Source organism: Thamnophis elegans, chromosome 2 (genome assembly GCF_009769535.1).
Source record: "Thamnophis elegans isolate rThaEle1 chromosome 2, rThaEle1.pri, whole genome shotgun sequence".
Lineage (NCBI taxonomy): Eukaryota > Metazoa > Chordata > Lepidosauria > Squamata > Colubridae > Thamnophis > Thamnophis elegans.
Window position 1 is genome coordinate 67,887,007 of NC_045542.1, and position 144,179 is coordinate 68,031,185.

General features: G+C 36.2%; 1 protein-coding gene across 2 annotated transcripts; it reads right to left on the reverse strand.

The window, feature by feature from the left end:
* Nucleotides 1–10,581: 10,581 nt before the first annotated feature.
* On the reverse strand, nucleotides 10,582–117,889 carry GABRB2 (gamma-aminobutyric acid type A receptor subunit beta2). Of its 2 annotated transcripts, XM_032211013.1 has the most exons (10): nucleotides 117,813–117,889; nucleotides 117,548–117,639; nucleotides 116,534–116,601; nucleotides 74,424–74,644; nucleotides 58,152–58,234; nucleotides 35,142–35,279; nucleotides 32,620–32,772; nucleotides 29,588–29,832; nucleotides 22,677–22,787; nucleotides 10,582–10,929 (listed from the first exon to the last, which is right to left on the reverse strand). In XM_032211013.1, exons 1-10 carry the CDS (start codon nucleotides 117,887–117,889, stop codon nucleotides 10,582–10,584), a joined length of 1,536 nt encoding a protein of 511 aa, XP_032066904.1. The 2 variants fall into 2 exon arrangements, with proteins under 2 accessions (XP_032066904.1, XP_032066905.1); XM_032211014.1 differs by lacking the exon at nucleotides 22,677–22,787.
* Nucleotides 117,890–144,179: the final 26,290 nt, after the last annotated feature.

The following is a 144,179-nucleotide window of genomic DNA, read 5'->3' on the forward strand; positions in this document are numbered from 1 at the left end:
TACCCGACCACACGTTGTTGTAGCCCAGTCTGGTTAAATGGAAAAGAAAGAAAAGAGAAAGCGCAAGTTTCTAATATATTTAATTTCACAATGCATGTGGGTATACAATATTTTTTTGTTGTTCCACTGTCTGTGCAGATATAGAGATTGTCTGGTTTGCCGACTCTAGAACATGCAACATATAATTGTTCATGTGAGAAACAATTTTCAATTGCTGGAAAGACGTTGGACAGGGGACATTTACCAACAGCATGTGAAGAAAGAAACATTCCCAGAGTGGTTCCCTCCGGGCAGGGTCATGCCATTGCCAGCAGTGGCAAGGTTCATGAGGGTCTTGCCCACCTGGTGGGCTCTGCCACTCGCTCCATTGCCCACGGCTCCCCCGGCAGAGGCAGCCGCCACATGGAAGTGAGCCACGGTGGCCCCTGCAAGAGCCACCATGGAGGACGCTCCCACAGGCCCCGGCTGGTGCCCTCCAAGCTCCCTGCGATGGGCAACTTCTGGAACAACAGGCTGGATGAGGCCCCTCCGGACATGGGAGTGTGGGAGGGAGGCTGGGGGTGTCCCCCCATGGCCGTAGTGGGGTTGTGGGTGGGTGCTGCCGTTGGTCAGGCCTCGGGGCTGCTGGGCCAGGCAAGACTGGTTGGGGGAGACGGCGCCGGGGCTGTTGGCCTCATGGAAGTTGTTGAGCATCTCCTCGGAGGAGCTGCGCTCAGGCTCCCCAAGTCAGTGGCCCGGAGAGCAAGACGTCCAGGATCTTGGAGGAGGAGAAGTCCTTGGTGTGCGACTTGTCCAGGTCATCATAGCTCTCCGTGTCTTTGGCAATGCTGTTGTTGGAGCTGAGGCTGGCCGAGATCTGCGCTGGAGTCACACTGGTGATCTGGAAGCCGCTCTTCTTCTTCAAGAGACTCTACAGCAGAGGTGCCCCAGGAGGAGACCGAGACAGTGGCGGCGGCAGAGGCTGGGCCTCCAAGCCTGAGCTACTGCTGCTGCTGCCAGCCCACTAGGCAGCATTGCGGACTGCGCCATCTTCTTCCTCTCCCATACTTCTGCCGCTGAGTCAGGCTGCTGCTGCTGCTGCTGCTACTGTGGCTGCTGCTGCATTGGGGCTGGTGGGAGGAAGGCCCGATGCCACCACCAATGACGATGCCTGCTGCTGCTACTGTGGCTGCTGCTGCATTGGGGCTGGTGGGAGGAAGGCCCAATGCCACCACCAATGATGATGCCTTCCTCAGGTGCCCGCCTGGCTGGGCTGAGGAGGAGAGGAGGAGCAGGTGGCCACCACCCCCAACCCGGCTTCCCTCAGCAGCAGCAGTGAGAGGAGGTGGCTGGTGTTCCCTGAGGAGGATGAGGAGGAGGAGGAGGAAGGAGCCGCCCCTGCGATGCGAGGCAGAGATGTTGCCGCCGCTGCAGCCGCTGCCTCGCGGGTGCTTTGGCTGATCTCAGAAAAAGCTAGACACAGTCAGACTTGATTAGTTCCATGATGTGAGACTTCAAGGAACTCACAGTGCCATGGACTAGACTGGAGAGTCAAAGCAACAGAAGACAGGGCACATCGCTTCCATATTATTGCCATAATCATTATGTGAAATGTCCATATAGTCATGAGGAATCATGCTCGACTTAAAAGGAAATTTTTCAAAGGAAGCTCTTCCCTGTCCTTTGCTGTTGGCATTACATAGTAGGTCAGGCCAAAAAATAGATAGCATGTCTGCCTAAAACGATTTTTATGGATTGCCCATAGTATTAGAATCTTACAAAGTCTTTTTATAGATCACATGCATTAGGAGGAATTCCTGTTTGTTTTAATAACCCTCCCTTATTATCTGGACTTCTGCCATGTTTGTTTACTCAATGCTTCTCCTCTTTCTGTCTCCATCAAGGTAATTTTCTTTATTCTCTATAGCAATCATGTCAAGAAAAACTCAGCAGAGTCATGCTGGGTTGGATTGGATTGATTAGTAATCTAGGCTAGTCTGGGAAAGTAAAAAAAAAAGTGCAAACATCCTAATATATAGGAATCCACTTCAGTGTTGTTGCAAGAAAATAGCAATAGCAATAGCAATAGCAGTTAGACTTATATACCGCTTCATAGGGCTTTTAGCTCTCTCTAAGCTGTTTACAGAGTCAGCATATTGCCCCCAACAACAATCCGGGTCCTCATTTTACCCACCTCGGAAGGATGGAAGGCTGAGTCAACCCTGAGCTGGTGAAATTTGAACAGCCCAACTTCAGACTGCAGTCAGCTGAAGTAGCCTGCAGTGCTGCATTTAACCACTGCGCCACTTCGGCTTTGCCCATCTTCCTGTGAAGTCACCAAAAATTGAGCTCAATTTGAGAGAGTTTTAACTTTTTTGGTTTCCTTTTAAATATTATCATGGAAATAAGATAAACTTGTGGAACCTCTTGTCAAAGGCAAACGTAGAATTGATTATGTTATTTTTGTATAAGCATTATGGGTTATATTAATAATTGCTTCTTATTTTTCTGTGACTATAACCTATTAATCTCACATTTCTTTGACACTATTTCTTCTTTTCCTCTAGATTCAATATTTGTAATTTCTTTCTTTGATCTTCATTAGCACGAGAGTAAATTCAGTTAAGATGTGTGATTGGCTGTAATTTAATATTATGCTTAATCTTTCTTAATGTGATTATCCTTTTTTCTAAAAAAAAAGATAAGTAGATTCCTTTCGGTTTATCCTTAAGTTATGGTAGTTAGCAGACACACACTTACAGAATTTTCACATGGAGAGGAAAGAAATGAAAGCATGAATATGCACCAATTATTTATTTGTATTTTGTGACGGGACATTAGATTTGTAAATCTGATTTTACATGGAGCCCGGACACTTTTGCCAAACCTTATCCATGTTATTTCTTTTCTACCCTAATTTATTTTTCCATATGACTAAATTTCAAATGGTAAATAATTCTGGGCTTCTGTTCAAGGTGACGTTACTGTGTCACATGTTAGGACTCAATTTTGATTTAATTGTGAATCAAACTTATTTCAAAATGATCCAGTTTAAATTTTAAATCAGGCAAGAAAGTGATAGGCTAGAATTTGATTTTTTTTTCTTATGTGGAAATCCGGTTTTCTTTACATTAGTCACCAGGTACCTTATGTACCTACAGTTCTGTGAAAAAATATTCATTCTTTTTGATTTTTCTGGATTTTTGCGTACCTGTGCTACCAAACTATCAATATGTCATGTAGTTCTTACTGATGAATAAGGGAAATCCCACCAGAGTTTGATGCTTGTTTCATTTATTTCATAAATAAAGTTATCCAACATGTAATACGCCAATGTGAAAAAAGCTAATGGTTTTCCATAGAAGATTATTTCTGTGGTTATTCTATGTTTACTCTATTTTTTCCCACTTCTTTCTGCTCCAAATACATTCTCTTACCCCTGCCCCAAGATTGACTATTAAAAAAGTATGAGTCACATTCAAAAACTTTCATCACCCTTTTTTTCTACACTGATTGTGTATATCTTCATATGGAACCTAATCAACCATACTTTTAAGATTTATATTCATTCCTTTAACATATAAAGTTATGAATAGACATGTTTGAGCTACATATTTGAAACAGATTTTTGTGTAAGCACATACCATCACCAGGATCATTTACTACAAGGTTTGCAAATGCCACAGTTCTTATGTCTATATTCACTCATCTCATTCTTTCCCACCTATTTTTTTCCATGGGTCACATTCATTCAAAATGTGCATTTTTTCCAAAAATAATTTCTATCCCCCCTTATCATTGTGGCAGCAATCTCTGGAATTCTGCTTTCATATTCACCCACAATTTAGATGATACCGATTCATACTTTCTGACATATATGTTTGCCCTTTCATTCACAATTAAATCCATGTCTTCAGTTCTCTACAGGCATTCATCCAATCAAAGCATCATTCTACAGATTTATTATACCTTTCTTTCACACACCCCAACATATCCATTTTTCTTTTATGCCTCTCTTCCATTCCACATAACAATCTTCCTTCCATATGTCACGTTCATCATAATGAACGTGACATATGGTCACAGAGACATTTATTTGCTGCTCCTTCTCATGGCTTTGGTCAGTTAAAGTTTTCACATAACACTTTTTATAATGCAGCAAGTTACCAGTTTTAGTCGTGCCACATGCAGCAGTCCTTATTATTGATAAGGACTATCAATCAGTTTGGGCACAATGTTCCACTTTGCCGCAAGGTAAGCCAAAACCTTTTCAAGCACTATTCTACACAAATCAGACTCTCTCATATCCCCTTACCAGCCACCATACTATTATCCTTAAAGGTATATGCATGGGTAAAATCTTCATGGAAGCTGCATTGAATGACATTGTGTACACTGAAGAGAGTGAACAAATGAACTATTTTGGCCTTTTACTCGTGTGGGAAAACATTAAATAAAAAAAGCAAGCTCCTCAGATCCAACAAACCATCTTGGATTTTGCAGCAATAGAGTGATAGGTTGTTTTTTTCCTAGCCATCATGGAAAGATTATATCTTATAAATATAAATAATAGTAAAAATAAATAGATTCTTTTATATTTCCTTTATTTATATTTTTTAGTTTAAGAGTTACACACTAGCCAACATTATTATATATTTACATGCTGAAACTGGCTGTAATAAGTTTAGTTTCAAGAAAATATCTCTTATGTGCTATTCAATTTACAATAATCATTTTACTACCTCTATTATTCCAGAGGTTAGCAGTCCTTCTGAGAAAAAACATGAAAATCTGATGCAATGTTATCCACTAATATTTTGCATTTTCTAGCCATTGGAAAATGTGCATTATGTGCATATTAGAAAGGCTACAAGGTCATTAGTAAGTCTCATGATTACTACATTATGGAGTAAATAGTATTAGGTTAAAAAAAGAGGAAGAGGAAGGATGCAAAGACAGTACTAACAGAATCATTTAAACACCCATGCAAATTAAAATTGTGAAATCTCAAAACATGGTCAACTATGAGTTCTTAGATGTCTTAAATGCTTGCATGAACTAAAACTATATGATGGATCTTAAATGTATTCCCTGGTGAATCCTTCAATGGCACTAACAATGCAAACATATATAATGCTGCTGAATTTGAATTAGAGAACGTTGGTGATGAGCAAAACATTTAGAAGAAATTGAATTTAACTGTAGGTATTTGGAGTTAAGACTTAAAATAATAACATTAATATAGATTCATTATCAAAATACTTAATTTGACACATAAAATGTGTTGCATATAACCTGCAAAGTTAATCTACTCCACTTTATCATGAATTAATTAACTTGGATTATAAATACCATTGGTATAAGCTATAACATGGTAATTACTTACTAACATTTTATTAATTCCTCAAAAATTCTCTTGAACATTTCCTAGTGCATTTTTGTTAAACTTTACCTTTGGTGTTAAGCAATATATTAATAGAGTTCCCTTTAAATATATTTTTTAAGTAAAGATTCTTTGGCATTGGATGGATTGGGTTGGGCTGGAAAGGAACAGAATGCTAAACAATGACAGACAAATCTCTTTGTACCAGACAGTTTCTAAAAGACAGTGGGAATCCTCATGGACACAAGGAATGTGCATGATGTCTTTCTGAGAATAATATTACAGTCATGAGAAAACTGTAGTTCCTTAAATCTATGTTATATCCATTTCATTTTTTGGAAGAGGAAATCAAAGTATTATTACTGTGTCTGGATAAAAGACTGCCATTGTGGCCCAAACAATAGGATTTTCTATTTCTCAACCTGAGCAACTTTTTAAGATGTAGGGATTTCAGCCTCCAGAATTTCCCAGCCAGCATGGGTGGCTGAGAAATTCTGAAAGCGAAAGCGCACATATCTTAAAAGTTGCTGAGACTAAGAAGTAATAAGATATTCTATTAAGGACTCATGGTACACTAGACAGACTACTCTCTAACTACAAGTATGGTCTCTTTAAGTCACTTGATAGCCCCAACTTTTTGCAGGAGTTCCTTTAGGTCACACTCCTTAGTTAATGGCAATTCTGAAGTCCTTTCAGAATTTCAGACTTAGTATTAATGGAAATCAAATAGGCTCATGAAAAACAAAGGCCGCAATTCTCAAACTGCATGTAGCTCCAATTTTCTCAAGCTGCTCTGCAGAATTAGCAGTTGCCTTATTCATTTCAATATCAGACGCAACAAAAACTCTTAACTTGCAGCACTTCAGAGATGCTAATATAAACATCATACCAGCATAGCTATTTTGAAGTATCCACATACCCTTGAATTTCTATGTGCACCAGAGTCAATGGATAATGGTACTCATTAAGCAGATGAACTGGTTACATTGAGACTGATTTAATCATTTAATGCCAATCTTATTATTTGCAATTTTGAAATTGTCCTCTGAAATCCATGTCTTATGCAAAAGGGTGTTTAAATTGTTCTGCTAGAAAACTGCAATTACTGTACTTATTTTTAAAAAAAAGCACTGAACAAATACTCTTTCTATTGACATCTCATTTACAGCTTATTTAAATATTTACATGATTTTAGGACACTAACCTAAACCATAAGTAGAATCAACTTTTTGCCTTACATTAAAGTACAAATTAGAAGTTAAAAATGTTAAGAAATCTGATAATATTTACAGGTTTTTTTAAATTACGATTGCTCACATTGTATGACTTATGTACAAGATAGCAAAATGTTATGATCACTATTTTTAAACTATTGTACCGGTACCTTCTTGTTCTTTTCTCTCCAGAGAAATATGTCATAGTTTTGCTTTTCCTATCTAGGTATTAGGACTTTTAAAAAAGTTAGTAGAGATGCTTTTGTTGAAAAAAAAAATAAACAAAACAATGTGAGAGTTAGCCTCTGTTGAGATGGTAGAAGATACAGTACTATCGCAATATCCACTGTGAAATGCTTCATAAGATTTATATGCATTAATCTGCTGATATAGAAATGCCCAGTTACCCTGTATAGTAAGATTTTAAATACATTAGTAATTTATGTTCTCAAAAATATTCACATATTAGTTGACTATAGAAATACAACTGTTATTAGCTTATTCCTTTTGAAATACCAATGCAAGATTCTAGCTCAAACCCAGGCAATTATGAGCAGTGCAGAGGCTGTAGGCCTGCAATGCTAATTAAAAAGGAAGTTGGACTGGACTTGATGACAATGTCTCTAGCCCAGCCCTGATCCTTCTCTCTGGAGGATAAAATAGAGACCACGTCTCTTAACAACTCAATTTCCCCTTTCTTGAATCTGCTGGTGGCATCTCAAATTACCTCTCATCATTCAAGAATGATGGCATCCTATTAAGAATGGGCAGGGGGACCTGGATGGAATCTGGGATTGTTGCTTCTTTCAATCATATACTGCTTCTTTTAACATCCCTCTATAGCACCAAACAGATGTAACAGAAGATGTAATTTTATTGTGGCTGCAAATGCTTGCAGGAAATTGAATTTTGAACTGTCCCATCAACATAAGAGGGACACCAGTGTCAGAAGCTGTAAATATGGAGACAGCTTTCCCCACACATTACTCAGCAACCTGCCCACTTGGTTTACATATCAATGGGCACATATCCATTTCTATGCACAAACTGGTTTCACTAGATTAGGAGACTGTGTAAAAATGCATATGTATGTGTGTGCATGTCTATGTATGTGTAGGCACGCACACACATAAGATATAAACACATATATGTGTACACATTCAAGAATATATATAAACATGTGGAAATATGTCTTTATTTGTTTTATATATGTAGATAATGGTCTGAGCTTGGCTTGTTTAAATTAATTTCACTAAGTGGGAAATTGAAATCTAAGCTTATTTTAAAAAAGAAAAGAAAATATATATTTTACCCAGCAGGCTCGTTTTCCTAGATATATTTAGCTGGCTAGCAATATGTACTTGCTCTCATCTTATCTATGCATTGTGCTTTTGTCTGGCTGATTTTATATATTAGAATGTAAAAATTCCCAGGTGTGTCTTTCAATGCTATTATTCAAACTTTGCTGAAAGTGTTCAGGATGACATTGATTCTCTCTTCCCAGTTATTTAAGCTACCATGTCTATAGAAACATAGCTTTCCTTAGACAAACATAAATATGGCACATGAGTTTTAGTTGGAAAATGCATATTAAACTTAGTAGCAGTCATATACAGAACATATTTACAGAGCTTTAATCTGAAAGTTATGGTTAAAACTGTGCCATATTATATCATTGTAATTTTATGATGAATTTAATATATGAAGAAAAAACACCTTAATTGCTGGCTAGTATGCATCCAAAACCTGAAAAAAGTAATAATTAAAGGAATAAATTATTAGGCAAAACATGGTTCTAAATAAAACCAAATCAAAGTATATTTCAGATAAATTCAACGGTAATAGCTTATTTCAGTGTCCTTTGTGAAGTAAACTGTGTAATGTTTTTGTCTCTACCACAGGCTGGTATTAGAGGAGGTAAACCTTTTTGTGTTATCCTCCGTTTGCCCACCTTACTTTAAGCCTCATTTTAATTTAAGTTCCTCATATCTCTTTGAATTAATTTATTCAGAAATGTGATTTCTCATTTACTCCTGGAAGCATCTTCCACTTAATAACATAAATGACCTCATGGAGGTGAATATGTACTTTCTTTGTTAGCCCCCAGGGTAAAATTCACCCTCTCCTTGGAAAGGTTAGAAAATATTATGGCTTGTACTATAAACTTCCAGCTATGGTAAAGTGCAGTTTTAGGAGCTGATTCTGTAGTTTTTCTAAGGCTGGCTTGTTGAACCAATCTGAGAAGAGAAAAAGGATAGAAAGGATTTTCTTTTCTAATGTCTAAAAATCCCAAGGTTGATAGTTTTCACATTTTTTTATAAAATTAATGGGCAATTTCAACAAAAGAAATAATAATAATAACATACACATGTATGTAGCAAAACCTTATTTGTCCCAAAAGATGCTTCAGAAGGGGTCTTCTAAAACACTGCCTATCTTGTGGAAGAAAACATGACAAAAGAAAGTGTGCTCAGTGCTGTTGTGCCTGAGTCACAAGACTAGGTTTCACAAAGTGTGAAGTTCATAATTCAACCAAGTATGCTTGCAGAGAGCCTAGAAAGCTCAATTTTAAAGTATATTACAGAGAAATAAAAGAGACCTTTGTGCTACTGAAACCATCAGCTGGAGGAAATATATACATAGATACATACAAAAAAAATGTAATTAAAAAAATGAAACATTTCTGGTTCCAAAAGATACTCATCCCCAACTATTATAATCCATTTATTTCCTGAAACAGGTTGATCTTCTGCTCCAGGAAGACACAGCTACATTATATGAATCCTATGTAAGTTTGAATCAATTAAAGGATAAAGCTGAACAAATGAAAGCCATATAATTGTGAAATAATTATATGAGGGGGAAAAAAAGAGGTGGAGAGGTATTTCTTGAACTGATGATGAAAATAATTCAGTCCCTTCAGCTGGAAAATACATGAGTAGCTCTCTCCAATTCATTGTCCTCTCTTTAAAAAGTTCTAAAACTGAATGCAAAAGTATTGAGCGAAGAAGATAATCAGTTCCTTACAATAAGCTTACTATTTTGAGGTTTCTATGTGCATATCTAAATAAATATATGAACTATAAAAGTTATGATCTACTCAATCTCTTTTAAACATGAAGGAAATGCAACCCAAACTATAATTTAGGAAATATTTTGATGATCAAGATTTGTAATTTGCATGATACTTGTGGTTTACTTGATCCTTGTGTTTGACAACATTTGGCACAGCTTTCTCTGTTGCAGAAAAAAGTACAAAGCACTGAGAGAAAACTATCTATGAAGAAACTGCCGGCCCACTCTCATTTGGCACTTATACATAGAAGGCTCCTAGATATATTTAATGGTATACTGTTGGACATATTGGCCATCTCCAAAATACTGTATCTCTATGGTTCACATCATGGTAATCAATATGCTGATTTTACAATATCTCAGTTAAACACTTCCCAAATATGTGTAAGTTGCTTTCATATTTTCCAAAAAGAACTCTTAATTCAGTCAACAACTTGATGCATGTCTTCATAGTATGATGGCAGGCATTACCGTAGCTTCAAATTAACATTAAAAAGGTAAAATATGAATATGATGTTGATTTTGATATAATATGACTGTATTCTTTCCATTCAAATAATGCTGTTTAACCCAGATGAGCATAGAAGTAGAAATTGCTCTGAGAATGCAAACCTAACTTTTCAGCATTCCCTTTTCAATATTATCCAAAAACGAAATGACCAAGTTTCAGGTCTGTCTCCAAACATCAAATGCAATTATATATCTTTAAAAGCCAGATTGTATACATTTGTACTGTAACTTGATAGGCTTCACATTTGTGCAAAAGAAATCCAAACATTACTGAATAGGTTATAGAGTGGGCCAGCAAATAAGGTGTTTTAAAATAATTTGTCCTGAATAGATTTTGTTCTCCCTAAGTCCCACATTTGGCTGTACAATCAATTTTGAAGAGAAATCCAGTTCTTAATATTTGTGTGGCTTTCTTTGTTTTTAGTTCACATAGTAAAGCCAATAGACAATATTGAAGAAAGAAAAAACCACTGGGAAGAATATGCGTGACCATCGATCTATGGCATTTACATCAGTCAAGTCAGGGATATTAATTTTCAACTGAGAAGCACGTCTCCTTAACCGGCTTTTCTTTTGGGCCACGTGCCGTTCCAGAGCATTACGGCCAAAGCTGTGTCTTGGTAAACCAGCCTTCCGATACTGGATACTTGAGGTATCATAGGCCAGCATCGTGCTTCTAGGGTCCCCAAGCCCTATAACAGCTTCAGAGGCAGCCATCTCGTTTTTAATTTCAAGCGTGCTCAACAAAATGTTCTCGTGTGGGTCCATCTGGAAAACAGAAGAAATTGTCTTAATGTGTGAAATCAGCTACCAAACTCTACCAATTATTAAAAGACTGGATCTAAGCCATTAAACACTCAGTGCTGATCAAAAGAGAAGCATACACAGCAGGGATACACGGTGCTTCAGATTTGAAGTCCACTAATGCTTTGGTGCATTAAACATTCAGTTTCTATCTCCTTAAAATAGCTACATCCTTTCTTGAGACAGCAGAATTGCCATGCAATTCCAGCAGTTTTAGACAAGACAAAATGTGTGTCTCAGAATTTCCCAAATCCCCTTTTGCTTTCAAATCTGAAACACTGCATAGTCAGAAAACGGACACAGGCTGGTAATTTTTTTTATAGCTCAGGCAAATAAATTATATGACACATTTCAGTAACTTTATCTAGTTACTGAATCTTAGAAGTTTGTAGATTTGCCACTGTGAGCTAATATTTATTGGCCTAATCATTTAGTTCTGAACATCTTAACAATATTTTTAATGAGCTCAAGAATAATGTAGCATGAAATAGTGCAGATATTCACCTACTTTCCTCAAGACATTTGTTATATTTGTTCTGTTGTTTGTATGCAGGGCTAACTCCATTGAAAATAATTTCGAAACATGCAATTGGGTGGGTGGGGGCTTACAATGCTCACTTTGGTAGAAAGATAATTAATTTTATGTTTACACTGGCACCATCAAAGTTTATTACGGAGGATATCATTGAGAAGAAAATAATCAATCCTGGATCATATTAATGCAATTGCTAGGCATAGCATTTAGTTGTAATTCAAAAACCAAAATAACCAGGCATTCATTTTATAGCAAAATCATATTGAAAGTTAATACTATTTTAAAAGTATTTTTAATTAAGAGAAAAGCTAGTTTGATGTAATAGTTAAGGTTAGAAATCAGGAGATCATGAATTCTGATCCTGCCTTAGGCACAAAGGTCACTTGGGTGACCAGTCACTTTCCCTCAACCCTAGGAAGGAGGCATTGGCAAACCACTTCTAAAAAACCTTGCCAAGAAAACCATAGAGACTTGTCCAAGCAGTTTCTGAGAATCATATATAAATAATGGGAAAAATAAGTGAGGCCAGGATTATCAATATTTCTAGTCTCATGTTTTAGCAAATGCTACTCTCTGCTATTCAGAAGTAAATATGGGTTATACTTTCATCGTCTGTGAGTTATTGATTAAAAATAGCACCAATCTTTATCCATGTTAGGAAGAAGTTTATTCTCAGTATGTAATAATTTGATTTCGTTATCTGAGCTTTAAATGTATTTTTCAAGTTAAATTTATATTAACCTTAATGTTGATACACTGTGTATCAGTTTAGAAAACTATTTACGTTGTATTTGAAAACAAAAGAATTTAGAAAGATTTTACAATGTTTGCAAGCCATCTTAAGAGATATCAAAGTGACTCACATGATATGCTACAATTTGGTGAGAATGGAGCAGTTCAATCCATTTTCCTCAAAACTATAGAATGCATTGCCTCTTAATTGGCTTGCTTTTTTTAGTATCTCAAGATTAAGAAAGAAAATAATCAAAATTTTTGAAGGACTGTCTTTCTCCAATGGCCTTTACCAGTCAAATCAAGACTGGCAGAAGGGGTATGCTCCAAATCCTATCTTTCAGCTAACGTTATTTTGTGGGACCCAGGAGAAACATGCCTTTTCTGTCACAGAACTTGCCCTTTGGAGATGCACACCTCTGGGATAGTCAGACAACTCTTACTGCTGACCTTTCAGGAAGCCCTTAAGGTTGTTTTCCCAGTCATGCAGGTGGGGAGGTCAGGAGATTTGGCAAACACGTGATGTGCTGATTGATTGGTTTCCTTGTTTGTCATTTTAAGTTTCTAATACTGTTTTGTTATCTTGTTATTATTTAGTATTATTTTAACTTGTAAAAAACTACAGGCCCGGAGTTATATTTGTGAGATGGGCAGTCATACAAATCAGATAAAACAAATAATCTAATCATTGTGGACAAAATACTACTACTCCAATAATTGGCTCTAGGAACCCTGGTGATCCAACCATGCTGAGTGGATCCACATATCTAAACAGTCACACACATCTCAATTAGATATGCATCACAATGACAATGCTGTGTATCACCAGTGCTTTGTTTTTAAAAGGGAGTACATTGGGAAGACACATGGATGAAGGCACGTATGCTTGAAAAAATATTCTCATCCATATTCCTGGCAACCTGAAAACTTGAGATCTGCAAGCAATTGGTTTGGTAATAGATGAGTATGTCAACCTGCCTACTGCTGTAGGAGACAGTGGCATAATTGCTTTATATCAGGGTCCACAAAACACATAAACGTTGCATTAGTCTCTCAGAAATATTCAAACAAACAGTACTACGAATTTTACAGACAATGTTTCATGCATTTGCAGAAATGTGTACATTATTATTATTATTGGGTTAAATATGACATTGTCATTTATTAAATTGAATTTGATAATTCTAGTCAGAATGTCTGGGACTGTTCCTTTATCATTTCATATGAAACAAACATATTGAGAACCAAGCATATCATGTCTGCATTCCCTTAAGAAATGTATATGCATAAGCATAGCCAAGTCATTTTTCAAGACATTACTGCTTCATCCTTGAAACCAAAAGTTAGCTAGCCACTCCCAAACAGGTAAATGGGTAGGGATGATAATATTTACACAGTACACACAAATGTGCCCAGTATTTCCATGTGAATTTCATGGAACTAAACACTGAAGAATTCACCATTTGCCAAATGGTAAATTATTTAAAGTTTAAGTCACTATATTGAAACTGTTTAAAAGGAAAAAAGTTAACTCTGGGGTACAGTTGTGAAACAAATAACATTTTCATTGATATCAGAAATCATAAAAGAGGAGCATTGGTTAATTTGGGGAAGAGTGGTTAGGTTGTATGGAAGGAATCATACAAGCAGGGTGGGCAAGCTTTCTGAAAGTTTATTTTTATTTTTTAATTTCCAGTCAATGTCCAAACTTTTAATCAATCTTCAGCCTTCTTTAGATCTCATAGTAAAATATGTATATTTAGACAAAAAGGAATCTGAAAATTTTCATATGACCAGCTCTGAAGATTTGTATAGCTGCTACAGAGATGCAATTTCAGTTAACACAGTATGAAGCTGACATATGTTTAAATAATTTAGAAGACATTTTTTTTGAATATCTCATTTTGTATGATTCATATTTTATTCTTGTAATCAATTTTCTGCAATCAAACATTTGTCAGATATACTACTATTTGAGAAGGCTGGAGGCATCTACTTCTCTTCTAAAAACACACTGGAAATCATTTACTAGCAGAAAATTAGTAATGGATGAACTTCCATAGGAAGGTAGAAGTTTTGTGTTTTTCTTTATAAACATTAAGCAGATATCAGTTTCCAAAATAGGAAGTAAATTCAATTGATGAAAAACAAATTGAACCAATTTTTGAAGTTGATCTGTGTTTTTGATTAGGAAAGTAATGCTGAGTTTCAGAACAACAGAACAGGTTCACCCATTTCTAATGGAAATGTATGCTTGTAACAAAAAAATAAGCTTACAATACAACAGTGAAAAACATTAATTCTGCAGGCGCTTTTCATCCAGAAGGATCCCAAAGCGTTTTACAGACTTTAGAAAGCAACATCACTTCACCAAGTGCAGTCATCTGAGGCAAAAATGTGGACGCTATCTAACATTGCCAAACAATACAGTGTAGTTCAATATAGGAAATGAAGAATGCATTATCAGTTAGAACTAGGTGGTGATTGGGTAAATGATGTGGAGATGATTCAAAAGAATGAACACCCTTTGCAATTCAACCAAAGTTGGATAAGATCTTGGCATGAAGATGCCAGGTCACAAATAATGTGCCTTTGGGTCTGCAATGAGTTCAAGCTCTCAGTTTTACATCCCTAAGGATAAAACCATTAAGAAAACAATAAAATATACCTTTGTTGAATACATTTCTGGACAATGATATGTGCCAATTATTCTTCTGTCCTGTAAGTTAATAAAATCAAAACCAGTTTCCTTAGAAAAAAATCAGCTGTTAGTTTTCATTAAAAATTAATGCACTATAGGCTATTATTGTAAACTATGCACACTAATTAAAAGCACAGGGCAGTGTGAGCCAACAAGCAGCAGAAGTACTGTAGGTCCTTGTTTTAGAAATGCTGTTGTTGTCTTAGCCCTGACACTGTGGACAACATGTATTTGTAATGGAAGCAAATATAAGTGAGCGTATATATGCATGTATACACATGCACACATAGATATATCCAAACTGGTAGGCTTTGAAACCAGCCCAACCCTCTCCCCTCAACATATGAATTGAAATGATGTGAAAATAACATTATGAAAGTGCTTAAGGATTATACAGCAATAAAACACAGACTTTAGATGTAGCTTAGGATAATTCCATTGGAAGAAAGCTGAAAAGATAAAAATGAATGAATGGGGAAAACAAAAATGATGAAAATATAAAATGAATACTGTATTAATACTCAAATTACTAGTCATGGAAGCATCTTATAATCACCTTAAATCATTACATGGTAAATAGAACAAGTTGAATTTACAGATAGACCAAAAATCAATCATACAGAACTCTGAGGTACTGCTGATTTTTTTTTCTTTATATACTTACTTGGAAAGGAAATTCCAATCAGTTCCTAGAAACTCCAAAATGATGGCTATCTAAAGGAGTTGCATGTAACATTTTAATATATTGATGAGATGAGATCTAATATCTGAAACTATGTTCATTTATAACAAAGGGAAGTAATTATTTTTCTCTGGGAGTAATTTTACATAGACTATTATTTTCTGCCTGGCTGAAATTACTGCACTGTTCACTTTCTTCTTTAGTATCAAATATGCATTGCATAACTAACATGTGAACTGTACTGTTTTGTTGCTTGCAAAACACAGCCTGAAAAATCAAACCATTCACAAAATTTCATCCTGAGGAAGAGAACAATAAAACATGTGGGAGATGTATGCAATATTTAAATTGTCTATCCCCTAATTCAAAGTAATAGAGGCCTTAACTCCAAATTGTTATAGAGTATAATTGAAGGTGTTAGTTAGTTGTAAAGTACTATGTAGCTCAAGGTGTGGGTATCTTTAACATTATCTGTTATAGGGAATGCGAGCTAAGGGTCTCTAGCCACTGAAAAATATAGCCAAAGCACCCCTACAGTCTCTGTAGGAGTTATCCTTCTGTGTAATGTCTTGTTCTCTGAGACCTTCCGGCCTTGCAGAAGCTGGCAAAGATCTGTCTGTTCTAGAACACCCAGTGACCTGAATTATTATTACTAAATGTAGTTTTAGCATAATATTATATAATATCCTTTTAATTATTATATTGATATGTATTCTATAATTTGCATTATTTCTTGCCTTTTACACAGCACAATGAAGCAGCTTTCTAAATAAAATAAATACAGAAATCAACTGGCCTTTCCTAGCTTTAAAAAAAATCTTCCTAAATGCTATTTTTTAAAATTCTAAACTTATTTACAAATACTATTTTGTTTGTTTTACTTTGCTGAACAGTTCTAGAACTGAATGGCAACTAAAGATCATTAGAATCAAAACAGCTTTTGTATTCCTTTTTTGACATCAGCCCAGCTATTCCTATCAGACAATTTATTGTAATACCCTTTTATGCATTACTTTACAGATTTTTGGCGTAATTAAAATACACTTTGAAATAAAACTTAAAAATTTAAAGTCCAATTGCATCCTGATTAATTGTTCTAACAGTCAGGAACTTTCTCCTTAGTTCTAAGTTGCTTCTCTTCTTGATTAGTTTCCACCCATTGCTTCTTGTACCGCCCTTAGGTGCTCTGGAGAATAGTTTGACTCCCTCTTCTTTATGGGAACCCCTGAGATATTGGAACACTGCTATCATGTCTCCCCTAGTCCTTCTTTTCTTTAAACTTGATCTTCTCTTTCCTCTCCCATTCCCTTTTTATAAAAAATATACCAAACTATTGATCAGAGAAGATAGAAGGATTATCATAAAGACCGTAATAGGTGTTATCTATTACAAACCAAAATAAAGAAACAAAATATGTCACCATCATAATGCAAGCCCTGGCTGTTTGTGCTTATGTCCTCATTTCAGAAACAAGTATATAGGTCACCGGGTATGTGTTCAAATGTTTTGCCACCCTTTCCCCCCTATGTCTTATGCACTACTTATTAACATCGTACATAACAATGCCACTTTCATGATGTCTTTTCTGCTTAAATAAATACTCTGTTAAGGTAACTATTTCTTTAGTTGATTTATTAAAACTGCTCAACTCAAAAACTATTTGGACAATATGTCCAATATATATATTAAAACTCTATTAAAAACACATGACTGTTGGAACTGAAACAGCACTCCCCAACATGCAAAAAAACAAAAACAAAAACCTTGACAAGGCTTTCACAGAATCCTAAGCCTCATTCTGGGAACAGAATCAAGTCTTAAGAGACTTCTAGAACCCCAGGAGAATGGGAGCCATGTATATCTTCAGACACATGCAACTAAGCAACCCCAATGACGGTTCTAGTCTCCTAACATTTGAATTGCTGTTCATGTTTAATTGTATCTGACTTGGCTTTGCTCTAACTACTAAACTGACTACAGTTCCATAAGACAAGGAGTTACACAAACAAATACACAAACACACACACACACACACACACACACACACACACACACTGGAAGGTCTGTGCAAAAAACATTCTTGAAGGCACTGGATAAATTGGGTCCTGTAGGCAATCTTTCAGAAAAACAATTGTACCATCTAAATCTCATCAGAGATTTTTCTTTATATCACTATGCACAATTCTATGAGGACAAACGCTGGACTGCTTAAAAGCAAGGTGATCAAGTGTATTAAGAGTTAAAAAGGTACTTAGATATGGATCCTGAAATTTGACCATAGCTGAGAGATAGAAGACATTATCGACTTTACTTCCAAAGAGCCTGAAGCTCTAAACAGAACATTTCCTGAACCTTTGAATGAGGAATATTTTTAAAATCAAGTTATTTTGAATTTGAAACATCATGTTTTCAGCATGAACCCCACTCTTATTTTAAGCATTTGGGAAGTGTACAATTCTCAGAATAGCAACATTTTACACTTGAAGCAGCTGTTTCCCACTCAAAACAGGCTGCTTTGGACTCAACGTTTTGATTCAAAGCATTTGTTCACCAGTATTTTATATGTAAATGTAGACTAAAAAAATTCCTCAGAGATAAAATATGTTGCCTGAGTAAAGTACTGTTGTGGCAAGAAGTATTTAATTTTTCAAATGTACTGATGATGTAAAAGGACTGTTCTACTTTAGACACTCTATGTGAATGTCCTAGGAGAGTGTTTCTCAACTTTAGCAAACTTTAAGAGAAGTGGTCTTTAACTTCCACAATTTGCCTGCCAGCTATACTGACTGAAGAATTCTGGGAATTGAAGTCCATCCCTTTTAAAAGTTGCTGAGGGTGAGAAATTCTGTCCTAGGTTGAAGTAAAAATGGAATTCTGGGATCATTCTGATGCATAAAGAGTCTTGCACAGCTGATTTGACTTTTTTGGTGATGTCACCAGGATTTCTGTTGCAGAAATATGGTGAAGCTACCATCTATATTTTCTGAAACAGTCTACAGTTTGCTACTGTCTTTGTCACCTCATATTATAGTCTTATCACATTCTTACATAAGGCTAAGGAAAATAGCAAACAATTGTATTCAGGAAACTGATGGTTCAGAGCAAATTCTTATGTAACAGTGAGATATAATGATCAATAATGTTTTAGGTTTTTTTGCAGCATTAAGATTGCAAATTCAGTGTGAGTAGCATGGAACAAGTAAAATTCATTTATTGAATAGTATCTTTACTTCTACAATCAATCTTAACTTGTATGTTATTTTTCTGAACTATGTAGACCAATTTTTATACGATGAAAAAATTCAATTTGTCTTTTTTGGGGGGGAAGAATTTTAGAAATAGAAGGAATTCTGTTCTGGGTAAAAAAACAAATGCCAATTAAGAATTAATGTGTGCTATTCTGATGCTGTATGAGACAACCAATGAAATGCAGTTCAACACAATGCAAGTATTGAACTAGAAAGGCATAATATCATAGTTCATTTCCATCCTAAGCTGGATAAAGTACTGAGTTATTGGGAGGAAATTGATATCTTTTAGTCTAACCTTCCTCATATTTTTTATGCTATATACATTCTCTTTAGTTGCCACAAGTAAGATATACCAGAAACAATCTATGGTTTTATCAATTGAAACAATAGCTAAGTGACTACCAATGGGGGGAAATATTACTTGCTCCCTTTCTATTATTTTTAATCAACAGGAATTTTGAAAAAAGAAAAAGAAAAATAGTCTTGAGACGGTCAGTTTGTCTGAAAGCAGGATAAGTCTTCAAAACCAGAATAAGGTTTTGAGGCTAAATTTGGTGCAGCAGAAGCAAGCAAAAGAAAAACTGGAGTTGAAAAGTGGGCTGAATCCAGCTGCAGAGGAAAAAAATCCATATTTTTTCATAATACAGTATGATATTATTTGAAAGACAATTTCACAGCAGCTCAGAATTCAGCTGAGTATTCCATTCTTAACCATTCTGTCCACCCTTCCTGGAAGTATTAACTTCTATTAAGGCTTTTTCTTCCTTAGTATCCTTTCCAAACTGATGAAATACTGAAAAGAAATTATGTAAAGTCATCTAAGATACTATTTTTCTGTATGTTGCCCCCCCCCCCCCCAGCATAACAATCCTCTAAAAATGAAAAGAACTGGACCAATATTGGTATATAGGGAAAGAAAGATCAAGCTTTAAAATGGTGCTACTCTGGTTGGGGACTATCAACCTTGTAAAGTAGTCCAGACAAGAAACACACCCAGTAGAATTAGCTCTACTTTTGTTGTAAGATTACATTAAAATTTTTTGAAGCCTTCCAAGTCTGCAAAGGTAAGTTGAACAGCAAGGGGGGGGGATCCACTGTGCCATGTGATTTAGATTAGCTAGAAAGCAGGAAATCTGACGATTCTAGCTAATATAAATCGCGTGTCACAGCTGATTGTCACCCAGCTGATCGTCAAAAGTACTGGTTCACCCAAACCACTAGCATTTTTTTACTACCGGTTCAGGCGAACTGGTCCGAACCGGTCGCATTTCACCCCTGCATTTCTCCCTCATTTTCTTTACAGCTGAGGGAGGAAGAAAAGTCCCTTCTGTGATGTTTGAAATGTCTACAGTCCAGTTGTGGGCTAAGCTGTTGTTTAATCTGACCATTGCCCTAAAGGGGAATTTCCCCTTGTCTCCCAAAGGTGATTTCCACAAACTGTTACATAAACTGGGTGTGGTTTTTTTTAAAAAAAGAAATATATTCCCCATTGCATCCATAAGGCAGAGACTGTTAGGCAGTGACTCAGAATACTTCTAATTCCTCCATTTCAAGTCCCATGCCTTCTTTCTTGCTGGTTACCTAACCCTGACCTATTCTTAAGAAGTTGGAAAGAATTCCATGATTTTTTTCTATGAAAGATGCTCATTGCATTTCCTCATTTTGTTTATTGATTTACACACATCTTTATATCCTCAGGATTCTCACAATAAAACACAGTCAACAATATAAAACATATAATTTGGCCTCCCATCTAAAAGGAATCCTTCCCTGGTGTTATGGTTTTTAATTACGTTGCATCCCTTATCCCAAAGGTTTGGAAAAGTCAGTCTTATTGCTTGCTAAAACGATTGAAGGAATATGGCTGTCCTAATCTTAGTTGAGAGAGCAGGCTATTTCAAGTAATTGAAATAGTAAAAGTACCTCTATTCTGAGTGGTCATTTATCTTATTTTATAAAGGAGAATCCTCTAATTTGAAATCAAATTTAATGTAATATTTAAGCTCATGAATAAATAAGGAAAGAACAAAATACTTGAATTTGCTCATCTACATAATACCTAAACAGCACACTCAGCAGATCAAGAGTCTGTGGTCATACCAGAGGTGGGTTCTTACCGGTTCGGCCAAGTAAGTAGTAACTTGGCCTGCCACGTCCCCAAACCGATTCTCTTGGCAGCGCCATAGGCACCATCATCTTGGTTTTTTTTTCTTCTGCGCATGCACAGGAGCATTTTTAATACTGTGTATGTGCACGTAGTGTGCATCAAGCACGCACGCAGCATATCCCTGAGTGAACCGGCAGTAGCAGTAGCCGGAACCCACCCTTGGATCGTACTCTTTATGAGTTATACCCCATATTTATTTCACTCAGAGATTGTTTCTATGTCTGGACAAATGTTAGGGGAATCTTTGCATCCCCCCCACTTTTTTTTTTTTTGCTATTTCTTGTTACCCAAAATCACGTCTTCTTCTATCTTCTCTAAATCTTCTGGTGAATCTATTTATTTCCCAGTGCATTCAGAAAATCAAAATGGGCAGTTATATATTATATCTAAAATAATTGTAAAATGATTTAGATAAAATTCCTTTATCTCTAAACAATACAAGAGTTCATAGATAAAAGAGATGGAAGTTATAAGTGAGTCTGGCTTGCAATTGAATAGCTTTAAAATAGTTTCAGGTAACAAGTTAAACAATGATGAAATTTTGCTATGTATGCATGCATGCATGCATGCATGCATGTATGTATGTATGTATAAAACCTAGTAGAAGAAATTAACACTAACTGCCACAGATTTCTATATTGTTTTCATCTATTATTGCTTAACAATTACTTTCATTAGCATATATGTATTGTTTTTTCCTACTCTAGTACATATTTAATAATTACAATTTTAAACATACTAGTAGCAAGATTATAATTTAGCAGTTTTACTAAATTATTTAGAGCAACAATAAGGAAAAAAATATTGGTGCTCCCCAAACAGAAAATAGGTCAAAGTTGTGTATCTCACAAGCCCCAAAGAAGCTATCTATTAAAAAAGACATTATTGTTATAGAATGATACACCCTAGGTGGAGAATGAAGAGAAAAATGTTCACCAAAGAAAGCAGAGTTAAATGTGATCTGAAGCAAAGCAAATCCAAGATGGCAGTGTATAAGAATATGAATTAAGATTCCATGAACATGTTAAGTATAAATACATTAAAAATGTAAAAAAAAACCCTCACATAACAACAATAGGAATGGGTAAGCAAAGCTAAAATTCAATATGATGGGAAATAGCTTATATTAAACAATTACTTTAAAACACACATACATAAACACAAACAATATGGCTTAAATAAATTTAAGGCAAACATAAATACATCTCTAAAACGGACTTCAATCATCTGAACATTGATGACAAAAAAAGAGTTAAAATGAAGACATTTTTCCTACTGAAAGATGAAATAAGATCATTCTGATTCTATTCTACAACCTTAGTTAACTCTTTTGTAATCATTAAACAAAAGAAGGATATAATTGAACAGAAAAAATAGCACAAAAGGCTAAATCAACATGGCTTTAAAATGAAATCGGCTGAATCAATTAATAAACTTTGGCATAGAAATATATAATTTGTTAATTGTCCTTTGGCTGTAAAAGTTACAATATAATACATAATGAGAATGTAATGGATACTTTATCTGGGTTTTAATAAAGCATGCCATATACAGTATTATACAATATCTTATGGTTAGAAGGCCAACATAAGATGTCTTGGACAGGTAATACAATCAAATGGATCAAAAACTGGCTATCTAACCGTTTTAAGAGGGTAATCGTAAGTGGCAGTCCATCTAGTTGGGGAGAGATTTCCAGTGGGATCCAGGGATCGCAATTCGGTCCCATTTTGTTTTATATCTTTATAAAAGATCTGGAAGACAAAGTAGAGAATACGCTAAATAAATTTTTTAGATTTGACTACTTAGGGAATGGTGAGAAAAACTAGAACTAACATAGTAGTTTTAAATCAATTAACTCTAAATGTCTTTGAAATTGGATGATAGCGTTACATTCCATTATTTCTAAACATAGAGACAGAAGAAGGTAACAGAACATAAGAAACTCAACAGAAGGAAAAAGAAGGCGATTTTGCTACATAGATCTGTGTCCTCGATCAAATATCTTTATGCTAATAGTATAGATCACATGACAAAATAGAAGAGGCTACACAATCTCACATGAAGCCTGATAATAATTACTAAATATATAAATAACTTGGGAAAAATGAAAACAAAGAACGTAAAAGTCAAGTACAGGAGATTCAAAACCAAATGTGGAGGAATAAGTTCCATTAAATCCAATAGTAAAACATGCTGAAATATTGAAGGGGCAGTTCTTAACATAAAAAAACCCTTCTGGCAAATACTCAGTATAATAATCTTCAAACTATGTTTCCAAGTTATTTCCGTGCAGGGTTAGTACAGAAAAATGGCACACTTAGAACAAAACAAAATGGAAATTCATTAAAAAAACATGGAAGGAGATTTTCCACATGAACACACTGGAAATTCAAAGTGTACATTATAATTTAATTCAGCAAATCTATGCATACATTTTTTTGGTAAATTTGTGTTTTCAGAACTGATTACGAGTTTTAATTAAAACAAACACAAAAACTGCATATTATTACACAGAAATTGTACAACAAATAAGAGGAGAATGTGAGGTAAAATAAACTTTCCCATTTTTAAATAATGCTATATAATGTTATATTACTGATTTTATAGTAATTTCTTTGTATGATTATTGTGAGACATCCAGAATTATTTTAATTTTATTTGGCATTCTTGGACTGTTTTCCAGTATCTCCTTTTTCTTAATATAGTTCTTTTAATATAAACAGATTTGATATCACTAATTTTAAAAGAGAATTTCTCATCAGAAATCCTTTATGCTTGCAAGGCTCCAATTTTACTTTCCTATTCTTACATTTTAGGATTGAAAACAAAATTTGTTAAATTGTGTGATTCTAGTCCTTAAATGTCATGAATTAACAAATGTTCCCTTTGCTCAAGGCAATGCTTAATATGATGTTCTGTGTGCTACCTCATTGTGCTATATACTAAAAAAAGAAACCCCTATTATAACTGCAAAATTTTGGATTTTAAGAAAGTCTAGGAGTACTCATATAATATCTGTTGGGAACTCTTAAAGCAGTTATATCTTTTTCCAGGAAATAAGCTGCTTTTGGTAACCTCCTAGTTTTAGGAGTTCCCAATAGATTCTAGATGTATGCCTATACATGCTGCAAAGCACTCCCTTGCCCCTGTGTAACTGAAGTACTAATCTTCAACCCTAGGCTGCTTCAATTTATTAGATTAACTCATACATCTTAGAAGACACTTCAGTAACACACATTTTTAATATTTTCCTTTCATTCAAATGATAGCATTCTCCCAACTGTCCAGTCCAAAGAAAATAAAAAAAGAAAAATGTATTCTCTACAAACACCACCATTTTGATGTTATGGGGATCAGCTCTCAAGATTAAGTTTGAAAACATCTTTCCTTAGGTAAAGTCTGCTGCAATCACCATATAGTACTGATGGTCTCAGAATTTACACATTCAGCAGAAAATTCTGGTTTAGATGTTTAAATTTATGCTCCTGTAGATACCAGATTTGGCGAACATATGAATACCAAATCAATGAGGTTGCTTAGAGCACTTTTGTGGCTCCTTGAGATGAGATATTCCTCCAAAATAATTTGAAAGAAACTTAAATTATTGAAAGAATTTATGAGAACTTCAGAACTATTCAGTAGTTTGGAAAACTTCTGAATGCTTTTCCTTTGTTGAAGTTTTGTTTCACCACTGCATACCTGGATGGGATGATGAGGTTGCGGGCAGTAATGGAATGATTAAAATTTAGGGCTGTGTATGATCTGGAAATGCATCAGATGCATCAAATGTGAGACCAAAACTCTTTTTCTGGTCTCTGTGTGACACTACCCCCCCCCCCCATCCCATGTTGTAGTTTAAGAGTTTCATGAATTTCTACAGAGAAAGATTTTTGAGGATATTTACAAATCAAAATATTTACCATAATCACTATCTGTTAAACATCCGTAGAGGATATATTTACCTATCAAGCAGTACTTCTGAATTTACCTTTGTGAAATTTGACATGATTTCTTGCCACAGTGCAAATCTACAATGTAATTTTTATAGACATTGCCCCTCAAGAGAGAACATTAATTAATGTATTCTACAAAAACATTTAGAATTCAGTTTAGAGATATAAAGCTTATATCAATAGGTATTTTGGATTACATCAGAAATTAAATATTCATCTATACTATTTCTAGTTTTTTCACTTTTTCTAAACATTTATAAATAATAAATATAAAGTTTATCTCTATATAAAATCTCTATAATAATATAGATATTTTTGAATTAAACTCATACTTCTTCCTTTCTTTAATTTATATAGACCCCCATCTTACAAAAACAATTCTCGGTAGCACATAGCAATGAGATAAAACAACAATGAAAAAAACCACATATATATAAAAATCCATATTAATAAATATCATAAAATATCAAATATAGAAACTCTAGGTGATGTGAGGGATAACAATAGCCACCTCAACAATAGGCATCTCTGCAAGTCTCCAGTGCCCTGGGAGTCCCAGGTCTGATAACCTAATTAGTCTTGAGGGGCTTTCGGACTATCAAAATGGATGTACATAATCTAATTTTGAGACAAAGAATGTTTCTTAAGGCAGGTGCCATTTAGAGAAGGCCTGTGTTCTTGGACCCACCAAATGTAGGTCCCGAGATGATGGGACCCTCTCTGCTAAATCTAATGGGAACAAGCTGATAAGAGTGGGGAGAAGTAGTTCCTCAGATATAGATATACTTTCTTTTGATATTTCTTTTATTAGACCAATTATAATTGTGATATTGAATAATTGTGTGACATCAGTAATTAACTTTTTATTCATCAATATCATTTTTTAAAAAGAAAAATATACCTTTGTTCTAAGTAAACTAAAAAGATTATAAGAAAACTTAATAATAACAATAATAAAATAAGCACAGACTACTGTTGATATATTTCTTAAAACAAGGAAATGAATATCTCTATATTTGTAGACCTCTATATGCTGTATGACTGTTAAACAAAACTATTTGTTTTTTTTAAATCATATTTTAGCCAATTTATAAAATGTTCTACAGGTAGTCTTTGACTTATGATCAAACAAGGTTACAATGGTTTTGGAAAGGGGCTTTATGGACTGCAAAGCATTGAAAGTGCTGATGTAACTGATGTAAAATGTCACACTGCTAGTCTGTAGTCATGTCATTTCAAGTGCTTGACATTTGGCTTGCATTTATGACCAGTTGCAACATCCTATGACAGCGATTTGCAATCTTTGGGAATGGATTCAGACTTAAAGCCACATGATCTGTTTAATGCCATGTGATTTGCTTAATGACTGCCATGAAAATGTTTGAAAAATAAGGTCTAATCACATGATGCCTCTGTACTGGTGAACAACTTATGGCTGAAATTTTGGTGCCCTTCATGATTTTAAATTGAGGATTGACTGTATTCCATAAAATCCCAAGCATCAACCTAATAGAAAGAAGATCTGATCCACACAAATCACGGTGGTTTTTTTTTTAAAAGCTGCATTCATTTTTAAGTTTGTAAAGGAACCATGTTCCCAAATATCTACTGTTATTCTTTTAAAATTAGGCAGTTTTCATTCCATTCTTTTTATACTTCCCTCTTCCATTGTTTTATTTCAGAATTTACATATTATTTTTCTACCCTGAGATCGCCACATTACTGCTTTGTTTATTGTTAATGTGGTATAGAAGGCATCTATAGGTAATTTCTCAACTTAGCGGATTCTAGCATTTTCAAACCTCATCCAGACATTGTTGCGCCAAAATAAAAATAATGAAAATAATCTACAATTTGGTAGGGAGTGATACAGAAATAGGGTTTTTATTTTCTTTCAGTTAGCCTTTTAAGCTATTTTGTTTGTATTTCATGTGGCTAAGTGACATTAATAAAGCATTCTAAGTCATTATTGGAAAAATGCTCTTGCCCTCTGCTTCCTGCTTGGTTGTCAATTAAGAATAAGTCTGGTGTTCTAAAGATCCTATGATTCTTAGAAAATGATTGTAATTATTATAAGCAAGGATAAGGAAAAGTATTCCCAAAGGTGCTTTTTCAAGAGGCAACTGGACTTTTTTGTCGTTCCTTAAAGACATTTTGCTTCTCATCCAGTTCTGACAGTTAGAACGGAAGAAGCTTTTTGGATGAAAAGTGAAGCATCTTCAAGGAACAACAAAGAAAGTCCAGTTGCCTCTTGATAAAGCACCTTTGGGGTAATCATGACCTGAATGACTGAGAATCTCCGTAGACATTGAGCAAAAGTATTCATTTTTTTGAGGTCTGGAAAGTAGTGCCTCCAGGGGGCACCCTTTGCCAACTGAGACATTTGCTGTTTTGCCTTCTATTGCATATTGCAGAACACTGTTTTTGCCCCTCCTGCTGCATAACTCCTCTTTTCCAATTTCCACCTGACAAAAATCATGACCAAGCCAGCCACAATTTCAGAATGTTAATTAGGGCAGAAAACTATTGTCTCTCCAGCAATTGCCCCCTTGCTGTAAAATACTAGACAAAAAAAAAAAAAAAAAAAACCCTACAACTCAAACTCATTTGCGAGAACATATGGCACTCTAAACTCACTGACATTTTCAACATCCATAGTAATAAAAAGGTAGATGTAAATTGTACTTAGGATTTTAATTTTTATATGTATTTTTGGGTGTCTGACTCACTGGAGGAAATAGAATTTTCCTCAGTTAGTATTTGTAGCATATGCCGAATATTGTGGAAAATATTTTTCAATAGGTCCAGTAGTTTTACTGAAATATGGTACATGAAATGGGCTAGACATACAGATATAGATACAGATCTAGCCATAAATTATTTAAAGTTCTTCCATTAAATTCAATTTAATTCAATGTAAGGGTACCTACCTACTTAAATCAGATCAACTGAATATAAATCCCTCCAAACTCCATGAAACTTAGCTTTTTTAAGTAAACATGATTATGTTGTGTAGTACATTTTAATTAACGTAATTTATCAATGTTTTCTAGATTCTTTTCTTGTGAAAAGCCACTAATGAAAGCAGTATATCACTTATACTGAAAATTGATGAATGCTAGCATATCCTTCTTTTCCTTGCCTCTCTATACTGCATAATCTATTTTAATAAAACTAAATATAGAAGCTAGATTAGGCTAGCAAGAGAGGTCTATGCTATTTAGTCAGTCATTGTGCAGTTTACCTCAGTCCACTTGTAACTTATAAGCAAATAAAATTATCACAGCACCACTATTATAATACTGGGGCTGGAAAAGAAGAATTAAAAAAAATCTAATCTGGAATTATACAATTTTCAATATATCTCTGATCTCCTTTCCTTAATTTTAATGCAAAGACTGATAAAAGAGTTTAGATTGAAAACATTATTTATACATTCAAATTTATATACATATAATTTTACAAAAAATATATTATCTGGATTAATTCTGTACTTCAGTGGAACTAGATTTTCGCTGATACCTTTGCTGTAAAAATATATTGTTAACATGCTAGCCTGTAAAATAAATAAATGAAAACACACAAACACACCCACACACACAATTTGTTTTTCTCATAAGACTTCATGCAGCTCTTTAGCACTTTTAGCCATCATTTTGGATTGTAAAAGTCTTCAAATATCACCCTGAAATATGATAAAAAATTGAATGTGCAATATATAGATCGTGGAAATCAACCTTGAGGAAAGAAAGTTCCATTAAAATGGCAATGTAGGCTCCTAATGCATTAAAAGATGATTTTTCGAGATGATTTATTGTAGATCAAATAAGTATTATTTATTTTGTAATCAGAATAAAGTCACTTTCTTACAACACTACTTTTTTTTTGCCTAACATCATGTAACTCTTGACCATTTCTGATCCCAAGGACTAACTAGAATCATGTGAATTTGATGGTTTTATTAAGAAGCAAAACTGTCAGGAGCACTTCCAAGAAATAATTTAATTCTCATTATAAGTTGCTTATATGTGTGTGAATCTTATTTGCCTACTGCAAATGATTTTTTAAATGTTGCTTTTACCATTGGTTATTATCTGTATTGTGTCTCTCTCTTTTAAACCACCCAAAGAACAATGTAACTAGATAGCTAAAAATGGTAAACAAATTTAAATAAAATACATATTCATATGAAGGAGTTGAGCACACACCAGAAGTGTGAAAAAAGGGGAAAAACAATTCTAACTAGGCAAATGTTTGCCTCACTTTAAAAAAAAAAAACTTCAGCATGTCTTATTCATTTGATTTCTTTGAAATGGGCTTATTTGACCACTGTGTAATGAAAAGCTGTAGATCAGTTTTCATTTATATTTTCAGTAGACTGGATAATCCTCCAGCTGTAAATAAAGGCACATTTTCATTGCATTGGAGCTTCTGATCACCTGGAAAACCCTATCTTAAAAGCCAAGATGTTGCTCTCTTATTCCTATGTGACTTGTTTGGCAGAGGCTATTGCTTCTGAAAGGCCTGTTAGGAAGAAATGAATCATCTAATACTGCAACTGGGAGAGGACACTCTATAAACTTCCCATTTCAATTTACCTTGTTGACATCCATTCGTAATTTCTCATTGTTAGCACTGGCAGCTCTTTCTGCTGCTTTCTTCTGGCGCTGTGGTCCCCTCCCAAAAAAGATGTAGTTCACCAAGGCATACTCCAGAAGAGCCATGAACACAAAGACAAAGCAGCTCATCAGATACATGTCGATGGCTTTCACATAGGGGATTTTGGGTAGTGTTTCTCGCAGATGGGTATTAATGGTTGTCATTGTCAGCACCGTTGTAATCCCTGCAAAACATCACAAAGCTCCAATTTAGTATGCATTTATGTTTTCTCTGTTTTTCTGTGTGTATTGCATGTATGTGTGTGTGTTTCTTGTTAATGTGCAAAGGTCATCGTAGTATAGGGTGCATATCCAGAAAATGAAAGAGAAGCTTCATTCCTACATTTTACTTCTGCTTTCCTTGTTGTTTAATTCTCAGCGGTGCTGAGAAAATCTTAAGTATTATTAATTATGCAAACCAACATCAAGGAAATGCAGTAAAATTTTGGTTTAATGGTTCAGTTACAATGAATGAATTTACTGCTGTTTAATAGACCAATGCTTGGTAAAACTGAGGGTGTGTCAATTAAATTGAAGTTTTACTGCAAATGACAGCATTTATATCAATTATGCACACAAATGATGCAAATTTGGGTTTTATTGAGCTCTGTTAAAGCACAAGGAAAGTTCCTTCTCCTGATGATTTGTTAAATAGAGAAGTTACTACAGGCAGGATGGAGGCTGCTGTTTTTCCATTTCATGTTTTTTATAGTTAAGATTTTTTATATGTTGTTTTTTGGTTTGAAACGTTTGGTTTGGTTGTCAGAAAAAAAAAACTTGTTCAGAGTTTAGGACCTTGAAATGGAGCTCATGGATTCTGACATTGAAGGAACAGTCAACAGTATGTTTAACACATATTGCTTTATAGTAATATTTCTTCTTATAAGCTAATAAGGCATACACAATTGGAGGATTTGGATCTTTGGATGTATTGGAAGACACAAAGCAAAAACCAATTCTAATAGAATTCAATGGTTCATTACAAAATAAACAGAGAAATTGACATATATTACTTTTAAACTACAAAACTGCAACATATATTAAAGCTGTGTAAGAAATCAGAACTTTCTTAAAAAACCAGTTTTGTTGGGAAGACCTCACTCTAATGTTTGATTTGTGTGCAGTGATATGATTGCCATGGTTAGATTAGGATCTGGGAAACCCAACTCAGGACAAAGTACAGTGATGATTTCAGGATGTTTGCTATCTCTTAAATTATTTTGAACTGAAATTGAAGGACGAGTACTGTGTGCACCATCACATGGTCTTGAAATAGAAATGGAATCAATAAATAACAAACAGTTTTGTTTATTTTTCAATTTATAAATGGTACCTTAATCCCAAAGAATCAGCAAGATTAAACATTAAGTGTAGTAAAATAATCTAAAATTGAAATGCAGACCAAGCCAAACAAAAATACCCAAATAACAGTAAATACAATTTGATTTAAAATATCTGGGCAAATAAATAGATGGAAAAAGTCAAAAATCCCTACAAAACAAATGTCTGTCTATTCTGATCTGAGATATAATCTAGCTACATTTTTATCTCTCCAGAAAATAGAAGATAGCATTAAATCCATGAATAGAGGACAAAGTCTAGTTCAGACCAATATTTATTTACTGGTATAAGACATAAAATTTCCTTCTCATCCCTATGGGTGGTATGTGTCTTCCTCAATCTCAGGTCCTCTACCAGAGATCAAACCAGCTATTAGTTTCAGATATTATGATATGGACAATGCATCCTGTAGACTGTACTGAGTATAGTTCCTGTCAGCCTGACAGATTCAAAATTACATGAAGCATCTGTGAGAATCGTTGCCTGCGTAACAAGGAGTTGTTATTCATAGGTAACAAACTTGAAATAGCAGCAAGACAATAATATCTAAGTGTATACCTCCTGGCAATTATTCTTTATAGGATTATTTTTGGCAAATTTTGTAATTTGTAGAATTTGATACAGAAATTAGCAGAAAACAACATAATCCTATTAGTTAAGAGTATGGCTTTATGTTCGTGTGATAATGACTTTAAGAGAAGAGCAATTGAATTTTACAGTATTTTTGGGTAAGAAATTCTAGAAGCTACCTTCTATTGAATCAGCATATACGGTAGGTCTAATTCAATATTATTTATCCTGATGAGCAGCAGCACCTCATATTTTGGGTGGGAAAGGATATTTATTATATCTGCAACTCCCTTTTCAAATTATCTTTAATCCTCACACCATTCAGAGTGGTTTTAAGGTAGGGAAAGGTTACCTTCAGATATAAAACAAACCGATAAAACAGACAAGGGTTTAGGACTGGAAGGAAAAGGAAGGGCAGATAGGCCAGTTCTTTAAGGTGACATCTTATGTCAAATTCAGATCTGCTGATTTTGCTTGCCTAATTGGTGGTTTTCTCTAACAATAATTCTTGTTCTTTTGTCTCATAGCTGGCAGTTGAATTTGAATGAGTCTTTTCCAGCCTTATTACTGACATTAGTCAGATCTAGGGCTTTTTATCTGAAGCTGATGTTTCCTCCGTGAAATATGCAAGCTTTCTTTATAATTTAAGTGGTAAAATCACATGAGAAACATAAATTTTCACATTATCAATAACATAAAACAATATTGTAAAAGCGATCAGGATTAGAACAAAATGCAGTTTGTGTATTTCTGTGAATTTAATTTATAAGATAATGTGTTTAATTTTTCAGCTGCAATATAATTAGTCAAACATGGAATCTTATAATGGAGTTGCAATGACACTATGTAATAATGCTTCAACATACCAGAGGACATTTCATGTACTCCACATGAGTTCACATTTCAGTTAGGTTAACTATTTTAGATAACTTGGAACCAATTTGCTTAGGTAAGTGCAAATGCTAGCCAACAGGAAATGTTCCACTCATACAATCAGACGATCTAAGTATATATGTTTGTATAGTTAACATATTCAATGTGAATAAATGAAAAATACCTACCTAAAGCCACCCTTGCAGCTGATGCATCATAGTTAATCCAGAATGATACCCAAGACAGAATTGTGATCAGAATGGAAGGCATATAAGTCTGCAGAATGAAATAGCCAATGTTTCTTTTAAGTTTAAAACTTAGGGACAACCTGGGATAGGAACCTAGAACAAAAACAAAAAGTTTTCAAATACTGTTTGAACAAGGATCATGTAAATAGATAATTCCAGACTATTATGGCTATTGAGATGAAAATGCCATTAACTTAACAAAGGAACAAACAACCTAGGGATCTTAACTTATACCTAAAGAAAGTTTTCAAAAGGCAATGAACAGATACATCAGATTTGCATACTGAGTGTGTGTCAGTACACTGCCTGCTTATCCAAATGGGTGAGATATGACAAGAGTACATAGTCATAGCTTTCACAGAACTCTTTTTAATAATATAGAAAAAGTGGAGATTACAATCTGTAGTGCTACTTATTGTTGATTACATGTGTAATCAACACCCAGAATGCTCCTATTCCTACTGGTTGGTTTTACTTACAGGGAGGTTGAGAAGCAGGTGAAATCTACCTCCCTCCCTTCCAATGTATGTATACTTCTGTATATAGGTGATGCCATGTCATTGGTTGAAACCCCAATGATTTGCAGTAAATGTAATTTAGAGTGTATAAAGCAACAAGGAATGCAGATTTGAAAATTAAGTCAAGAATCTAAGCCTGCTGAATGAATATGGAGAGAAAACAAAAGAAAATAAAGAACAAATAAATACATTGAGATGGTTTGATCACTTAAGAGAGTGAATGACAATCTATTTGCAAAACAGATACAGTATATGAATGAAAAGTGAATGGTTAAGAGGAAAGGGAAGACAACGGAGGTTATGGCTGTATGAAGTTAGGGTGGGGGACCTTAAAAAGTGTTAAATTTGAAGAACAAAAGATAATAAATCAATTAGAATATAGAAGTGGTAGAAGTCAAGATATTTTGCCAGGGCGGAAAAATATTTAAAGATATAGTAAAAATATGAAAAATTATTGTGAAAACTGTTTGCGTAAATCAGATTTATTTACGTTCTTATTTTTAACTCATGGCTTTAATTTCTTTGATTTATTATTTTTAATTCTATTTCTGCACTTCACTTAACAGTACTTACCTTGAAAGGGGGTAAATAGCATGATGCATTTATTTGTGTCATCCCACGCCCACACATGCATGCAAACACACAAGCACACATTACTAACACATGAATAACACGTGCAACAGTCATGGTTCAACACAACTGCAGGAAGGATATGACAGAAATATGTCATATTCATATCTCTATGTGAGTATTTTTCAGTATCAAATCTAAAGCACTGCACAGTTATAATGAATAGACTCTGTATAGTCATATGAAAAAGTAAAGAAATCTGTAGGAAAACATAACAAGCTGTGGCAAATAAAAACACAGAAATTGTATCTCACAAATTGTCTGGATCTAAACATTCCTCAAGAGTCCAACTCAGGTCTCAAATGGAATTTCTAATCCTGCTACTTCCAAAGCTTTGTGCTCTGTTCTAAGAACAAACCAAAGGCTGTATTCTACAGATTTGCAATATATAAAAATAATAATTATGATTTGGTTTGATTGGCAAATTGGAAAGTTATTTCTCAACCATGGATTACATAAAGTAATTTCTTCTTCTACCAAGGACTGCTTGCCAAAATAAAAAAATAACCCAACTCAACTAGATTTAGATGTCTGAATAATAGAATAGAAGGCAGCTAATGACTATTCTGTAGGGAGGCATTAAAGATTGGAAAGGGATAGTATACTTTACAATAATGAAAATGCCTGGATAAAGTTTTTCTATTTAGCTTTGAGAGGAGAGTACCTCTAGAAGACAGAAAATAGTTTATTAGCTTGTATTGTTAACTGTCCTTTATAAACTGCTGAATAAGCCATATATAGTTATTTTCTGTGGGTGTGTAGCACTATGTATCCAAGAAACTCTTCAGAACTCTAAAATATGTGAACCAAGCATAATTCACAACATTTTAAAGTATCTGCATCTTTTGTCTCAACTGCATGGTTGCCCTCTATAGCTGTTGCATTGTTCTAGAAAAAGACAGTTTCTTTAAAGAGTTACCGATAAATCCTTTCCCTGGCACATCTTTATATAATTATTGAATAACTTCAGGATTTACTATTTATACAAGGCAATCCTATGCATGTTTACTCAGAAATAAATCTGTTGTATTCAGTAAAATTAATTCCTGGGTAAACTTGCAGAGAATTGCAACTTCAGTCTGCTTTTTACTATATAGCTATATTCAGAGAACAACTGCTATTGGATAGAAGCTATGGAAATTTCAATCCATAACAACTGGATGTAATGTAACAGTGCACTAATTAACATGTCCAAAGTTATTTGAAAGCCCAAATTATTTTGTAAACCATGCAGTTCACCATTGTGTAATATTAAAGCAGTTTAAAAAAGTTTTACATTAGAGAAGCTTTCCCTTTCTCAATGTCCTTACAAACCTGTTGAGAAAACAACTTTCTTGGTGATAAGTTTGTAATCCACTATAGAGAACTGTGGCAGTTCAATCTTTGTCACTCCTGTAACCGCATTATCACCACCGCGCCAGTAAAATTCAATATCATCAGTTGTGTAGCCATCTGTTAAAAAAAAAACAGAAGCAAAGATTTAGGATATAGTTCTCTCACACCACTATAACTATAAGAAGGTATTTTATTTGGAACCTTGTAAATATTTGCAAAACAAAAGCTCTCTAATGCACATATCCCACATATATTTCAGCCATGCTTAATTTAAGTATCAGGCAACTGTAAGGTAGAATCCACTTAGAGATATAAATCAGAAGAAAGCTGGTAGAAACAAAGAAGTGTGCATCCTCTGTTGTGGCAGGAAAGATCCATAACTCCTTGCCTTGGGATATCTATCTACTCTCATGACTGGTTTCTTGAGGAAGGAGAGCCAGGCATCCTATTTTGCAAAGCACAGTTCTACTTTTGAAAGGGTGCCAAAGGAGGCTCCCTGTATGAAGGCCTCCTGTATTGCAAGGATTTCTTAGTTCAAGTCAGTACAAATTAAAGATAAAGTTACTGATAAATCAGTAGACATAATTTTAACTTCCTTTTCTGGTAATGTTAAATTGTCCCCCATTCAACCTTAAAGTACATTCATATTTTGCATTATTCTTTTCACTGGGAATGCAGTTTTATACATCATCTTTTGCAGCTTTTATTGTCTTTTCAGTTGTTTTATTGTTCATTCATTAGAAGCACAGAGCTGGGAATATGTATATAAAAATGGGTTAAAATTCTGAACTAAATAAATACATAGACTCAAATATCAATTTACCATCTGTAATGATTATGTAGAAAGTGGGTCAATCTGCCTGGGAAAAAAAGATAAGATAAAAGGAAAGCTAATGTGATGAGGCACAATCTGGGAATGCTAAGTGGAGGGGTTGAAAGTAACTACCACCATCTGCATTTTGCTAAATGAATATTTTGTACTAGGCCATGTCCACCTTGGTAACTGTTTTATTAGGGTATCTGTACTTTGTGCCTTAATCTCCTTTTTTGCTTTGGCAAATGATCACAGATGGGAAAACTGAGCAGGCCATGTTGCCCTTTGTGTTGCCATAGCAACATGAGATAGTGCTTTAGGTCAACTGGCCATGAATGCTTGCATTCCTTCCCCAAGATGATATACTGCATTTCATAATTCCTAGACAGAATGGATATTGGTAATGCTGTTTGAGGGATGAGTGGAAGGCACCACATTGGCCATAAGACCCTACCTTTAAATTTAGAATTATGTTTTCAAACAGAACAAAAGTTTCCCTCAAAAGAGTTAGGAAGAATCTCACGAAAGAAGTTGAGAAATGTTTATGACAGGTGTGCAGGACTGGAAATGAGGTATTTCCTATAGCTTCTCTCTAAATGAGAACTGACATTTACCTCTTGAAGTCTTTTTTTTTCTTCCAAGAATGTGCCACATATCTCATTGCTGCTTTAGATATGATCACTACCAGGGATAATATGATACTTCACTCAATTAAACTGAGCTAGTCCTATGCTTCGCTGCATTTGATCCTTCTGGTGAGTGAAAAGACTTTAGCTTCTGAAAAGCAGCTTCTCACACAGTTTGGTTGGTACACCATCAAAAATACTGTGAGAACACAGTAATGACATTCAAGATTTTATGAACATCTGATGCATTAGGGCAAGAGAATGTCATTCTCTAGTTAGGAAACACACAGGAGAGAGATGAGTCATACATTCAGCAGCTGTCATCCCCAAAGGAAAGTGTTTAAATTGAAGTATTTATATTGTTACGCAAACATATTATTTAATCTCCCATTCTAAAAAACAAGCTTAAAAAGTAATAATAAGCATACTGATTTTTTAGAAATACACGATTCTTCAGATCTGTGTTATGTAGGTAAACAAAGCAACAAAAATTATGTTCTGCATAAATAGCTGTTTAGCAGCAGTTTTGTGAAATTTGACGATTCTATACTGATGATTTCTTAGTTCAGTCTTTTATATTTTATGTTTGTTTTCATTCTTGATCATATGTTAGTCTTTGGACATTTTTTTAAAAACATAACCTCCTTTCCACTAAGGATTCCTGCTCTCATGCAAGGTCACTGCCACCTTGCTGTGCCAAACCAGCCCAATTAGAGTCCATTTTGTCTCTAGTGCTGTCCATTAAATGGGTGAAAACAGAACCATTGTTCTCTGCCCATTTTTCTAGCAAGCCACTGAAAGTGGGTCCTTGGTACTTCTCTGAGCTTGTTTACTTTCTTGCAGACATTTCATTAGCACTGATGATGTGATTGGATAATGAAAAGTCTGCAAGCTCAGAAAGGACTAAAAAACCCTTATTCAACCCTGAGCTACAAATGCTCTCCTTTATTAGAAGCCACTGAATTTTAGGTGCTGTTTGTCAGCTGAACTACAAGCAGCTGATGCTGGACTCTAATAACCCTTATTGCTCTCTGCTTCCAGAAGGAAAAAGCCTTAAAATGCCACCACTCTACCTGTTTGCCACCTGAGTAAATTCAAACAGGGCTCTGCTCTTCACCCCCATTTCTTCTGTCTCTCCCACTGGCTCAAACTGTTTCCAAAATACTGCTGGCAGGCTGCCACCCTAGCAGTGACCATATCTTAACAACATTTACAAAATACTTGATCCTTAAAAAACAATGAATATAGCATATTCATTCCAGCATCATGACAAAAATAGAAATCAGGAGAGTAGCAACGGCAACAGCACTAAGACTTATATACCACCCCTTTAAAGCACTGTCTGAGCAGTTTACAATGTCAGCATATTGCCCCCCAACAACCCGTGTTCTCATTTTACCAACCTCGGGAGGATGGAAAGCTGAGTCAACTATGAGCCAGTCAGGATCAAACTCCTTCAGTGGGCAGAGTTAGCCTGTAATACTACATTCTAACTATTGAGTCACCATGGCTCCTGTGAATTCTAGTATTGCTATAGGCATGAAAGCCAACTTTCTCTGAGCCCAAGCCACTTTTACAGGATTGTAGTTTTCCAGAAAATAAGAATGTGGAAGGAGTATTAGGTACATTGATCATCTTACTTACTTATTTACATATCAAACTTATACTCTACTTATAAAGTAATAAGTGAAGTTTTTAGTCAGGAAATAAAGACAGATGACTCTGTGATTTACTGTGACATTTTAGTAGATTTTATCATTTCATTTAGAAATAAATCACTGGCAACTTTTTTTTTAATATTACAACTTTTCCTCTTTATGTATGCTAATTCTCCCTCACTTCTATCCTTATTCTATAATCACATCTTTAAATAAGAATAAGATAAAATCATTTAAAATGATCCTTCCTTCCTTCCTTCCTTCCTTCCTCCCTCCCTCCCTCCCTCCCTCCCTCCCTCCCTCTCTATCCATTATCAATAGTACAACTGCATGCTGATAATATTTCTTTATATTGATTATTTTTGGTTCCTAATAATTTAGAAAATGTGGGGAAAATGGCTGGCTGCCCACTATATAAAACTTATCAGAAACATCTTTTGTGTTTAATTGATTTCATTTCTTCTCAGTGAAAACAAGGTGATTTCAGAAGGGAAAAACCAAGATTCACAGACTAACTGAATCCCATCATTTAGTTACTATTTTCTTTTCTACTGGACCTTTAAGATTTATCAACAGCAAATTCAGAGACTACAATAATGCTCTTCATGAACCAACCATCCTTCCTTCCTTCTTCCCTCCCTCCCTCCCTCTCTATTGGCAGTAAGATAATTTTATATTGATAATATTTCCTAGGAAGACAGCCAGATTGGCATAGTGCTTAAAATATCATACTAGAAATCAGGAGACTGACAGTTTTAGTCCTGTGTCAGCTGTGTGATGAGCCAGTCACTCTCAGCCCAAAGAAAAACGTAATGGCGAATCACTTCTTCACATCTTGAAAAAGAAAAAACCTACCCTACAGGGAGTACTCCATGCAGTCACCAGAAATCAACAAAAACTTAAAGAAACACACATATAAATTCCTAGGAACAGTCATTATGTTTGAACTAGAAGAATTTGATATATATGAATTACTAATTTAGTTGACAAGCTTCCCTTCCAAAGTTCGAATGCATATGAAGTTGCACACATAAAATTGGTTTTCATATTTCAAAGGAAGTCTTATATCCAGTGGATGTTTATTGCATTCAGGCAGAGTTAAAAAACAAAAGAAAACCAGCCTTCTATTGTAGCTACTTACTAAACAATAAAAAGGCCGCAATGTATTGCAGCCCCATGTTTTTCTGATTAGAGCATTCCATATGTTGTTTGCTGCCACTGTAATTGGGCATTATACTGGTAAATTGGGCTGACTAGATTTTTCTATTTTTTTTTGTCCATCTGCACATCTGGCTGTTATACAGCAATTCATTCTTCTGCAAAATACGAACATTGTGCAAGGTAAAACATGTGACACAATACGGCCAAAGGAAAATATAAATAATTTTCATGACCTAGTTTGGACTACAGGAACAGGAGAAACTCAGAGATGTTTGTAGTTGCTTCTTAAGGAACCCATTGTAATTTTACCTTTACCATTCTCAACACATTCTCTCTTAGTATTGTTTTTTGTGATTAAAATGTAAGGTCCCTAATCCAGATATGTTTCAGAAATACGATTTTCAACAAGAAACTACATTTTTCATTATGCATCAACTTCCCAAATTGGAATATGAAAATTGTAATGTTTTTTCCTTATAGATCTTGTAACAAGTTCAACACTCTTTATGTAACCACAAGCGCTCAATATAAAAATGTTAGGTATTATTATTCATTGCATTCTCCAAAAGGGCTTCCTCATTTGACCTCACTATGGCAAATGTAAAGTAGTTAGGACTGCAGCAATTTCTGAATATGTAATCAGTGTGAGAACTTGAATACTTGACTGCATCAAAATCAATCTGGGCATCTCTTCTTCCTTTAGCACATGTATATATAGCACACATAATAAATACAAAGAAACAGAGAATTATTTTACACCTATTTTACTCACTGGGCTATTTGCATAAACAACACTTTACTTTTGTGTGATAAAACACAATGGGTTTGGGATAAAAAGAAACTGATGTAGAAGGGTTCTAATATATATTTTTTTCCAAACAAAAGGACAAGGAAGAAGAAGGATTAATTTCCCCTTACATGACAGTCTTATTCAACAGAGCTTTGAATGAGTCTTGACTCCTGCCAAAAGTCCCTGAATTTTTCTTGGCAAGTTTTATGGAAATGGCTTGCCCTTGTCTTTTTCCTAGGGATGTGAGTCAGGGAATGGCCCAAAGTCACTCTACTCAATTAATACCTAAGGCAGAACTTAGGTCCCCTAGTTTCAGTCTGATATCTTAAAACCACTATACCCATCTGGTTCTTATTTTGTTCTTATGCCAGAATAAAAAAAAATGTTAAAAATTATGCAGCTGTGTTATTAATTAATTTGAATGTGAACGAACAACTGTTAAACTTTCTAAAAAGAATATTAAAGTGATCAGGTAGCCATGCCTCCAAAATTATCTGGTATTTTGGATCAGAAAATTAGGTAAAGAAATGACCAACATTAATTCCTATTCTTTTTAAAAGAAAAAAACATGTTTTTTTTCCAAACCAGGTAACAGCACATGCTGTAGCCTAATTCAGGCTCTCAACATTTGTAAGTGAGGAAGGCAAATTTTCCAGCCATACCATCTGGAAGGCCTGAAGCAAAAATGTAATTATGTCCCACTGAGCATTCTTATAAAGCTCTGCGAACACAGGACCATAGGCTTGCCAGGATGCATAATTGTGCGCAGCTCTGTTAGCATCCAGCTGAAGAGCTGCATTTCTACTTCAAACATAGGCAATAAGGAAGGGGTTCCAGATTGAGTTCTTCTTATGGTTCAGTTTTTAAAAGTCTGAAGATGGCTTGTGCGTATACCAAAATTTCTGGCTGCCTAATTTTCCTTATGAACTTTTATCACACGCTATTATATTCTGCCTCATATAAGCTTATCCCATATGGAAAATTATTATAGTCTTGGCCACATGTTAAATACTATGACAACTGTGCTGAGAAAAACTGACATTAATTCCCCATCCCTCTGTGTACAAAACAAATTCCAAAGCAAAACTCTCTGGCTGAAAAAAAATGAATTGGAATAAAATAGCTGTAATTCATTGTGCCAATGAATTGCACTAAAAAAAATACAATGGAATGCACACAATTCCAAAGTATTTAAAAAAAAAATTAGGGCAGCATATACAGTAATAGTATGTAATAATGTAATCAGTACTATTTTCTAGATCCAGTTTGGTGCAATGGTAAAGAACCAATGGTAAAGCACCAGGCGAGAAAATGTGAGGTTGTGAGTTTCAATCCCACTTTAGGAATTTGGGCCAGACATATATTCTCAGTCCAGGAAGGAATTAGAATAGAGCTGGAAGGGACCTTTCAGGTTTTCTAGTCCAACCCCCTGCTCAAATAGTAAAGGTAAAGGTTCCCCCGCACATGCGTGCTAGTCGTTCCTGACTCTAGGGAACGGTGCTCATTTCTGTTTCAAAGCCAAAGAGCCAGCACTGTCTGAAGATGTCTCCATGGTCATGTGGCTAGCATGACTAAATGCCGAAGGTGCATGGAGCGCTGTTACCTTCCCACCAAAGTGGTCCATATTTTTCTACTTGCATTTTTACGTGCTTTCAAACTGATGGTTGGCAAAAACCAATCATCACTCAGTTATGCAGCACTAGGGATTCGAACCTCCGAACTGCCGACCTTCTGATTGACAAGCTCAGCATCTCATTTCAGACAAGTGGCTGTCCACTCCAATCTTTTCTTAAAAACTTCCAATGATGACACAATGACAAACCACTTCTGAAAACCCTAGCCAAGCAAACTGCAGGATTTCATTCAGGGGGTTGCTAGGAGTCAAGACTCACTTGAAGACCCACACACAGAAAAAACAAAACCCCGACAACCCTTACTAACTCAAAATGTTTGTACAACTACCTTGATATCAACCCTCCCCATTTTTAGCTGCTCAAGCAGGCTAATGTCACAGTGAATTAAAACAATTAAAACAATTTAAAAAAAACTTCTTCTAACAACATCAGCAGTAGAAGTGAATTAGTACTATACTTAGCTTATTTATCAAAAATCCAAGATGCAAGAAAAAAAATGCAAAATGGCTAAAACCTGAAATCAGTACTTGCAATAATGGGGACCACAAGAATAAATATTATAATAAAACACCTGAAGTGAGAAGAAAGCAGTAATGGGGTCAACTCTTGTTGCTAAAATAAAAGATAATACAAAAAGAATGTGGAGTTCCCAAATGGTCTCTCTGAATCAGTATAAGCAACTGTAAAGACATACAGATGGAAGTTGGGTGGAAATCAACTTCACAGCTGGCAATGACAGATTAAAAAAAAGGATTCTAGGATTTGGTGGGCAGCAGGATGTCATAAAAAACTTTCTTCACTGAATGAAAAGAAACTGTGAGATGTGAATATTTAAAAGTTTGGGTATGTGATTCAATTTCTTGATCTTTCAGAGGGTTGCAGGACAGTATCTGGCAATGTCACCAGACTATTACCAAACTAGGGGTCTCTCCCCCCCCCAATTTCTTCCTCCCTCTTTGCTTTTATTCTTGGATTTTAAAAGTGGAACTGAGAGCAGGTCTCTGGACCCATTTCCACATTTCATTCCCCAAATGCTCTAAATCATGTTATTAAAACTTTGAATATAGCTGAATTTGCTGTGCAAACTTCGGCAATATTTTTGGAACAGCTGGATGGGGGAGATTTTAGGATAGAAATGGGAAAAGTTTGTTTTGAAAATAAGTCTGGAATACTGAGGTGACAGTTACCTACTCCAAAACTGTCGGTATGAGGCATACATAAGCAAACACACCAAAATAATTTTCTCATAATCATTTCCTTGCCTCTGATGTTCTGCTCTGTCCAACCTTTCTCTGCATTATTACATGAGAGTATGTTGCTATGGTACACAGGTCCTTCCCTCTGATGACCAAATATTTTGCCAGATACCTCTATTTGCCTTTTGTAGCTCATCAAAGTCTCAGTGTGACAAAACAAGAGGCAAAGGTACCTCTCCATCCTGTGTGATGGAGCTATATTTTGTAAGTGGCTTTTTAACTCGGTTAGATCAATATATTATCTAGATTTCTTTCAATTGTATGCAAACATGCATAACATAATATCACCTCTTAGACTGGAAAAATAAATCTTTATCTGAACATTCATTTTAAAAAAACCTATATAATATTTTCATATTCCTACATGCAGAAATAGAGCCTCAAACGAACAGCTCATTCTACATTAATGCAAAGAACGCTATAAAAATTTATATAGAGATACCAGACCAAGCCTGCACAAATCTGACCCAGCATTCACAAAATTACTCAATCCTTCAAAAACAATGATCCCAGCCACTGAAAATTCATCTCAGCATTCATGACAAAAATAGAAACCAGGAACAATGTGTGACCATGACTTCTCTGAGTTCTAGTACTAGCATAGGCATGAGAGCCTGTTGGATGACTTTAGCCAGACACTTTCTCCCAAATCTAAATGACCAATAGATAGAAGCAAGATGTTGTAGAAAACATTAAGCCTTCTTCTATGCTTTATATAGTACATCCCAGATTTTTGCAGCCCAGATCTAGTAGCCTTATTTTCTAAGATTTATTCACTCAAAAGATAGGAAAAATAACAACATTGAGGAATTGAAAATTAGGGGTTATTATATTTATTATGTTCTGATCTAAAAACTCTCGAGAGGGGAAACGTGTGAAGTGTGTACTGCATTGGTTCACACTAAGAACATCTAGATGGATGGCTATGTTCTATAGATAATCAATAGAAAATTATTTTTTTCACCTTCATACCAAACTGTCTTGTGTAGCAGCTTAATGATTCAAATGCAGATTTTCTTGATCAGAGAGAAAACACTTTACCTGACCATGTTGCCATCATGTGACGTTTTTGTCACTCGTGGAGCTGGGATAGGTGTGGCTCGGGAGCTGCCAGTTTGACACCCCTGGTTTAGATTTTCAACTAATGGGTATTTAAATCCTACATAGCCTTTTATTGTCAGATATAGCATTGGTGCTGGGGCTTCTTATAAAAGAAGATGACACATTATAGAGATGCAGTTCCACACATTTACTTATGCTTAGAAGTGTTTTCCAAGTATTGGGAATGTTTAAGGACATATGGTATCTTCCTCATCTTTGGCAGTCTGATTGGCCATCTATTTTTTTCTTGTTTCATTTCTTTATTACATACTATATGTTATTACACCATGTGATGTTTCCATGTCTTTATCCCCTCCTACCTCTTCCCTTCTGTTTGTCTTCTTTTTTGAACTCTAATTTAACTCAAATTGTTAGAGGACACCAGTTATGCCTACTACTTTCTTAACACATATTTTCCATTATATTTTGGTTTTTAAATTCCAAGGTTATTGGAGAATTTGGTCTTTTAGCAGCAGACCTGGTTTTATGCCCCAGTTTAGAAGAGTTAATCATTGTTAAAGAAGCATACTGATAGATACATATATAAAGACCTGAAGGCACATGAAAAAAGATGAGGATAGAAAAGTCAAATCAATAAATAATATTGTCACTGCTCTGACTTGCAAATGGCTTTCATCATCAGTCATCATTTTAAGCTTATCAATGCTCTTTCTCTAAGCTGTATTCCCAAAAATGTGTCAGAACAGCAGTTTCAACTCATAAGAGAGCCTTTGGGGCATAATTTGTGCTTTAAAAATACCACATGTCTATGTGTTGAAGACAATTTCCTTCCAGCTGTTTGCACACCTAGAGCAATTGGACACTTTAGATGAACTCTCACTCAGCAAATTAAACTAATTACCTACTCCCCCCAAATCCCTGAACTCTTGAATAATAGAACAATAAAATTCTTTTCCTTGTCACGTCATCAATAACTTACCTGTTTTGGTAAAAGCACTCATCTCATTGTTTAGAACATTAATTGTTTTCATGTTGTTAAATTGCTAAGAAGATTTAGTTAATTTTACTTTCCAGCACAGAGGCTAAAATTCTGTTTTGGAGAAATAATATTTGGAATATGTAAGAGTATTGGTTGTGCATTCAGTTGAAATATAGCTAAATCCTGAATCCAAAATAGACTTGGCTAATTTTGAAAACCTATAGATTCCTGTTTCTTTTCAGTATTCAGCAGTCCAGAGATGCTTTAGATAGTGAGATGGGCAGCATATAAATTTAATAAATAAATAATTTATCTTGAACATGTGGAAAGAGAATAGCAGCATACATGTAGCCCAATCCTCACCAGTTCCCAACCTCCAAATATTCAGGAAGCCTAAAGAGCTACTTTAATACAAGGAGAACTCTTTCTGTGTATTCATTTAATAATTTAATAAATGATTTATATGGCTACTGATCTCACAATATTGATTCTAGGCAAGACACAAGGATTAAAAAAACAGCTACAAGCAGTGAACCATAACTCCTGAGGTAAATAATACATCCCAATAATAAAAACTATATCAGTACCACAGCTTGCTTATCTTCCTGGCCAAATGCTGGAGAAGCAGCTAGGTCTTCAAAACCTTCCAAAAGGTTAACTGTGTCATAGCTATCCAGATCTCTAAGGTGATTCTATCCCACATGGCAGGTCCAGAACTTGGCTTTATTTACATTCTAGATCAGAAAAGTGCTGTACTTATATTCAACTCAGCCCCGGTACAGAGAGATAGAGCTGTGTCCATGGCCTCATTCTCTACCCTTCACAGATTCACAAATGACTGGGCAGGCATTGAGTCAAACCAGCCTTGAGTTCAACCATGTAATATTATTGAAACAAAATCCTCCAAAGCTTTGTAAATAATTTAGCTTTTTGGAGGGCTGCAAAGAGGCAGATAAGGTATCTGCAGAAATTAACAGGTTTGCCTCTGACTTTCCTTATATGGAAAATCGGAGAGAAAAGTGTAAGTGGCTGAAAAATTACAGAGAATGATTCACCAAGAGGTCTGAAGGATGCAGAGTCTTATATAACAGCTTGTTCATAAACATTTGAAAGTCTTGGATAGCTCAGTTGCATCTGAGAAGTATTTTTTGAAGAATTTTGGAATTAGAGAAATCTGATTATGTGCCTATACACGCACGCACGCGCGCGCACACACACACACACACACCTAATTTCTTATATCTCCAACGCTAGTGTCTATGGAGATTCTCAGTCATCCAGGTCATGGTTGTCCCAAAGGGGCTTTTTTCAAGAGGGGAGGGGAAAGCATCTTTAGGATTCAAATGCTAGTCTTTTCCCTTCTTCTTTTCTATATGTTTGTTTACATTGTCTCCTGGGGTTTACAAAAAGGGCCAATATTGGCCCTGTCAACTCCATGGGTATACCAGACACTGCAAAAAGTTACTGGAAATAGTGTAGGTGCCATAGAACTACAGAAGTTAAGATTCATTTATTGCATCTATTGTTTAATATCCTTGTGTTATGGATGAATAGTTCTTTTTATTGAATTCTAATAAATTCTACAATTCCTTTTTAAGGGTCACTGGTAATTTATTTATTATATACAGGGAGTCCCAATTTATATCACTGCTCTATTTTTAGATCTTTTGTGCAATTTGACTATTACACACTGTGCATACACGTGGATATCTGGTCACCATTTGTACAAAAAGCTGGCTACCATGCTTCAAATAGTTCATTGTTCTGATTTGCTGTCTTCAATTTCTGATGTGTAATTTTTTCAGTGTTCAGTTAATTTACAGTCAGTTTATCTCCAAATTTAGTTGTTGCTCAACTATCCTGAATAATTGAATGAATTCTAGGCCAAGCATTTGTTTTGTTAAAAAACATACTTTGCATATTATTTTTACAGTCAGTATGAAATCAATTAATGTAGAAAGCAACATTTGCAATGGCCTGGGAATTGTGAAAGACAGAGAGGTGTTAATACCCGTGATCAGATAAGTTTCACTCTAAAGAGAGTTCTCCTCTGTTCCTTCCACATTAATTGTTTTCATATGACTATAAAAATAATATATAAACTATGCTTTTTTAACAAAATAAATGCTTGACATAGGATTCATTTATTCATTCTGGATAGTTGAGTAACAATTTGATTTAGAGAGAAATTGGCTGTAAATTAAATGATCACTGAATACGTTACACAGCAGAAACTGAAGACAGCAAATCAGAACAAATTTCACCTAGTTCTGAAGTGGCTGACTGCAGAAGCCTATCCATTGCTTTTTGAAAGATGGCTTCTTGTAGAAGAGGCTGCAGATCCCCTCATGGGAATTGTAACTGGTTGTTACCAGTGTTCGAGAAGCAGGGGAGGAGGGCATTTTGCCAGGCACTGAAAATTCTGAGTAACTCAGAATACGAAAGGAAAGGAATTCACTAAAGTAACTTTGCTGGAGAAAATGGCAGCAATCTTCCATGCAGAGCATTGGCAAGAAAACAGAGATTCACTATTGCCCAGAGAGGCTCCTTCTGATGCCCCTACTCTTATGGCAGTAATGGTGAACCTTTTTGGCACTGAGTGCCGAAAAGAGGGTGCACTTGCTCATTTGGGACACAACCCTGAAGAGAGGCTGCCATGCCAGAAAATGAATTTCCGTTTTCCAGTGCACGCATGTGCAGTGTCCAGTTAGTCTTCCAGTCACTGGTGTGCATGCTCGTGTGACAATCAGCTGGCTGGCACGTATGCTCATGCCGGAAAATGGTAGACCAGCTCTTCTAGTTTCCGGCACTGCCTCGCGCACAAAGGCCAACTGATCGTTGTGCATGCATGCATGCCAGAAACACAGAAGAGGAATGGGTGATGCCGCATGTGCCAGGCGACATGGCTCTGCATGCCACTTGGGGCACATGTGCCATAGGTTCGCCATTATAGTCCTATGATAATAGAATTGCTACTTTATACTTTAGACAGTGGCTCTGAGCATATTCTTCACTTGAATTAAGTAGGCTTACTTTATTGGAACTACACGGTGTCCTGTTTTGACACTGTCTTCTTAGCCCTTTACAATTTCTGACCCCCACATCCTCTGCCAACCCAAAGCAACAATTCCAAACTGGCTTAAGAGTCATGCTGAATTCCATTTAGAGGATTGCCAGTCCTTGACCTAGAACACCAAAGACATTTTTCTTTCCATTTTTATGTCTATGCAGAGAAAGGAAGGAATAGGAAAGATACCTAGATGTACACTTTTTCAGTTTGTACTAAAAAATAGGAACATCTATTATTCTAATAAATGAACAAGAATAGTAGTTTTGGGGGAAACATGTTACATAAACTTCTCCATGAAGATATAATAGAATCAGCTTATACTTTTAAGCTTCCATATGCCATCAGAGTACATGCTCAACTTGAATAAACGTTACGTCCCCATCCTCACAGAAGATTTCTATGGATTAAGCTGATTCATTCCTTTGCCCACCCCCTCCAAGCACTTTTTTCTGACATTTTATTAAAACATAACATTCTAAGGAATGACAGTTGACATCCTTTCCAAAGCTACTTCTAGCAAACCTCAGCATATGCTACTAAACAAGAGATGCCTTCTAATTTTAGGTTTTTAGTTAGAAGCAAGTGGAAATGCTGTGAAAATGCTGTGAGACAATAACTGATAGATTCACCAATTGAATAATTATAGCCTATATTAAGAATGCATTATTCAGTCTCCTGATTTCCTTTGGAAGTCTCTTAAGATCATTTTGATCTCTTTGTATCATGTTGTTCTTAACCACCCACTGTATAAACTTCATATTATAGCTATTATTATTTACTAACCACCAGGCAGAATGAAGGCAAAGGCAACCTACTTTTGTACTGGTTTCAAGAAAATTATATGGATGCTCTGTATAATCATAACAAGATGAGTTTGTCCTGATGGCCTCAATTTTGTTTTTTTAAAAAGCAAGCACTTAAACAGATTTTATACCCCAGCTTTTAGTAATATTCATAAAGTATGACGTTTAATATAACATAGTAAAAATTATGATGAAAATAGCAGGTCCCAATGATTTTTTCATCTTACTCTGGTTTGTGTGCATGTGTGTGTGTATGTATACATATTTGTGTTATGTGTATGTATATGTGTATATGTATGGTTGTATATCCTCTGTAGAGCTTTGAAAATACAGTACACACATTCTAAGCAGTAGTGATCCGTATTTTGCTCCTGAAAATGTTTAGAAAATTCTTTCCCAAGACAAATGACAGTTTCAAAGAAACAATTTTTGGCAGGACACTAGTAGGCTGCTTTTTCCTAAAAACAATGTTTTCATTCATACTTTTCCCTAATACACCTGTATTCAGTTCTATTGGACAGATGAAGAATGTGAAAAGTAGCAGTGGGGAGGAATACAATATAACCCAGCATATCAAAATCTTGTTGTTTAATTGTTTGATCTGGAAATAATGGTATTGAAAAATGATAGGCTTAGCTAGAATCTCTCTAATGAATTTGTTGTAACTTTTAGCTACAAAGCTTCCTGCAAATGAATTGGAAAAAAATGAATATATATATATATATATATATATTCATATTCATATTCATATTCATATTCATATTCATATTCATATTCATTCTGAACCAGATTAGGTACTGATTTTAATTAATAAACTTCTTTATCAGAGTTATCTAGAGGAATAGATTTTGGCATATGTTTGTAGTAGAATTTTTAGACTATCCTCTGACATCACAATCCAGATGCCCTCCTATGTGGATGGTGGATTCCTGGCTCTGGAAAGCTTTCCCCCATGATATATACCAGCATCTACTTTTTTAAAATTCAGATGAAAACCTCTTACAGAGCCTAAAACAATAAGAATTTTAAAATCTATGTTGCAGCAGAGCTCTTAAATTACTTGTTTTTCTATTTTTTATTTACATGTATATAGTTTGGCATCTTTTAGCTTAATGTTAACTTAAATTTTAAATTAAATTTTTGGACTGTCGTAAACCAGTACAGGATAGCCTTGTTTTCAAGTGGACCTTGACAAACCCCATAGTTTGAAAGCATAACTATTTTTACATAATATTCTAGATTAAAATTAAATATACTATGGAAGATGCTAGATGGGAGAGGGGCAACTCAGAATCTATGACCTGGATATGACACTTAGCATTTCATGCTTTAGGTATCCAGAGAGCAGTTAAGCAGGATTTGGCAGGAAAACCTATTCTTAATATGGTCTGTTAAATGAATATGTTTATTTAAGGGGACTCAGGTTTGAGAAGCTGGTAGAAATATGGTTTCTGTGTTGGGGGAATGTTATATTTTGATTTGCCTGTTGCAGGTACAGTAAAACTTTGACCATCCTGCTAAAGAAAAATGTCATTTTTGTACAGGCAAAGGACAAAATATTGTGTTTTTAAAAAATTGAATGGATTATATACCATTTCAAAATAATAAGCTGAATTTGATATGGTCAAATGACTTAATCAATAAAGATTCTACTCCTATTCTATTCTACATAATAAACAACAAATTTGTGTGGCATTTTTTGTTTGCTTTATTTCAACTCTTTGTTAGTAATGTTTGATTTCTAATACTTCATCTATGTAAAAGGGTTAGTTCCTCTTAATTCCAGAATAACCATGCTCCATGTTTAAGGCAAAACGATGGCAAAATGAATACATATTTAATATCATCATTATTAATTCAGATATTAAATTGAAGAACAATCATTCTCTTCCTTACTATGATTACTTGAAATTGTAAGCAGTTTGTGGTTAAAAAGGACATTTAGATTTAGTCACTCCAAACAATAGGTTTGCCTATTTACAACATAGGGAAATTGCAATTACAGCATTGACAACAATATTAAGTTTTCTCTTCATGGGACTGCCCCTTAGAAAGCTGAACCAGGGTGAGCCAGTTCAAACCAGTTGCTTTATGACCATTCAAAGTTACCATGGCCGTGAAATGGGTGCTCCATGTCCTGTAAAGTGCTCTTGCTATAGTAAATGGTTGTAACATAGGTCATGTGACCCCATGTTTGACAAGTCAGCTTTATGATTATTATAGTGTGCTATAGTCATATCACTGCTATTTGTGATGTTTTCAAATGAATAGGTTCACTTAATGTCTGTAGTTCTTGCTTAACAGCTGCTGCAAAATAGGCTAGAAAATTACTTCTGGTTATGTGTATGTCCTTAATAACTTGGTAGGATTTCCAGTCCCAATTTTAGTTGTAAGTCAAGAACTACTTGTATTCTCCTCCTGAATATAAATCCTATTTGAATTTTTAAATAAGCCACAACTATCTCAATGCATTTTGCAAATGCTCTATGGAGGCTAGATAACCTTAACAGAAGAACTTTGAATTGAAAAGCGTGTCCTCTCAACAAAATTTTCAGGGAAAAGGGGATGTGCCCTTTAAATCTATTATAGTGAACCAAACCTTACTTTCCAGGAAGAGGGGAGATATTTTAGCATGGTAGCATTCTGAAATTCCAGGGAGAAACACACTTCTGAGTACCTGGCAATGGGGCAGAATCATTTGTTACACTTTGGAAATAATGGGAACTGAAGTTCTGCTCTGTGTATGAGATACTGTTCAATGGCTCCTTTTTATTATTGGCTCCTTTTTAAGAGCCAAGGTGGCGCAGTGGTTAAATGCAGCACTGCAGGCTACTGCTAGATCAGCAGGTCAGCGGTTCAAATCTCACCGGCTCAGGGTTGACTCAGCCTTCCATCCTTCCGAGGTGGGTAAAATGAGGACCCAGATTGTTGTTGGGGGCAATATGCTGACGCTCTGTAAACCGCTTAGAAAGGCCTGAAAGGCCTATGAAGCGGTATATAAGTCTACTGCTATTGCTATTGCTATTGCTATTGCTATTATAATAATGAGTTTATTTCATCTTAGAGAGGTAATGGTTTGAAGCAGCATCAGTTACACATTGTCAGTCTCTTACTGAATTCTGCAGCATAACCTGCTATTATAATGTTTAGGATCCAAAAGCAAATAGAGGTGTTTCCACGGTAACATAAAACATTACCAAAAATGAGTTTTGCAATACTGGGCAAGAAAGGTATAATTCCTAGGCATCCCAAAATTTCCGCATTAGGCTTATCAATGCCAAATTTATGATGCTCCCTTTAACAATATTGACACAGGAGATAGAGCTACTGAGTCATATGAATTGGAATGAATGGTCTGAAAGCTGTATGTTCTTGAATGATTCAATTATTTGTTGAATTGGTAAGACTTCTGAACAAGCAATAATGAATAATTTCTTGGAATAGCAGTTGCTATTTTCTAATTTCTAATTTCCAGGTTGATTACCAGGTTGATTGCCTATCTCTTTTTCTGAGAATAAGTTTGAAGAGTGTTCAGATTCAGGTGTCCATTTACTTTCGCAGTACCAATACCCTGGTGTTGAAAGATTTGAAGGGCAGAGATTTGTGTACAAGAACTGAGCTGGGCTATGAATTTTGTTTTGCTATAATGGGAACCAGACAAGAGTAAATGGGTTTGCCTTAGCATATAAAACAGCCATATAAATAGTAATAAATTGTCATGCTCTCAATTTAGAGAAAAAGAGGAAGGAAGAGGAAGGAGAAGGGAAAGGTTTCAGCTAAGTGGATTTATAAAATCTTGATAATAAAACTGTGCTGTGTCTCATGACATGCATAGATATATTGCCAAGTCGTAGCTATGATAGATTCCAGTAGGCCTGCACAGGTGCAAATTCCTAAGTATGACAAATAAAGACTATGATGAAAAATAGATATGTTTATCGGAAGTTCAACTAACTCTGTTCATGAAGAAGGAAAATCCATGGTGGTTAGTACACAGGGTTGAGAAAAGCTTTTTGAGATATAAGAACTACAACTACTAAAAGATGATTGAAATAATTACATTTAACTTTTTAAAAAGCTTACATTCTTTCCTGGTGTAATTTATAGCTCTTGTACTATTTTTTACATGTAAATTATGTTATTTAGAAGCCAGAATATTGTAGCCCTGCATTAAAGTTTTCTGCTTGTTCCAGTTTCTATTTTTAATAAGAAGATTCAGTACGTTGTGAACTGCAAAGGGAAAGAAGCTTGATTTTCCAACATATATCTAATAGGTTAAACTGAAAATAGGGATAATGAGGAAATAATTGTTTCTTAATAAGCAAAATATGAGGTAATGCCATTGTTTGCACCAAAGTTATTCAGGCAATAATTTAAAGGATTTGAACTATATGCATTAACATAAAAGATGGGGAAGACATAGACAGAAATGTTGGGAAACATTTATAAACAAAACTGTAACAAGTGCTTCATCAGAAGTGGATCTGATTTTGCTAGTGATCCCCACTTCTGAACTGCATGTGAGCCACATGAACCTCATATACATTAAGTGGAAGTCTGAGAAGACATGCATCCAATTGCATTAAGCCACTAATATTAAGGACTTCAAAGCAAAACTACATACTGTAAATCAGTATTCATATAATCTTGTACTGTTCTTTTTAAAAATGCTTTCTAATGGTGTAAAATCTGTTTTTCTTTAATTGTACAATTTCTACTTCTTTGTTTCGCTAGATTTATAATGTTACCCTCACTCTATTGGTCACTCAACTCACCACCCCTATTTTTCCCTGTAATTTTGAACATACATGAATGTCCCGATGTCATGCTAGGCATAATTCTCTAAATATATATTTTCCCCAAATTCCCTGTTTCATTTTCATATATTTATTTTGTTGAAACTAAGAACAATTTTCATTTTTTTGCTTTGCCCTTTAAGTAGAGTTCTATTATTTAAATGTTCCTGAATTGCCTTACAGAAGGCAGTTTCAGAGCTTCTTTATGACCTAATTTTTTTGTTTGGAAAGGTATTGCATTTCCTTTGCTCAGAGATACTTAACACTGAGCTAAATGAAATCTAAGACATTCCATCCCGCTGATACTTTATAAAAAAGCACACAGCTGGCAATATACTTTGTAGGTTGTGCTAATGCTTTCTCAGGCAAGTGTAAGTAAATTGAAAATGCTTTTTTCTTTAAAAGATCATGTTAGTCTTCTTAATTCTAGGTCATTATTCCTTGTTTGATGCACCTATAGAATTTAAAACAACCAAAAGCCCCCTTCTCTGAGGGAGATGGGCCCTTAAGAAATCTACACTAATGTTACTCCATAGATTATTTTATTACTGTTACTGCCTCCAGAAGTTGTGAATGCTCCAACACTGGAAGTCTTTAAGAAGATGTTGGATAGCCATTTGTCTGAGGTGGGGTAGGGTTTCCTGCCTAGACAGAGGGTTGGATTAGAAGACCTCCAACGTGTCTTCCAACTCTGCTATTGTAATTGTAACATCTTTTTAAATACTTATGCCCCCCCCACAAATTAATTATATATAAAACACTGGATGAAATCCAGATTTATTGCTATGTACTCTAGATTCCTTAGGAGGCAAAATGACTTAGTGGTTAAAGATGCTGTGCTTGTCAGCTGAAAAGCTGACAGCCAGGGTTTGAGACCCATATGCCATGCTCCCATTCTTTTCCCCAACTCCTGCTCATCTAGCAGTTCAAAAGCATAAAAATGCAAATAGATTAATAGTTATAACTTCAGTGGGAAGGTAACAGTATTCCATGCACCTTTGGCATATAGCCATGTTGGTCACATGACCACAGAAAATGCCTAGACAACGCATATTCCCTTGGCCAAGAAATGGAGATGAACACCATGCGCTAGAGTCAGACACGACTGGGCAGGGGATAACTTTACCTTACTCTTGATTCAGTGACTTCACTGTCAATTCATAAAGAGAATACTGATGTACATGGAGTAGACTTCTGACTTGGTATTAGTAGTTTCCCAATTTTATAGAAATAAAATGATCTTGTTTCCTATGCATTTGTAATATGGAAGAACAACAGGGAAATGAAGTGTGTTACAGTGTGCACCTAATAACACTACTGATGATGCAGCAGAATCCATTTTGGCTGCTTTGGAATTCATCTTTTTAAAAAAAAAATATTATTTATAACAGTGCCTCCAAATCTGGGTAGCCTATCTAAAAGAACGCTAGGCACTTTTGAGAATTATTGCATGCTGCAGCACTTTTAGTGGATAGGTTCAATTTAAACAAGTATTTGTGTTGGAAGAGAGGGTGCGATTGGGGCCTTAGGTTTGATGGTCTTATTAAGCTTGTAGAAAATCAAAAGTTAATTTCTATCCCCGCTCTTGCATTCATTTTACCCCATTCCTTCTGGACTAAGATTAGTAAAGATGACATCACTTACCAATTGGCAGCACATTACAGATACTGAGAAGACCCAAAGAAGACAGGGATTTCTTTCCATCATCTTCTGGAACCTAGCAGACTCCCTAATATGTTAAAACTATATATACTAGGATTCCTAAGTACCATACCAGTAATTCTGAGGATTCAGAAGCACCATTTTATACGGAACTTGGTGTTTATTTTAAGACTAAATTAAAGATACAAAATAGCTAATGACTAAAATACAGACCTGTCTCAGATAACACAAGTAGGATAGATAACTAGAAAACACACACTTTCTTCTGTGTCTCAAGCTGTAAGTTATATTTTTTGAAGTTTTTCACACTATTGTTTTAATTTTGAGAATATTTTCATAGAAATTTGCAACATTGCTTGGCTCTCATGATATTACGTTCGCATTCTCTCCTAAATAAAAAGGATCCAGCAATTCTATACCATGTCATGTCCCTCAAACACATGACATATTTACTAAACTTCATTCAGAAGGGGGCAAGATGAAATTACAGTGGGAATGGAAATCAAATTCTGATTTTGCAAAGATTGAATAAGACATTCAAGTCTGTGGCCTTATTGGCACACTCTTTTCTTGCACAAATGCTTGCATAAATTGAGTCAATTAACTAAGATGCTATGCTATACAATAGTTGATAATATTTTACTACCTATTATAAAAATGCAGAATTAAATATACATGCAATAGAAAGGAATTACGTACAATGAATCTGTATAGTGAACCAGGAAAGAATTATTTAAAAAGCACAGAAAAATACACATTTTGCTATGATGCAAATTAGTTACCAGATGACAAAAATCACTGAATTCAAGAATAAATATAAAGTGTTTATTTAAAAAAATAAAGCAAATATCAACTCAAGATTAGTAGATATAAATGAATTGATATGAATCCTAATACTCCTGTCATTAATGCCAAAAAACATTTGAATGACACTTTTAAAACTAAAAATTGTTCATCAAGTAAACCAAACAAAAACTCTTAATCCTTATGGCAGAAACATTAGTCCATTAGTCCAAAATATATTCTAAATATAGACATCGGAGCAACTAAGTTAATAGCATGTGTGAGATAAAAGTGTTAACCAGTTGAATTCAGCAAACAATTGTAATGCAAATCAAGGTGATGGTTATCTCCCATATAAAGTCCTTCATGGCATAAGATCTAATTATTTGAGGAATCACCTACTGTATATCTCCTGTAGTATCTACATATCCCATACAGTCTCACAGAATTGTCATGCTTTGAACTCCTTTAATTGCTCCAACTCTCCCCACCCAAAGTTCCCACAGTTCACTGTAAGTCCAGGAGCAATGCTCCAAATACTCTCACACAAAAACACAGAGAGAGAGAGGGAGGGAGGGAGGGAGGGGGGGAGGGAGGGAGAGAGAGAGAGAGAGGGAGGGAGGGAGGGAGGGAGGGAGGGAGAGAGAGAGAGAGAGAGAGAGAGAGAGAGAGAGAGAGAGAGAGATAGAGATCCACTAGTTCCTGGCTGTTGTGAGTCCAGAGTAGTAGCCAGTTCTGAGAGCAAACACAGTTCAGGAAACTTGTTTCCAGGGAGTCCTTGTTGAACAGACTCCCAGAGCTGTGTCACTGAGTACTTCCCCACGGTCAAGCCAGGCAAGTCGAACCCAGGCAAAGCAAGGCTAAGCACAGTAAGACAAGGTGGCAACAAGTCAACAACTGCAGGCGTGGCTGGAAAAAGGTAACTCTTGTTCAAACAAGTGCGGCGTGCTCCCATGGTGTGTCTTTAAATCTTATTCCCCAAGTGAGCCTTGTGATGAGGAGTGCTCTCTCCCACGAGCCGTTGGTTTGCCCTGCGCTGATCCTGCTACCTCTCCACCCTCTGTGCTCGAGGATTGGGCGGATGAGAAACGATTTCTTCATCCGCCCGAATCGTTCCTCCATCACTCCTCTGCTCCACTATCTACTCTTTCCTCCTCCTCCTCCTTCGCTTGGTCATCCTGTACCCTCTCTCCATCACCGGTCATCCCTCTAAGGCCCAAGGGACCCAGGAATGTCTCGTCCTGCTCCCCCAGTCACTTCTCTGGGGTCAGAGAGGTGCTATCCTCCTCCTTGGACCCAGGCTTTATCAATTGAATAATGTGATCTGGTTGGAAGCTGTTATGGAGCCTGCCCTCTGAAACACCATTCCACTTAAGATTCATATTCCTGGGACAGGGGAGGAGCCCTGGGTGGTAGATTCCTTGTGGATATTTTGGTTGTTTAATTCAGTGGTCCCCAACCCCCGGTCCGCGGACTGGTGCCGGGCCGTGGAGTACCTGGCACCGGGCCGCACAGCGGCCGGGGGACATGATCGCTGCAGCGCAAAGGCTCCTGGGCCGTGCGCAAAAGCTCCTGGGCCGTGCGCAAAGGCTCCAGGGAAGAGAGCCCCGCGCAGGTACGCAATCGATGTGTCGTCGCGAACAACGCCCCCCCACCCCTGCACGCGCTCAGCGGGCCACGGTAAAATTATCAAAGGCTGACTGGTCCGCGGCGATAAAAAGGTTGGGGACCACTGGTTTAATTGACTATTGTTTTTCTCCAAACTTTCTTTTGGATTATAGTATTTATTCTGCATTACTATTAATTTTAATGGTTCTATCCTGTAGGTCACATGAGTGATATGGATTGCTGCAGATAATAAAACAAACAAAAAATAGCATTTACAAAATACTTACAGCTTTCTATCTCTAATGTGCAGTTTTGTTCATCTAAGGGATATCTTCGTAGATCCATCATGCATGCAGCTGTTGTTGTAATTCTAGAAAAGACAGAGATGAAAACATTTTAAAAATTTGTTCAACCTGGTTAAACTCTAGATAAAAGACTGGAAATTTGATGCATCTATTCCATGTCACTCAAGGTTAGAGAACGATATGTATACTTTCAAGAAAGCCATGTATTAGTTTTGCTTAACTTTAGTTGAACATTAGTTTTGCACTTTATATTTCATATTAACTTCATATTTTGTTTACAGACAGACTAATAACAACGGGAAAACATGTAAAAAGTCCAAACCACAGAATTCAGCCTATCAGAGTCTATAGAAAACATAGTGATAAGATCGAATTGGTTTAACTGATTCCAGTGAACACATTCCTGAAGGTAATTTTGTACCAAGCCATAAACTATTACTACGGGGTATTCAGCTGTCTTCAGTTGCATTTCCGGTTTATTTACATCATTGTGTCTATTTGTTCATTTCATTTTCTACACCTCCTTAGTAAACTATTGGGATATGTGAGAGAAAGGAAAGGTGCTTTGGGGCAATCTCTATTTCCTTCACCATCTCATAGTTCTAGAGATTGACAAAAACACGTGGTGAATAGCTCACCAACCTCTCTCACACAAAGAGATGTTAATTTGTTAGGTTCCTGTGTTTCAGGTTGGCATAATGGAGTTAAGACAGAGTAATAATTGTTTAAGTAAATGTTTGCCAAGTTTGTAGAATCATTTCTCAATTCTAACAATGTCAGTGATTAATTTGTGCTATTTTGTATAGCATCTCTCAGGAGCATAATATCTCTACCCCCAATAATTGGAAAATACTGTATTTTCATTTATTTATAATAATTGTTTTAGTATTCCCTCTCAGAGTATAGAAAATCAGTGAAAGCAAGTAATTATTCTGCAAAAACCAATATGTGGTTTTGGAATTCTTAGAGCAGTATTTTTCAAACTTGGAAACTTTAAGATGTGTAGACTTCAACTCCCAGAATTCTCCAGTGAGCATCCAGTATGAAAACATCTTAATCAAATAACATAATATAGGCATTAGCAGGGCATTGTTTCTTTGCTTAACTAGTGCAGCTGGCCAGCAGTTTAATTTAAAAAGAACATTATTATGATTGTTTTTTTCTTCAAAAAGATTGCAGTTCATTTACCAAATCTCAGAAGATCCAAAAATATTGGAAACACAGTAAAATAATATCCCCTTAAGGTGAAGTTCAGTTATCTATGGTTTCATAGACATGTCTATGTAGTTATTTTAGCAGCAATAGGGAGATTTCACAATGCCTTCTTTCAGTTGAGTAGAATACCATAATGCCCTGGAGATTTCTACTAATGCCCTACAACTGTTCCATTCTTTCTCCCAGGGTCAAGTTTTCTTTAACAAGATTTATTAACAGGGAAAGAGATCAGGTTACAGATATTAAATGATTTACTTTCATTTTTGAATCTAACTTATTTTTCAGCTCATTAGGACAGACATTCCTTCAATTTCTTTCTAACAATCCTTTATTGAACTGGTTGACTGGCTGGCTGCTTGTTTCCTAGACAACTGAGGGATGTGCAGGGATTTGTTAATATGTTCTTAACTGTCTCTGGAATTCTTATTGGGCAGTAAAAAACATACAGAATATTAGATCCCTTAAGTATTCTCCAGAATCAAAAGTTTAAAATACTTTTTTATTTTTTTAATATAGCCACATATTCTAAAACTCCCATTCATTATTTTAAAATAGCTCATACATACATCAACCTCAAACTGCTAATCAGCAATCTTCCTACTGATCTATCAGTATATATGTTTGTGTGTGTGTGTGTGTGTGTTTGTGTGTGTAACATATATTTACACTTGACTGCACTTGACTCTGAAGACTTTTATTAGAATCATTATCAGGAATTATCAATGCATAAAGATTGAATAAAGTAATTTTTCTATGTAAAACAATTAAGAAAACTGCACTTGTAGCTCTTACCAGAATTCTGCTTCTTGAAAAAAACTGTCTTTTAAATAGTTGGATGGATTGGCAGCAGTCCCAATTATGAAATATGGAAATTTGAGGACAAAATTGTCTTGTGATTATTTTCTCTTGTGCATGGAGGGATAAGCTTTGAAGAAAAATGTTTTGGCTTTTTTTAATTGTCTTTAATTTACTGAATGTTGGTAAAAAATAGGATAATTCTATCTCAAAGTCCCTTGTGAAAAATCTAAGAGATTTTTTTTCACCATTTGCAATAATCACATAAGTAGCATTTTATAAAATCCCAGAATTTTATTATTTCAATTTATATCATTTTGGGGTCATCTCACAGCAACTGCCTTTCATCTCATTCTCTGCCTTAGACAAAAAAACATCTTTTATGTGAGGCTTTTCACTTTTAATTAATTTTACAATTTATTTGTGATTTTTACCTTTTCATTTTGTGTTCTGCATTTTTAAAGGTTGTTAGTCTCCTATGGACTCTTTAAGGATACAACATCCACATTTGAAGTGAACAAATAAATCAAAATATTTAAAGCAACAAAGACAATTAACATTGTTTGTTGAAGTTACTTGAGTGATTGGACACACAGGCCTCTGAAATTATGCAAACGTTTTAAGGGGACATTTCTTGCTAAACAGTGACAGCCTAGGGTTTGGGGATTTTTAGGTTCTGCCAAAATAAAATAGATGTTTTCACATCGCCTTTTGTGGGGATGATGTATTAATAATGTGTTAGCAAGCATATCTTTTACCTAGTTGTTAGCTAACCAGTCCATTCGTTTGTAGCTTATTCATTGTTATTGTGAAACTTGTATCTAGAACTATTTTGTCACTTAAACCAGAGGAATCAAACATAATGTCACACAATAGGCTTCATGTTAAAACTATAATTTCATCCTCATCTCTCCATTTTAATTGTCCTTTACTTAACACTTGATAGCTATTCTCCAATTCCGGGACAGCAGGGAATCTAAAATCAAACATTTCTTCAATTATTAATGTGGTATGAAGGAAGTCTGATTTTAGCAGAATATATTTATGCCTGGCAAAACACATAAGTACACAGATCTATTGCTGGATAATCAGTAAGAGTTGGCCTCACAGGTCTTGGACCATCTGGTTTAAGTGACAAAATATCTTATTGGCTCAGCTATACCTCATTGGACGTGATAAGCCAAGAGGTGAAGACAGAAGGAGGTTGCTGTATAACCTAGATAATACCCCTGGGCACATGTTCAGGTTATAGATCACATGGAATAAACAAATGAATAAATTAAAGACCTTGTTCGAATTGATTATGTCAAGCTGTAGAATGCACTTAGAAAAGTGGGAATCCCAGAACATCTTTATTTCCTCATGGGGAAACTATATATAGATCAGGAAGCCACAGTATGCAAAGAACATGGTGAATCATAAGAGCTTCAAGCAAGACAAAGCTGTATGCTCTCCCCTCATTTATTCAATCTACATGCTGAATATGTAGTAAGGGAAGTTGAATTGGAAGATGAGTGTGGTTTTAAAACTGGAAGAATACATATCAGTAACCGCACCATCCTGATGTTACTACTATAATAACCAAAATTGCAAAAGATTTGCAATAAAAGACAAAGAGCATAATAAAAACATGGGATTAAAATTAAATATAAAGAAAACCAAACTATTGATATCAAGCACAATACATAGCCAGCTTCAGAATTGACAATAAAGATATCTAAGTGATAATAACTTCTGCCTTTTAGGATCAGACATCGGTAATAAAGGAATACTGGTAAGTAGTCAACACATACGCCATTGATTAGCACTTGGTGGAACTGCAATTAAGGCCTTGAAAATATATTTAAATGCTATGATTTGTTTTTAACCTATAAAAATCAGAATCGTACAAGCATGGTGTTGCCTGTGACACACTATGAAAGCACAGGTTGGACTTTGAAGAAGCAGGATAGGAAGAGTATTGCTGCTTTACAACTTTGGTGTTGGCAAAGACTCCTAATAGACAACCAAGAAAACAAAAATGTATTCATTCAAGAAATCAAGTCACCCAAAGGTACACATGACCAGGCTCAAATTATTCTACTTCAGTCGCATTATGTGAAGATCTAGCTCTCTAGTGAAGGTTGTAATCCTAGGAAAGGTGGAGAGAAAGAGTGGAAGAGGATGTCCAGCGGCAAAGTGGATGGACCCAATTACAAGGGGGTGACTGCATCATTCAAAGATGAAATAACAGGTTTGTGTTTGTCATGGAGAAAAAATTGAAAAGAAAGAAAGAAGAGAGAGAGAGAGAGAAAGGAAGGGAGAGAGAGAAAGAAAGAGAAAAGAAAATTGTATAAAATGCAGTTCTAATTTTTGAATTTGCTAAATGAATCCTATTTAAATTTCAGATTATTTGAATGAAACAAGAGTAAAATATGGAATTCAAACTTAGAAACATTCACTTTAATTATATAAATTAGCATTTTTGGTAATATCCTAGTTCATTTATTCTTGGTCCAACTCTTCTTTAAACAGTTTCCATAACAAACTTCTTTAATATTCCTCTACTATCAAAAATATGCTGTGCAAAATGTTTAGGACATGTTTTTCTTTATTAGTCTAATAATCTTCTAATTTCACTTTACATTCCTTTTCTTCTTTGCTCAATTTAATTCATCAGCATCGCCATGCCAATGAAAGCCAGTGAAAACTATGGCTAACAGCTTGCCCCTACTGTCAGTACAGAATATTTCAGGTTTTTAAACAACTGTGAAGTCCTTCCAAATATTATACATGTTATGGTTCTCCTCTTTTTAACAGTCATTGCAGCACAGCTTGTACTTTTTCATTTCATTTCCAACTGAGCTTACTGAAACTTCCTCTCCAATTAGAAATATGCATCTAAAGCTTAGGATCTTAATTCATACATCTAATAAATATTGCAGTTCAGAATAAAATGAATGTTGAAAGGAATGTGTTAATCTTTAAAGTGCTACAAGTGTGATTGAGGAAACAAAAAAATTAACTGTTTCAAACAAATTCTTGATGAAAAGGGTTATATAATTCAGGGTTATCAGTCTGAAACACCTCAAAATTAATCAAGAATTACAGCTAAGAAAGATAAAAGTTTGTGATTTCATTCATTATTTCTAGATATGGATATTTCCAAAAATCAGTGGGGAGATCTAAAAATTGTTACACATAGAAGACTGGAGAATATTTTCAACTAAACATATTCTACAACAAAGGGGGGGGGTGGGGGGTTAAAGAAAAAAAGATTTTTTTTAGCCAGCTATAAGAAATGTTTGGAAGCTATAATGTTTCCACTAAATGAGGTTTTACAAATTAACTGACTAACTACTGACAAGGTGTCCAAGCTTCTATAATTGCCATATTCTCTATTTTGTTATTTGAGTTTGTAAACAACTGCACATAAATAGTAAATATATGCTCAAATTTGAAGAAAGATGTGTCATGTAAATATTTTATTGGTCTCACTGAAGCATATTGCAGAAATCACTTAGGGATTTATCCAAACATATTGTATAATTGGAGTTGGGGTGCTTCAAAATTTGAATGTAACTTGATATGTAAACATCATTGATACGTAGATAATAGAATATGTAAGAAGTATAAATAATTAGGGCACCATCCCCGAGCAGCTTTCCTCCCACACCTTAATTATTTTTCTATACCTTTTTATTCTCTCATGTTTTGTCCTAGCTGATTAGTATGCTGAAAAAAATAGCATGGGGTTTAACATAAAAGGATGTTACATACAGAATTTCACTTGACACACTGAATTGCCAAATATTTTCCAAAGTCTGTTACATTTAATTTAATAGCATCTTTGCAGACAGGTAGATTCATATTCTCAAGAATTAATTGGATTTTTCAGCATCATCATCATCAACACATATAGCTGCAATCTATGGACAGAGAAATGCTAGGAAATTTTTAAGTATTTACATCCTCAAAATAATCTCTAGAGAATATTTTGTCTGAATAGCCTACTGATATTGCATTCATAAACATTGATGACCCAAGCTATCATCCATTTATGAACAAATGTTTTCATAGCTCATCCTTAGGCAACTGTAGGTTCCATGGAAAGAAGAAGAGACAGATGTTTTAGAAAAGAATTCATTTCTGAGTTGGAATACTTCAAAGCAATACTTCAGTTTTACTGACTGCATTTTATTTTGCCTTTCTTTGCCTTTAAAATAAGGTTATTTAAATATCCAAAAATATGGTCATTAGAAGAAGTAAGACTGAGCAATCTTTGAATGATTATCCTACTTTACATTTTTGAACTTTTGTACTTTAAACATAAAAATCTAAGACAGCAAATATTACTAGATACAGGGCCTGAAATTACAACCCCTATCTCCTGTCTTTGATTTTCATACATTTGCATCTATAAAACCACTTTGAAATACATACACATAACAATATAGATGGATTATTTGAAACCCTATAGAGATAATGATGAGATGGTGAATGAGATGAAAAGCTTATCAAAAAGAGTTCTGTAATCCTACAGACTATAGTATTAAATCTTTTTTTTCTTCCTGAACCGGCTTTGTGAGGCTGTCTAGTGTCATTGCTTCATTGCTTCTTAAGTTTTAGCAAAACAAAACCTAATGCTCAATGCATTTTTAAAATCTAATTCATATTTTATTTACAAAAAGGAAAAACAATTTACCAGAAAAACATATACCAATAGAACATTTTCTTGTAATAAAAGTATTGTAGCATCTTTTTTCACATAAGCACATGTACATCTTTTCACATGTACATGTACACATAAGCATTCACATTTTTGTGAAAGTAGAATAAACCAATGTAAAATTAATTTCCAGGTAGCACTTGCTTTTTTGTTGATTAATTTTGTATTTTATGTTAGACTTTTATCTTTTCATAGTTAGAAGCTTTAGAGCAATATTCACTATCACAGTGAAAAGAAACATTCAAAAGAACTTCCAGAACTATCAATTAAAATATATTTGCAGTTGGCTTGCTGTTCCTTTCTGGCAGATTTTCTGACTAAGAAAAAAAATATATAGTAGTAGTAGGAAACTATGTATCAATTACAAATAGAATCCCAGTGAGAATTCATGGAGAACTAGTCATTCCTGAAGGAGCAAGGACAGCGTAATGGCAGAGTTCCAAATTAGGGATGTCAAACTCGTGGCCCACAGCCCAGATGTGTCATGCGCTTGCCATACCCATCCCTGCTTTAGCAGGGAAGGGGGGGGAGATACGATCTATCACATAATGAAAACGTGTCATGAGTTTGACACCCCTGTTCTAGATTCTGGCAGTGCAGTCTCTGCAGAAAAAGAAGAGATCATGAGATTGCCCACAGGTAATCCAAACAGCTGCTCCTCATGAATAGGCTGCAGGAACTGAAGTTTTTGTGCTTAGCTTGTGAGATGAGCGGCTGAGAGTTGAGAGATTTCAATCAACCTTGTAGCCATAATGCAGCCTATATGGATGTAAGGCTCACCTGAGCCCATTTCTTAAACAGTTTTAACTAACTAATTCATAGCTGAAGAGAGAGTAGCAGGATAAAAAAATTCCACTTGGTGAATCAATGTTCTTTCGGGATTACAAAGGGAAAAAACATTTGAAAAAAAAAACTTAACTAGAAGAAGGTGTAAAATAGTTGAAAATGGATACAGGATACAGTTATTTTTAAATATTACTTTGTGGTAAAAGTTCTTTTGAACAGATTGGAATTAAAATAGAAAAATAAACTGGACTTTGTGGATTTCTTTTTGTTTGTTTACCATTAAGGAATGCAGAAAACTGATGGTGTTACAAAACAAAAACATAAAGGTACTATCAGCCAGAATGTGAATATAGAGATGCTGACTGTGAGCCTGACTGTAACTTTAACTAATGCTATTTGATTAAAAAAAAATTAAGGGCACAGGAAGACAAAATAGGGGAAAAAGGAAGCTTATTTGAGAAATATTCATTTTGAGATAATAATAGTATAATGGCAACCACCAGAAAAGCTGTAAAATTAGTAGGGTGTAGGGATATATAGAACAACTTGCAGTGAGAGGAATTACACCACATTTGATTCAGAAAATATTTGAGCAACTGAACAATAAGTTATCTGAATCACTTGATACTAAACTGACAACTTTTGAAAGAGAATGGATGAAGGATGAAAGAGAGACGAAATAAGAACTTAAGAAGATGAACTTTCTGGAGATGTAAAACAAATTGGTGGAAATTTTAGAGAGTAAGGCAGAAGTTACAGACAGAGTTGGAAAGAGAACTAAATAATTTAGCTCTATTGGAAAAAAGTTTACTAAATCTTTGGCAAATTTTTTGCATTTGAATGAGAAGGCCATAGAAAAAGGTGATAAATTCTATACAATGAGTACAATATTTGTGAGGATAGGAAAAGTTCCAAAGGATTTTTGTTACACTTTGTGAAGTAGAACAAGAGATCAAATTTTGCAGCTGACTGCAAAATTATCAAGACTGAAGATTGATAATGCAAATGTAATTATTCTTAAATACATTTATTAGAACAAGAGAAAAATGTATTCTTTTTTTTAACTGACAGATTAATGCAGAAGTTTCAGTTTTAATGGGACAAATTGGAAGGTGTAATTTTTACTTTTAAATAGGAGAAATTTTCAACTGATTTTGATTCTGTCCAAAAGGCAAGGAAAGCTCTTGAGGTGTCAGATGAGATTACAAAAAATATTTAACAAGTGCAACAGAAAACTGAAAGGGGTAATACTGATCTAAGCAATATAGGAATAGATGTTTCCATTTTTTTTTTGGCTTGATTATGGATTACAAATGCTGGGTCCTCATTTTACTGATTTTGAAAGGATGGAAGGATGAGTCAAACTTGAACCACTCAGAATCGAACTCCTGGATGAGCAGTAAGTTAACCTGCAGTATTGCATTCTAACTACTGCACCACCACAGCTCTTTTGAGGGATCTCTTAAGTAGAATAGAACAATCTCTTCACAGTGGGTTAGAGCCAGAGGTGGGATTCACTTACCTTCCCTATCAGTTCGCAAATGTGAACGTGCTTGCGCATGCGCACTGCCTTCTACACATGAACAGTGCTTGTGCATTACATCTGGGCCGGTGGGTGGAGACTCCCCCAATCACCACTACTGGTTCGCCCGAACCAGAGAGAACTGGCTGAATACCACCTCTGGCTAGAGCTCCTGATATTAAAATCACTCAAGGCAAATTGCCAAGAGTTTTCTTAGATTTGAAGGACAATTTAGGGCTGTTTGATATATGGAGATAGAATAATGGCTATTTGAGAAAGCACAACTATTTTTCTGGAAGTCATGGATCCTTTTCAAGTACAGACATAAGTTTCATTTCAAAGAACATGGCTACTAAATATCTCTACTAAAGTAGAGATATTTCAAAATACTTCTTTGAATCATAATTCTGTTATTTTGTTTAATCAGATTGTTGGGGGCAATATGTTCTTTAAACTGCTTAGAAACGGTTGTAAAAGCATATGAAGTGGTATATAAGTCTAAGTGCTATTGCTATAAAATCAAATTTAGTTGTTTTGGGTGGAGACAAAGCAAAATGTTGCCACAGAAAGAATCAATAGTGTAGGCGCTATTTTGGATGATATGAAGAGAAAAAAAAAGAAGAAATTTCCAGGAAAGAAAATATTTTTGAACAAATTAAGCTCTTACAATAACATTTATCTATGTTTAGAGTACGAATAATAGAAATCAAAAATGAATTCTGCAAAGCAAAGAAATAATAACAAAGTTTGCAAATAAATCAGGGGACTGCCTGGTATATAAATTATGAAAAGAAAAAGGAAAGAAAATGTTATTGAAATTGCAAGAGAGATATACTGTATTAATGGATAACACAGCCATACAAAAAGCATTCTGTCAATATTATTTAAACCTGTTTAAAGGAAGTGATAATTCTGTAGAGATAATTGATTAATATTTAAAGAAACAAAATTTACCAAGGACTAGAGAGGAACAGAGACTCATTATGAATGGACTTATAACAACAAGGAGAGTTTTTGAAGTTGTAAAAAAGATTAAACAAGAAAGGTATCTGGACCAGATGGATTAATAGGTTATTACTATAAATATTTTGATGATGAACTTTTGCAACCTTTGTAAAACACAGTGAAATCAATCTTGCAAGGAATAAAGATGCCAAAGAATTGGAAAGAGACCAATATAGCACTAAAACCAAAGAGGAACAAAATTAGACTTTAACAATGATTTTAGTGATTTTAAAAATGTTGGAGGATTCATGCTGAGAATATAGAATAGGTATAAACTCAGACTGTCCCCAAAAATACCTCTGTGGCTCTCAGCTCAAAAAGCATTTTATATATGAGAAATAATAGACAAAAACAAATGGCTAATTTATGGTAAGTACAGGAATTTGTCAAGAGGAATATAAACTTAAATCAAAAGAACAAGTAGTAGGGGGACATAGTTGCCAACAATTTTCTTATTTATAGTTATCCAAAAGATTTAAAATAGACAAAAGAGCATATGGATTTGAACATTGTGAGACTGAGTCTGAAACAGAATTGTGTACAAATGATAACATGCAATTATATAAAATGTATTGAAATTTGAAACAGAAGAACAAGTGAAAGAATGTATGACATACATTTTGGTTATAATACACAGATTGAACAATGGATAAATATGTGGTTGAAAGAATTGAAATGTACACTATGTTATAATCTTAAAGATATTTTTTATAAAATGATGTGCTGTTGGTATTATGTTGCCAGAGAAATTGTCTAGAATGTATAAAGGCACTTCAGTTTTATACTGCAAATGTGAACTACAAAAAATATTTTATCATATTTGATAGACTTAAAAAAAAGTTAGAAAATTTTGGATTCAAATACCCACATGATTCAGAGGATTTTAAAGATTATTAAGCTCTATCCACAATGGAGGAATAGTTGGTAAAGATGAACTTGCTGAGATGGCTAAATTGATTTCTTTAGATCACAGAAAAGATAATGTCTACATTTATTGCTGACTGGAACCCTTCTTCTGAACTGGCCATAAAACTGTCAATAATCCAAAGGAACTAGTCATGAATGTTAAAATGTTAATAATAAAGACAAGTAAAAAACTCTAAAGTCCATTTCTGCAATGTTTCATTACCTCTTATGTAAAAAAGGCTAACCCCTCACCAAAATCATCAACTAAACACACAAGTCTTTGCTTGCCTATTATCAGCATGACTTGCCCATTTTATTTTTTCCTTGTTTTCAATTATTCTAAAAGAAACAATGCTTCAGTGGACTAAGAAGCTTCATCCAGTTAAAGCTTCCAGAGTTGACACATACAACTGCAGTGGAAACTTTTTTGGGGTGGTGGTGGTGGGAGTATCAGCACTTCATATTTATGCTTTTAATCATCTTTAAAGGTCGGGGAAGAGGAACCATGATATTCCATGTCCAAAAATAGTTTTGTGAAACATGCCTATTATAAATTGGCAATACCCCAAAAAACCAGGTTTTCATCCACCTTTCTTAACAACTAAACAATCTAGCCAGGTTGCTTTTCCTGCTTATGTTGACCCGAAATACTCATCTTTGGTAATTATATGCTCTTTCAATCAATTCTTTCTATCAATTGGCTCTATTTCTGCATCATTTGTCAATAGCACAATATTTTATTTTCTAGTCAAACAATTCCCATTATAAAATACTGGAACACTTGTGATTACTACAAGTAATCATGTTCCTTTACAGTGGAAAAAATTATTGAATTAGTTCCATCTTAAAACGAAGCAGATCCATAGAATATAGTAGCTACAAATAAGCAACACTTGAGTTTCACGACTGCACTCTAAATTTTGTTTTCTTCATTTGTAGATGAATCTCACTTGATATACACCTTTAAAATATGGCAATGAAAATTATGATACGGAAGTTTTGTTGATGATATTTGGAGATCTCCCTAGTCATATCATTTGCTCTGAAATATATACTTAAAAATGAGAAGAAAATTTTAGGATAGGTGCAAGAAGAAAACCCCAAGTTAACTTTTAATTGTTCAAGTTGTTTTCAATATATCAAAACTGTGTTGTTAAAAATACTTTTCCTTTTTTGGAAACTGTTCAATGTAATTTTCAATATGTCTGTAGTACAAGATTCTGATTGTAGTAGTTCTCAGTTCAATGGAAGCAAAATGATGACTTACTGGCTTAACATGGCATTCTTCTCCAAAAATCTTGCCCCATTGCTGCCACTACATGTTTACTCAACTTGGAAGAACATGATGGATAAATTATTACACATACTGGCCTACCTTATAACATACCTGTATCCTTTGTTACTTCCCAAAGCTAAACATTTGCTAGATAGGAAATAATAGATTTCCATTAACGGAGAGATAATGCTAGGACTTTTCTCCTTTTTCAGTAAGGGAACATAATCTTTGGTCCTGGCTAAATATCTATAGAATCTTACTACTAGAAAGATATTATAGGGCTTTTATCCTAGAAGATTTTAACATACTGTCTTTAACTGCACTGGAACGAAAGTACCAATATATTAGTTTTCCAGACAGTCCTATCCCTGATGCTCAGGAACAGATAACTCTCTTGACCCCATGCTGCTGTAATGACTTAATGATGAAATTTTATGATGAAATTATATTAAACCCTACTTTTGGTAGACTATAATTACTATGAACAGTTGCCAGATTATGTTTCAAGAACTTGTATTACTAGGAAACAGATAGTGAAACATGACAATTCTGATGAGAAACAAATAATGTAAGTTGACAATTATATTTGAAGTGTTATGTTATTTTTAATAGGTTTATTATAATTACTCTTCTAAGGCTGAGCATTTTCTTTTATGTATATTGCAAAGTAGTTTTATAATTTAGTTTTTTAGTTTTGAGTATTTAGTCTTTCAACCCTATTTCTTGTATTTCATTGCTAATTTAATTTTTCCCTGACTTAATGAGTAATTTTATGTATTTCCATTTGAACTCTGTAAATTCTACTACAAATTGTATAACTATGTTTAGTGATCATCATAATAAAAATGAATACTAACTTTAGAGTAACTTCCAAAGAACTAAATGCAAATGATGTCTAAATGCAAATGTGTGAAAGTATAGTTATATTTTTAAAAAATACATATTTGGAAAGAGAAAGCAATTAGTAAATATATACCATAAGTTGATTTTTTCTTAGATAAAACATTAATTTAGTCATAAATAAGGTCATGCAGCTGTTTACAAATGTTAAGAAAAAATATAACATCTGCATTCTTACAGTTTATAGTATTAATATATATATGGAGGTTGTTGACTCAAATCTTAACTATTTGAGTAGTATCAGGCAGGCTACTTAATCTCAGTTTAAGTTACTGAGAGAAGTAAAAAAAATGAGGTATCTTAAATTGTTTTGAATCAATTAAGAAAACTTCCAGAAATGTATGTATGTATGTATGTATGTATGTATGTATGTATGTATTTATTTATTTATTTAAATTTAAATTGCTTTCCCTCTCAAGATAAAGTAACTCTGAATGGCATATAAAAAGATTAAGAACAATTAATACATAATAACAATTATTAAATAAAAATAAAAACTGAGCTAAGAGAGAACTGAATATATTAATAACAGAATATAAATATCTCGCTGGTTCCTTTGATTTATTCATCTCAAAAATGAATCAGATTTCAGACTCTTTCTAAAAAAAATCAGATTTTGTTTCTGGGAAAAAAGTTGTATTCAACCATTTATTCCCACAAAGCGAAGAAAAGCTGAAAAAACATGCTATTTTCATTGCACATCCCAATGCACTTTGCTTTAAAAACAAATAGTAATCTAGTAATCAGTGCTATCTTTCAAAATCTACAGTATATTTTAATATATTGGTAAAATAAAAAGAAAAGTCTGCATATTGTTCCTTTCCCTGTGGTTTGGATTTTGACATCTCCCTCTGGTCCTGTAACATATTTTCCATCTGTTCATACAGCTGGCAGGTTAAAAGGAAGTGGTGTCCTGACATTCTTATACATTATATGAGATTTGCACAGATATGGGGCAGTATACAGGGCAACTGGAAGTCACTCATACATTTAGATGGAAAGTAAAGAAGACACATATATGCTTAAATTTAATTACAGTATATTGTCATATAATTGTATTCCCACTCTTTTCCTCCTAATTGTATACATGACCAACACCAAAGCATGATTGCAAAAATATGTTATTGCAAATTTTTTAATTGCTTATTCTTAAAGCAAAGTGAAAATGCCCCTTGTCTTGGATAGCTTTATATTTCATATCAAAGCTCTAGCTGAATTCTGAAAAGGATTGTTAAAAAACAGGTTAGGGGGGGAAAAAGGTATCTAAATACTACATGAAAAAACCTGATTTGAAACTTGTATAAATTTCAACATGATATAAAATCATGTTGTTTTCAACAGTACTTACCTTTGCAATAATATTGGAATCTTGAATGTTATTGTTCTTAAAAATAAAAATGATATTACAAGGAAGTGCTTTGATATTAGACTTAGTTTGTATTGTGTGTGTCTTCGAGTCAGTATTGAGACCTATGACTAGTCCCTGCAATTTTATTGGCAAGGCTTTTCCTACCTAAGACTGACAGAAAGTGATTGGCCCAAGATCATCCAGTTGGTTTCATCTAATCCTAAGGCAGGACGAAAATTTTCAGTCTCCTGATTTCTAGTCTGATGCCTGAACTACGACAACAAAACTGGTTCTCTAATTTAGCTTAGAGAGACCATATTAGTCAGTATTAATTAGCAGTCACTTCTTTGATGGCGCTGCTTCTAGAGAGTTAAATCAACCTTCCACAATCTGTTGTCCTTCAGATGTGTCAGACTTCCATAATTCCTAGAGGAAATGCAAATGTGCTGCTGAAATGTAACACATCTGGACAGCAATCTGATGGGAGAAGGCTTAGAGAAGACTAAGTTTTTAATCTGCCTTGTTAATACAATATATTTTTTTATTAGATAGATTAGAAAATAGGGTTTTTTCATTTTTTTCCCCTTTTGGCCAGCTTTCGTAAACCCATTAAAGTTCCTGTATATGTCAAATGCTAAGTCACTGCATGAAGAAATCACTACACACAAAAAAACCCCCAACAATAAGTTTTCTCTTTTCTGACGGTTCTTCCTATATATAAACATTTACTTTCCTGTTTTTACAAGTCAATGTATATAAGTGGATTTGTGTAAGGATTTTATGTTATTTTGTGACTCACTTAAGCATTATGTGACAACACAGGTCTGATAATCCACACAATTCTTGGCTGTAAAATGTGTTTGTGTGTATTAAAATTTAGCGACAAGACGGGTCAAGAAATGCTAATATTTTCTTGGCTTTTGTATAATCTTCAATTTCAAATTATTCACCGGTACATTTTTCATACCATATTGGGAAGTACATATGCAGGGGACATTTGACGACAAATGAAAAGGCAGAGGAATGAGTTAAGAAAATATTTTCTTGACACTTTATTAAAAAAAAAATCTTCCCATCCCAAGGATGAATATACCTATTACTGCTTTATAACAAGAAAGCATCTTTGCTGCAGAACTCTTTTCTTGAAATTCACAGACATCAAACCATTCTCAATATTCTGCCACAGTATAATTCTGATACCTATTTTCAGCTGTTACATATAAATTTTGATTTGCTGCTGCTGTTTTGCAATTTTTTATTGTGTGACAAGAACCATTTAAAATAAAAAAGAGGTATCATCGTCCAATCCATTTTTATTCCCTTTTAAACATATATACTAGCCCAGAGAAACTAATATTTTGGAAGCAAGTGGAAATAATATAGTGGAGGGGAAAAGATGAGAAGTACTGTTCTTTTCCCATCAATAGTTAAGCAAAGGTCTTTATATGGAGTTATGTATGTCTGTAAGATGTTTCTTCACTAAAGTCACTTGTATTTTTGTGATTAAGGCATTTAGTTTTGTTACAAGATCTACTGTATTTCTCAATCTAGTGCCCGCCTGAAGATTTGGATAGAAAATGCCATAATGACCTTCAGATTATGGGGCTTTAGTGCCAACCATTTTGAAGAGCATAAAGTTGAGGGAAGCTGGCAAAATGCTACACAACCTACATAAAAAAGAGAAAAACTAGAGAAAGAAAAGGAAGAAGGGAAACTAGAGAAAGAAAAGCAACAGAGAATTAGCCTGTTAGTTTATATATAGAATGTGGCCATTCAAAATGTTTAATGCTCACCTGAGACCATAGAGAACTGTCCCATCTGGATGTAAACGAATCATTCTGTTCTTCACGGTGACACCATGTACAAATGACTTCTTATCATTCAGGAAGTAGGTATCAGGAACCCAAAGCTGATCTGCTACTCTATTGTCCAGTGTAAGGTTTAAAGGTATTACATTATATGAAAGCCTCTTATCCCTCCATGCTTGTTGAAAGTACATGGTCAAAGTATAGTCCTGAAATGATAGAAGAGAGAGGGAAAAATAGGTTGAAAATTTTACTATTTTTTATTTTGCTATTTGAAATAACCAAACCAAACCAAACCAAACCAATGCACTTCTTCAACTGACCACCATTGCCTATAAAATTAATGTTTAAAAAAATAAATACTGTTATCCTCAAAAAACAGAAAATATAAAAATATTTGGCACTAGACTCTATATGATATTATCTTATTATTTTTTTAAAAATGTTCATTTAATTAAAAGAAAAAGCATAGGAATAATGGCTGTAGAGAACAATGTAAGCAATTATCCATAAGTATTGCTTTCTCTTTAAGAATCAGCAGTATTTGATTAAAGTTTGGGGATTTAATTGTCTAGATATTAATAACAGCATTTTATTTTATCTATCTATTCACATGTATCTATTACAAAATTGCACTTAGTTCAATCAAGTAAATAAATTATGATTATAAAGATTGTCTCTATAAAGAATGTTTTCAGGCTTCTGACAGAAACAAAGATTTCTTGTCAAAGTATTCAAAAGATACATGGCATAATTAGAGATTATGTGAATTACAGTTCAACACATCTAAAAAGCACCACATTAGGAAAGGCTTAATTAAAAGTGCAGCTCTTTCTGACGTTCCTTGAAATCTGGAGATGTAGTTATCTTTGAAAAATAATTCTCTTGTTCTGGAAACATCCATTCAGCCCACAAAGGATGCTGGGAAAAGTAAGACACAGTATCTTATGATTAGTTCTCTAGACATCAGTATCTCCAGATGAGGCCTGTACCACAATAGCACAACACTGATATATATTGCTTTATCTGTCAGTGTTTTATGATTCTCAGTTGAATATACTCACCTGAACCAGTGAAAATGCTATGTCTTAATAAAGATGAAAGTTTTAATCAACCAACTGATTTAAATCATTTGCCTAGGTAGTTTGAAATCCACAGGATAGGGATCCCCAAATAATCTGAGGGATATTTCAGGCAACATAGATGGCAATTTTGTTGAGGCCTTGTTTTAGTGTAGCATTGAAAAGGGCCACTGGCACTATTGCTCCTGACTTGTCTCCATAGCTATGGGAAATTGCCCGGTAGCACCAGACAATAAAAAGAAGTGCCAACTGTCTAGAGTGAACCCAAATAAACTTGCAGAAAAATACCCAAGCACAAAAGACTACATAATTATCTCTGTCTAATAGTAAGGATGGGGTCAAAGAGGGTTTATTTCTCTACCACTACTGCATTTTACCCCAATAGACCTTTCACAGATGTTGGGCAGATAGCTCAAAGCTATCCAGAAAAAAACTCAGCTGACTACTCAGCAAACTGCTATAATAACTTTGCAAAGAACACTGAGAGTGTGCTGCTTGCATCCACTTCAAATTAGACATCACAGTTATGCTGAGTTTATGGAAGTGCCTTGATCATATGTACTGGAAACAATTTGCAGAGGCTGAGGAACAGGCAACATTTTTAAAATTTGTCATCCAGTTCAGATCTTCAGTAACGGTAATCAAGGTTGTTTCATAAAAGAGGCATGGCAGATTTATATGCATTGGCCTTTCTCAAAGAGGTCCTTAATGAACTAATGATTTAAGATAATTAGTACAATTTGCAAATTTGCCTTTATTAGGAACACTAGTAGAGAAGATACTACCATCCAACTCCAAATGTATGTGGGAAAAGTAGATTATCTAGACAAATTTTGGTCTGCTTCAAGTTGGTATGGTACTAAAATAATCTTGGTTACTCTGACTGAGAGAGCCAATTTGACACAGTGGCTTAAAACTTCAGGGTACAAACTGGGAAATCACAAATTCTAGTCCTCCCTTTGGCATGAAGCTATTTTGAATTCAGTCACTTTTTCTTAGATCTAGGAAGAAGGTAAGGCAAACCTCTGCTGAAAATACTGCCACTAAAATTTCAGGGATTTGTCCAGATAGTCACTAGGAATTAATACTGACTTGACAGCACAAATCAAATAAACCAAAGCAAACTTGACTGAAACCCTTTAATAGATGACAAAGATAGAGAATATCACTGGGTTGATCCTATTAATATTCTTAACAAATGTAGCTAAAACAACTCGGTTGGGAATTGGCTACAGGTGTTCTATAATTATTATATTTCTCTTTTCAAGTTTATTATTCAAGACTGATAATGGCATATTTCCATTTAGTCCATGACATCTGAATTATGAATCCAATAGGTTTTTATTCTTTCTGTACAACTTTTTAATATTTGCATAAAATGTAGACACTAAACTAGATTATTCAATCTCATGCTGGCATGTTAAACAGAAGGCTTAGAAATTGTATATATCCCAGAAACGTATTGTGTAATGTTGTGGATGTTTTAATTGCCTCCAAATATAGTATTTATATATGATTTTATGTTTTAATTGTACACTACCCAGAATCAATCTCTAAGTGATATAAGCAGTTTCTAAATTTGATAAATACATAAATAAATATAGCAATTACCACATTTTAAAAAACCTGCAATCTCTTGTTTTCTAAGGAACTTTTAATTAATTTGTCCATCTTTCAAAAACATGTTCTGCCTTATATTTTTTAAAAATATAATAATGCAGTAACTATTTCCTTACTAATATTATCAAAATTTCAGAGAGTCATACTATGTATTACACCAACTGACAGAAAAGAGTTCATGCATACAGTGTACTCCTAGAAACATTATTTGTCTAAAAAGGAATGTCTGCTAGGAATGTCTGTTAGGTTTCACATGTTGCTGATTATATAGACACTATTATTCTAAAATCTTATCTATCAATCTATGACCAAAGTGTAATTTCAATTCTAATTTTTTATCTATCAAAATTCTATCCTAATTTAATTCTAGAATTCAGGAAAAATATCATGAATTATCTCCATCTATTTGCCCTTTGCTCATTGTTCAGAGAATGTTAGCTAACAAGGGAGTAAAATACTAGAAGAATGTATGTAAACAGTATCAAACAAAATAATTTTTTTGAAATCTAAATTTATTTTCTGAATACATAATATATGCTGAGTAAAATTTGAGGACAGAATGAATCATGTAAATATGTACATTAATCTGAAATACATTATACATTCACTTTCAGATAATCCTTTTGGTGAAAAAACTAATGCAATTCTAATAAATCTAAACTAAAAAAAGGAAGGTCTCACTGTCTGTTGCTGATCCAAAGAATAATGAAGCTACTCCTTCTCTTTCTTTTCTTAAATCTAGAGAACTATTAAACTATTACACTGAGCCCGGGGTGTGGTGGTGGTGGAGATACTTAATTCAATGTTTTATTGCATGATTTTTGCTCTACAGAAATCCTCCTTTCCTAACGTATTACTTATAGTCATTCTTTTCTTTATTTCAGGCATCTTCTTCCAGGAAGCTTCCATCTTCCATCTTTATTTGAAAGCACAAACAATACCTAAACAGTTATTAGATATTCAATCTGTAAACAAACAGCCATGCATCTGCAATGATTTTAAAGCTAATATGCTGTAACTTTTCTATATGGTGCACAGTGCTGCAGTTATAGATGCATAGGAGGAATCTTTTCCATCTAAATCTCTGAAATTCCTATTTTGAATCCCCTGCTTTGTTAATGCTGGTTTTCTGCAATGCACTTTGTTGTTGCATTTCAGCCAAGGCTTAGTTACAAATCTGCCAGTTGAAGTTTTGCTTAAATAAATTTGACAGGGTGATGGTGGTGGTGGTGGTGAATACAAATCTTTAGTCCTATTAGTTTGGGCAGACAGATACCAGTTTCCTTGCAAGAAAGAAATAATGAATGACTGGATTACTGGTGACTTACCCCCGAATCTATACCTACGTTAGACTTGAATGAAACTTGAAGAGAGCTTAAGCAGAAAATTTTAGATCTTGATTAACAAAGAGATAGAACCAAAGTTTCAAATCTCTGCAACAATATTTTCATACAACCTCTTTTTAACATTCCCAAATATTTGCATCATTTAATGCTCCCTGTTCATAGGATAGCCTTCATATTGGCACATCTGGATTCTGTGCTCAGTAGTATCTTCCCCTCAGTGGTAAGCACAAGTGTGTTCAGAATCTGAAATTGAAATACTAGTTTATGTACTTGTCCAATCTATTATCCTTAGAGGTAGATTTAATCTTCCGTCTTCAAAGTCCTGTCATATGGCAAATCACTACTATCTACTAAACAATCAGGATCAGGAAATCTTTAGTACTATGGCTAAATTTTGTATCACAGCTATAACAAGTAGAAGTTCTTGGACCTCATAGTTTCTTTTGATATGTTTAGTTCGCACACTAATAGGCTTTTTTGAACATCCGAGCTATTTTGTTTCCTCACTGTGTCTTTGATCTATGACTGTTTCTTTTAATAAACCTTAAGATTTCTTTGCACCAGCTTCCACTTTTTGAGTGTGTGACAAGAAGGTTTCTATTTTTAATAACTATTGAATTGTGTGACTATTGGTATTACAAGCAGAATATATTTTTAAATATCTTTTATACATTTAATTTATATTCCCCCCCTTTTCATTTTATATTTACAACAACAACCCAGGAAGATGAGTTGGGCTGAGAAAAAATGATTGGTCCAAACCACTGAATATCTTTTATTTTTAAAACAGCATTTAATTGCTCCTATTGTTTTTACTGATTTTGCTTTCATTTTCTTCTGCTTTTTTATTAAAAGAAATGCCAAAGCAGGATTTTACATTAGCCCTCTCCAACCAACATACATTTTGTCAGGTATGTTAGATAATTCAAGCACGCTGGATGAATATCTTGAAAAATGGTTTATGGAAATTGAGACAATTTAGCTGGAGGGTCCCAAAAGAATACATTTTTTTTGGTGAAATTTTAATTAAATGTTAACTTGAACCCCTTTTTCTGAATATGCCTTAAGCAGGTTTCGTTCCAAATGGATCTATACAAATAACAATCTTGAGCATATACTTGTAGGCAGTTTCATATACATATGGTATGACCATGTACAGATATTAATTTTGTAGAGGAAAACTGCACTCACAGTGCAATACATTCATATTTCTACTATTCTGAACCAATATGTAGGTTTCCTAGGCAAGATTCTTAATAGTAGATAAAATAAAATAGGATTGAATGGGGTGTAACATCAACATATAGTGGATGTTGTCTGATGCTTGGTTTGCAAGTAAGTTTACAACTTTCTTTGACAGGGGTGACTGAAGTCCCCTTTGTTTTCTTTTTCTTTGTTCACATCTAGTTTTGTCATTTTGCTCATTTTTTTTTTGTTATTGATGTTATTTCCTTGCTTTTCAATGCCTTTAACAATTTACCAACTACCCAGATTTGTGTAAAGATAATTTATGTTCTTCTTATAAACTGGGAATTACTACTTAATACATAGTATCTTGTAGCCCATTCTTACCTCTTTTCACTAGACCAATACAAATGACTCAGGTAGTTTTTGCAATATTTTACAACACCAAATTTTAAATTTATAAAGTGTAAATTGTTACAATTACAAAGAAAACATGAATTTCTGAGCACATGACATACTGAAAATCCAACATTGTTCTCTGAGAGAGAGAAATACCGCATAAGGGAGAAAAGAAAAAGGAAAGCGTGTAGCCTCAATTAACTCCTAATAAACTGCATGGCTAAATCAACTTCAGTCTCCTTAATATTTCCCTTAGGAAATCATCATTCTGAATTACAACTCACTAGATTATTTTGCAAGGTTTTTATGTAGCTCCTTTCTCTCTTTGGACACCATGTACTCTGAGATAATACACACAATATTAAACTATCTGCCTGTATTATAAATACAACTTCTAAAAGTTGCCGATATTTCAAAGGAACACATAAGTTGGAAAAAGTAAACATTCCTATCACATATTTTGCAACTTTTCTTAATGAGACAATAAAACCTCTGTATGAATAACTTAAATTATAGAACTTTAAAAAAATATTAAAGTATTTCTGATTATTAGAAGATTATTATTTTTTAATTCATCTAGATTGTCTATCAGTCAGTTACCTGTGTGACAGAATGCCTTCTAAGTCTTAATAATTCACTGACAATTATTTTTCATCAGAAACATATATGGAGACAAGCTAAATTTAAAAAAAATAGCTACAACTTCATCAATAGACTAAGAACAAAGGGCAAGAAACTAGTATTTCAGTTGATGCTCACATCCACCTCATCATAGGATGCAAAATGAAAGAATTCTGAAAGTAAATGACTGTTATGCAAATGATGTCAACATGTGAGATTTAATTTCTAGGACTATTGTCTGAATTATGTGGAAAATTTATTGCTAGAACAGAATGGATCACATCTTACAAAAACTGGTAAAAATCTATGTGGCCAAAACATGGTGAACATGATGATGAGAACTTTAAACTGACTTACTGAAAAAGAGTAACAAAAACTTTAGCTTTGTAGATGGAAGTTGAAATATACAGTATTTCTAATGTGGTCTATTCAACCATTTGGTGAAAAATCAGAAAGTGCGCTGCATAACATTATTTAGTAATGCTTTCCCCCCCGCTTCTGTTCAGTTGCATCTGATTCTCTGATGTTGCTTGGACAAGATCCTGAAGTTTTCTTGGAAAGGTTTTTAATAAGTGGCTTGTCACTGCCTCCTTCCTGGGGCTGAAAGAAAGTAACTGGTCCAAGGTCACCCAGTTGGCTTTGTGCCTATGGCAGGAATAGAATTCATGGTCTACGACAGTGGTGGGTTCCTACCGATTCGGACCAGTTTGGCTGAACTGGTAGTGGTTTGGCAGCCTGGGTCACTGGAACTGGCATTGGAACTGGTTCTCTGGGTGGCACTGTATTGTTTTTCATTTCTGCGCATGTGCAGAACAATTTAAATTGCACTGCGCCTGTGTGCACAGGGGATGCATGCAGGGGGCGCACCCATGAGTGAACCATCAGAAGTGCCTGCCAGAACCCACCCCTGTTCTATGAGTTTCTAAGCTGATCCCTTAACCACTATATCAATTGGTTCTCTATTAATGCTTATAATAAGAGAAATAAACAATATGAACTTAAATTCCAAACAAGGACAATTTGGTGAGAAGTCTCTGATGATTTATAGAAACTGAGTGATACTATTTATTTAAAATGAACACAAACAATAAAAAAGAGGTAAATATATTGTATATAATAGAATAACATATAAAGCATATGAAAGGAAGCAGACCATCAAGGAAGAATACAAAGAGCCAGCCTGGAATTGCAGAGAAGGTGCCAAAATGCCTAAAGAGAGTTTCTTCAGATACCTTTGAAATAAAAAGAAAATAATTGGTATACCATCTGTTCAGTGAAATGGTATAATGCTAAACAAGAAAAGACAGAACAACTCAAATCCTGTTTTGATAAGTCTTCAAAGATAAATATGCCTAGTTTAATGAAAAGAAGGACTAGGGGTGATATGATAGCAGTTTCCTAATATCTAAGGATATATATATATAGTTGCAACAAAGAAGAGGGAATCAACCTATTCTCCAAAGCACCTGAAGGTAGGACAAGAAGCAATGGAATGGAAACTAAACAAAGAGAGAAGCAACCTAGAATTAAAGGGGAAATTTCCTGACAGAACAATTAATCAGTGGAACAGCTTGTCTCCAGAAATTATGGGTGATCCAACATTGGAGCTTTTTAAGAAGAGATTGGACAATCATTTGTCTGAAATGGTATAAAATCTCCCACTTGAAAAGGGAGTTGGACTAGAAGACTTCCAAGGTCCCTTCCAACTGTTATTCTATTATTCTCCAACAGGAACATGTGCATCTAACCAAATAATTGTGAACAGCATGATTGAAGCTTTGGATTGATGACAATATAGTCAAAGAATATTTGTTTGTTTGTTTGTTTGTTCATTTATTTTTTCTCAGTCCAAATCTGTAGGAGAAGGACAATTACATCTGACATGAATGGAATTTCCATCTGGCTGTACTTCTATCTGTTGCCTGGAGAGAAGGTCAAGTGTCAGACATCTGTAGGCGGACAACTATTATATTCTATTGTCAAAAAAGTAAAAATTGCACAAAGGCACAGACCATTTAAGCAGACATCAATATTTGGGGAGTTTCTAGAGCAGACACAAGCATTTTGAAACTATGCAGAAATGGACAGAAATCATGCCAACCTTTTATTTTTTTAAAAAAAAATTAGATAAATAACTTCATAAGTTCTGATTAGCAAACTACTTAATAATGAGCTGGCTGGCATGAGAATTAAGTGGATATGTTACCGGCTGAAAACTCATACATGAACAATCCTCATTTCTTGAAGGATTTGAGTGGAATACCTGGGGCCTTAGGTCTTGGGCCCTATACTATTTAGCATTATTTTATCAACTGATGATATGCAGGAAACACTTTATCAGATCTGCAGATGACACAAAACTGGGCTAGGAGAGTTGATGCCCTAGTACATGAACATATATACACTTTTGCCCTGTTAGAGATCATAAATGTAATAATTGAAAAGCTTTGGACTATTTTTCTATTTCTTCAATGAAACAATTCAAAGTTATTAATCAAACACACTTATGCCTCAGTGTAAGTCACTACTTATTGCAAAACAAGCATCATATCATCCTATTTAATTGAATCTAACTTAAGAGATATCTGTTGTCTCCAGAAACTAAAATATGCTACACTTGCAAAGAAAAGTGGCATAAGGGGGAATATTTTGAAACCATAAATGCAAATTTTAGACATAAGAACTAATTGTTGTTATATTCTAATTTATCCAAAAGGACACTAAATCCTGAAACCTATCATACAGTACTCAAGATGCAATGCATTACCATTTTCTTTTATCTTTATTCTGAATTTTAACTGCAGGAAAGATAAAAGGATATAGGGGGTGGGGCAAATAAGGAGAATACTTCAATTTATTACTGAAGAGAACTGCAAAGCCAGAAAACAACATGCTTCTCAAAGATTTAGAAGAAAGAAGTGTAAACACTCAGTTGTACTTAAAAAAAAGATAAACATGATTATGTGTTTTTAAAAAGTAATAGTTCCTGTTAGCTCTTAAATAAATAAGGTTCTATTTTTAAATTGATTTTTTAAAACCCACATTGTAAATGTACATTATTAGGTTAATGAATATTTTTTTTAGAAAAAATAAATCCAGTTGAATTGAGAGTTTTGCTTGACATTGGTAGAAATGAAATTATCTCAAGCTTGATATAAACTGAATATGAGTCAGTATGAAAATAACAATGTAAAAAAGAACAAATGTAGTCAATCTATTATGGTGGTAAGACCTTACCTTAAATTCATTATCCCATTTAGGGCATGATACTCCTTATTTCAATTAACTGAAGTGCCCCTTTCAGAGAAAACAGGCAAAAAATATTATAAAGAAACTGAAGTTTATGGGGGGAAACTATATGGATATATTTCAGTTTAAGAAGATCCAAGCTAAATTAGGGTTCCTCCCTGCAGACAGTAGGTTGTATGATGCTTGCAAAAAGTCAATGTCATCTAAATGATCTTATAAAAGACACAACTTAATCAGACGATGAACATTCTGAATACAGTAAGACTTGAACGTGCATAAACTGCAGTTTTCAGGCATCCCAATAGTTATCCCACAAAAGATAAAATATCATCTTCACTATGTTCCACAATGCCAGACATACTGGTATTAAGTTAGAGCAAAACATTCTGGTTGAATGTCTAGAAAAAGCTGGAAAAAACGAGTGGTTCAAAAACAACATCCAGATAGAAAATACATTCCCCATCTCTCAAGCTGCTCAAGAAAATGCTGAATGGCATCTGTAGCAAAATCCTTTAATTCAGATTACTGGCATAAACAGGGGACTGGATTGTGTAGCCTTTATGATTGCCTGGCAGAATGAATTTCCTTTACCAATTCATGGACAGCAGTCTTTTCTCCACAAAATAACATTCTAATTTATTAGCCTCCTATGAAATAAGAAGGATATTAATTAGTTGGTTCAATCTGATTTACATGAACCAACCATTCTTTTTTAACTTGATAGTGCTGGATCATGACCAGAAGCCATCTGAAGTATTTTTTTTTAGGGTTTTTACCCCACCTTCATTGTTTTTATGTATAACTCAAAACAGTGAACATAACTTATTCTTTCTCCTATTTTCCCCACAAGAACATCCCTGTGATGTGGGTTGGGCTGAGAGAGTGACTGGTCCAAGATCACCTAGCTGATTTTTATGCCTAAACAAGGATTAAAACTGTTTCTGGTTTCCAGACTGGTGCCTTAGCCACTAGGCCAAATTGGCTCTTTGATCAAATGATAGTGATGCAATGGACTGCATGATTTACAGCCACTTCAGCCCTCAGATACCTTAAGCCCTCATTCCTAAAGAGGAGTAACAGAATCATAGTGATCCCATTTCCACCACCTCCAATTCTGGTTATGGGAAGCCATTGATTGCATGGATGACCTTAGTTCAGTTGAGGGAAGGAAAGGATATAAGTTATCAGTTATAAAAAAATAGATTTTCACATGGATTCTGTTGCTAGGCAGATGAGATGACTGTTTTGTTGAGGAAAAAGAGGGTAAATTCATGCTAAACAACGTATTGAAATTCCTTCCAGGGATTTTTACTCAGCTACCAGCCAGGAGGGGAAATTTAGCATGCCACGGGAACCAAGTTACTGCCTGCACTTGTACAACACATTAAACTTAGCTTTAGCTGGATTGACCTAATTTCTCAGTACACACAATACACTAATAATCAAACCCACACTGTCTGGCTTTTTGCAACACATTAAGCAACATAAAAACTAATCCAAGTAAAAACTAATTTGATTACTAATGGAGTCAGTTTGGCAAATTAAAGCCAAAATGCTTCCTATCCTCCCTTTCTGGACACAGTGGTGCATATCAAATCTCAAGCTAATATCCTCTTACAATAAAAAATAAAAATGGAAAAGGCCCATTTTCTCCATAAAGAAGGGTTTAAAAAAAATAACAACCCACTTTAAACTATGCTTGAATTGTAACAGAATTATTGAACAGCAGCAGTACAGAGAGGCAAGGTTTTTTTACACTTTTTAAAGAGCACAGACATGTCCATGTTTACACTGGGTAGACAGTGATGCATTGACTACCTTAGCGTAAAGAGTAGGAAGGTATGCATAAGAGAAAACAGGAACTAAAATTACTTTCAACAGCTTACATGAGTCCTTCCCTTGAACTTGCAGATTTGTATTTATTTTTATTATTACAATTCAAAAGCATTTCAGTACCCATAAAACTACTCTAGAAGAATATTGCTTTTTTAAAAGGTCACGATGAACTAGAAGCTATGATTTTTCTCTGCATTAAGACTAAGTGTGGTCAAAAAGCAGAGAATTTAAGTGCTTTACCACTTCAGAGTGTTTCAATCTGAAGATCAGTGCAGAACAGATCATCATACTGATCTGAGAATCCTCTAGCTGCATCGTAACCTACATGATATATAAATCCAAGGGTCAAACAGTGCATTTTACTTTAAATATCAACATTGCACTGTAAATAATGCCCACTTAATGATATACTTCCTTTGAAGCCTTTTGGAAGGAATTAAGTCTTCATTTTAATATAGTTGATTAACTTACAGTGGTGCTAATTAGGAGTATGTGTGTCCTAGAATTAAAACCATCCACTCTTAGCAATCATAAAAACCCTCCAAATTAAGTCTCTGCTTGTAGATAAGCCTTTTCAGCTGTTTCCAATAGCATATGAGGGAGAAAACCAGAAGAGTAGGACAAACTTTCAAGGGGCCTGGGGTGGTTGGGAACCATCATGAGGGAGAGACAGAAAATATCAAGATTCTTCCTGCAGTCAGTTTTTCTCTCCTTTTTGAAGACTAGGTTGGAGAGAGAGATAATTATAGACTATGGACAGGAAAGTTTTCAGAGTGTTCATACTTTTTCAAACTTGCTGAAAGCCTTAAGATGCAATGAACTGAATTGAGGGTGTTCATCTCTAATTTAATGGTGTCTATTGCACTCCAAAAAGGAGAAAAAAATGGGTTCACATTCATGTTTCAGAATGAAGCATTTCTTTTTTAATGGGATTGTATTGGCCATACAATAATAAACGTTCCTGAAATTTATGGGAAAAACAAAGACCAAACAAAACAATGACCAAACAAAATCATCAAACCATTTCATAATAAGATGGATTTAATTTAAATCATTAGTCAAAGACCTTCAGTGTAGAAATTAAATCTCAATTTAAATTTGTGGAACATCTCATAATAGTTTTTTTTTAAAAAAATTGCTGTTTAACATAATAACATTCTTCAGTCCTTAAAGAGAAATACAGAATTCAGAATTAGAAAGCATATATCATATACAGCAATTAATTAATCAGATCTTGTTCAGATTAATTTTCTTCAAAATGAAATGGTCTTCATTACAAGCAATCAGAGACATACTGATGACATCATTAAAAACTGAGAGCATTCCAGTTAAATGAATTATTGAGAGATTGGAAGATGTTTTTGCCATGGTACCATAGGAGAATCATTATCTTGTAAAAAAAAATCTGGTTAGCATTTTCCAACAAAGAATAGTTTAACAAAGTAAAAAAAAATAAGCAAAATTATTTTGAATGAATTTATTCAAAAATCATTTTAAAAAATAATTTCAGTGAAATCATAAAAACTTCAAATATTGGCAGAATAGTTCAGTTTTATTTTCTTTATTCAAAATCCGGGGGGGGGGGGGATCAAGCTTTTTTTAGGCCCCAATTATTTTAAAATAATTACTCTAAAGTATGAACACTCTTTTTAAAAAAAATCATCAGAAAGTACTGCTATTAGTACTTCAGCAATGTTTAAGAGGCTTCCATCACCTCATCACTATACTGTAATTTTCTTGAAAATATCATCAACAAATTTTTACCCTGAAATTTATCATAATTGGTTTTGTAGAAAGATGATTGTTCACATCATTAACAATTCCTCCTGTCAGCAGTTATGATCAACCTTGTTACGACTGAGAATAATGTAAAAAAAAAAACTTGGAGGCTTTTCTTTTTTTGTTTATTATTTTCATTCCCATAATTTACCATTTTTTCCCCATTTTTTTTCAAATTACACCCATTTTTTTCCAAACAGAAATAAAAATTGCTTCCCCCTATTGAAGATTGCAGAGTAGCCTTTAGGGCAGTTATCAAATAGTTGATTTTTCTTTTTAGCTCCATACTGAGAACTTTGGTCATGATAATTCCCGTCTGTTTCCTTATCTTCTTTCTTGTTTAACAATCGCCAGTAGTAGAATTCTTGATACAGCATTTCAAACCATCATGTTTTATTAAGTAGCTTGTGGGAAAGTTAATAGTTCTTCGTGCTTCATTTGGAGCAGCTACTACAAAGTGAAATAACCAATGAAGAAAGCTGTTCTGTCTTAGGTTCCAGATAAATACAAAGAGATACCATTGCTAAGATGTTATTTACTACAGCTAAGCAGATAACGGAAGGCAAGATAAAAAAAAATCAAGGTTTGTGCAAAGACTGCTCGCCTGAATAAATAATTCTGTTTGAAGTTCAAAGGGCAATAGTCTGGTTCCAATTCATTCCAGGAATCAAGAGCTGAGTCAGGTAGTCAGCTGGTACAATAGTCAAAGGTTTAGGAATACACAGCAGTAAGAATCACAAGATGGAATACCGAATAGTTAATTCCAACAATGACTGAAGGCAAAACAGTTATATAAAATTATCTGCAGGGAGCTGGCTGAAGTTTTTCTTTGATCTTTGCCTTGTAAGGAGCCTCATTGAGTGGAGCTGTTCTGCTGGCCATTGCAAACCTGAAGCTTGGGGGTTGTGCCTCTTCATCCAGTTGCTCCAAGATGCCTATGATTGATTGGCCTCCTCAGATCATTATGATTTGAAGATTCCCGAGTCTGACAATCCATAGACTTGACTGGAACAATGTTATAGGGGTAGAATAGGAGTCAGTGTCTGACTTGTAGCCCGAGACAAAAGCACTGGATTGGCAGAAGCTGGGAAACCATGCTTCAGTTTCCTAGGACATGCAGACTATTTATGTTTCCTTCTTAATATTTCCAATGTTGCATTCCAATATCCAATCTTGGTAGCACATCTTAGTTTCATGTTCTGCCACTTTTAGATAAAACTTGATTGTAATATCATAATACTCATCAATTTCATCAATGATTGGACCATTAACTTGGATAATTTTAATACTAAAGGATTGTCCATGAAAGTCTAAATAATTCTATATTTTTCATTGGTTGCATCTACCAAAATACAATTCTTGCTGTGAAAGTAACACTATTTCTTTTTTCTTTTTTGCTTTGTATCCTGAGTAGCATACAGCATGATTTTCTGATTGAAATGTCCAACTCCACTTCATTTCAATTTGCTGATGATCTTAGAGGTCAACATGTAATTGATTCATTTAATCTTTTACTGTGTTAAGATTTCCCATATTCATGCTTCTTTGCAGCTTCAGTTTTTTCCCCAAGCAGGTCAACATCAGTAACTAAACATCTCCAAGGCTTTAATCTAGCCGAATCATAAACACTATTAGTCAAAGAACCACAACTCTCAGTCCTTCTTCAGTAGCATGTTGAACACTATCCAACCTGAGCTGTCATCATCCAGCATTATATCATTCATTTATATTGTCTATCCATGTGGTTTTCTTATTAAATACTGATTTCTCATTCTCTTCTCACAGGCAGTATGGAATCATTGTAACCAAATGGGTTCACTCAGGCCGAACATCTTCTTATATCATTGGTAAAAAACCCACCCGCAGATGGCTGTTTTCTTTAACTGAGCAGTAGGATGCCCGTCACATGCTGGGTGACTCCGGTGGGAATATATGTTCTTGACATATACTCTCAACGTCCTTTACTTACTTGCTAACGCAAGTCAAATTAAATATGAAATTCATTTTTTATAACATGAAAGAAATCTTTGAAGCATTTATGAGTCTTGTTCAAAAATATACAACAGCCCATCAATTTTGATGAAAGAAAAGCATTTAAAGTTACAATATGCCAATTTCAAATTATCCTAAAGGTGCTCATGTGATCTGGGATAACTGAGCACATTTGAATATAATTTCAACTGAGAAAATCCTATTTATAGAAAGATACAGACAAGCAAATTGAGCTTATGTATAGGTATATTCTATCAGGGCCCTAGCAAGTTATTATGTACCATTTCTAAACTATATATTAGTTTATATATTACAATGATGACATACTATTACCAGTATAATATATTATCATCAAAAGTTGGCTTTTTCTGACCTATTGAGACAAAACATGAATATTTTAGAAAACACATTTTGTTTGCAATCCTCCCACATGTTTTTTTAAGTGTAACACATTTAATATTTTCTACATGAATATTATAGATTAAATCCAACTGAACAATTGGCTAAATTTAGTTTCTCCTAGGAATGACTACATATTTTTTTAAAAACAAAACAAAAAATAAATACATTAAAAAGATCATTTTTCCCATTAATTTTCTTGATGTAACATCTTTTTAAAAATATTGTATAAGTACATTTTGTGATGCTACAGGGACCCATGTGATTTCTCTCATTTAATTGCACCAGAACTTACCTTTAAGAACAGTGCTAAAAGTAAGATAGAATCCACTTTTTCCTTTTTATCTGCTATTACCATAATATTTTCAATGAAAATAAAATGAGGCTGATGAAAATGGAAATCACAGTCCAAATTGTCCACTCTAGGTGATACAGATGTTATGTAAGATATCATTCTGATATCCTCTGAAAAAATTACAGCTTTTCACAATATCTATTTATTGCTGATTTTATATATAGTTGGTCAATTTAGGATTGATTTTTAATCACTTGGAAAAAACTGACAAGAACATATATATTTCCATGTACTATAATTCCAAAAAGTTGATCTACTTCCAGAGAAATGTAGAAGTCAGGCTGTATTTTCTCCAGTTTTAAGTACATCTGAAAAGCTGCTTTGATTCTCACATAAAATCACTTGCTGGTCCTAAACATGTTGAAAAATGTAAGGAGACCACTGCCAAAAAAACCAGTTTTCTTCACAGCTACGTTCTTGGTATTGGTTTAATCATTTTAAAATCTGAACCCTCTATTCCAATTGCAAAGCCACTGCTGTAGAGAGATCAGATCTGAAGGGTAAAATGTGAAATGAAGAACTTGTGGGTGGTCATGTAAATTTTGTTGGGGAATATCTTAAATTAAATGGGTCTGGTTCATAGGATCATATATCACGTACAGAGAATCCAAGTACAAGCCCATAAAAAGAAGCAGCTGCTTTAAACATTCCCAGCAGGGTCTAGAAACTTTAGTTTTTATTCGAAAATGCTTTTTCTGGGATTTTTTTTAAAAGAAAGAAAGCTAAAAGATAATTATACTAGTCATTGTTTATCACTGGATAGATCCCTTCTTGCCAAAATGTCAAGTGTGGATACATTGTTCTGTTCTCAAAAAACCAATCTTATTAACAGGTTCATCAACATGAAATGTTCCACTTCAGGCCTTTTGTGTGTGTGCGTCACGTGGAAAAGGCTTTATTGAAATTTTTAATTTTTAATTTGCTTATTGCATACTTCATACATGCTAAGAGATTTAAATGACATATTAAGTGCTGAATCTCACAGCCAAGCCTTCATCCATATGTCTCGAAGAACATATTTCAGAATAACGACATTGAAATATGACAAGTATCTCATTGCAAAACAAATCTGTGAAGCCGTCTACAAATAGCAGGGGGCGGGGGAAGAGGAGCCATCTTGAGGTAACTGAATACAGTGTTTATTCCCTCATTTTGAAATGTTTTTACATTCAAAAGTTTGCCTTAAAAACAATATAGGATTGTGTTTTGAATAAGCAAATGTACTATAGAGATATAAGCATTTTGCTTCTCTCTCTAGTATTGTGACTTGGGTTGTCATTTTGGCTGGCTCAGATTTGGCAGAATTGATCCAACTGCTCAAACCGAGACAGTTAGTAACCATACCATGCATGAGAGTGAGGTCACAAGTCATTTGGTTTTCCTCTGCAGTAATTAGGATGAAGTCACATCTTCTACCCTCCAAAGTTTAAATCCGGTGCTTCTTTTTCCCACCTTTTCCACATTTAAGTGGAAACTTCCTCTGTGTATCTCATGTCTACTGCTATGTAGCAGTTAGTTAATTGCATAGCTTTGGAACGTTTAGCCCTCAATACATTTCTCACACAGTGGGGAAGATACTCTTGCCTACCCTACATACAAAGACATCCTACACACTCAATTTTTCTTTATTTTGGTTTTAACATCCTACCAAATTCCTTCTCACTTCTCAGGTCGATGAACAGGAAGAGGAAGTATCTGACTCTTTAAGTTAGATACTTAAACCTCTCTGCAGGTGAAGGCTGTACCAATCTAAATACTGTTTCACCTTTTGTGTTCACACAATACCATCAGGGAAACCAGGCAGCTTGGGAAGGCAAACTCCTTAAAAGTGTGACACTTTTGTGGCAACCGGCAAGAACCCTGATGCTGTCCCCAGAATAATCAGATTGCATCCTCCTGCCAGGAGAAAGGCAGAATTTGGCATAAAATCCTCCCATAGTTCCATTAAAAAAAAGCCAGCTTTGCTGCAAGTTTGCACTGTGCCGGTTATTGTTTATAAAATATGTTTTGTTCCTTGACCTAAAAGGAAGCTGCAAGAAGAAAAAGTAGGCTAAAACTAAAGTATGGGGCAGGGTATTGACTAATTGTTGTTTTAGCTTCTTTGCCATTGGTGACTTCAAAGAAAGGCAAGGTGAAGATAACAGCATGGAGATGTTGCTTACAATTGCCAGCAAATGTGAGGAAGAGGTCCCCGACATGCAGTTATATACAATACATATAGCACTGGCTCTGCAGTTTGTAAAACACAGGTACTCGGTTTATGAAGAAAATTGAATGTTGTTGCTAAGTGAGAAATTTGTTAAATGAGTTTTGCTTCATGTTATAACTTTTTTTGCCACATTTGTTAAGTGAATCACTGCAATTGTTAAATTAGTAATAACTTTGTTAAGTGAATCTGGCTTTCCCATTGACTCTGCTTGTCAGAAGGTCATAAAAGATGATGATACACTGCAACCAGGACACTGCAATCGTCATAAATATGAAACAGTTGTCAAGCATCCAAGTGTAAATCACATGACCATGGGGATACTGAAATGGTCATAAGTATGAAAAATGGTTGTAAGTCACTTTTTTCAGTGCTGTTGTAACTTCGAACGATCACTAAATGGACTGTTGTAAGTCGAGGATTACCTCTACTGGATCTATGTAGCTTAATGGCATTAGTGATTTGTCTTCAATCATATTTTCCTCATTTGATTCATATCCAATCCATATCCAATCCATATTCAGAATAGAATAGAATAGAATAGAATAGAATGAGGGTTTATGTGCTGTCCACATTATCTTCTGACAAAATTATTTAAAATTCCTTCATACAATCTATCTCTGATACCTTGAGGCTATGAATGACTTAATTCAATATTCAGCTAAGCAAACCATTTAGCTCAAGTTAATTACAATGCTACATTGCTTTTAAGCTGAAAAATGCATTGTAAATATATATTGTAAATATATTCAAAAATATTCTTTAGTGCCCAATCAGAATTCATCAATAATTAAGATTATTAATAATCAAGCTCTTCCCTCAGTCTACCAATAATTGATAAATGAATGAAACAGAGTTAGGATTTTTTAAAAGAAAAGTTTTATGTATTGTTTTAATTACATAGTGATTGTCATAATCACTCATCTGTGAATCTAAAAAAAAAGGGATATAACAAACATTCATCCATACATACAATAAAAGTATATACTGTATAACACAGGGATGAAATTCAGCAGGTTCTGACAGGTTCTGGAGAACCAGTAGTGGAAATTTTGAGTAGTTCGGAGAATCTGCAAATACCATCTCTGGCTGGCCACAGAGTGGGGTGGGAATGGAGATTTTGCCATACCTACCAAGCCACGCCCACAGAACAGGTAGTAAAAAAGATTTGAATCTCACCACTGATATAACACAAACATACATATATGTATAAAAATATACATATATTTTTATCATGGCACTTCAGCCACTGAAAATCCTATATATATATATACCATTTTTCTCACAAAGAATAGAATAGAAAAGAACAGAATAGAATAGAATTCTTTATTGGCTAAGTGTGATTGGACACACAAGGAATTTGTCTTTGGTGCATATGCTCTCAGTGTACATAAAAAGATAAGATATGTTCATCAAGAATCATAAAGTTCATATGATTCATAATTATTAGCAATTGAAAAAGTCCTATACTCTTTCCTCACTAACCTTTTCTTTCATTAATTGGTTTCCATGTTTTTGCTTATAGTACGAATATCTCAATTCATCAGGGACCTATCCTTCCTCTTCGCTGTTAAGCAATATGTACACAGATACACTAATACAAACAATCAAAACAATAAGTAAAAAATCCTCTAACGCAACAAAGCTTTTAATTGAGTTCCTGCGTCGGTTAAAAAAAAAAAAACTGGCATTGCTTTTGGTAGATTTTTTTCCTCCAGTCACATGCTAAACTTCTAATCTACAGTATATTAGTTTAATGCATATCAGCAATGAAATACATAAACCAAAACAACTCGCATGAGAAGATTATTTAATATACTATGTTCTCTTTACTGCCTGTCATAGATCAGATGTCAAAAGAAAAGTGAAAAGTTATCTAGATTACTTTCATGCTTCTTTTAAAATGTGAAATGATTGACAGGTAATAAAAAACCTTGTTATTCCAGTTGAAATAACTTTCAAATATTTCATACTGAAGCAGGGGTGTCAAACTTGCATTGACACAGTGGCATCACATGGCATATCACAACTTTTTTCCCCTTTGCTAAACTGGGCATGGGTGTGGCTAGCAGGTGACGCATCCCAAGGGCCACGAGTTTGACAGCCCTGTACTGAAGCAACAACAGTACATATCTATATATGTACGTAAATAGTATGTATCTATTTCAGTTTTAAAAAATCCTAGAAAAAGAAAAAAAGAAGCATTGGAAAAATAATACATTGGCCAGCTGGAAGCATTTGGAGAGGTTTTCATATTTGATGATTCATTGCAAAAATAGTAAGATATATTTCTCACTTTTTTTTTTCAAGTGATAAAATAGAAGTCGTGGGAAAATTTAAACTCTTGTGGGTTTCAAGGATAGATGTAGTGAAGGCTCAGTACATAGAAGACAGAAAAGATTCTTATGATTAACCATTGGGAGTAAGATTTCATCTGCAGAAACTCAATAATGTTTTAAATGTGATTGCTGTAACAGAAGTACTTTTTCTAACTTTGACAGCTGGACTAACGGTAGTACTAGTTGAAAAGGCATCCCTAGCCTCAATGATTCATGTTTTAGTCTTTCCTCTTTAAGTAACTGAAATCTGCTTTTCCTCATGCTGTCCTTGAAAGGGATTTTCAAGCCATGTCTGTACAAATACTGCATCAAAATTGCTTTTAAGTATGATTTTCCAGAAACTGTTTTAGCTTTCATTCTGCATTCTATTGCAGCAGAAGTGCCTAATCGATAATACTCTACCAATTTGGAAGTCAGGGTATCTAAAAGTGATTTTTAACCATGCAAATTGTCCTATAATTTATAGTTTAATTGTTCAGCTTTTATTTTAAAAAAAATCAAAGCAGTTTAGACTTAGTGCGTTTAGCAGATAAGATCTTCCTTTGTAGTGAGACCCCAACTATGAAATTACCTCTATTGCAAAATGAGACATTTTTCTTCCTTTCAGCTTTCTATGGTAATTATTTTCTACCTTTGTTAATTATTCTGCTGTCAAGTTGACTTATTGAATTTGTTTAATTTTTTTCTTCATCACCACATGGTCTAGCTTGGGCCAAATGGTAAGTTAAATAGTCTACTTAAAAAAATAGCAATGAGCTTTCACTAACCAGAAAAAAATTAATTATCTAAAACCTAATTATATATTACTAATTGGGAAAGGATGTTAATATATCACTCTGAAAACCTACTTGGCTAAACCAGAATATCAAGAAGAAGATGACACTTCCTCTGGGAACATCTCATACTTTTCCTAAAATTACCCCATTGTCCACTTACCCTGCAGAGACTTTAGAAGACTTTATTAATGCTCAAAATTTCACAATATCCATTCTGTTTTCAAAGTTAATACAAGACACAAGGTTATTTTATGCAGGCCTCCTGGGAAATGGACTATAGGAACAAGTGTTGAATACAGGTGTGAGAATTCTCACCCCATATGAAAAATCTGAACCTCACAACAATAATCTACCTATTTTTGTCTCTCCCACTTCTTTTCAGAAGATGTTCCAAGAACATCTAATTATAAACAAGGCAGCACGAACCTGCTCATAATCCAAAAGCAATGGTTTTCTTGCCAGAATTGTTTAGCACACCATAACCCTTAGTTAAAATGTTCTCTTATTAAATTCAAGGATATTTTACAAGCGGTCTTGCTGGCTAAGTTAAACCATTGACAGAAGCCAAAAATCTAAAAGAGCCTGCAGAATGTTATTTTCAGTAGGGTTTCATCCCTAAAACTGCAAACTACCATAACATTAATTTATGTTTAAACCTAATATGTTGTAAAGGAGCGTGTGTAGAAGCTTTCCCAACTTGTTCTCGTCAAAAATATTAAACCAACTCTTAAAATTCCCAATGAGCATAGACATTAGAATTTCAAAAACTGAAGTCCAATAGGGAAACACGTTATGGAAGACTTTAATATAAGAACTTGAAATCAAGTGTCCTACCTAAAAGATTAGCCAGAACAATCTGATGGCCATATTAAGTGCTGTAAATATCATCTACTCCTGATTGTCATAGAGCATTTTTGGATTATGCCAAAGGGATTATGTTGTATCTGGCAGAGTGTAGCTTTTATATGCAACACCTTTCCCAAAAATGATTTATATGATGCTCGCCCTCCATGAACTGAAATGAGGAGTTCTGAACAAAAGGGGTAGTGAATATTACTATATTCAACATTAATTACAGCTAATTTCATTGACTAAATGATTTGCTTTTATTTAGTTGATAGGAGCACTTCACTGTAAAGTATAGGGAGACTATCTTTAAACACTTATTGGGAAACAAACAGGAATGTCTGTTCCCTTTATATCATGGTAATGATAGTGTAAAACCCATGGAACCAACATGATAATTGGTTACAAATGATGAGAGCAAAGGAAATTATTGCTGGCAAAGCTTGAATTGCAGAATAGATTTGTCTTTCTCTCTTTTAAAAACAAACAGACATTTATTCTAGTGTTATAACAGTACTGGCAAATATTTTGGATTGCCATCAGAAACACTGTAAAAGAGGTAAGAAGTTCCATTACAGGCCCACAAGAAAAACAAGTATTCATCCTGTAGAAAATGATGCTACTATTATGAAACCATCAAGCCTCTGAAATTCCATAATCATAATCATATACAATACAGGGCTAAAATCTAAGCATCATGCCTAACACAGCTAAAATAAAGCACATTTATAAGTTTGAAATGTAATCCTTTGGAGGTGAATGGCTAAACAAATGAGTAGCTAGCATATGCAATGCAAAAATAAATCTTTAAACATTTAAGCAAACGTTTTCACGATGATCACACGGTCCTGGGCTGCTAGTTTTCTTAAGAACTATATGGAAGTCATGTGCCATTGCCTTCCTTGGAAAATGTTTTTCTAAACTTCCCAACTGGAACTTCCAAGTCTCCTATCTAAGCAGTCATCAGACTTAATCTCACTTAGTTTTTTCCCAAGGACATCCAAAATCAGTTAAATGCTTCTCATAGAGGCAATCAGAAAATGAAACTTTTAAAAATAAAGTTTGCATTTCTTTCCTTTATTATGAGGCATGCAAAATCAACCTTAAAATTTAATTCAAACCACTTGCTGTAACCTGGCTAAGACATTGAGCTTGTCAATCAGAAAGGTCAGCAGTTCGGCAGTTCGAATCCCTAGTACAGGTCTCCTGTGCGAGCAGGGGGTTGGACTAGATAGCCTCCAAAATCCCTCCCAACTCTGTTACTGTTAAACCTTCAAAGCACAGAAATGCATTGGTTGAAGAAAACGAGCATTGTTTAATACTATAGTTTCCTATTTTGTCTCACCACAATCTTAGAAATACATGGAAAGACTACAGAATGTCTTGGAGAACATATTTTTCAGGTCATTACTATACATGCTGAGATCTTTTCTTTCCCAGAAAGATACAGCACAAACTAATGTAAGTTAAACAGCAGGAAGGTATATCTGTACATATACAATACTGATGCCTGCATCACAACTTTCATTTCATTTTCCTACCTCAATAACTTATCACAACTAAAGTGTGAGAATTAGAGAACAGAAAAGCAGAATTTACAATAAAGTTTGTATATAAATTCCTAAATTAACGTATAAAATAAAAAATTACTTATTCATAGATTTTATTTATATATGCTACAGTCTACAGTAGCTCTTTACACTTCATGCTAAAAAGTCTTAGATGTGGATCACAACATGTATCCTTGCTCTTGATCGTAATTAAATATAAATGGTACCCTTATTCTTGTATTTACTGTGCTTTTACTATGTTTTCAGAATTAGGACTATTCACCAGCAATATCTGGTTTTGAAACTGAACTAAAGTTAATTGTGGCACCTCCAGCATGAACTTTAAGATTCTGAATCATTTATCCAGTGGTTCTCAACCTGTGGTCCGTGGATGCCTGGGGGGCAGTGATGTCATTATGGGAAGCCATCCCACCCCGGAAGAATGAAATATTTTGGGAAATATTAAAAAAAGGCAGGATAGACTATTTCCCCTCAAGGAGAAATGGGGGAAAAAAATATCAAGGGAGGCAGAAACCAGCCCCAGTCTCCCTGACCTAATCAGAAACTGAGGGAGGCCAGCTTTTAGAAATGCAGATTTGGCCATCCATTCAAGACAGGATATTTCAAAACTCTTTGCAGCGAGTTTGACAGTTAGCAAAGGCAGAATGGTAGGATTAGAAAGCAGCCCCTCACCCAAGATCTAACACAGGACGAAAGCCATTAACCACAATAGGAATTGCCCAACATCCATTCAGAACACAAACCCTTTCATTGCACCACCCTCAGAGCAGTTCAAACTTCAAAGTCACAGAAACATATAAAGATCTACCTACTCATTCAACCATTTAGTCAGCTGCCCCAAAATCTTGGTGGTTCTGCTTCATTAATAAACCTTTCTTTCCAATCAGCCTCCATGTTGTTTCCAGCGTCATTCTCCCAGTTGGAACTGAACCAGATTTTCCTTTCAACATCTTCCCAGAGGGTTTCTGAAGGCTTGAAGAAATGTTATGGTTTAAATATTTAGTTATGTCTTGGTGGTCTGGGGCCACCAAGATATTTAAAAGATATTTAAAAAAAGTCCATGGTGAAGAAAAGGTTGAGAATCACTGATCTATCTGATTCTTTTTTTCTTTTTCTTTTTAAAAGAAGATTCAGCTGTAACTATGAAACCTTGTCTTCTCTTTAAAAAGAGGAAGTAAAATAAACAGAAGATTTATATCAGTTAGAAGGCTCATACTGGTAATAATACAAGGATGGCCATTAAAAAATAAAACCCATTAACAGCAGGAAACAGGCTAGAAAAATCATTGGATTACTGTTGTGGCCCAGCAGGATCCATTTGAGCTGCTGATGGACTCGGATAGCAAGGAACCCTATAAGTCTGCTATGAAAGATATGGAGGACCCTGGGCAGGGTTCAGACTCAGAACAGGGACCAGAGAGGCTGGTTGGCCACCAAGAGGCGCCTGAGGCATGGAGCAGTGGGGAGGACTCAAGGCAGTTTATTCCTGACGCCAGGCAAAGGAGGGCAGAGAAACGGAAGCAGCAGCTGCAGAGACAGACTCATAAGAGATAATCAAGCCCAGGTGGTTGTGGCTTGGCCCCTCCCAAGAGAGTATATAAGTGAGAAATTGAGAGGGGTCCTTTTGCAGGATACAACCGTTCGTAACAGTCTTGAGGAACTCTTGTCTGGTCTGTTTTGTATTTCTGTTTGGTTTGGGTTGCTGGCAACCCTTCTTGCATGAGAGTGTTGTCTGAGCTTTCAGCCAATGGAGTTGTAATTCTTGGGATTAAAGAGTGGCAAATAGCCAAGCCTGTGTCTGCATTACTCAAAGGTCGGAGGGGGATGGGTGTCAGAACAGTTTGTGTCCTGTCCCAAACAAACAAAGCTAAGCTACTATGGAGCAACTCCGTGCTGAGAACACCCAATTGGCACAACTGGTGGCTTTGCTGGCTGGCCAGATAGCTGAGCTGCAGAGGCCTGTTCCCCCCCCCCCCCAGCCTTGGAAGAAATGTTGTTGTGCCTGACAAGTTTGACGGCACCCAAGCCATGTTTCCAGCTTTTTGGGGGATAATGCCAGCTTTTTATCAGTCTGAGAGTGGAGGACTTTCCCACTGACCAGGCTAAGGTGGGATTTATTATCAGCTTGCTCTCAGGCACCGCACCCCTTGGGCTCCTCCTTTGTTGTCCCAGGCTAGCCCTTTGCTGGACGATTTCAGGAGGTTTTGTGATCATCTCAGAGTCATGTACGAGGACCCCATTAAGGAGGAAACAGCCACCAGACTGCTCAAGATGCTGCAGCAGGGCCGGGGCTCCTTGCAGGATTATGTCAGTGAATTCTGGCTCCTTAGTCAAGATTTGGCCTGGAATGAGGCAACCCTTAAGGACACCTTTCAAGATGGGCTATCGGACAACCTGCAGAATGAGCCCTTGGGCCTGGTCCTTAGGGAGCACAAGGAGGCCATCCAGTTTTACATTGTTTCGGGCCTGCATTTCCCCATGGTCCTGGGCTTGGCTTGGCTGCGGGAGCAAGAGCCTCAGATTTATTGGTCCCAGAACCTGGTCATGTTCCCGCCCCTGCAATGTGTCGACCATACCCATCACGTCTGTGCAAGTCAGGTGCTCAGCTCGCCCATGGTGTCCGTGCTGCCCGATTTAGCGGAGTTTGTGGATGTCTTCAGCAAGCAGGAGGCGGACCAAATGCCACTGCACTGGCCTTCTGACTGCCCCATTGACTTGGTACCAGATGCGAAGCTCCCTGTGGGTCACCTGTACTCCATGTCTGAGCCGGAGTTGGCCGCCTTGTGGGACTTTCTGGACAAAAACCTCACCCAGGGTTTTATCCAGCCCTCGTCTTCGTCACTGTCTGCCCCAGTCTTGTTCGTTAAAAAGAAGACCGGGGATCTGAGACTCTGTTGCGATTATTGTCACTTGAATGCCATCACAGTGCGCAACCATTACCTGCTGCCCCTGATTCCTGAGTTGTTGGAGCGGCTCCGGGAGGCGACGGTGTTCACGAAACTGGACTTGCGTGGCGCTTATAACCTGGTCCGAGTGCGGGCAGGGGATGAATGGAAGATGGCCTTTGGCACCCGGTATGGACATTTTGAGTACACAGTCATGCCGTTTGGATTAACCAATGCCCCGGCAGTTTCCAGCACTTTATGAACAATATCTTCTGGAACCTCTTGGATCAGTTTGTGGTCATTTACCTGCACAACATTTTGATTTACTCAACTTCTCGGAAGGATCAGCAGCAGCACCTATGCCTGGCCCTGAAACGACTCCGGGAGCATCATTTATTCACAAAGCTGGAGAAGTGTCAGTTCTGGCAGAGTACCATCGAGTTCCTGGGGCACTGGATCTCCCCTGAAGGAATTGGGATGGAGCCAGGCAAGGTAGAGGCTTTGCACAGTTGGCAACCTCCTCAGTGAGTGAAGGATGTCCAGTGACTTCTTGGGTTTGCCAACTACCTTCATCCCCAGCTTTGCTTTCCTGACCGCACCCCTCACTCGGCTCCTGCAGAAGAAAGTATCGTTCTGCTGGTGGCCCACGGAGCAACATGCATTCAAAGTCCTGAAGCATGCCTTCATGAAGGAGCCGATCATGAAGCACCTTGATTCCCATTTGTGGTGGAGGCGGATGCATCTGATATCGCGGTGGGCGTGGTGTTACTGCAGGCTCATGCCCCTGGCGGTACCCTTTTTCCTTGTGCTTTCTTTTCGTGGAAACTCAATCCGTCCAAGCACAATTACACCCTCAGGGAGAAGGAGTTGCTGGCCATTAAGGTGGTGTTTGAGGCCTGGAGGCATCACCTGGAGGGGGCCAGGCATTAAGTCGAGGTCCAGATGCACCATAGGAAGCTAGAGTTCCTGACAAAGGTGTGCAAGTTGAACCAGCGCCAGATCCGGTGGTCTATGTTCTTTACCTGGTTCAACTTCCGAGTGACCTACATCCCAAGTGCGTGCAACCAAAGGGCGGATGCCCTGTCCCGGAAACTGGAGTACTCTGACACTGCAGACCGCTTCCACCCCGGACAGTTTTGCCTGTCGAATCCTTCGCTGCAGTTCACGAGCCCGTGGACTTACAGTCTCGGATACAGGATGCGCAGTGGTGCGATGAGTGGGTGGAGCAATGAAAGGTAGAGGTAGGGCTGGCCTCCCCATGGACCTTCAACGATGATGTCTGGAGGTATCGGGACAAGTTCCCAGTGTCACGACAATTTGGCGGCGGGACATTTTGGCCTTTTCAAGACATTGAACCTGGTCTCCCGTACTTTCTGGTGGCCCCGCTTATGACATGATGTGCAGATCTACACCATCTTGTGTGTACAGTGTCGGCAGGCCAAGTCAGCAACGGGAGCTCCTCCAGGGCTGTTTCAGCTGTTGCCGACCCCGGACAGACCCTGGGGAGCCGTGTCCAGGGACTTTCTGACAGAACTGCCTCCATCTTCGGGGTTTACCACGGTTCTCGTGGTGGTGGACATGCTCACAAAAATGGCACATTTTATCCCTGTTGGAGATTGGTGACAGCCTGCGCCACTGCCCACATATTCATCCAGCACGTCTTCCAGCTGCACGGCCTACCCAATCGGGTGGTGTCAGACCATGGGACGCAATTCACAGCCCAGTTCTGGAAAGGGCTGATGGACCAGGTTTGTTTGTCCTCAGCGCACCATCCTGAAACCGACGGGGGGATGGAGAAGGTGATTGGTATCTTGGAACAGTACCTGCGCTGCTTCATGAATCAGCAGCAGAACAACTGGACGGAGTACCTGGCCGTGGTGGAGTTTGTGTTTAACAACTCACAGCATACCTCCACATGGATGATGCCCTTCATGGCGAACGTCGGGTATCACTCTCGCTTCTTCCCTTTTACCCCAGTCAACTCCCTGGTCCCCGCAGCGCATGACTTCCTCTCAGACTTCCTCCAGGCGGTCCACCAAATGGTGCGCCACTATCTGAATCAAGTGAAGGAGGACTACAAGAGAGTGATGGATAGGTCTTGGCATGTGGCGCCGGAGCTGGCTGTGGGAGATCGTATGTGGCTGTCCACACGGCATCTTCCATCCCACCGGCCGGCTAAGATGTTGGACCACCGTATCTTGGGCCGTTCCCCATGGAGGCTGTCATCAACCCAGTGGCCTATTGCCTGACCCTGCCACACTCAAGGCGAGTGCACCCACTCCTGATCCCTGAGCGGTCGGCTTGTCCTCTCCGCCAACCGTCTCCATCCCAGCCATCACCACATGAGGTGGCAGCTCCTGCATGGTGGCCTGGATTTGAGACTCGAGATGGCTAAAGGGAAGTTTCCAATACTTGGTGGACGAAGGACGACGGGTCAGACGGAGGGACATGGGTAGATGCAATGGACGTACATGCCCCTGCTTTGGTGCAGGACTACCATGCACAATATCCATCGAGGCCGCACCCTGAGTGTCAGACCTGGGGGAAGAGCCCTGTTGTGAGTGATAGTGTTGTGGCCCAGCAGGATCCGTTTGAGCTACTGATGGACTTGGATAGCGAGGAAACCTATGAGCCTGCTATGGAAGATGTGGAGGACCCTGGGCAGGGTTCAGACAGTGCAGGGACCAAAGAGGCTGGTTGGCCACCAGGAGGTGCTTGAGGCATGGAGTAGTGGGGAGGACTCAAGGCAGTTTGTTCCTGACGCCAGACAAAGGAGGGCAGAGAAACAGAAGCAGCAGCTGCGGAGGCAGATTCATAAGAGATAATCAAGCCCAGGTGGTTGTGGCTTGGCCCCTCCCAAGAGAGTATATAAGTGAGAAATTGGGAGGGTTCCTTTTGCAGGACACAAATGTTCGTAACAGTCTTGAGTAACTTGTCTGGTCTGTTTTATATTTCCGTTCAGTTTGGTTTGGGTTGCTGGCAACCCTTCTTGCATGAGAGTGTTGCCTGGGCTTTCAGCTAATGGAGTTGTAATTCCTGTGATTAAAGAGTGACAAATAGCCAAGCCTGTCTCTGTGTTACTCACAGGCTGGAGTGGGGGTCAGAACAGATTACTAGATGGCAAAAGAGAGGCAATATGATTAATGCAAAGCTAAATGGATTCTCCATGCCTATTTTTACTGCAAAAGATGTAGCACAAATTCCTGTGCTTGAAGTGATATTTTCAGAAAATTTGAGCAATGAGGACAAATGATGGCAAAAGAAGGCAAATTCTTTTTATTGTAATGACAGGAAAGCTTCACTGAAGATTAAAGAGCATAAATTATAAACAGTTACCCCAGCGCAGAAATGTAATCATTGGAATCCCTCAATGATCTATGTGGTGCATGGCATTTTTAAATTTGTTGCTAATTTAATGCAGCACGATGCAATAGCCAGATTTACTGATAATATCAAGTTGTCAAGTGCTTACAAGTAATTACAAAGAACTGCAAAATAATTCAAACAGCTGAAATGAACATTAAAATATGACCCAATGGGGGAAAAAAGAAGACTGTGAGACAATGCATATTAGATTTTGTATTTTTTGCACTGATAGTTCTAAACTGGAAATGACAGTTCAAAAAAAGAGAAACAGATTATATTGAACAGCTCAGTGAAATCAATGACCCAGTATGGGACTGCTCTGGAAAAAAATATGATCAAGATTCCTGGTGCCACTATATTTTGGGAAAGGGGAATACAAGCAATAAGATTTGAGCAATGTCTCCAGCTGGAAGGTTTTGGATTTTTTAAAGTAACCAGGTAGAAAATTTGATGGAATCATATAAAACTATATTATGGATAGGAAAAGAGAGCCCTGTCAAATATTGTAGCCATTTATAAAAGTGAAAGCTGCAAAATTCAGAAAGGAAAATATTTTACCCAGTTTGATGGCACATTGACGGTCATAATATGAGCTGGTGTCCAGTCACCGAGATGGTTTTGAAAGGAAACCAAATAAAGGTATGAATGATCAGAGTACCAATAGCTAATAGCCATGATGGATATTTTGTCTAGTACAAGAGATAATTTATCTCTGTGTATCAGTTCCATTTATCATGACCTGTCAGGGCTTTTTCTATCATAAATATGTTTTCTTTTTGCATCTTCCTTCTTCCACTCTTTGGACAGTATTGGATACAAATAGTCCTTGACTTACAACCTTTCATTTAATGACTATTCATAGTTACAACAGCACTGAAAAAATGTGACTTAGAACCAGTCCTTGGACTTATGGCCATTGTAGTTTCCTCCACAGTCAGGTGGCTACTGGCATGTATTTATGATGGTTGTGGCGTCCCTGGATCCTGTGATGGTCATTTGCGACCTTTCCAGGGAGCTTCCACAAGCAAAATCAATGGGGGAAGCTGGATTCATTTAATGACCATGGTGAGTTGCTTAACGACTGCAACAAACAGGTTGTAAAATTGGATACAACTGACCTAATGACCACATTGCTTGGCAAGAGAAGATCTAGGCCCAGTTGTGGATATAAGTCGAGGACTACCTATAATGGTATGCCACTGTACAAAGATAGGAAGACTTTAAGCCTTAGGCAGAACTTGGGCCCTTTGGATGGCTATGCCTAAAGGAGGAGAAGAGGGAGGTGCTGTTGTTGTTGATGTTGTTTTTAAGAATGTTCCTCTTCTTTTCCTTTGCCTCTGCTGAGAGAAAGAAAGTGTGCAGAGAACTAGAGGATGTTGGGGAAGTTAAGATACAATTAAACAGGAGGAAATCACCTCCAAATCAGATTTATCCTAAATTAAATTCTCAGAGTCAGTTCTGATCTGACCTGGACAAAAATAAAAACTTTCTGGGGTGAAGAGGCACAATCAAAAAGTAGCTTCATATTTAATGCTATCACAGACAGAAGAATTAAACTAGCTATAGTTAAATATAGTTAGTTACCTATAGTTCCCAAGATTTAATTGTAATTGTCCTGCCAAGATCCTGAGAGCAAAGGCCACTAATACTGTATATACTCGAGTATAAGCCTAGTTTTTCAGCCCACTTTTTGGGCTGAAAAAAGCCGCCTCGGCTTATACTCGAGTCAGTGAAAAATTTGACCGAAATGGAGGAGAAAAAGGGGCGGGGCCATGCCGCTGGGTGACACTCGTGAATGGCCCAGTGCCCCTGTGAGTTTCCCCTCCCTCTGTGTCAGTTTGCCGCGCAGCGCGCACCGCACCATCCCCCCTCCTCACGTTCTAATGTAATGCAGGGCTGTCTTACGATTCCCCTTCCTCCCCCTCCTGCCGCTCTGCAACGATGTCCCACCTCCTCCTTGTTATGGCAAGCAGCCACATAGCGATGTCCCACCTCCTCTGGTACAGTGATCCAATGATAGGAATCACTGTGCCGTGTGTCATAGGAGGCGGGACATCGCTCCCGCGGCTGCACGGGACATCATCATCACAGCGGGACATCAGCATCATGAGGTGAGTGAAGTATTTCATTGAATACACTGCTAGTTTACTGTTTTTCTTTGAAATAAATATTCAAAAACATTATTGGTATCTATTTTTATTTTTGAAATTTACCGGTAGCTGCTGCATTTCCCACCCTAGGCTTATACTCAAGTCAATAACTTTTCCAGTTTTTTTGGTAAAATTAGGTGCCTCGGCTTATATTCGGGTCGGCCTATACTCGAGTATATACGGTAAATCAAGGTTTCCTCCCAGAGATGTCTACATATGGATATGCATCTTTGGTCAGATCTTCAATAACTTGTGGGAGCACATTTTTCAGAGAGGTCCTTGACATATAGAATGTTCATATTCGATTTTTGTTTCCTGATCTTTCTCAAGATGTTTTTGAAGACAGTTTTGAGAAAAGTCTGCATTGTCATGTTGTACTGTGCATCCAGATGAAGCCTATAGGGTATGGATTGCATTTTTAAAATAGAAATAAAATGAAACAACACATAGTTTTTCAAAGCAAGTTAGAATAGATTCACCAAATGCCACAGTTTTCTAACTTTATTGGACTCAGTCAGTGTTGAAATTCAATTTTTTTTACTACCGGTTCTGTGGGCGTGACTTGGTGGGCGTGGCAGGGGAAGGTTACTGCAAAATCCCTATTCCCACCACACTCTGGGACCAGCCAGAGGTGGTATTTGCTGGTTCTCCGAACTACTCAAATTTTCTGCTACCGGTTCTTCAGAACTTGCTGAATTTCACTCCTGGACTCAGTGGAAAATTAGTCTATTTCTCTAAAATTAAGTATATATATTTTCTAAAGCATATCATATTCTAACTCCTAAAGTGGAAAAGGTCTGGTAAAGAAAAAGAAGTGAGAACATAAGCAATGTCCTGCTAAACTAGACCTCTGGTTCATCTAACCCAGCAGTCTCTTTTGTCAGTGGTCAAAAAATTAGACAAGAAAGCCCACTAATCTCCCAGGAAGTGATCTTCAAAGGCAGTTGTGCTGTCATCAAGGCTATATAGCATTAACCCTCATGATTTTCATAAATTGGCCCAACACCTTTTTAAAGCCAGTCTACTACAATTCCTGCTAAAGAAAAAAAAAACCACCATATGAAAATGGTCAAGTGTTATCCAGGCCTTCTTACCCATATTCTGAGTCTTGAAAGGTTTCTTAAGTTATTTACTTTTTAAGTTACTTACTCTCCAAAAAAGCATTTTAAGAATGTGGAATCTCTACCTAATTCTTTCTCGTAGTTATGGAACAATCTCCCCGTGGAGATCCGCACCCTCACCACCGCCCAGGCCTTCCGCACGGCCCTTAAGATCTGGCTATCCCGTCAGGCCTGGGGATAAAAATCTTAGTTCGTCCCCTCCCGAATGATGAATGAATGTTGTGTTCTATTTTTTAATATTATGTACTGTCTTATGCTTTTTGTCTTTGTACCCCCTTTCCCGTGTTTTTGTAAGCCGCCCTGAGTCCCCTCAGGGAAAAGGGCGGCCTATAAATTATAATAAATCTACAAATCTACAAATCTCGTAGTTCCCCAACTGCTTCCTATATTTTTTTCCTCTGACTTCCTTCCTTAGTTTCATTAGTTTCAATGTTAAACTATAGATTTAAGTAATTGTATTTTAATTTAATAAATTGAAATACGATCTACTGCTTTGTCCACATAAGCAACTACCTCACTTCTGTTTCTTTATGTGTAAACCTTTTAAAAGAAACAAAAACAGAAATCATGAGTACTAACAATACTTATATTTTAAGATTAGAGAGCCAGTTTGATGTAGCAGTGATGGCAATCAGGTTAGAAATTCAGAGTGTGAGTTCTAGTCCCACCTAAGATAGAAAGCCAGTTGGGTGACCTTGGGTCAGTAACTTTCTCTCAGCCCTAGCAAGGAGGCAATGGCAAACTTCTGAAAAATCATGTCAAAGAAACTGCAGGAATTTGTCCAGACAATCTTGGAGAATCGGACATGATTGAATTGGATAAAAATAACTTGTTAAGGTTAAAAGAATCTTGCAAGTCTGAAAGCAGTTCTCCCCTTCCTTGCTTTTACTTTCTAGAGAATTATAGAGGTCCCTTTTGAGACAATTTCTCAATCTTTTGTTGGACTGGGGTATCTCTGGCCAACCATTGCCCTTACTGTGGCTCATTTTCCTCTCTCCCAAGGTTATTCTCATAGTCCACTATAGCTATAGTAAGAATTTTCAAATTCAACACAGCTCTTCATTTCACCTAGACTGGAAAAATTTGCAACCAGAAAAAATGTTATCTAGTTATATACCTAAAATCATGAATACATTAACTGAAATGGTTTATATGGCCACCTGCCTCACACATGTGACTGGGCAGTGATCAACATCTGAGGAAGAGAAAAGAAACTACATGTGTTGGAAAAGTCATTTATATTTGAGCATATGAAATCAAGATCCAGCTGTGAGAAGAAAAAGAAGAGAATTGAAATGCTATATGAAAATGAAAGATATTGTGATGTTCTATGTATTTCAGAACAATTTTTTTCCTGTGGCTCTTAAATTGGTCCCCCATAAAAAAAGAACAAAGTATAGTCCTTTTAAACTGCTTAAATCTTACTAAATATTAGCATGAAAGAGCCTCTGCTGTATTGTGTATCAACTGATTGACAGAAGCCTAATTGTCATTTTTTTTCCTGGCTGACATTTCCCTGTGACACTCACCAATTACAGTGAGTGCTCCAATCTCCCCTGGCATCACAGGAATTTGAAGAGGAGCTGGGAGAGAACAATTTGTGGGATACAGCCAATGAGTTTCACAGAACCCAGATTAAGCCACCTACAAGAATATTTCATAATCTATTCTGGCATTATTCAATGTTGGGGGTTCCTTCACTGAATAGGTCTAATTTATGTTTCATAATAAACCTGCCCACAAATAATGGTGGATAATCATGTTATCAAAGTAACAATGTAAAAACATAGCTTCTACTTTTCAAGTAATAATACACTTCCAGAAAGACAACCAAGTTAAGTTAATAGGAAGTAAGTTGCTGCCTACAGATTTGTTTAAAATAAGCCCATTAGTTTCCATATTGACACAGGAGAATTTGTAATCCTAGTAACTACTCATCTGTTTTATAATATATGATAGTGTATAAAATGATATAGTTCTAACCACATGCCACACCATCCTAGCATTAAACATTCTGATGCAATTACTTTTTGGAAACAACCTTGAAACAAAATATGCAGTGATTCCCATTCCATCGATAGTAACATCTCTTTCTACATTTAGACTTTACCCTCTCTCTTTTCTTAACAAAAAAAAACAGATTGCCTGATGACACTCTGGTGTACATCAGTCTTATATATATAACACCTTTGAGATAAACAGATTTATCACTATATCAGCTTTGGTAGACCCCACCTGATTTTTGAAGTGTTATCCTACATAATACTAAAAAATGGATTTGCCAATATTTATCGTTTATAAAATCATGATGATTGCTTTCAAATCAGTTTTTTTAATTCCTGGTGACTGCCTGGATTAGTCTCTGTGTTTTTCTTGTTATGATTTCACAAGCAGTATAGAATAGAATAGAATAGAATAGAATAGAATAGAATACAATACAATACAATACAATACAATAACAGAGTTGGAAGGGACCTTGGAGGTCTTCTAGTCCAACTCCCTGCCTAGGAAACCCTACACCACTTCAGACAAATGGTTATCCAACATCTTAAAGACTTCTAATGTTGGAGCATTCACAACTTCTGTAGGCAAGTTGTTTCACTGATTAATTGTTCTAACTGTCAGGAAATTTCTCTTTAGTTCTAAGCTGCTTCTCTCCTTGATTAGTTTCTACCCATTGCTTCTTGTTCTCCCTCAGATGCTTTGGAGAATAGCTTGACTCCCTCTTCTTTGTGACAGCCCCTGAGATATCAGAAAACTGCTATCATGTCTCCCCTAGGCCTTCTTTTCATTGAACTAGACATACCAAGTTCCTGCAACTGTTCTTCATATGTTTTAACCTTCAGTCCCCTCATCATCTTTGTTGCTCTTCTCTGCACTCTTTCTAGTGTTGCCACTCTAGAAAGTGTGCCATTGCTTTCTTCTGAGGGCTGACAGAAAGAGATTGGTCCAAGGTCACTCAGCTGGCTTAGTCCCTAAGGCAGGACTAGAACACATAGCGCCTTAACCATTACATGAAATTGACTCTGGGAGATAATTATTAGTGTGTATATTTCAATTCTAACTTCATTGTTTATGTTCTATTCACACACACACACACACACACACACACACACACACACACACAGATTTCTGTTGCAAGATTGCCTTGCCTTCATGCACTATGTATTATAAAATATGTGCAATTTTTCTAAGGCGCTATTAGGATCCTTTGTTGATTTGTCTTTGAAGACAAGTATCTCCAAATATAGATATTAGTAATATTGTTACAGATAACATTTAGTCCTGATAATGATGATGGGATTTGTGACTGTTATTAATGACAATGGATAACTGCGAGTCCTTATGGTAATTTTCCTTCCGTGATGAGTCTGGGCCTGGGCCCACAATAGATACGTTTAACCTTGTTTCTTTCAAAATATACTCCATAAGGGTGGATAAATCTGAAATCACCTGAAAGCTATATTATGCTAAGTGGGATACAAGCAAAATTGACCTTGAATACTACTATTGTTATTTAATGATTAGAAAAAACCTAAATTTCAAAGTTTTTTCCTCTTCCAGTTGTTTGAAAACAAGAAGGCAGGTTTTTCTTTGATGGAAAAAAGCTGGAGGCAGGGGGGTTTAAAAATAGAGGAAAAAGTATCAGGAGACATGGAAGGGGCTTTTTATTGTCTGTCTGCTGATGCTAAGAACTACTAGAACAATAGTGATTCCCCCCCCACCCCACCCCAGAAGCTTATTATTTAAAGCAACACCTAGAAGGCTTTGTATGACCAAATCTCAAGGGCTCATACAAAAGGGATCAGGTGAGAAAGTCAACTCATTCTCAATATATAGGGTTAGCTCAAAATCTGTATCTCACAAAAATAAAGGAGATAGATAAAATGAGATAATTTGCACCACGTGTTTAATTATTATAAAAGAGATGAATTTCTAGGAGCTGAACTGGAATAAAAAATACATTTATTAAGATGGATATATTTCTATAAATCTGTCAAAATATCATCTCATTGGCTTTTTATGAATAAATTAGTAACAGTAGAAACTGAATTTAAAGTTAAAACTTTTCATTTTTAAAAACCAGGTGAAAGGTAAATAAAATGTAACAATTGCATTTAATAATTAACAGAATATATTTTATATTGGTCATCATGTGATGTGCCTAGATACCATAAAACAAAGAAATATTCAGTGGAATGGTACTGTAACCTTAAAAGAAAATGTATAATAATTAGAGGAAATAAAACAAGTCTCGCAGGAAACCTAGCAAGACTATCTTGGCATATTATTGTCATTTGAAATAAAAGCTGAAAATAGTTGAAACAATCTGTTGGGCCAGCAATTCCTCATTTTAAGTATATGAAAGCTATTCTAGACAATAAGAACCATATTTTTGTGCAGTGAAATGCCACCTCCACATAATTAATAGAGAAGGAATTGTTTTGCATGCAATGCAACTTAACCCAATGCTTTCCTTAAACTTCAAAGATGGATTTGCATACATAATAGAGAAGGACATGTAGCCTCAAAAATATATATATATGGATTTAAAACAGAGAGAAAAGACAATAAAAAATTCTTGAATGGCAAAAGGAATTATTTGTAATATGTTTTTTTCTTCTTTTTCTAAATCTCAACATTTTATTGTACAGTAATATTATTTTAAAATCCATACCAATAAATGAAAATATAGCCCAGCAAAAGGTCAGGAATGACTCAAAGTAGGGAGAATAGCTACTTATATATGTCTATATCTACTTTAGCCTCTCTTGTATTGAGATAAGTTCATTTGGCCACAGTTCTACATAATTCTCTCTCTTCCCCCCTCCTTTTCCTAAACTACCATAGTCATGAAAGTGTGCTTTTCTAGTATAACTTCTCTGATTATATGAACTTGCTAAGAAATTTCTGAAATAAGAAATATTTCTGAAATAAGAAATATTTCTGAAATAAGAAATATTTTCAGGAATATTTTGATTAAATGATGAGCTTTATTCTGGTTTCATGATCACACTATCTTGTTCAAAAGAAGACCTGTAAAAATGTCTCCAATTATCTCTTGCAAAATGTACAACCTTAATCTAAAACACAAATATTAAAATAGGTCCCCTATAGGGAGAAGGAAAGAACAGATTTGATTATTGTCCCAAGTTTTTGGATTGTTAGCTCTGACAGCATAAAAAAATAAAAACCTTAAATTAATGTAGTTAATTTACACGTGTTGATATTGAAGAACATGATATTAAAATATTGCAACTGCTAATGCTATTACATTTGCTTTTGACAATTGTATGTAGGAGAAATGGGCATTTGTTATGCTAAATTACTTATATGCTATTTCAAATGTATCTTCAACAAATTCTGTATATAATCACTGAATGCCCTTAACAGTATAACTTGAGATAGAAAGTATATTTATGTTTCTGCATGAACACACATGCTCAAATATATACGAGAAGCATCTTCTTAACTTTTCTGGCCCTAACCCTAACCCTATGTAAACATTAATCATAATACACTAAAATTAATGCCAACATTAATTTATAATAAACAACCTTTATAGCTGTGGTTGACTGTGGACAGAAAGGTGCTTCTAGGATACTACCGTGATGCTTGTCAAACAAGATGCTTATTTCTGTCTTTTACGTCATCACCAGTGCCATCATCATACCACCTAGACATTTTTTTAAACTTTGTACAAGTATCAAGAAGCAAAATTCCAATTACTTTGCTCCTTTCACTTCCCACAATTCCTCCAGGGCCCACATGTTTTTGAGCTTTCTTCAGAAATGGGAAAAAGTGTGGTGAGATGAAGGCTAGAGGTCTGCTGCTTTACAACTTCAAAAGAAAGGAAGAGTAGAAAGGAAAAACTGTCTTAAATAAATGGAAATGACAGTAGAAACTTCTGGTGGAGTAAGGGGCAACCCAGAGGGAGATGAAAGAGAGAAAAGAGGCCTGATACAAAAGCAAATGATCCTAAGTCGTGATGGAAATGTATAGGTGTGTGTAAATAGAAGATAAAAAGGTTTTAGAAGTGACCCAGAAGGAATCAGGCTTTAAGAATGTGTGAGTTTGGATCAATAGGTTTGGATTATAATGTATTTATGATTTTATATATTAACCGGGTAAGTATGTAGTGATTTTTTTTCCATATGTTTCAAGGGAAAATGATTTGGGATGTAATCTTCCTATTAGAAAAAAATTTGATTGGAGAAATTGAATTGAGAACTTGGAGAGCTGATGAAATTAACTTTTTACCCACAGTGATCCTTTATCTAGAGTAGAATACTGAGACATAGTTTGTGCTAGTTTTTTTTTTTACTGCATCCTTTTTTAGGAAAAAAATATTTAACATAAATATGTAATTGCTCATATGTGGCAACCATGTTTTTTTTTTTTAAAAAAAATAAACCATAATCCTGAAATGTGCCCATAACCCCCAAGGTTGAAGGTTATTGTGTTATATAACAGATTTGGGCTGATGGTGGAAGAGTTTAATCATGATTATAAACTTATAAACAATGCTTTTTCCCTGAGAAAGTGGGATCAGGTAAACATGTTAATCACTTGATATTGGTATTGTCAGAAAACAACCATAGATTTATAGTGACTCCTCAACTTTTTATTCAAAACAAAATAAGAATGTGCTCATTTACTGGTGAGTAAGTATATTGGACAAAGTGATGCTGACATCTAAGTAAATATTCCTATAGATAACTTCCAAAATTTCAAAACATCTATTTTTTCATATAGGCTAAGGATCACTCATATCAACAAATAAGTAGGCAATTATATTTCCTTATAAACATTCTACTATAATACTGCCAAGGTTTAAGAATAATATATCATCATTGCCATGGAAATATACTGTAAGTGAAATTTGAATCAAGTAAATCACCAACTTTTATTCTTGCTCCTGAAAAAAAAGTTTGATGCAAGAACAACACCATTCTTATGCAAAGTAACCCTCTATATGACCTCTTAGATTCACATAAATTAACTGTAGCCTATACCTAGTACATTCTCACTGAATTTTGCCCTTAATCATGGTGAAAGATTAGGGTAATTGATATAAAAATATGATTTTGTCTTCAATTCTTTCCCCACACAAGCACAGGTTCTTTAGATTGAATTTATATCACACTTTAGAATTCATTAGCATTCGTGTTTAAGCTTACCTAGAAGCTGAAAGCAGCTTTGAAACCAAATTAACGCCAAATTCAATTCAACTATGATATACATGTGACTGTAACCATGATCTTCAACTATGGATTAAGTCAGTAGGGAAAAGAGTTGCTTGTGAAGAAAGGATTTAATAATCTATAGATTGTCCAAATCTGAAATTAATGTAAAGAATCTTTTTTTTTTTTTTTGCACATAGACATATTTACATTTTTAAATTTAGGAAAGAATTGCATCTAGTAATGATGAAATAATTTGGAACAATGAAGACCTTGTATGAATAAAATTTAACATTAGCATAAGTATATAGAGATCCATTTGATAATGTATCTTTTATTCAATCTGTATTACAAAGATGTATTGATATGTGGCTGTATATTATTTTTGTAAAAAAATGTTCTTCCACTCGAGAATACAGCATAGCAGTACTGAGAGTATTCATTAATGTCAGGTCAATATTCTAAATAAATGTTACAAACAGAAACACTTTGAAAATACAAACTGAGCATTTTGTGTTAACTCTAATTTAGCTTTCACAAAAGTTCGTGTTATTTTAATTTGTTTTGGATTAGACTTTGCCTTCTTGCCAGTATGTAGGCTTGTATGTTTCACTGCCAAATTTAAGAACTTGTTTTTTGAAAAATCTGACTATATAAAAGCTTTTTAAAAGGATGAATGCTATCTTCTCTATATCAGGAAGAATATTAGCTTCTCAATAATTTTGGTTTCAGAAAACTGATATCCTTGCTGGTAACCAAAATTATGTTCAAATGGCTTGTGTAAAAACTAAGTACTCTGGCCCTGCTGTAATAAGTTACAAAAATCACTCTTATATATTTACAGTCTTTACAAAAAAAAATCCCACCATAAAAATTGGAATTTTCAATAAAAGTCAAAGTATGTCTCCGCGAGCAAACTGAATTTTATTCCAAAATGCACAAACACCCATTCTTCCACTTCTAATAGAAGTCCTGTATATTTCAAAACTAGCAACTCACATATAAAATATTGAAACAGTCAACACTAATCTCATTTTCCACTGATCAACATTCTAAAATAATCCCAAACGTGATCCCAAACAGTGAACAAAAATGTTGCAGAAATACAAGATGCAGTGCAAAATCGTGTCAACAGGGGGCAATCCAGCATGAGCAAAAAGAGGCCAGAATTGTTCCCTTAGGATTCTCTTAACTGTATGTCTGAAATGGTATCTGCTAAATAGCACAACTGTCAATAAATCTGACCAGCTTTTTACACTCTACAAATGATACCAGTTAAAGAATACCAATGTATTAAAATGGCAAACATTCATTTGAAAAAAAAAAAGATAATTTCTTTCAGATGCCCTTGTGAAGCCTCACAAATCCATTTCCTCTATGTTTGTGTGTGCATACGTGTGTGTGTGTGTGTGTGTGTGTGTGTGTGTGTGTGTGTGTGGCAATTCAATATCATTTCAAATGAAAAATGCAACCAAAGATATTGTTATTCCTTAAAATCCACTGGTCAGAGTTTTCATATTCAGGAATCACAGGTAGTCCTAAATCAATGCACGAGGGAAGAGAGAGAGAGAAAGAGAAAAAGAAAGAGAAAGAGAGAAAAAACCAGGCACCAGTTTTTGGGGAGGGAGTAGAAAAGGGATGGCCTAAAACATTGCTGCCAATGTAAATAAAACGTGAAAAAAAGCCCAGAACTTTCATTGGTTCCCTTTCCCTATAACAGGATGTAATATATTCCAGACCTTAATGCAATGTAGGTGGTGGAGATGGGTGGGAGTGAGCTGAAGTACTCACCATATTGACTTCTGACACCATGTCTATGCTGGCTATGTCTATGTTCATGCCAACCGCCACAGGAGGACCTGGAACATAAGACAGTCTGCACTGTGATCTTTAACCATTTAACTCATTACAGGGAAGATTAGCTCAGACTCAAGAAGGGGTGGGGCACAAGGACTTATCAGTCTTAGTTAGCCTCTTCCAGGGTCTCTCTCTCTCTCTCTCTCTCTCTCCCTCTCCCTTTCTTTCTCTCTCTCTCTCTCAGGAACGTTTATATAACTAACACACATGCTTATTCCTCCTTGTAGGTTTGCTACATTAATAACAGGGCGCAGGGTCTTTTTAGTTGGTCAGACAGAGGGAGACCCCCAACCAACTAGAGGAAATGAGCAGGACTTTAAAGCAAGTAGGGCTTTGATTCCCGCTTGCCGCGTGGACTCATCCTGGTGAACGGAGTCTAGCAAAGTGCAAAGTCAACCCATCCTAAATTCCAAACTATTAGCTTCCTTGAATGTTCTCTCGTTGTGTATTCCAAAGGACTCTTAATTTAAATTTAGGTTTCAAACCTTGCAGACACATGCACATGGAAAGATTTCACTAGGAGCAAATCCCCTGGGTGGTTTGAATGACATGACCATTCAATTTGCAGGATATTTTCAATTTAAAATACTCATAAAATACCACAGGAATAGATACGGTAGCTTGATGAATAAGTACTGGATAAACTTAGGATATTAGCATCTCAATTAAAGTTTAAATTACAGAAAGCAATGTACACCGGCTACCAACACATATTCCTACAATGAGGCCAATCACACTCACACACACAGACACAGACACACACACACAATAGTCATTGCACGTTAAAGAAAATTGGAGACTTAACTTGGAGAAAGCTTCAGAAATGACAATTCCCGTGCATTAGAGAGAGAGGCAGCTCCCTGACAATGTTTGAAACAGGCACTCACAACCCAGAGCATGGCAGCTTAGGCGTGCAGCAAGATTCTTCCACAAAAGCAATCAAATTACCTCCAAAATCTGGCCTCAGTCGAATGTCGTAGCCTTTCAGCAATCTATCCACAGTTTCTTTTACTAGGGACATATTGCTAGGATCATTAGCACTAAAGAGAGACAGAGAAAAAACATATAAGCTCAGAGACATTTTCTGTCTTCTCTCTCTCTCCTCCTCCTCAAAATTCATTTTGCACCTTCAGTTTAAGGTGCATACAATACATTTCAAAGTGAAGGACTTGGGGGGGGGGGGTAACATAGAAGAGAACCTTTAATCACTTACCTCTGTGCACAAACCACTGTTATTATAAAGGGCAACGACCAAATCCCAAAGCAACCTTTTTTCCGGACTCTCAGCATCCCTTTAGCTTTTGATAGGATTTTAGGGTTTCAGTAGAAGAGAAGAAGAGATCCAACTTATTCTAGCCAGTGCAGTAATTCTAATGTGGAACGCATGCGCACGGCGGCGTACCACAACATCAAAAGGAGCAGTGGTTGATGCTGGAGATGGAGCAAATTTTCTTGCCAAAAGAGAGAGAGAAAAGGAAGGAAGGAAGGAAGGAAGGAAGGAAGGAAGGAAGGGGAAACAAAGGAATAAAAAAAATTAAAGGGGAAGAAAGAAATGCATCATTTAAAAGAGAGTAAGGCACAAGAGGCTTAGCAGCATTTTGTTCTTCTGAGTTTTACAATGTATGGGCTGCACTATAGCAACCGGAGAAGTTTCAAGAGTTGCAGTACTTTTGCAAGCTAATTTAAAAGAGAGAAGCGCAACATCGGATTAGGAATTAAGAGAGAAAGAGTTTAAAAAGGAATCTAAGGCGTACACGTGTGGTGGGGGTGGTGATTGGGGTTGGGGGTGGGGGTGGGAGCTAGACTTTTTGTTCCTTGAGAATAGCAAATGGTGTGTGAAACCAGGGAGGGAGGGGGTCCGAGTTTGCAGTCGGTGGCTAGAAAGGACTCAGCCTATAGCATTTGGGGGAGGGGGCAATGCCAGATGATGACGAGTTTCTTGGAAGGGGCTACATGGCTGTTTGCTCTTCGGGGGAGGGAGGTTAAAAAAGAAAGGCGCGGGGGGGGGCACAGAAATGAAAGACTGGGGATCGTGAGTGGCGTTAGGCATACTGCGATCTTAAAGGTTCTTTACATCAGAGTAAAAAAAAAGTACAAAAGTCAGATCCTGCCCAGCTTTTACATCAAGCAAAGGGTCTGGTTTCAAAGGCCATCTCCCGCTCTCGCTTTCATAGTGCTTCCTCACTACAGATCAAGGATGGGCAAGCGGGGAGGGAGATCGTCCCTAAATACAGCACCCTACCTGGGGGCGATTAAAGGGGATGGGAAGAGAAGATGGGGTGGTGTGGGGCAGGGCAAGGAGGGGAAGTTATCCTCCCGGTGATCATGCCGCCGCCGCCGCACATTTTCTGCTTACAGTCTCCTTACCTTCTCGGACAGTAAAGCCGCAGAAATGCAATATTCGGGGCTCTGAAATCAGCGCTTCGGAAGAAAACGGAGAGGAGCCGTAAACTGATCTGGGGATGCTTTGAATGACATTTAAATCCCCAGTAGCAGAGCGAGACCCGAAACGCTTCCTTGCAAATATGCCTGCTGCCGTTGCTGATGCTGCCAGCTCCTTCCCTCCACCGCCACTTCCTCCTCCTCCTCCTCTTCCTCCTCCACCTCCTCCTTCTTCTCCTCGTCCTGCAAAATCCCACTTGGAACGGCCGGGAATCTGTGCTGCTTCACTGAACGGGTACGGGGCCGGAGTGCTCTCGCCTTGCCTGGGATGGGCACGGGAAAAGGGGGAGTGGGGGGGGAGAGAATTAAGCGGAAAACACTCGGATTCTTCAATTACGTCTCGAAACACTTAATTTGCTGCAGGAGAGAGTAAGAAACGGGCGGGGGAGCGTGGCACGCCGCGCGAGGCGGAGGGGCATCGGCGCGCGCAAGGAAGATGTGAACTGTGCGCGGAGAGGAGACGCCGAAAGCCTCCACGGCTCCTCAATCAACGTTTAGTCATTCCTCGCACATAGACCGTGACAGCTACCCAGCCCCCACCGCCCGCTAGTCGGTCGCCTCGGCTCGCCTTCGAGAGGGCTGGAAGCAGCTCCCCGCAGTCGGCCAATCCCACCCTTCTCCCACTTGCGTCGCTCTCGCCCTCGCCGTAACCCACAGGCGCGCCATCAAAAGCCGGCGCAAAAGAAAGAGGCCCTTCCTTCCCACAGAAACCGCATCTCGGCTCCCCGCGCAACACCGAGAACTGGGCGCCTAGATTAACCCTCCGCCCCCGCCGCCTCAGTTTGGCGGCAGCGGGAGCCGGGCTCTTTGACAGGATATATGTTCCGCAGAGGCCACCGGAACAGAAGCTCCGAGAGCTAGCCTGGGGGTTCGGGGGGGGGGGGCGGGCGGCGGCGGCCTGCACAGCTCGGCGTTTCATTTGACGCGGAGCCGCCAACCGTTATCAGGAGCCACAAGCCAAGAAGCCTCCTCAGGGCGCGCCCCTCCTTCCTTCTCATCCTTAGCGGGTCTTTAGCGAAGAGCGAGCCTCGAGCCCCGAAGTGCGGGTGTGAGAGAAAGGGGAGGGGGTAGAAATATAAAATGTCGGGGACAATAATTTTTTCCTGGTCGTGAGAGACGAAAGGTGCTGTGTTACTGGCCAGGCTTCCCACACGTGTACATAACATGGGACAATTATGTCTCTGCCACCTTTTGTTGTTCTGTGCCATCTTTATCTGTCCCAGTTTTCAAGGAGTGTTTTCTTTTCTGATTAAAGAAATGTTACCATGGATACAAACTGACATGCTTTGTCAACTCTTTTATCGTGGATGTGGATAGGTGACTCCCAGGGATTGGGCTCGGCTCAGCTGTTATAGGGCATTTTGAGAGGATGAGGGCATACACTGTTTTCTCCAGCCTGCATTGCCCTGCAGGAACATCGGAGGTTGGGCAGTGAGAGAAGCTGGTTCTTTCACACTAGGCTCCTACCTCTCAGATCTGAGCCAATTCCTATTTTCGAGACCTGGGTCGCACAAGACACTAGCTCACCGGCAATTGCTATATAAGGCTACATAAGGAAATGGGAGAGCAACCTTGTAGTTTCATAGCTCAGCCCTCTTACATCTATTCTTAAGTTACCTTTGAACACAGGTTTAATAATGTTCTTTGTGAGCACTAAAACAATCTGTAAAAGGAGACTCATGGTAGCTGATACCAGCTATTAGTTGGGCTCCCCTTGTTGTATGAACACTTGCACAAATGAAAATGAATTTTAATAGATGGTGAAACTCACTGCTTTAGCCTTCTGTCAAAACGCACCTCATCTTTATCTCACATTAAGAGTAACGGTGGATGTTTTACCACCATGTAGTGTGGTTTCATGGGAGGAGATGGAGGCAAAACAGTCCCTATCTCTTAAGATGTCTTGTTCATAATACATCAGGAGAACACTAGGGTGGGAATCACCCATGGAAGCAGCACATTTTATGCTGCTATAGTTTCCAGGCTGATAGCTCATTCTCTCAGCTTTGAGGAAGAGCCAAACTGACGTAGTTTAAATTGGGCTGGCAACAGCAGCTCACACCAGAAAAGAGATAATGTACAGTGGGGGCGAGGAAAAGGACACCGAGCAAGAAATACAGTATCCACAGTATCAGTATAGAAAGAGTCCCCTATCAGGAGGCAGCACGTGGCTGAGGAAGTATATGTCAAGAGGGGTGAATAACATTTGAAATTGCTGCTCCTAATTTGATCCTCAGCCCTTTCTCTGATGGTGCAAGCATCTGGCTCTTGGAGTCAGTTTATCTGGGGAATTGACCCAGTTACACAAGTAATGACAGCTCATCTGGCAGCTGAGCTCTGGAGTCCATGGCGTCTGTAATGAGCAATAAAGCAGTAAAAAGTCTCCATTGAGCTGAACTTGATTCCTGGTGATTTCATGGATTCATACATCAGGCCTCTTGTCAACTCTAGAAAACTATTTTTTAAACTTCCTAGATTGGTAATTTCTCATCCAAATACTAATGTGGTAGGACCCCTTTTCAAATTTCAAGGACATGAAGAAATTTGCAGGATATGTTTCTGCTCTAATTAGGTATAAGTAGTAAAAAGTCTTGAATTACTGCCAATGGTAGCATCCTCATTGTATATAGACCTGGTAAACTGATACTGGTGGGGTGAAGGAATGAATGAAATGGCAAACATGGCAACAAAATAGAAACATGTCCTTAACTTCTTCCCTGAATTAAGCAATTTCTCAACCTTTTTTAAAGCTTGAAAATAAGTTAGTATCAAAAACAGAACTGAGGAAATGATAGTTATTAATACATAGGACACATGCTAGGACAGGGGTGTCGAACTCGCAGCCCACGGGCCGGATGCGTCACACACTGACCACATCCACTCCTGGTGGGTGATGGGAAAAAAGTCACGATACGTCACGTGATGACAACATGATGCCGTGAGTTTGACACCTCTGTGCTAGGAGGAAATGGCTATAGAGCAGGGGGTTAATTATTCAAACACTCTCCACACATACACATCTCAATACTGACTATCTGAACTCATCCCCAATATAATGTATGAAAAAGCAAAACAAAATAATAAAGTCTATCCTGACTGTCATTGAAAGATAGAATAAGAAGAACTTATAATAATCACAATCTCATACATGGATGGAACCAAATGAGACCAATATAACGGGGCCAAAGGAAAGTATGAGTGTTGTCAGGTGTAATTGTTTTGCAATAAAGCACAAGTGAAAAATCTACCTTTAGTCCAGTTAAATTGATTGTTTCCCCATGGAACTAGTTTCTATTCAAGGTCTTTCCTCTCTTGGAGCCAACCATGTCACAAATGCCTCAGTAAACCTTTTAAGTGCCATGTCCTCATGAGGCTACATTCATCTTATCTTCAGTCCATTACTAGCTATTCCAGTGTCAAAACAGGGGTTTTCCCTTATTCCAAAACAGCATTGAAATCTATCCATGGACTCTGGCCCATTGTGTGTGTGGGGAGTTAGGATTAGGGTTAGGGTAGGGGCAATGGTAGAGTCTAGGCTCCCTGTCTCTACCTGAAAATCTCTAAACTGACAGGGTTGGGGAGAGAGTGCACAAGAGTCTCTGCTGATTTATCATGAACCTCTTCTATGGACAGTCAGCTATTATTTGAATTCCCTTTGAACAGTGGTTTAGCATTATTCCAGAAAGACAGATAAGCCAATGTTTAGAAACTAAACAAAAGTTGGAAGGCATAGGAAGAACAATGCACTGGGAGAGAGGCATGTTCTACCATACAATGTATCTTCCATATGTGTCTGTTGTTAATCACATTTTTAATAGTTGAGCCCTGAGCAAAGGAGAGCAGTCCTGTGGAGTTTTCAAAACTGCAAAGTCTCTTATCTCAATGATCATACCATATACGGCAGATCTGTAGGTTAGTGAACCTGGTAGGATAAAGAGTTAAATTTGCTGCTGCCTAGAAGCATCAGAATTTGAGGTATGAGTGTTGGGTTTCCAGTTTTCTGGCATTATTACTTTTATTAGGGGAGGGTACAAAGAAATTTGTGGGACCTAGAACTATATTTTCTTCTTGTAACTATGAGCAATACATTTGATAAATAATCCTTTCCTCTTCTGATATGTTACTAGCAAGGAAATTGAGCAAAGCCTATCCCATTGAATATCTCCTCAAAAACAACTTCATGTTGTAGAATGAGAGTTACATAAGAGACAGAACCTTGGCCAGAAAAAGATCTCTCTCACAAAATCTCTTTAAACTTGACACAGAGCTGACTTTGTACTTTGGGAGTAGTGTGAGAAGTTACTTGGCTTTTTATCATCTGTCCAAAGCCAACATAATAAGTGCCAAGAGTTAAGACATAGTTTGGGGAGCAAAGTTATTGTGTGTGTTTTTTTTTCCTGACTTCCATTTGCTTCCCATGTCCTCAAGGCAACTGTGGAATGAGAAAACTTGTCAGGAGTGAATCAGCCTCTGCCTCAGCTTTTTAGAAGATTGATAGGATGGTTGGAAGGAGTACAAACTTTATTTTCTGGTTACCATTTAGAAAAGGGAGTCCCTCTGGTTTTTCTGAACCTGCTCCAAGCTGGAATATTATACATTTTCCACCTGAATTGCCACCTTAAGGACAGCAAAGATAGAACAAGTTGGATCTACGCCCATCTCAGCATAATGCTTGGCTGAAAGAGATATTAGTTATTCAGGTTACTCCTGTTTGCCAAATTTGCTTGTAGCAGAATTAGGAAGGTTTATGCGAATGTATAAGCATACTTTATACTTTTATTTTAATGTTACCTAGATACCTTATATTAAGAGCCACTTATTCTTGGAGGGAGGGAAGCTAAAATAGGAAGAGAGAAACAAATCAAAGAGGGCAAGGCAGTCTCTGTGTATTGTATTTGTTTAATTATCCATGACTAATTACAAAATGCAATATTTTATCCTACCCTGTTTTAATCAACCCTGTTCTTTAGATTTCCTATCCCAATCAAAATTAAGATCCTCATTAGTGATTTATGGTATTTCCTAGCATCACTCACTCACTATTGCAGGGGTATCAAACTTGTGTTGTCATGTTGTCACGTGAGGTATCACAATTTTTTCCCCTTTGCTAAACCGGGAATGGGAGTGGCCAGCACATAATGCATTCGGCCCACAGGCCGTGAGTTTGACATCTCTGCACTATTGTGTTGAAATAATAGTGAGGACAGGTTTTGTATTGTCTTGATGATGTCTAGATAACCCTAGAAGATGCTATAAATGAGTATTGGATAAATGACCTGAGGCTGTGTTCCTATGACATGATGAATCACAAACTAGCCAACTATATTTTAGCCAGTATGTTGAATGAATCCAGTCAGTTTAGGTACTTTATCATCCAATATATATTACAAATCGAGAAAATTGAGATAATAGAAATTAATTTAAACATGTATATATACTGTACAAACAGAACCTAAACTTATTAGTTTAGAACACACATCTCTAACGCTTGAATTCTCCTGTCATACAAATTTTGAATCATTTTTGTTTGAATATGTGTTTAACGTGTATACTTTTGTGCATATGTATTCATTTAAATAGTGTCTTTAACCCGGCTTGAATGTCTTAGTGATTCCTGACTTGACAAATAGTGATTCTGCATTTCATAGATGATCAATGTATGCATCCATCATATCCACCTATAATCCTTGTAAATACCTCTTGTTTAGATGACCATTTGTATTTGTGAACAGCACAATTCTGCCTGCCTTTCATGGAATATGTTACATAGTCACTATTGGAGGAAATGCAGTAAAAATGTAAACTCTCTCTCTATATATATTGTATATATTGTTATACTGCATGATATCCAATACCTATTATATGGTTCTGTTCATTTGGCTAGAAAGTCCATGAAATACAATCAAAATGTATGAAAATTATCCTGCAGAAATTGCTTGATAGATTGATTCAGAGTTTGTTTTCTGCCCTCTTTAGCTATTGCATTAGAAACATTTTTAAGTGTGCAACAATAATTCATTAATCACTTTTTGGGTTTGCTATTATGTTTATTTCAATGCAACCTTTGATTTTCTGGGCAAGCAAACCTGTCACCTTTCTTGTGCTGAGTGGGAACCACTTAATTTCAAAGCTGATGGCTTTCTTCCCATTTAGAATACAACCTTTGGCATTGTTCTTGTCAATTTCTCCTCCGGTGAAATTTTCTCAACAATATTATAGCCAATTAACCTGTTCAAGAACTGTGTTGGCTAAATCAAAGCTGACCTGTTACAATGCAATTCAGCTCCTTCTTGAGTTAATTGCTATTAAACCTGTCCACTTTCTCTGATAAACTGAGCCAATATTACTCATGATTAAATGGTAAGGTTTGGTCATTTTAAACCACTTTTATAGGCCAAACTCCATTTTCATGGACTGTTTTCAAAGAAACATGGATTGCCATTTTATTGTCACCTAAGCAATAACTGAGTTGAATAGACACAGAAGAAATTCTGTGGCTATATTTACTCAATACATTGAGCTATGTGTAATGCTAACCAAGGTTAGAGCACTAACTTGCCCAAATTAATCAAGTTAATTATCCCAATGATAGCCTTTGGCTCCTCTGTTGCTGTGAGTAGCAATATTTGCATTTATAAATATTATTGTTCACATTGTTATTATAAGAAAAGATCTACAGTAAAAGGTTAATTCCCGGGCCATAAAAACAAGATTTTCCAAATGGTAGGTTTATTCCCTCTAGGAGCATCCATGGATTATCAATTGTCTAACAGATTTTCTCCCTCCCCAAGAATTCAGAACTGCATTAATAATAATCTTGTTCGCTGTTTCTAGAGAAAATAAATATGATGTAATTATGTACAGTATTAGTATTTCAGCTTACCTATTTACTATTTATTTATTCGATATGTATATCCACCCAGCTAGTGATTGTTCACAGCTCACAACAGTTAAAACAACATCCCAAAAAAACAAGTTAAACAACCAGTCGGCAGTATATAAACATATGGTGCTGTTCAGTAAAAGGGCTCACAGCATTTGTGCCTGATATGGTGTTGAAATCTTTGGAAGCCCCTAAGGAATACATCTACCTCAAAGACAAGTCTAGCAGATGCAAGGATGCCTGAATATGAGAAATTGCTCATCAGAAATGTCTAGTTCCTTTGGCTAGCTAATCCTCAATGAATTCCAATAGAGGATAGGTGAGGAGTTTAAAGGTAGAAGCATAAAAACCAGTGGGAGAAGTATCCAACCAAGCTATTGCACTAGTTTTCCCTAGCTGCCACACTTCCATCAGTGGTGGGTTTCACAATTTTTTGGAACCTCTTCTGTGGGTGTGGCCTTCTTTGTGGGAGTGGCTTGCTGGCCATGTGACTGTGTGGAAGTGGCTTGCCAGCCATGTGACCAGGTGAGAGTGGCTTGGCAGTCAAGTGACTGGATGGGAGTGGCTTGGCAGTTATGTGACCGGGTAGGAGTGGCCAAGATGATGTCACTGAATTCTTTGCCCCAATGGATGATCTACAAAAAGATATAAAAAAGGAAATTTATTATTTTGTGTACTTACTACTTAAATAAGATTAAAATAAGTACGCAAAACAATAAAAGAGCTACTTACAGAAGGCAGATGACTGTCCTTGCCAGTCTTCAATATCACTGACTCCAATGAATGGCCTGCACAAAGAAGAGACACAGAAATGAACTCTCTCATTGCATGCACTGCATTAGGATGAAGCCAGCACACAAAATAATAGAAAATGAAGATGACTGTCCTTTTGTGTGTTGAAGTCACCCACTGACCACCTTCTCCAATGAGTGGCCTGCACAAAGAGATACAGAAAGGAAGACTTTAATTGCTTGCACTACTATATTAAGGATGAAATAAGCACACAAAGCAATAAAACAACTACTTACATCGGAAAGATGACTGTCCTAGCCGTCATACTCTGTTATCTCTTCATCCTGTTATATAATACAAACTGCAGAAGAAATAAAACAATATTGGACTTGATTGTGGTTGTAAGCTGAGGGCTACACTACAGGTACCAGAAGGGACCTCTGTTTTCACCCAACAATGTACAGTCTTTTCAGGAAGGATGTCTCCCAACAAACAGGAGAGATATAGTCTTTCATCCAAGAAGTTAGATCAAGAATGAATGTCATAGGTAGATTCACAGAGCAATACAGATTTCTTTTTCTGAAATTTATTCCTCAGTTCAAAAAACAGGAATATATGAATTAGGTTCAGTACTTAGGACAGACAAAGTAGCTATTCAAAAGTTATTGGAGTCATGGTTAGAAGCAATGGTAAGGCAAGATATGGATTTAAAACCAGTAATATTTGTTTGGGCATTTCAAAGGGAATACAATACATATTTAATTTTACACATGTTACCTTATTGTGGATAGAATATTTTTAAATCAATAATTTAAAATAAAACCATTTTAAAGTCTTCCACACAATAATTTAAAATGAAACCATTTCAAAGTATTCCACACACAATAATTTAAAATAAAGCCAGTTAAAAGTATTCCACAAACAATAATTTAAAATAAAACCAGTTAAAAGTAATCTACACACAGTAAATTAAAATAAAACCAGTTAAAAGTATTCTACACACAATAAATTAAAATAAATACTTTTAAATAAAATGATTAAAATGACTCCAGCCTGCCTGAGCCGAGATGGCGCAGTGGTTAAATGCAGCACTGCAGGCTACTTCAGCTGACTGCAGTTCTGCAGTTCGGCTGTTCAAATCTCACCGGCTCAGAGTTGACTTAGCCTTCCATCCTTCCGAGGTGGGTAAAATGAGGACCCGGATTGTTGTTGGGGGCAAGATGCTGACTCTGTAAACCGCTTAGAGAGGGCTGAAAGCCCTATGCAGTGGTATATAAGTCTAACTGCTATTGCTATTGCTATTGCTCACTGATTGGCTGGGGTCCAGCCAATCAGTGAGCAGCGGGCTGGGCTACTTTAGTGCGGATGGGCAGGGGACTGAGGAAGCTGCAACAGAATGGGCGGGGCAAGTGAGTGACAGAGCCGAGGCAGGCATTCCGGAATTTACTTCCAGGTTCACCAGTGGAACCTCTTCTAACCGGTACGGTAGATTTGACGAACCTCTTCTATTGAACCGGTTAGAACCAGCAGATACCCATCTCTGACTTCCACCCATTTGAAGTCTTCCAGGTCTGAAGCTCTGTATATTATATAATTAATTCAAAAGCAATAATATTTACATAGTTTCTTTCCCCACCTAATTGTTGACTGTTGTTACATAATTTTTTAACTGCAGTTAGATCCACCTCTATATTCATCAGCTGGAGCTATCAAACAGCACCAAATATCATATTAAACTATGATCATTTATGTGCAGTTTGAGAAAGAAGCAATGATTCTGTGGATATTTGAAGTATTGATTATTTTTTTTTAGATTTCATAGTTACACTATTTCACAGAAATATTAATTCAGGCGAAGAACTAATTGAAAGAAAGGACATGATTGCCATATATCTATTAAGCAGTGTCACTATTAAATGAAAGCTGCTTCAATGAAATAACAAGGACATAGGTTTAGCAGGGCTGGCTATGAAATCAAAATTTCATACCTCCTTGAAATACCAGGTTAGTTCTGTGTAGCTTCCATAGCACATTTGACTTCCATGGATTTCCATAACCTTTAATTAGACATATAATTATATTATTGAAATAAAGAAGACTCAAATGTTGTCGTTGTGGCTGAATTATATTGTGGAGTTTGAGTAACAGTTTGGCTATATCAGGGATGGGCTTCAAAAATTTCAGCAACAGGTTCTCTGCCTGGTTACTGGGTGGGTGTGGCCATGGTGGGCATGGCCTAGTCAGCCTCCTATAGCATGGCTGGGGGCAGGGGCATTTTCACCTTCCCCAGGCTCTGGAGACTTTTCTCGAGCCTCTGGGAGGACAAAAACTGCCTCCCTGGGCTCCAGAGGCCTTCCAGGAGGCCAGTTTTTTCTCCCCCGGAGCCTCCACACAGGACCTGCACTCACCTGGCATCTAAAATAGGCCATGTGGCGATTCCTGGGAGGGGTGGGGTGGGCATGGCCAGCCAGAGGTGGGATTCGGAGGTTCTCTGAATCAGCCATAATGTTAGCTACCCGTAGCAGCCCACTCCTGGCTCTACCTTCTGCCTTACAGTTGGCTCATTTTGCATGTGATGATAAAACAAGAATCTGGTAGTAATATTAAAGCCTTACCATTTATTACAGGGAAAAAACCTTGCCATAATACATTTTAGAGTTTATGGCTTTTGGTTGTTTTTGCTCTAACGCGTTACAGTTGTCTGGAGGTAATAAGGCAATTTATTAATTCCATTATTAGAAAAAGATGGTGTAATGCAGTCATTATTCTTTTGTGACTATATTCTTTGCTTTAGGGCCGTTGAAAATATATAGAGGAGTAATGGCAATGGCAGTTCTGAAATTAATTTCTATTCTGTACCAGAACAGACTATAAAGATTCCTATGGGACAATCACTATGCTTAGTTAGATAGGATGATTACTGTTAGATATGCAGTATTCTTAAATATAAAGTCTTCTACTGATTTTGGGTCAGCATTACTTCTGTAGAAACCAGAACAAGACTTACACTTAGGAAAAGTGGATTTACTCAGCTTGAGGCAATGTAAAATAAGGAACACCTGCAATGATGCTGTCTTTGAAGTTCTCACGTATGATAGGAATGTGAGTTATAACTTAAATAAGTTTTCAAAGTACTTCATAACACTTTTTAAATTCCATGATTTGGTTGGATAATTGTACCCTACCAAATAATTATTTCATCATTACTTTGGGCACTAATATTAAGCTGTACACTGTGTTCCATTCTCATGATGCATTCCCAAACACAGAGTACTGTCACATTACCACTCATTGGATTTACAAGTTGTTTCAAATAGAAAATAAATCTAACCTACTTTTCCTCCAGCAGTATTTTGCAATCCATTTTCAGAAATGCACTCCTCCTTAGAAACAGAAATCCCTGGGAGGCAGGGTGGGGTCAAGAATCAACATCTATTCCAGAAGAGCAGGAAACAGGCACTCAAATACCTAGTCTTCCTAATGGAAAGATGTTGGAAAAAGACATTTTCCAGTGTTTTCAGACCACTTAAACATGCTCAGCTTCTGGTATGTAGGACAGAGTTATTTGAATACAAATTCCATTGAGATCAAGGCTGTTCAAAAATTCATTCACAATTATATGTTCCTTTATGCTCAGAAAGTGATAGCACATGGGCAACTAGGTTCAGAATCTAAGCTTGATAAGTACTTGATAGGAGATGTCCAGGAATTCTAGCATTGAGAAGCTTTTTAATAACAACAATACAAGCCATCAGTAGAAGACAATGTCAACATATTCTATATTAATGTTGAAGGAAATTGCATGGATGTATCTTTGTAATCTCCAGAAGTTGAGCTCAATTCAAGAATATCAGTTCTTTTGGAGAACAAAGTGAAGAATAGTAAACTTAAGGAAACTGGCTTTGTGTTTACTAGGTTCATTTTTGGGATGAAGCAACATTGATTCTCTAAATGTCATCTGAATAGTGGAAATCTTGCTTAGGGAACAGAATAAAAGGCTCAACCTCTGAAGATTACAAAGACAAATCCATGCAATTTCCTATCAGTAATATAGAAGTTGTTTGAATAAAATATTAAAATAGAGCAATTATATTTACAAGTAAAGACTGAGAACAGGGTGCACGACTTTTTCCAGGCTGAGGGCCTCACATAACCCTTGAATTGTATAACAAAGGGAGGAGCTGGAATTTATCGTCTTCATCATTATCATCTAGTCCAGGGTTGTCAAATTCGCAGCCTACGGGCCACACTGGCCATGCCTAACCCTATTTTAGCGAAGGGGGAAAATGTTGTGATGTTGTGAGCCCTGATCTAGTCAAGCAAAACCAAGAACAGTTGTACTGATAATTGCTGTATATTAAATTTAACTATGGCCACCATGATTACTTTCCTGTCATATATTCAATGTTTCCCAGTTTTCTTATTTTAAAAATTATAAAATTGTAACAATTAAGAGGTTTTGGGAGAGGGGTGGGGTATGTCCTTCAAGGCTTGGGAAGACTGAGTAGAATCTATGTATTGCTGAAACCAAGTAAACTCAGTGTAAATTCCTTGGGACAGTCTGCTTGTATAATAAATGGACTGAGTTTGTATGACAGAACAAATCACAACTACCAAACCCATTTTTAGCCTAGCATTTTATAGAAACCCAATCCGTATTGTTAGTTTTTGGTTCATTGTAATGCAAATTTAGAATATTGGATTAATGAAACACTTTATGATTAAATTAAGCACAGATAGCATAGTAGGAGCAACTTCACTCAAGTTGTCAGCAAGACAAGGAAAGGACAACTTAGTCCTGAAATAACTGTAGACAACTGGTTTATATATAGATTACATATAGTCTAACTAAGCATTTCAAGATGTTGCCAGGATACTGATAGTCTTAATTTAGTGATTGCCTTGTTTAGCAACTGTTTGTGGTTATGATGATGATGGAAAAGTAACTTTATGGCCAGTCCTTTCATTTATGACCTTTGAAGATCTGTTAAACAAAGGAAAGCTGAAGTAAGATCATAAGCACAATTGCAGTCTTACTTAACAACTTCTTCACTTAACAACTGAGGTGCCAATTTCAATTATGGTCACTACATAAGGACTACCTGTAATCTAGAAGAACAATGAAAATGGTGTATCTTGACACCAAAAAGAAAGCTAAAGGAAGTTAGGAGTTACTGATATTTTAATGTATTTTAAAGACTCAGTGCTAGTGATGAGAATATTGAATCTTGGTATATGACACTGTTAGTAATGCATCTGGACTAGGCTCCCCCCCAATTGCTTCTGGACCTTAGAAATTTAAAAGCTTCCCTCATAGATTTACTGGCAGGACAGTAGTTTTAGGTAGATAAGCACAGCTTTACTGGGAAATCATTGTGGGAAATTTTATTCAATCTAATTAGAGGAAGGCACAAGTCTCTTAATTCGATCAACAATGAAAGTATATGACAATGGTTGGCTGCCTTTTCTAGGAAAAATAGTTAGCTGCCTTTTCTAGGAAAATATATATATATGAAACTTTGAACCAAGGCCTCTAATAACTAAGAGGAAAACAAGGTACCTAGTGTTAGATTGGGTAATGGATAGGCACAGGCTTAACGGTAACAACAGCTGTTTATTAAGTACAACAAGTGAGAACAATCCACAGAAGGTTGAGTCTGACAGCAGCCCTTTTATAGGGAGCTGTCAGACCCTTCGACCAATAGGATTAAACCTCTGTTCCCGCCGGAACAGAGGACCTAGGTGGAAACCACTGTAGTTAGTACAAGTATCTAACACCTAACTGTTTGAAAATGCCAGTACATGGAATCTTGAATGTTTGCAAAGTCTCATGGACATAACATTACTGAATTGGGGAAATTGATAAGTTGATAAATTTTTCCCTGGATTTGTACATCCTGATATTTTTTCCTTTGCACGAAAGGTTCAGGTTATGATATCAATTTTCTCAGGTGAAATACTACTCAGATAATCTACAATACTAAATGGCTCTACAACAGGGATGTGCAGTCAGGGGAGGCAGGGGAAGCAGGGTCTCACCACTGTCATCATGAAAAGAAAAGAAATTAAAAGGAAAAAGGCTGAGGTAGTTGCTGCCAGAGTCACAGTGGATGACTCTGCTTAGTGCTAAACTGTTTTAAAAAGCCTCTTAAAAAAGTGCCCTCTGCAGGAGGAGGCGAGAAAACCACGTGCCTCATTTAGTCTATCTTTATGATCACTCCAGCAGAGTTAAGCAAGGGTTAAAAGCTGAAAAATTCCTTATGTAGATGAGGCACATGGTTCTCTTGCCTCCTCCTCCTCCTGTAGAGGGCACTTTTTTAGAGGCTTTTTTTAAACAGTTAAGCAGAGTCATCCATTGGGGACTCTGGCAGCAGCTAGCCCAGCCTTACTTCAGCAGCTCTTGCCTTTTTCTTTTTACCTTTTTTACATTTTCATCATGGGAGAGGAGAGTAGAGTTGAAATCCTCTGTGAAACAGCTGGAAAAGGTATGTGGGTCGGAGGGAGGGGGGAGGAAGTCAAAATCATTGTAATTTGTAAATAATTTTTTATTTTAAGTAATTTGTGTGTGTGTGAGAGTGTGTTTGTTTCTTCACTTCACTCAAACAAACTGTCTCTCAAGCTATTACTCCCTTCACATTATCCAGGATTGCAAGATTGAAGGCATGGAATGGGGCGTTTTTGCAAACTGCTTGAAAATGGGGAGGGGGGATTTTGTCTCTCATCCTGTTTTCAGTCTGTGCTGACCTTCAGAACAGAGGGAGAGGCAGGAATATCCCCCTCCACATTTTCAAGCTGTTCGCAAAAATGCCCCATTTCGAGCCTTCAACATATTCCAGGATTGCAGCATTTGAAGGATTGGAATGGGGCATTTTTGCAAACAGCTTGAAAATGTGGAGGGGAGATTTTACTTTACATTGTGACATCACCAAGGCCAGCCCTTTTCAATCTCCCTCCCGGTGCCCGCATTCAAGAAAGAGACTTTTGGCCGCTCCGGCGCTTTGTCCGACTCCGACATAGAAGTGGGATGTGTCCCGCTTCTATGTCGGAGTCGGACAAAGTGCTGAAGCGGCCAAAAGCCTCTTTCTTTCTTTTTGCCTCACCAGCTATAAACCTCACCACACGTCACTGCTCTACAACACATTGTATTCAAAGAAGATTAGTTGAACTCTGGCTTCATATTGCACACTCTGGCTTGAAAAGTTGTGCAGTATTACTAACCATTCGAGTATTTTTTTTCAGGGTTTATGTGGCAATTCATGCATGAGTCTAAAATGTGTTATTTGGCTGACAGTAAGTTAATGAACTTGCTGCTTACTTATGTAACATATGTCTTACTGCATAGACACAGTGTCAGCTTCTCTAGTGATCTGTCAAAACTAAGTAGCACATACTTCAATATATGTGACAGCATATACACAAAAATCTATTCAAAGTGTGTCTTGTAAATTCAATAAGCTTAAAGACTGCAACAGCTATGAGTATGTATTGCTAACATTCATTTGACAACAAAGAAACATGATACCTGTGATAATGGTGGCTTAATGAGCGGCATTTCTACTGGTGTCCTGTAGTCCATTAATTAGCTTTGGCCAAAGATCTAAGAAGTTATTGTGATTATTTCTAAAATGGCTACTTATTTTTAAAAGGAAATTCTTATGTATATTATCTAGAGATCTACAGTATCCATTAATACCTTAACATTCCCTAAAAGTCATTTCTCTGCCCCGCCCTTCCTAGCCACAGCTTCCACCTGCTATTTGAGCAGGAGATGTGAGCTCAGAAGAACCTCCAAATTGCAATCCAAGTCATTTGGGATGTGGTCAGAGATTAATTACTGGGACTGATATTATTATTTTGCCTAGATGTTTATTGATGACTAGCAACACTATTTTTAATAAGCGCTCTTGTACCTCTGACAACCTCCAACCCAGGTTAAGGTTTTCCATAGCATCTCCAACTAGGGCTAAGATACTGATATAACAGAATGTCATCAGCTTATTGACCACATCTCAATCCCATTTCTCTTCCAGACGTTTCATATATATGTATATATATATAGACTGAGTATAGGGTAGGAATGTTATCTGAGTAAATGTTTTAGACAAGACCCTCCCTAGTTCTTACAAAGATAAAAGGAGGAGATGAAAAATTCAGACTTGCAAGATTCTATTGCTACAGTTTTACAATAAAAGTAGTACTGACGTACATGGCATTGTATTATTAGTCTGATCTACTTTGAAGCTCTGATAATAAAATGGGGAAGACCAGTGAGCCTTGTGGATGTACTACATTTCAGTAACTGTAAACTTAAGCAGTCCAACTGAATGGACTTAAGCAGTTCACCATGACCAACTGAAACCACTAATTCAAGCACTAGTGGAAACATAGGGTCCTCTGTGGCTGATTCTCCATCATTACTTTCACAACATACTTTCAGGAAAGGCAAAGGTTAGAGGTTTGGATAAAATTAGTAAAAATGGCTGTCCCTGTCTCCTACAGAGCCATTCATCAGTGCCTGGATCTAGCCATTCATGCCTCATGTGGCTATTCAAAGACAGAGAGGAAGATACAGATATAATTAACAAGTTACAAAGCTCATACTACAGAGAACCCTATCTATTTCTTTACATTCTACAAGCTCAATAGAAAGAAGGAGAAGGAAGGGAAAGAGGAGAAAGAGAAGAAGAAGAAAGAGAAGAGAGAAAAGTTTATTATACCTGGCAGTTCTGAGCAATGTTATATTTGAATTCTTGCCAGGGCAGTTTATACTCACAAATGAAGAGTTTCCAATGAGTTTTTGTTTCACTTCTTCAGAGTTATAAATTGGTGAAGAGAGTCAAAGTGTCCTAAGATAGCAATGCTGTACATTGTGCATGCCTACAGAGTTAGATGTTTACACTAGATAATATATAATTTCTACTTAAAAATTCACAGATCAGAATTGTTTTATTGTATATAGATTATCTTATCTACCATCTTCTGACCTAACTCATGATCTTCTCAAAAGGAAGAATGAATCTTCCTCAAGTAGAGCAGCCTGCCTTAATAAAGTGCTTGGACACAGGTACTCTAGTCAATAAACATAAAAGCCTTAATCAATTGATGGGTTTGATTAGTCCCATAATTGAGTAACCATTGATTTAAAATGCAGACATTTAATTAGACTTTCATTAAAATAATTGTTTCAGACAGAATTTCAGCATTGTGGAAGCAAGAAGGGAATATTGTATTGTAGAGATGAAGAGCTCTGAAAAAAGGTACAGTAACTTTAAAGAATGCTTTGTTTTAGGAGTGTGTTATGCACAAGTATTTAATAAAGGAGCAGATTGAATCAGGTATAATGTCACTTTATTTAAATAATACACTTAAATCACTATATTATGGTCAAGAGAATGCAGCAGAACTCCTTTCCATTGCTATCCCAATCCCAAGATATATAGCTACCATATTATTCCCTTTCTGTGTGAAAAGTGCAGCAAATTAATAAGAAACTAAATCAGCCAACTAAGTCAATAATGGTGTGAAAAAAAAGAAACAGAACAAAGTATAGTTTACATCGATATCATTGATTATATTGCTTCATACGTTTTCCCCTGCAAATTATACCCATTTCCACCATATCTGTAGGACAATCATAGGTTGTCTTTTGTTTTTTAACCTACTCAACTACAGCATCCATTATGAGGGACAAGGGAGAGGTGTCAGAAAATATGTGCCACGATACTGCAACAAAACGTCCATCTGTTGTCTTTCCATGCAGTATTGCAATGTAACTGTGAAAAGGTATATCTTTCATAGTGGCACACATTTTATCACTTTCACTTAGTTTAGGTTAGAAACAGCCACTAATTCTTCTCAGATACTTTTTATTTTCCATAACAGATTAATTCCAAGGAGGGGAGGGAGCTTTGCATCCTCTTCTTGGAATTGGCGCCTTTGTATCAGTGTTGACTCTTGTCCCAAAGGTGCTTTTTCATGAGGCAACCGGACTTTCTGGTTTTTCTTTAAAGACATTTCTCTTCTCATCCAAGACGCTTCTTCAGCTCTGATTGGATGGTGGGGAATGGAAGGATTTATACTTCTTGCAGACAGCTGGTCATTTGCATTCTTTTAGAAAGTCATTAAGGTGACCTGGTGGTTTATCTGTGTCATCAGGGCCACCTGATGACAGATTTGGGACAATCATGACCTGCATGACTGAGAATCTCCATAGACCTGTTGACTCTTGGTGACTGCCTAGGCTAGTTCCTGTTGTATACTTAGTAAGACTATAGAAGCGATTTGCCATTTCCTGCTTCTGAGTGCTGAGAGAGAGTTACTGGCCCAAGAACACCCAGCTGGCTTTCTGCCTAAGGTGGGACTAGAACTCACACTCCTGGTTTGTAGCCTGGTGCCTAAACCACTACATTAAACTAACTCTCAATTTCAATTGCCTATGATTTTTTTTTGTTTCCTGTGTACTATCCATACTCCATAGATATCCTTATTTTTTACTTCTATTGCTTTCAGATTACTTTTATGACAAACAAAAGATGAATCAATCAATCAGAATAGAGCTGAAAGAGACCTTGGAGGTCTTCTAGTTCAACCCCCTGCTCAAGCAGGAGATTCTATACCATTTTAGATAGTTGCTCAGCCTTTTCTTAAAAACCTCCAGTGATGAAGCACCCACAACCGCTGAAGGCAAGCTGTTCCACTGATTGTTCTCACTGTTAGGAAGTTTCTCTTTAATTCCAGGTTACTTCTCTCCTTGATTATTCTCCATCCATTGTTTCTTATCTGGTGCTTTGGAAAATAAGTTGAACCTCTCTTCTTTGTGGCAGCCCCTCAAATACTGGAATACTGCTATTATGTCACCCTAGTCCTTCTTTTCTCTAGACTCTCCATACCAAATTGCTATATACCCAATTCCTATATACCCGAAATCAAATAATCTGTTTCCTTAGGAGTTGTATGATCACATCTTTTTTACACCATTTTTCCTAAAAAGAGAACATTAAAGGCAAGCCTAATCTGATGAGTCATAACAGAGCAAAGGATTGTTCAGAGTTTCAGTTTCAGTTTCAGTTTTGGTTTATTTGTATGCCGCCCTTCTCCAGGAGGGACTCAGGGTGGCGAACAACTCAAAGGGGAAAGGGAACATAAACAACAGTACACATAATTAAAATACACGAAAAACATGTAAAAGTTGGCAGAAAAAGATCCTCATTCAAAGAAATTTTGACAACTGCTAAGACCCAACTTCATGTAAAGCCTTATTCAATCATAAGGAGCAAGGTTGCAATTCGAAAGTACCAATTAGGAAGTAGAAGGAACATTACAGAGAGCCCTTTTGGTTTTCCAGGGGTTCACCATTTCTTCATTGTCATTACCATTGGCACTGTCTAATTGGGTTCCAATTCTTCACCAATCTGAGTGGTCTTTCAATCTGATATTACCAGATTGAATTCTTCTTAGCAGCCTCTCCACAAGCAGAAACATAGCTCAGGTTTACCCCAAGCATGCTCACATTATTTTAAGCAAAGTGAGATCTCTAATCTAGAAATTAGCTTGCAAGTCAGTATACTGTTGCCCATTTCCCAACTACTAGGAGGTACATGCAGTGTACAAACAATCAGGATGCAGCATAAAGAATCCCAATGTTCCTACAAAATGTACACCCAAGTAGAAATTAAAAAGAAGCAATGGAATGACACTGAGTATGAAGCCTAGGAAAGGGCAAGACTGGGCCAAATCAAATAATTTAACATAAACATTATATAGAAAAAAGAAGGAACTGATTGACAATATGTGATCAGAAACATGACCAAGGTACTATTCTAGGGAGGATCAGGCAAAAGTAAAACACTGAAAGGAATGATAACATTTATTTTCTTGAATGTTTTTTCTTACCCAGGTTCTTCAAGAAATCTGGAATTGCAAACCTTAATTTGCTCGGGAGTGCTGAAGTCATGCCTCATGGCTCCTTTGGAATCACAATCAATTTGGGAGGTGGAGTGTTACTTTTTCTTAAACACGATCTAATTTGTGCAGGCTAAGCAGGAGCATCAAAAAAAACCTCACTCCTTCTTTGTTTTAGCAAGCCAGAAGCAAGTTCCTAAGTAAAGCAGGGATCAAATTTCACAGCAGATTTTAAGAATGGCTAAACCAGTGAGTCTAGCCACCTGCAACACCATGCACTGAACACTGCAACATAGTAAATAACAAATCATGCCATATGCTGACTTCTAACATGACATACAGTACTATATCCCCAATCTTTGAAGTGTCTGCATATGTTTTGAAATTTGAGTGTTTTGCTCTATTATTTCGAATTTTACATTTCTAGCTTAACATTTTAAAATCAAGATTTCTTATTGGGCGATAAGAGAAAAGCTAAAGACGATCAATTTTCTGGTTATAAAAATAAGCCCATCACTTGCCTCAATTAAATCTTCAGCTTTATTCATGGGTGGAAAGAGGCTGCTCAGATTAATTTATCACAGCATTGCAAAACTTGAAGAATTAGCCCATTTAAAACACAGTAATTGGAAGAATGGTAGGCAGTGATGCAACCAATAGCCCAGTGAACTTAATGACTAAGCATGTGAATAAACCCAGCTCACATTGATCCAGGATCAATACTCCATTGAGTCCAGTGCATCACATTTTTCCTAATTTCCTTGATTCAGGAACTAACTGAAGACTCCTTTTTGAAGGGCACCAGGAATAACTGAGCATTGGTGAGTAAAGCAAGAGGCGATGGATGGAGACAAGGATCAAGCCACCTGCAGAGTGTAATTATTTAGTTTAGTCACTAGGTGGCACTGGACTTAATTGTATTTGTATTTGAATGTCATTTCCTGTTAGTACTGTTTCTAGTTAACAGAGAAAACCCATTTCTTGTTTAACTTAGTTACTTCAGATTGGGCCAGTAGTGGGATTCAGGCAGTTTGCACCACTTCGGGGGAACCGGTTGTTAATTTTCTGAGCAGTTTGGTGAACTGGTCATTGGAAGAAATCATTAGGGCAGAGAACCGGTTCATAAATTATTTGAATCCCATCACTGGATTGGGCTGTCTTCTAAACCTTCCATTATATGACCAAACATTACTAAGACACAATCCTTCTGGTTCTGAAATAACACAAGGAAGTGGGTAGGAAATGGATGCCATCTTTTTTTTTCTTTTGTGCAAACCAGAGGTGACTTTCTACCGGTTCGCACCAGCTCGGTAGAACCGGTTCATCAAATCTACCGAACCAGTTAGAAGAGGTTCCACCAGTGGACCAGGAAAGCAGGCCACACCTACAGAAGAGGTTCCAAAATTTTTTGAAACCCACCACTGGTGAAAACACTTGAGATAACCAGACATGTCCGCAAACTTAGGCATCACTGGTATTGTGAATATCATTTACAAGCAAACTTAACAAAGAACTCAGTTCCACTGAGTCCTTTATTTTAATAGGAAAGCACTTCCACTCAAAGAATTGAAAAGCACCATGATATTTGATCTGTCTATGGAGATTCTCAAGTTATCCAGGTCACGGTTGTTCTAAAGATTTTTTTTAAACGCAACTGGACTTTCTTTGTTCTTCTTGGATGGAAGTGAAATGCTTTCAAGGAAAAACAAAGAAAGTCCAGTAGCCTTTGGAAAAGGGACATGATATTAGGACATGATATGTGATCCTTCTGTATATGAAGATGTCCCCCTGCTCACATAATTTTGATAAGCAGTGTTTATATGTGTTTTCCAAGTAATCACGATGATAGTACAATAAATTCATAATTAGTTCCAAACTTTTTTAGGATGAACATAATTGAGACATGTCATCAAAGCCAACCAGAGGTGGTATTCAGCAGGTTCTGACTAGTTCTGGAGAACTGGTAGTGGAAATTTTGAGTAGTTCCGAGAACCAGTAAATATCATTTCTGTCTGGCCCTGCCCCCATCTATTCTCTCCCTCCCAAGTCCCAGCTGATCGGGAGGGAACTGGGGCTTTGCAGTAACCTTCCTCTGCCATGCCTATGAAGCCATGCCCACCAACCTATGCCACACCCACCAAGTCACACCCACAGAACCGGTAGTAGAAATTTTTGAATCTCACCACTGAAGCCATCCTCTGAAAAGAAAAAGAATCTAGCTGTCCTTTGATGGTCACATAGATAATTAGGATAATTGGGATGGACCTTCAGTAAAAAAAAAAACTTTATTTCCTTTCGACACATGGCAACTCCTGCATTTTAGTTACAGCTGGTAGTAATTTGTTTTTGAGAACAAGTAAGATGCAAGATAATAATTGATTTTTTAAAATATTGATAAATACTTTTGCCATGCATCCTAAACTATTGCAATTTTTTTTATTTATTATTACATTTATATCTCAATATTGAGCAACTCTGGATGGTTTTATTATAATTTGTTATATATCTATAATAATTTATTTGAAAAGAGCAAATTTCACAGGCTTAAACATTGGGCAGTAGTTACATCTTGTTCTTATTTCTCCTTATTATTACATAAAATGATGTCTTATCGACCTTTGTTCTCTTGAACAGCATCATTCTTTAAATTCTTTCAGACCCATCATTCTCTCCATTGCTGATGCCAAATTCTCTCTGATCTTCCAACTAGGTAATTTTTTAAAAAAATAATAATGTCTCAGCACCACATTCAGTAATCAGAACATCACTTGGAGGTGACTCCAAATATATGCTATGGAGGCATGATGGGAATTAACTATAAGGAAATTTATGCCAATATTGTTTTGTGCTGACTCAGGAATGATTGTATAGTACTTTAATTAGGCTATGGGGAAGGATCCATTGTCACGTGTAATAATTATGATGTTTCACCAAAAATAAGACAGGGTCTTATTTTCTTTTCACCCCCAAAATAAGCACTTGGCCTTATTTTCGGGGAGGTCTTATTATTTTTGAGGTGCAGGAGACAGCAAGCATAGTCACCTCATGCTGTGTTGCAATAATTTCAGGGGAGGGCTTTTTTTTAGCACAAGTGCTCAAAAGCCTGATTGGGCTTATTATCTGGGGAGATCTTATTTTCAGGGAAACAGGGTAGTGAGCAATCACATTTATTGATATGGTAAGATACTAAATATTGATTAAATATCTATATGTCATACAAAGATGTAAGTTTGAGTTCAGCAAACAAAAGTTTTTTAGAATGGTTACTGTAAGATCTAGAAGATGGAAATCACTTTTGATGTGACAGGAACACTAGACAGGAACAGGTTGAGAAAGGAAGTCTACTTCAGTTATATTAGTTAAAAGCTGTGTAAGATTTTGGCTCTTTGTAAAGGCAAACATTTATAAAGGGGTTTTTTTTCTTTAAAAAAAAGAATATGGAGTAAAAATTTATAGAACACAATGTGAAAGCAGTTACCCAATACATTTATACACCTACGTTTATATCAGACTCATGTAAAACTACCTTGGTCCTATCTAAATGTCAGATCCATGTTGTTATGATCTTCTCCCATCTGAATTTACAGCAATGTAAGCTATATTCTTATTGAGGAATTAGGAAAAGATGAAGGGAAGGAAAATACTACATATTTTGTAGATGGTCAAAAACTCTCCCTTTCCTAGTGTAAGGTCCATCTAAAAGAAGACCAATGCTCCATCCAGGTTGAAATCTACTCTGCCATTCTCCAAGATTCCTGAGTATTTTGTTGTTTGAGATGATGGGTGGAAACAGGGAACTTATACAGTACATGCACAGTTTGTATCTTGCCAACAAACTATTCTAACCATATTGCTCAGTGCCAATACCTAATTAGAGAAAATACATAAAATGCTGAAGAGTGAAAGCAAATAAAAACAGCAAGGAAATGACCATGACTGTACCATTAGGTGTATTATCCAAAATGTTCCTTGCACAGATGGAAAACCAGCCCAAGTAGGTTAAATGATGAACAAATGGTCTCTTGGAACATATATTTAGAATAACTTTGCAAATGAAATTGTGCAACATAGCTCAGAAGTGGAAGAAGGCCAAACATGCTTCTCAATGAGACAACCAAAAGCATGGACTGGAAATAATAATCAGGAGGGGAAATCATTTTTGTGTTAGAATTCAGGTTCTTTACTTATAATTCAAAAACTGTGAGAAATATTTGTAAAAAATAAATAAGTTTTGTAATTTGTGGCACATATGAAAAAAGGTTATCTAAAAAAAGTGAAAGAAGCTGTTTCTGTGGAATCGCATCCCCCTAAATATTTTGATGCCTCCAAACTCTCTTAGTCTTTCACAAGGCACTGAAGACTTGGTTGTTCTCAGATATTTGAATCAGTGGGGAGATAAATATGCTAATAATGATAGCTAATAATGTATTTTTGGGTCTTGTGGATTATATTTCTTTTTTTGTGGGGGAGAGGTTGTTTTTAATCTTGTAAACTGTTCAGAATCATTTGCGTGAGATAGGTGACTATATAAATTATATAAATAGAGAAATGAAATTATATAGTTTGTTTTCTTTTAAATAACATGTAATCCACGATATCTCAAGCTCAGGTTTTTAATGCTACAATCTTACATATGCCTCTTCAGAAGTATGTCTACTTTAATTAAATGAATTTTATTCTCAGGTAGGTAATTATAGAACCATATCCAAGGTGGTGGAGTCTGTAGGTGGATGAATTATATTTTTCCATTAACACCCATCCTTTAAAAATTAGCTTATTAGAGGTTTTACTTGTGGGAGTGTATTGCAAGAAAAAATATGTTATTCACTTTATAGTGACCCCTATTTTCTGTACAGGATTATTTTTAAAAGGGAGAAAGGCTAATGGGGATGTTTGTGTATGTGTAAGGTAATTATATACATATAGAAAATAAAATAATGTTTTGTACTGATGTGCTGCAATTAGTTGTATATTTGTACTAGTTTACTTTATGAGCTATTCTACAAATGTTTAATTATGGAACAGGTCTATAATAAAATCTCCCAAAAGCATTAATTTATGATTGCCTAAGCCAATTTATTTTATTTTTGTCATTTTTTCACTGTTTCAGATAAACAAAGTTCAGTCTTTCTAATGGGCAAATTTTGCAAGTGAAATAGCTGGGTGAAATAAGGTACATGTAAAAGAAAAAAAACAACAACCAAAACCAGAACAAAAACAGACAGCTGATCAAAGGAAAAGCTTGGAGATGGAATAAAATTATTATTACAGTGGACTTATTTTGACAAGGGCATCTTGCAAAAGGAAATGAACAACAAAGAGAATCTATAGAAGAATCCACAGAAGAATTGCAGCTGATTCTTGTCTTAAGGCAAAGTTGAGAAGACCTCCTTATGCAGCAAGTAGGCAATGCTCTTTTCAGTCATGGCAGGGAAAAAACTTTCTCCCTTGTTGGTACATGGCTTCTTTAGGCTCATAACTATTAAGAAAACGATGAGCTGGATGTGTGTGCTCTAAGACTAAAAATTTGAAAAGGAAAGTCATTACATAAGCTAGGAAAGAAAGAGAGATCCTGTAATAAAAGGCTGTTAGATATTTAACACTTTGGCAATGTTTTCTACA

What these genes read in the sequence shown, in the direction of transcription:
- GABRB2 (XM_032211013.1), bottom strand. Translation starts at nt 117,889, where the DNA reads ATGCTGAGAGTCCGGAAAAAAGGTTGCTTTGGGATTTGGTCGTTGCCC. An exon ending in TGGTGTCAGAAGTCAATATG is followed by an intron (nt 74,645 to 116,533) that starts GTGAGTACTTCA and finishes CTATCATTTCAG; the next exon opens with GACTATACTTTGACCATGTA. An exon ending in ACGATTACCCTCTTAAAACG is followed by an intron (nt 10,930 to 22,676) that starts GTTAGATAGCCA and finishes TCTGTTTTCCAG; the next exon opens with ATGGACCCACACGAGAACAT.